General features: G+C 43.5%; 1 protein-coding gene across 1 annotated transcript; it reads right to left on the minus strand.

Moving 5' to 3' along the window:
• Nucleotides 1–12,907: 12,907 nt before the first annotated feature.
• FRMPD3 (FERM and PDZ domain containing 3) lies at nt 12,908–106,375 on the minus strand. Its single transcript, XM_066582039.1, has 14 exons — nt 106,237–106,375; nt 91,228–91,330; nt 87,590–87,635; nt 86,179–86,283; nt 83,216–83,332; nt 82,635–82,766; nt 77,543–77,662; nt 75,174–75,310; nt 45,412–45,535; nt 45,248–45,337; nt 44,435–44,614; nt 42,829–42,973; nt 20,681–21,550; nt 12,908–15,396 (listed from the first exon to the last, which is right to left on the minus strand). Exons 1-14 carry the CDS (start codon nt 106,373–106,375, stop codon nt 12,908–12,910), a joined length of 4,797 nt encoding a protein of 1,598 aa, XP_066438136.1.
• Nucleotides 106,376–144,179: the final 37,804 nt, after the last annotated feature.

Here is a 144,179-nt window from a genome sequence, read left to right on the forward strand (position 1 = left end):
GCCCTTCCCTGAAAATCATCCTTAGCATGTGTAAAAAAAATAAAATATATATATATACTCACCTCTCCGGCACTGTCGGGGCTCAGGTGCGTCTTCTCTGCTTCGTCCCCGGCACTGTAATGAATTCAATGAATGGCCGAGCGCTGCCTGTAAATCCCCGCCTGCTGAAAGAGCTTCAGAGCAGTGCAGGGAGACCAAGCGGCAACATGTGCCTGAGCCCCGGTAGCGGCGGGGAGGTGAGTATATGTATTTTTTATTTTTTACACGTTAGAGATGATTTTCGGTGAAGGGCTTATATTTAAAGTCCTACCCCGAAAATCCCTGCAGGATTGCTTTCAATGGGAGCACCGGCAGCAACGGCCGACCCATTGAAAGCAATGGTCACAGGCCTTTATACAAGCGTATTTTGGCACGTACGTGGACACGCGGTTTCGTGCGCACCTGTGTACGCACTTAAAAACTCTCGCCTGAATGAGCCCCGAGCAGTGACGGTCATATCCCATATCCCTATGGCTACTATCGTATATATATATTTATTTATTTATTTATATACATTAGTGTGTGCGTGATTGGCCAATTATGTCACATGACCATATACTTTTACTGTTTGTAACTAAATTATTATTTCCTTTTCAAATTTATTCATGGCTGTTTTATGTGGAGAAAAAGGAGAATAAGGGAAGGGGATGGGGGTATATTATTATGTAATTTATTGAGGACTAGCTGATATACCCGACTTCGCCCGAGTTAATTTGGTACTGGTGTTTATCTGGTGTTCACACGGAAAATCTTATGAAGTCGTGCTTACTTTAGAGATACTGAGGAAAAAAATATGTTCACCATTTTGCATAGTTCTCTGCGTTACCCAGGAAATACCACGGGGAGGTAACCATGCAATGTTTTCTTTATATAAAATGACATCAGGAAGGGAGAGAATTTGATTACGTACATAAAATTTTGACACTAATTCTTTTGCGCTTAGAATTGAATAATCGAGTTGGGACCCATTAACTTTTCCTATTTATGACATATTCAATGCTCGTGCCAAATTTCCCGTTTCTATGACACCGGAAAGTGAAAAAATTACATTCTGCACGTAAAATTTCGACGCCAATTCTTTTGCGCTAGAATTGAATAATCGAGTTGGGACCTATGAACTTTTCCTATTTATGACATAATCAATGCTCGTGCCAAATTTCACGTTTCTATGACACCGGAAAGTGAGAAAATTAGATTCTGTACGTAAAATTTGGACGCTAATTCTTTTGCGCATAGAATTGAATAATCGAGTTGGGACCCATTAACCTTTCCTATTTATGACATAATCAATGCTCCTGCCAAATTTTGAGTTTCTATAACACCGGGAAGTGAGAGAATTAGATTCCGTACGTAAAATTTGGACGCTAATTCTTTTGCACTAGAATTGAATAATCGAGTTGGGACTAGAGATGAGCGAGCGTACTCGGAAAAGCACTACTCACTCGAGTAATTTGCTTTATCCGAGTAGCGCTGTGCTCGGGTCTGAAGATTCGGGTGCCGGCACGGAGCGGGGAGCTGCAGGGGAGAGCGGGGAGGAACGGAGGTAAGATCTCTCTCTCCCTCTCTCCCGCCCGCTCTCCCCTGCTCCCCGCTGCGACTCACCTGTCAGCCGCAGCGGCACCCGAATCTTCAGACCCGAGCACAGCGATACTCGGATAAAGCACATTACTCGAGCGAGTAGTGCTTTTCCGAGTATGCTCGCTCATCTCTAGTTGGGACCGAATTACTTTTCCTATTTTGGAGATAATCTATGCTTGTGCCAAATTTCAAGTTTGTACGACATCGGGAAGTTGGAGAACTTTTGGCGAGTCAGTCAGTGAGTGAGTCAGTCAGTCAGTGAGGGCTTTCGTCTTTATATATATATATAGATGGAGGAGAATGGGAGAAGAGTTTGGGAAATATTTATTTATTGGAGAATGGTAGAAATAAGGAAAAGGGGGTGGGGAAATATGATTTATGTTTTAGAGAATGGAGGAAAAGAGGAGAAGGGTGGGGAATACATTATTCATCTATTAGACGAAGGGAGAATATATTTAAGGAGAAGGGGGTGCGAGAATATGTTACTTATATATATAGTAAGATAGAGGAGAAGGTAATAGGAGAATATATAATTAATTTATCTATTGGAGGATAGAGAAGAAGAGAGGAGGGTATGAGAAAATATATTATTTATCAGAGGAGAAGGGGGTTTAGAAATATGTTATTTATTTATCTATAAGAGGACAAGGGGAATTGAAAAGTATTTATTTATCAGTAGAGAATATATTTTTTCAATTATGTATCTATCGGAGGAGAGAGAAGAGAGGAGAGGATAAAAGAATATATTATGTATTTCTCAGAGGAGAAAGGTATGGGAACTATATTATTTATATTTTAGAGCATAGATAGATCTGTTGGAGGATGGAGGAGAAGCGGATATATTATTTATTTTTCTATGTATCTGGGGATAGAGTAGAAGTGCATTGTGACATATACAGTATCTATCTATCTATCTATTTATCTCATATCTATTAGAGATGAGCAAACCTACTCGGCCACGCCCCTTTTTCGCCTGAGCGCCGCGATTTTCGAGTACTTCCTTACTCGGGCGAAAAGATTCGGGGGACGCCGTAGGTGAGTGGGGGGTTGCAGCGGGGAGTGGGGGGGAGAGGGAGAGAGAGAGGGCTCCCCCCTGTTCCCCACTGCTATCCCCCGCTCCGCCACGCCTCCCCCCGCCCCCCGGCACCTCCCGAATCTTTTCACCTGAGTACGGAAGTATTCGAAAATCTTGGTGCTCGATCGAGTAATTACTCGAAAAGAGTATATTTGCTCATCTCTAATATCTATCTATCTATCTATCTATCTATCTATCTATCTATCTATCTATCTATCTATCTATCTATCTATCTATCTATCTATCTATCTATCTATCTATCTATCTATCTATCTATCTACCTTAGGATGGGGGAGAAGAGTAGAAGGCAATGTGAGAATATATAATTTATTTACTTACCAGAGTAAAATAGGAAAGAGGGATGAGGGAATATATTATTTATCTATCAGAGGATGGAGGAGAAGGGATGGGGAAATAAATTATTTATGGATCGATTTATTTATAGGAGAGGAAGGAGAAGGCAATATATTAGTTAATTATAGGAGGATGGAGGGGAAGTAGAGAAAGGGATTGGGATATAATTTTTTGTGCTATTTGCTCTGAAACATTAACCAGTCTGCGCAAAAAAACAATATATATTATAGCAGAGACCTGACATGAAGTTCCAGGGCCCCAATGCAAAACCTGTAACAAGACCCCCAACTATAATGCTTTGAGGTTCCACAATGAAGGTTTCATGAAGTTGCAAAAGCTTGATTTAACAAATTCCAAATCTAAGTCCTGTGAAATCACTGTGCGTCCTCGAATATGTAACAGCAAAGAGGAGCGCCGAGCTGCACAAGCAGAGAGAATGAGACAACGAAGGGACCTGCATGTTGGTTTGCCCTGGGAATTTTGTGCATACGAAATAGCTGATGCCTTTGCATCATAACTATTATTCCAAATTCCACTGAACAATTTTCCTGGGCGTGTAGTATATATATGATACCTGAATACCCTGGTATAAACCGGCATTACACTTGTCCTTTGGAAAAAGGCCTCAAAGCCATAACTCGAAAAAGGTTGAGTGGAGTTAATAGTGACGTCTCAGCTCATCCTTTCACTTCGTGGCAGGCTCTCATCTAAACATCCTCCAAGCTCTGGCAGCCATCGAGTCACTGATTAAAACAATGGGAATCCAAAGCAATGGTCTTTTACAAGTGGCAGATGGGCCGACATGTTTTGATCAAAATATGTGCTAAGAACCTTGCATTTTTATGTGGGTAGTATATATATTTATATAACAGTTTTGCAATTATATTCAGATTTTAAATGTGTATGAGTGTATGAATTGTAGAAATGTTTAAGTGTTGAAAATTGTAAATTGAAGTTGCAATGTTATGTTAAATAAGCAGACACAAAAATCTGGATAACAACAGGTTGACACTTTTTAATAACAGTTTTTTTTAAGCAGAGCAAGAAATAAAATCTTTATATATAGTGAAATATATATCTGAATATGTATATATATATATTTATTTATATGTATATATAATATGGTATTTATATATTTATTTGTACATACATTTTACACATGAAAGTTTCCTTCCAGAATTTTTTTTAGCTATTAGGATCACACAGTTTGAGTTTACAGACATAAAAGATTCACATGTAGGATTCAAGTCGACTGCCAAATCCTATAGTTTGAGTTTACAGACATAAAAGTTTCACATGTAGGATTTCAAGTTGATTGCCAGATCCTAGTTCTAATAAAATATTTGCTTTGCTGTCATTTTTGTATTCTGCTTTAAGGACTTTTTTTTTACTCCTTCCACATGCATTCTACCACAAATACTGCAATGACACGCTATCATTCGACCTTTAGACGTTACATTTTCTGGAATCCACACACCACCATTTATTACATTGTGCAAACGGTAAATATACCTTGTGGCAATATATAATGTCATATACTATACAAAACATTATTATAACATTTTGGAAATTTGAACATGTAATGTAACTATTTTGCTGCCTGATGTCCAATGCCAAATGTGTCAATAGAATATATTAGGGCTCATGAGGATTTGTTTAAAATGGATTAGTGATGGATCCTTTAAAAATGGAAAAAAAATATGACACCAGGGTCTTATGTCTAAATTTTTCATGCTGGTTTAACCATATTTTATATCTAACAGTATAGTGGCTCAGTGGTTAGCACTATTGTCTTGGTTCTGGCGCTTCAGATCTAAACTAGGGCAACATCTGCATGGAGTTTGCATGTTCTTTCTGTGTTTGTCTGGCTTTCCTTTTACACGCCAAAAACATACTAATAAGCAAATATAAATTGTGAGCCCCCCTGAAAACAAAGTCAGCGTGAGTAAAAAAAAAATGGGTGTAGGCGCAATCTTCTTAAAGAGAAGCACAAGACATTGAGCAAAAATTAACCTAAATCTTCTCTATTTTTTTATTGCAAACCAGCATGCATAAACGTGTTTCAGGGCTGTAGCGCCCCCTGCTCAGTAGTGTTTCAGGGCTGTAGCGCCCCTTCCTCAGTAGTGTTTCAGGGCTGTAGCGCCCCTTCCTCAGTAGTGTTTCAGGGCTGTAGCGCCCCTTCCTCAGTAGTGTTTCAGGGCTGTAGCGCCGCTTTCTCAGTAGTGTTTCAGGGCTGTAGCGCCCCTTTCTCAGTAGTGTTTCAGGGCTGTAGCGCCCCTTCCTCAGTAGTGTTTCAGGACTGTAGCGCCCCTTCCTCAGTAGTATTTCAGGGCTGCAGCAACCCTTCTGTAGTGCCCCTTCCTCAGTAGTGTTTCAGGGCTGTAGTGCCCCTTCTAGTCTTTCAGGGCTGTAGCGCCCCTTCTAGTCTTTCAGGGCTGTAGCGCCCCTTCCTTAGTAATGTTTTAGAGATGTAGTGTCTGAGCAAAGCTGTGGAAAGGGCTCTACAGCCCTAACTAAATTTAGCCTAAGGTTTCATGCTTTTTATAAAGAAGATTGCGCCTACACATATTTTTTTAACCTCATGCTGGTTAGTATATACGTCCTCTTTCAAAAGTTATGACTTTTTGGGTTGGCTGCATCGGTCAAAAACTCTATTATAGTCCCCATATCCTTCCCTGAAAAGGAAACATTCTCTATGAAGATGCCTGACTTTGCCTCCTGGGTATTGCTCCATTCTCTTCTTTTTACTACAATTTTTCAAACCCATGGGAAGAGGGCAAAGGGCCCGATGTGACTGATCGCAATCTTTGTACAACGCTGCAAGTGTGGGTTATATAAATGAGGAAAATAAATGTACCCAATGGTGTGCCTGTATTTTTTTTTATCTGTTGTTACCGTAGTTTTTAACACTTTGCACCAATTTCTTTTCGATTTTGATATTATATAACTTGTTTGTTTTTCTGTTGCGTTGCGATTATATTATTGTTTGATCTCCACTCATCTAATTTTAAGGAGGTAAAAAAGAGCAGTTTTTTTAATATCATACTCCCTTACCTAAAATGTGTATTTATAATACATGTTACACATATAGGAATACCAAATATGTGGTATTATTTTATGTTTTCTATCAAATGTATTATAATGGTATTACAGCAAATGATGCCTGCTTATCGGAGAGTTCCGGGTACTTGGTCATGTACCATCTCCATAATGATGCCAGTGATCATAGTGCCACAATTACAGGCGGGTAAGTATTACCTCTATTGTGGGTAAAATGTTTGAAGGGATTCTAAAACATGCTACATCTAGAGGAAAGAAGATTTCCTGTAAGAGCAGTTAGATTATGGAACTCTCCTCTGCAGAGGTCATTGTGCAGGAAGGGGAAGAAGTCATCTGTGATCACTAACTGGAAAGGTGGATCCTATGATACCTATGTATAGGCATTACCTTTCATTATAATCTTGCTATGATGATAATAACATGATTGCTGAAAAGTTTTCCTCAATAGTTGATGGCAGGGGTCCACTGCTCCAGACCCTGGCAATCAGCTGATGTCAGCTACCACATTTACTTAAGCAGGCCAGATGATAGCCTCATCCGTATTGGGGTCGGAGCCAGAAGTGCAATAGAAGGTATAGCTCCTATTGATTCTTATGGGAGCATAGCCTTCTATTACACTGCTGGACGTCCAGCTCATGGCAGTGAGTGCAAGGGCTGAGATCAGCTGATTGACGGCTGTCCCAAATGGCAGACTCCACCAATCAACTACTGATGACCGTTTTTCTGATGACCTATTCCACAGATAAGTAATCAATAACGTTAAAGCCTGGAATACCCCTTTAACAGAAAAAAACTTCTTTAGGCCTTTCAGGTGAACGTAATTTTCGCACAGCTAGAAGCTGTGCAAAGCACGCTTCTATAAGGAACCAACAGGTACCTGCAGAAGCATTCACATGAAAGAATCTTAAGAACGCGAAATTGCACGCACTTTCGCGTTCATGCAAGTGCAAACTCACATGTTGCCTCCGAGGTGCGGGAAAGATAGGACATGTTCTATTTTTGCTGTGTGTTTTCCATTGGCTCCTATGGGAGATTTGAAAGCACTCAGCCCGCAGGAGCTGAAGCAGCCCTTTAACGCGATCCTCACAGTGCTATTAGCAGCGCTGCTAACAGTGCAGAATTTTACTCTCGTCTCAAAGAGCCCTGAGGCAGAGGGAAGTATGGCCCTGCATTACAGCTCCATACAACTTACAATATTGTCACGTTCATGAGGCCTTAATCCAAAATTTATATCTAAACTTTGATGGTTTAGAAAAACTAGGCATGCAAAGTCAACAATGATATTTGTAGCCCATTCATAATTTGTCATATTGCTAAATCAGTAGGTTGGGAATAACACTAATAATAGTGATAGATGATAAAGATAAACAGAGATTACATAAATAAATAGAGATGAGCGAGCATACTTGTCCGAGCTTGATGCTCATTCGAGTATTAGGGTGCTTGAGATGCTCGTTACTCGAGACGAGCACCACGCGGTGCTCGTCTCGATTAAACGAGCACTGACCATTGAATTCAATGGAGCCGGCAATACAGCCGGCTCCATTGAAAGCAATGGGCTGCTGGCAAGCGCGGCATGAATTTTCGGGAAGTGCTTAAAAATATAAGCCCTTACCTGAAAATCATCCTAAAATGTGTAAAAAGTAAAAAAAAATATACTCACCTTGTCCCGGCAGAACGATGTTAGCCCATTGAATTCAATGGAGCCGGCAATACAGCCGGCTCCATTGAAAGCAATGGGCTGCCGGCGATCGCACAATGAATTTTCGGGAAGGGCTTAAATACATAAGCCCTTCCCTACAATTCATCCAGAAATGTATAAAAATAAAAAGATATATATACTCACCTGGTCCCGGCAGACGGAGTTCAGCTGCAGCCAGCTGGCAGTTCTCCTGAACTGCTCTCTGTAGTATTCAGCAGCCGGGGATTTAAAATCCCTGCCTGCTGAATGAGCTGCCTCTGATTGGTCACAGCCTGACCAATCAGAGACAGCTCTCACTCACACACATTCATGAATTCATGAATGGGTGAGTGAATGCTGCCTCTGATTGGCTCAGCGCAGCTCTCAGCTGAATGACAGCAGTTCAGCACCACAGTGCAGGGGACAGCAGGAGAAAACAGGGCTGAGCCCCGGCAGCTGAAGGGAGGTGAGTATCTATTTTTTTGTTTTTTAAATCACTTTTAATTCATTTCCAGGGAATGGCTTATATGTAAAGCCCTTCCCTGGAAAAGAATTCAGGTGTGACAGCGGACCATTGTCTTCAATTGAGTCGCCGGCAGCAGCAGCGGCTCCATTGAAGAGAATGCCTGCATTTTTATTCTTTTTTACACAAAAATCTTTCTTTTTCAGGTAAGGGCTTATATTTTTAAGCCCTTCCTGAAAATTCATACCGCGCTCGCCGGCAGCCCATTGCTTTCAATGGAGCCGGCTGTATTGCCGGCTCCATTGAATTCAATGGGCTAACATCGTTCTTCTCTGCCACAGCTGTTACAGCTGTGGCAGAGGAGAACAATCTTAATGCTGACATAATTTTTATTTTTTTTTAAACATTTTAGGATGATTTTCAGGTAAGGGCTTATATTTTTAAGCCCTTCCCGAAAAATCATCCAACGCTCGCTGGTAGCCCATTGCCTTCAATGGAGCCGGCTGTATTGCCGGCTCCATTGAATTCAATGGGCTAACAGCTGTGGCAGAGGAGAACGATCGTTATGCTGACAGTGGGGGGGGGGGGGGGATCTCACTCTTGCCACTATTGTGGCTTAATAGTGGGACCTGGGGGCCCGAAATGCAGCCCTGCATGTTGCTTTTCGCCTGCCCTATCCATTTCTGTGTTTTTTACATGACTTTGGTGATTTGCTAAGATTTTCACAAATGAAAACCTTAGCGGAGCACCAGTCATATACAAAAATGCTCGGGACGCCCATTGACTTCAATGGGGTTCGTTACTCGAAACAAACTCTCGAGCATCACTGAAAGTTCGACTCGAGTAACGAGCACTCGAGCATTTTGATGCTCGCTCATCTCTATAAATAAACTATAATGTTTCACTGGCTATAACTATAGAACTACATTATTGTAAGCACATGCTAAAATATATTCTGTAGGCTTTACATCCTTTTGATGTGAAGGAGTAAAATCAACGATAACCACATTTTAAATTATCAATTAGATTTCCTTCATATCTAATCATTTAAAAGTTGATCTCCATTGAAGAAAAAACTGATCAATTCATCCAGTGTGGCATAGTAGAAACTGACTGGCTTCATAGCACAGATCTGCAGGGGATGTCATGTGCTCATCCCAGCAATGCTTGTAGCAATGCTTCTAGGGAAGAACAGCTCCATAACACAGCATACAATGATTTATGCCCTATTCCCTTCTAGCAGATGCTGTATATTCTGACAATAAAACTTCTGAAAGGAGGTATAGGGATGGGGAGGTATAGACATGGACCTGTAGAAGTCATCGGATGTTCTCTTGTCCAATTATATTGGGGATTGTAGAAATTCAATAGTAGACTACCACTGCAACCTCTTCCGTTCCATAAAACAAACTCTTGAAAATCAAATATTGTATATACTCGGGTATAAGCCGACCCGAGTATAAGACAAGTCTCCTAATGTTACCACAAAAACTGGGAAAACTAGGTGCCTCGAGTATAAGCCTAGCTAAACTAGGTAAAAAAAAAACAACACAATACTCACCTCCTAGCCAGCGTCTGTGTCCCCGGCGCGATGGTCTCCCCGGTGGTGCTGCAAGTTGCTATGTAATTCTCCCCGCTGTCATCTCTCTGCTTGGCTTTGACTTTCCCCGCTGTTAGCAAGTAAGTGCTGTGATTGGATCGAGCACCAGCCAATCACAGCCGGCACTCGATGAACCAATCACAGCCATTCAGTGATGTAATTCACTGAATGGCTGTGAATGATTGAGCGGCGGCTGTGATTGGCTGGCGCTTAATCGAATCACAGCGCTTACTAACACAGCGCTGATCATGGGAGAATTCAAAGCCGAGCAGGGAGATGGCAGAGGGGAGAATTCTCAAGCAGCTTGCTGCACCGCTGGGGACACAGATGCCGGCTGGGAGATGAGTATTGCGGGTTTTTTTTTACCTAGTCCCTCACTCGGGTATAAGCCTAGGGGGGCTTTGTCAGCATAAAAAAATGTGCTGAAAAAGTCGGCTTAGACTCAAGTATATAAGGTAGTTCGATTTTAAAAAAATTTTTTAAGTCCACAGCTTTCACATGACTCTGGTTTCTGCCAATGTGTATTGTATCAATGTGTGAGGGGGTCTAGAAAACATTATATTGTATGTAATCTAAGCATATTTAGACCATTTCCAAAGCCTAGCTTTACATAAGGCTCCCTGTCCACGGGCGAGGCGGAATATCGCTAGTGATATTCCGCTGCCCGGGAGCAGGGGAAAGAACTGACAGTTCTCTGCGGTAGGCCTATCTAACAGATATGCTGCACTTTGAGTCCTGCGAGCGGAGAATCGCTATGATTGTCCACTAGTGGACAGGAGGCAGCGCTATGGAAAGCGTGCACTGCGTTACTCGCGAATGGATGGACAGGAGCTCCAAAGGGATTACAGTACTTCAGAAAGTTATAGATTAGGCGCATAAGCTTTCAGCTGTAAAAGAACATTTTTCCTATCAAAACATAAGGCAAGGACATGGCAAAAATCAGGTTATCCATTCTGTTATTCTTTACATGTTCACATTATGCAGAATAGTTAAACTGTAGGCACATTTTTACTAATATAGGTAAAACAGAAACAATTAAAGTACTACTGTGACAAAAGTACTATCCAGTTACACAAGTATATTCCCTAAGTTTAAAACATACTTTGAAGTTAGTTGACTGACTCTAATGTGACCATAGATTAGTGATTACTTCTTCATGTCACAAAAAGTGCCTATAGTCAGCAGTAAGTGTCTAAATCAGCCTTTTAGGAGATCTAACATCTCTAATTTATGGCCAGTTTAAATCCATTCCTTAGTAAACGTTTGTAATCAAGATTCTAATTCACTTATCTAGTATAGAAACACATCCCAGGTTTGATGGTAAAACCAAGCACTTTGTATGACACGTCATGTGCGCGGTCACAGCGCAGCCCAAATCCAATTCTACACACATATAATGATTACGTTTGATCACAGAATTTTGTCTGTACCCTTTTTTTAGTCCGCTAAGATCATGAGCTGGCAATTGCTATAATGGGCTTTAATATTTATATTTTAGGTTTGTTATATGTTACATCTTAAAGAGACTCTGTCACCTTCGTTTTGCACCCCTCTCTGAGAGCACTATAAGGTAATGACAGTCATGCTGATTGCAATGATATGCCTGCTGTGTAGATCTGTGCAATACTTTTGGAAGAACTTGCATTTTATCTGTAGCAGCCAAACACATTGGACTAGTCCTCCATACTCATGAGTAACGCCCAACTCACCCTCCAGCCACTGCTTGACAGCTATTTCCCTATGCTAATAGGCAGATGATGGTCAATCATTGGCTACAGGGCAGGGTAGGTGTGGCTATTTGCAGCTTATAAATATTTAAGTCTAGTCCTCTGTGTCTGGCTGATATTAATAAAATCCAAGTTTCTCCCAAACTACTGCACAGATTTATACAGCAGAACTATCACTGTAATCAGTGTGCCTGTCACTATCGTAGGCTGCTTTCACACAAGCATTTTATCATGACTATTTTGCTATGATAAAACGTCGGCCGAAACCCCCGACCATCTGAAGCATTGGATTCCAATGCATTTGTTCAGATGGGCGATTTTTAAAAATGCTGGCTGAGAAGATAGGTCTTGACTGATCCTTCGCTGGAATATGCTGGCCTGTCCCATAGACCCCTATGGGAGGCTATGAGAGCTGCCAGAAAAGGGAGGTGGGAGGGAGTTTAGCAGCAGCTCCCATAGGCTGAGGAGGGAAGGGTAGGGAGTTTAGCACAGTAGCTCTGCTAAGCTCCCGTCCAATCCCATGCCCTCCGCTTGCTGACAGCTGGCAAGGGGCGGAGAGGGGGAGGGAAGGGGGAGGGAGTTTAGCAGAGCTGTACTCTCTCCCCCCAGCCGACGGTATTCTGGTCTGTGCGTATATATGCTTCAGCCCTGCCATCTCAATGGGTGTAAAAATGGGAGATGCAGCCATGACTTGGTAGATGCAGCCATGACTGCCTCTCATTCATGCAATTTTTGGCCCTGGTGCGTGTGGCTGAAAAGCACAGCGCCCGTGGAAAGGAGCCCTTATGCTGCTCTCAGAAAGGGTTGCAAAAAGATAGTGACAGATTGCCTTTAAATACATAAATAAGTAGAAAAATAGACAAAATTAAAATTTTCTATTCTCTATATATACATATAGAATATATATATAGTTTGGGCCGATGCTCATGCTCAAAGTTTTTCAGTCAAGGGAATAATATGCATGCTGCACCTACTTTCCATCTTAGTTTGGGTTTCTTTTTAACTACAAAAATCCATAATTATTAGAAAGGAATAGGTGTGGAACTAAGAAAATCACAGTGGGATGGTAGCTATATACATAGAGGCAATACTATTGTTACATTTTATAATCAGATGTCTTGGTGTAGCATAGTAACACAGAATTCTATTCATCAATGAACTTTGATGAACGTTATCAATAATATACAGTCATAAGCACTTAAGAATCTCACACCAAACTAGTTTTTTCCATATGCATATTAAGGCTGGTAGTATCCAAAAGGGATATTTTTATAGTTTTTCGCACACAAAGTTCAAACATGTTTAATGGTTTAATTAGTAGCTTTCTATATTACTTGCTCATTAGGGTTTTTATAGACCGGGAAAAGGTGCTGACTGCTGTAGCCACTGAAGCAGATTGCTTAGCTAACTGACCTACTACAGTTTGGCCATATCCAGCTGTCCGAGCACTGGATTCCTCTGCTGCTCTGAGCAAGAATGTATAATTTCTCACCACTTCTTCTACTTTGCTTAACAGTTCCTGACGTTGACTTTCTGATCGGATCACAAACACCAGTTTTACAAAAGTCTCTATCAAGCCACAAAGAACCTGAAAGCTAGAAGTCACTGCAGTTAGCATATGTTCTGGATTCTTATCAACTCCAGCCATTCTCCTGCAAGATGCCCTGAATTCTTTAAAGCGCAATGTTAACTCTTGTTTGCGTTGACTAAGATGCACTGAATTAAGCTTAGGTGCTCCAGTCTCAGTGCTTACCAGGCACTGGCGCAAAATTGTAAGAAGTTCACTGGTGTCAAGTTGAACAGACATGAAGCCATCAGGTAGGGAATAAGAATGTCCACGTAGGGCAGTGACTTTCGCAAGACTGCCCTCAAAAGTGGCAGTACGGAGATCAATCTCTTGAGTTTGAATATCTTCGGGGCTACTACATACAGTAGCATCCAAGACTTGAAGGGTCTGACTTAAAATAGGTGCATTGTCTGAATTCGCTCGCATTCCTGGAAGGATCTGCATGGGGATAGAGTAGGATAACTCGTCCTTATCATTGTTGTCATCGGAAGATAAGCATCTACGGCAGTTAAAGCAATGACGAAAAGAGCAACATTTTTCCCCTGTAATTGACCCTTCCTCTCCAGGCAACTTGGTGTGGACAGAAATAATGTCTCCTTGCCGTGGAAGAATAACTGAAGTCTTTGTTTCCTCCTTGCTCCCTGATGTGTCTAGCATTTTACTTTTAAGAATCAAAGGATCACTGTCTTTCTTCTGCAGTTTAGTAGAAGGAGGGTTAAAGGTTGCTTCCTTTTTATCTCCATCAGTTATGTTACATTTTGGTGGCAACTTTGAATAATGCACATTGCTCTCACCATGTGTTATGGAGGTGCTAACACATGAAGACATCTTTTCTGTTCCCCGGGACTCAAGACTTGAAGACCGGACAAGTCGAATACCTGTAGGTCCGGTCCCAGTCACTCTTGACCTGCTCCTTAGCTCCGGTTCTAGAACAGGGTTGGGTGGGACACGTATACCTCTTATAATACGTTTACAATCACAGCTACGCCTCTGTTCACGTGACATTCCTGGTACCTTTTGTAGAGGACTGCTACGTACCTGACATGAACATCGTCCAGGTACTAAAGGACAAGGAGCTTCAGAGTGTTGGGCATTCACTTTTCCTTGTGGCTTAAGCAGTTCTTCAAGGAACTCCATTTCATACTGCTTAACCTTTAGCAGCTGTGCTTGTCGCTCATCTGTTTCTCGTCTCATACGTGTGGGGAATGTTGCAGAAAAGAGTTTCCGCAACTTGAAGGGAGCTTTCGTTCTTGGTTTAGCTGGTGCATCACAATCTTCTAGATGAACTGGAGTAGGCACTTTTTCAGGTATTTTTAAGGTTGTTGCCATGTCGGTATCTGGTTTGATTGTTATTTTTGAACTGTCTCGTGTAGGCAACAAGTTATTGGAGGCAGAAGGGATGTTCTCTGTTTTGAGAGTTATCTCGCTTGTTTCCTGCTTTCTTTTGCTCAGGTTTGGTGAAATTATATTTTCTACAAGGGGTTTGGTTATATCTTTTTTTTCAACTATCTTTGGGCTTTGACACTGCTCCTCCAGCGTCTTGGCAGAGCAAGCTTTAGCATGGAGCCTCTCATCATCTGTTGGGGATAAGTGAAGTACATCATGTCCTCTATTACTTGGTTCACTCAATGTTACTGGAGAGGATTCTCCTTGTGACAATTGGCAATCACATAGGCTACCCGGTGAGGGTTTACGTTCCTCAATATCTCTTTCATTTGGAAACGCATAACCTTTCTTGAGGCCTGTCGGAGATGACAAGTTTGCTTCAGAAGAGCCTTCTGTGAAAGTTGATGGTTGACCAGAACTCTTTTTTGAAATGTTGTGTGTGATTTTTGTGGTCCTTAGTGGTGTGGTAAAACAAGGGTCTTCACGAGATTCCTCAGGAGATGTATGTGTGGCTACTTCATTACCTAAATTAAACAGTGTAGTTGAAGACGCATCTGTTGATTCTTGCTGCAAACCAGCCCCTATCAAATGCATTGCAGGCTTTAAGAGTGGGCTAGCGTCTAAGCGACCTAAAGAGTAAGGAGAGGAGAGAACAGCCTGAGCTGTACATGTCTGAATTCTAAATGGGAGATCCTTCCGAGAAAGCAGACTCTCCTTGTTAAGGTGGTGGGCCAGGAAGTAGGCAGTGTTGTGATGCTGCTTCATAGCTGTTACCATTTCTGAAACATCAGTGAGTTCTGAGGAGTTTGTTTCATGACCTGAATCCAGGGATGACTCCGGAGTAATGGTAGCAAGGACAATGAGGCCTGAAAGAAAGAGATATTTTTTCTGTAATTAAAAAGTATGACAGCAAATTATTTCAAATGTTCTGTAAATGAAATTTTATATGTTCACGTGTCCTGATAATGTAAACTATACAGTATATATGCAATTACAGTCAATAGGCTTTACAAATTGATATTTAGCAGTATTATTCACTGTTTTAAATTGTTTTTTAAAATTTCAACCAGATAGAGTGTTCTAAAATGAGAACCAGGCAGAGAAGACAAGACAAATGCATTCTATAGAGTTATGCAAGTATATCATATATTAGGTAAAACGAAAAAAAAAGGTTTGGTAGCCAGTAGAGCAAAATGTAATTGTTCTCAGCAAGAGAAACCAAGTAATCCTGTGGATATGATACCTTTTAATGACTAACAAAAATACATGATGTTATTGTGAGCTTTTGAACCTCTCAGAATTCTTCCTCAGGCCTCAGTCACACGGGCGCATCGGCACCCGTACACTGGCGCCGATGCGCCCGTGTGACTGACACCAGCAGACGGCCGTACCTGAAGACGGCCGTCTCTCTGCAGCGCCGGAGGAAAAAACATGTGACCGGCTTCATTGCCGGTCATGTGTTCTTTCCTCCGGCGCTGCAGAGAGACGGCCGTCTTTAGGTACGTCCGTCTCTTTCCTGCAGTCACACGGGCGCATCGGCGCCGGTGTACGGGTGCCGATGCGCCCGTGTGACTGAGGCCTCAGGCATAATGGAACAGGTCTGTACAAATGGACACACATGAAAAGGCACAGAAATAGGGAGAATAATTTGCACTTAAAAAAAATACCAGACAAGATGAGCAGAGAAATAAATATTTAATTAGTCCACTGGTTAGGAATGTGAGAGTTTTATGATCTCTAAATTACTGTTAGGGGGTCACAGGCATGTGTGTTATCTCTCCCTCAGACCTGCAAATAAGGAAGATGGAATAATATAATACCTCTGCAGCACCACCTATTGGATGGCAGCATTCCTTCAAATCAATGTATGACTTTTTACCAAGTCTGTAAAACATTTTTTGAGTCACGGACACAACATAGAACAGATGAGAGTTCTTATACTGAAGGGCAACTTCAAGTCAAAGCATCACAGAAGAATTTAGTAGTATACATTTATGGCCATTTTGGACAAGTTCAAGAATATAATGAACCTTGGAGTGGGGTTCTTGCATCGGTGGAAAATATGAAATGTCTGAAGAAGGTCAAGAGGGTTGTCGTTAAGGAGAGCATCCAGGGGCTGTGTGGAGACAGCTGGTGAGGTAAGCGGGTCTGGGGATGCCATCGTCTCTCCCCAAGGAGAGCAACCAAAAGTGGTGGTGTACTCAATCATTGTTTTAAAGACTTGGTTTTACTGAAAACCAAACGTCTCTGAAAAGTGAGTAATTCTTCCTCATTTTCCCAGTCGGGTCCTGTGTTTAACTGAACAGTAGCTGCCTGTAATCTGTCTTTTGAGTGATTACTCAGGTGGCTGTTGGCCCATGTAAACGTACCCTTAGAATAGGCAACCTTAAAATGCACCAGATTTTTTGACAGTTGTTCTGTTGAATTGTATGTAGAACTTGAAGATGTCTGTTCCAGTTTTTTTCCCCCAAATTCTAGTCCTCATGACCCCCCCAGCACAGACACTATTAAATGTATGTGGTACAAACAGCTAATCAGCAGAGGTATCGAGAGTTGGACCCCCACCGATCTGATATTGATGGCCTATCCTAAGTATAGCCCATCAATATTGTGATCCCAGAGAAACCCTTTAAGTTTTAGGTGGTGATCTTTCTGTGTCTTGACTGTTTTGCGAGGTTTGGGACTATGATTATACTTGCACATACACTACAGACAAACTTGAGATTAGCAGTGTTGGACTGAGGTACCTACTGCCCACAAGTAGAATTGATTCTGGGGACCCATTCATCCACAGCCTGCTGAAAAAATCTGCATGGAGTTAGCATGGAAATTGGCACGTGGTACAAATTTTATATCCATAGCATGTCCATTGCTTGTTGTGGTATGCAATGTGTAAAATCAGCAGCAAAACCACAGCATTTCCACTTGAAATCCATGAAAAAAATGCACCATCTGGTGTGTTTTTTTGTCATTGTAGGATTTCAGTAGAATCACTGCAGATTACACTCTGGATTTGCTCCGTTAGATGGTTTCATAAATCTCCCTGTCTATGTTGACTATAGCAACCAATCAGAGCACAGCTTTCATTTCTTAGAATGTTTTTAAAAAAATAAAAACTGCTATGGGCAACAAAAAGTTCCTCTTTTAGACAGTTTTATAAATCTGTCCACGTCATCCATGTAATCAACTTTATAATACATGAAAATGCGTTCACTGCCCAATTCCCTTGATATACAATTATTTCAAGTGTGTTAAGGGGTTAAAATGAGTATTTTTAGACATTTTCAAATACAAGACACTTATAACAACACCGGTTGCATCTTCCCCCACAGTGACATTACTGTGTAAGGAGTAGAGATGAGCCAGCACCAAAATGCTCGGGTGCTCGTTACTCGAGTCGAACTTCCCGCGATGCTCGAGGGTTCGTTTCGAGTAACGAACCCCATTGAAGTCAATGGGCGACTCATGAATTCATGAATGGGTGTGAGTGAGAGCTGCCTCTGATTGGTCAGGCTGTGACCAATCAGAGGCAGCTCATTCAGCAGGCAGGGATTTTAAATCCCCGGCTGCTGAATACTACAGAGAGCAGTTCAGGAGAACTGCTGCCGACCACGGCTGAACTCCGTCTGCCGGGACCGGGTGAGTATATATATTTTTACACATTTCTGGATGAATTTCAGGGAAGGGCTTATATTTTTAAGCCCTTCCCAAAAATTCATCCCGCGCTCGCCGGCAGCCCATTGCTTTCAATGGAGCCGGCTGTATTGCTGCATGGTGCTCGTCTCAAGTAACGAGCATCTCAAGCACCCTAATACTTGAACGAGCATCAAGCTCGGACGAGTATGCTCGCTCATCTCTAGTAAGGAGCATTGGCCGAGTATTCATGGTCAGCACTCCATTAATTTCCATGGGGCTGACAGAAATACCCGAGCAGCTGTTGCTCAGGCGTCTCGACAGTCTTATTGTCAATGAATGGACCACTGGTGCGCTTGCATGACCTGCATTCTATTCAATGCAGGAGTGCAGTACCTTCGCAGAGAGGAGGATCAGGGACACGAGACCTTTGTTATCAGGAACGGTGGAGGTCTCAGTAGTGAGAACCCCATCAATCAGCAAGTTATCCCCTATCCTGCGGATAACTTGCAGTTTTGGTACAACCCCTTCAAAAACACACACATTGTATTTGACCTCACAGTCTATTGGCCACAGATCTTATACATACTTAAATATATTTAAAAAAAGCACACAATTCCAAAATATCTAAATGTATGAAAACATACATATACTAGTGACATTTACAAACCTAACTTGTGACTAGTAGATTTCCGAGGAGTAGAACTCATACAGTATTACTACCTGCAGTGTCATCATATCTTTCAAGGCTTAGTCACATCGGCGCCCGTGTTACTGCAGGTAGCAGACCGCCGCACTTCAGGACGGACGTCTCTGCAGCGCCGGAAGAAAGAACACGTGACCAGCGTCATTGCCGGTCATTTCTTCAGCGCTGCAGAGAGTCGTCTGTCTTGAAGTATGGCCGTCTTCTTTCTGCAGTAAGGGCTCAGTCACATGGGCGCATTGGCGCCCGTGTATGGGTGCCGATGCGCACGTGTGACTAAGCCCTCAGCGTCTATGAAGAATCATCTCTTATATTCTTCTCCCTGCCTCCTCTGTGTGATGGTTTTCTTTTCCAATTGATTTTATTAACGGCGACATGAGAACATCACCTGGAGAAAGTTGTGTCTACATTTTCTTTAACATCTGTTGTTAAGAAAGTTAACTGCTCAAAGCAAATACCCAACTGTTTCCAGATGATGTTCTCATGTTGTTGTTTAATAAAGTCAACTGAAAACAACATACAGAGAAGACAGGGAGAAGAATATAAGACATGCTGCCGGTAGTTCTACTCCTCAGTAATCTACTAGTCACCTATTAGACACCTGATCAGTGTAAATTCAATACCAGGGGTCACATAATATGTTAGGTCACATGACTGACATTCATTACTATGGACAGTCCAGTCCATGGACTATACCATTCTACTGTGTAGGTAGGGGCCACTGCACTGGTATAAGAAAAGGATATGAGCAGAATTTCAAATACATGTATATTCGAAAACGGTGTGATTTCCTATACTATAACTAAGGAAATACAAAAATGTAAAAGCAGTAGAAAGTGGACAACTAGAGATGAGCAAACCTACTCGGCCACGCCCCTTTTTCACCCGAGCGCTGCGATTTTCGAGTACTTCCGTACTCGGGTGAAAAGATTCGGGGGGCGCCGTGGGTGAGTGGGGGGTTGCAGCGGGGAGTGGGGGGGAGAGGGAGAGAGAGAGGGCTCCCCCCTGTTCCCCGCTGCTACCCCCCGCTCTGCCACGCCTCCCCCTGCCCCCCGGCGCCCCCGAATCTTTTCACCCGAGTACGGAAGTACTCGAAAATCGCGGTGCTCGATCGAGTAATTACTCAAAACGAGTATATTTGCTCATCTCTATGGACAACCCCTTTAAGCATAAGTTTAAAATAAAAACACTTGTTAAGTTTTAATATTGTATTTTGTGTGTAGGCTACACGGAAATTAAAGCAATTGTTCCTTAAAAATAGACACACGGCTATTTCTGACAGTACCATTTAAAAGAATTGAGCAGCGGTATGCATTTGACTGCCATTGCTGTCATAGTAGGATGCTCCAGATCACCATTCTCAGGATTGATGGGGTTCCCTGAAGTCGGGCCCTCACTGCTCAGCAAGTTCTCTCTTATCTTATGACTAGGGGATAACTTCATGGGACAACGCCTTTAAGGATTTTAATCATTCTTCAGATTACAATTACTAGCAATAATAATAACAACAAAGCGCCATTAATTCCAAGGAGGCGTAATATGAAAACAGGGGATTTAAGTAGAGTACATATAAAAAACAGGAACAATAAACATGTACAAAATGAATTACAAATTGGTAGAGAGGGAAGGAAGACCTTGCCGTGAGATCTTGTAGCATAAATGTTATAAGATCTCATGTATAAGGGAAGGAGATAGTAAGTGAGAGTAGAAGGTGTTCATATAGTGGTGGCAGTAGAGCTACGGTAGATTACTGTTCATTCTCACATGATCTAAAATTATAATGACCATGATCAATAGATAAAGTGACAACATACCTGCTGTGGGTTGGGGTGCTGGACTGGGAAAGTCTTCAGAAGCAGCAAGGGCCTCCAAAGCTTGCAGAGTGGAAACCAGAGCATCATCAAGCTCCTTTGCATGATCTTTGACGGTCCGTGTCTGGACACTGTCGATTAATGTGACTGGCAACTCCTCATATCCACATACTGGCATCACACTGTCTTTTTCCTGTTCCCTGACTTTCTCCTGACTCTTTACATTAATTTGTTTGGTTTCTTCCTCATCTGAACTGTTATCCCCAAATCCTGGTGGAGGGGGGGCTGCAGAAGGCAAAACGGTTGCTGTCTCACCTATCTCCCTTTCATATGACTCACCTTCTCTTCCATCCTCAACCTCTTCTCCCTGTTCATTTTTAATATGTTCAGGAGGCGGCAAGGATATGAGATCAACCATGTTGTCCCTACAGGTTGAGGATCCACACGAGGGTTTGTATTTCACATCCACACCGCCTCCGCCCAAACGACTTTTTATTTTGGCCTTACAGGAGTCACAATAGAATTGGGCACTCTCCACTTTCACCTGGGTGTCCATTGTGAAGGAACGGGACCTGCTGACTTCGGGCGAATCCTTGATATCCTCCTTTCCATGTTGGTCGAGTGACCCCTTTGGTGTTGGATCAGATTTTGTTCTTGGTCTGGCTTCCTCTGTAACAAGATTTTGGTTGACATCTCTCCCCTCCTTGTCCCGTAGGTTGAGGTAGCACAAACCGATAGGCTCCTGGTTCTCTGGTGGGGCATGGAGTGCAGGAGCTGGGGCCTTTGAAAGGGAGAAATCCGTAGATAAGCTGGAGGGGGGAGCTGCCTTAGTAGAGGTTGACACGCGTGGCACTGCGGGCATACTGATGTGATCTAAAAAGAGAGTATAAACAACACAATTAATTCAATGGTAATTAAAGCAAAACTAATCAATAGAAATAAAATGATTAAGTTATGGCATATTACACAATTATTTTCAGATGGAACATTTAATTTTTGGAATTATTGTTAAGTGACGTTTGCCATCAATGTTCTCAGTTAACTTAGGAATATATATCAAGTTGACATTTCAACAGACTTCGGTCTTATTCACAAGACCATATATACATGGCTAATTCAGCTGCGTAAAAAAATTGCGACCATCTAAAGCATTGAATTCCAATGTATTCATTTAGATGAGCAATTTTTAGCCACATTAAAACATCGTGTCAGGAATTATAAGACATGGACGACCGAAAACGGTGACCGATTTTATACTGAGCGTGAAAAAAGATGTCTTGTCCTATCTTTTGCCAAGATACGCTGGAGGCTCCCATAGGCTTCTATGGGAGCTTAAAAAAGGAGGGGGGAGGAGTTTAGTTGCGTCCAACACTGAGAAAAGATTACAGCTGGCTCTATTAAACCAGTGGAAGTCATTCCAAGGATTTCTGCCAATTGAAGGATTTCCACACTGCAGCCTATTTTTTTGCTAATACGCTGCTCGTGTGAATGGACGAGAAAATGCTAATTTTGATTGGAACTTGATCGCTGCTATTCTTCTTTCACGCAATTTTTGGACGGTTGTGTGAAGGAGGCCTTACAGTATATGTGAAAACTCAAGAGTTCAGCTTTCATCTTCTAAACTGCACTAGAAAAATAAATAGCCTATTCTGATTGGTTGCTACTGATAAGGGCTTCCTTTCTTTAAGACATTTTTGATGCATGAGATTCCTAATGTGTACATTCTGAGCGATAACAATAAGTTAAATAATAGTTAGTATCCATATTATAAACGCATACTATTGAGTAGTGTTGTTCTTGAATAGACATACAAACAGACAGTCATCTTTCAGCCCTTCCCCAATGTACTGTTACATATTAGTTGAGATAAAAGCTTGTAGTTCTAACTTTCATATTGAAAACTCAGTTAAACCAGAAGAAAATTAAAAAACAGCGTGTAAAACTGGTCATATTTCTTTCTTTTCAATACGTTGTTATTGGTTTTTAAACCGTAAACAATATACATCTAATGGGGAGATAAGGAGAGGGTACATTTGGAGAAAAATTACACAAGTAGAGCCTATGAGGGTCATAACCATGTCTATGGGAAGCAATGCCTAATGCAAAAGTTAAATACTGTATATACTGTAGTTTAGGTAAACCTACACCACAGATTGAAAGGACAATATATACTTGTACTCTTATACATATTAAAGGACCATGAAAGAGATGGTAAATCTTTTTAGTTTGATTGTCTTTGAGTACTGTCTCAAGATCCTTCTCACAGAGGGACATATAAGAGCATTTCAAAGGAGAGTTTTTACACAAAATCCTTTGGTAAAGAGATGAAAGCAACCTAGAGGGATATCTAACCTGGGAGAGCATCTTCTAAAGCAGAGAAAGCCGTCTATCAAGTGTTCCTTTGGTCGTGTAGAAGAGAAGTGCTTCTTTAATTACCGAGTACTGGAGAAAGTGGGTAGTGTTACGTCAGACTGCCACGTATTTACTGTGTCTGGAGAAATATATACGGTAGAGCAGGTGGGTGTTCAGTAGAATTAATTGTCATGTTAGCGGCATGTTCATCTAACTGGTCTAAGATGTGCGAGAGGGCAGGGGGGCTGGTGGAATGTCTGATGGCATTTGGACCAAAGATTTAATGTAATTTTGGTTAATTTGTTTTGATATGGGTGACTGGCAAGTTTTCCTGGGTTTTCTTTTTTCACATTATGTTACTTTAGTGGCAAAGTTTACTTTTCATACTGTGGTTGTTATTTTCGTCCATTACTTGCTTTTTTTTATTTCTTTTTGCTATTGATTCCTTTGCTTTTTTTGCTGATAATGTCTCCATATCTTTGAGGAGTCAAAATATACCAAATGACAAAAGGATGTGCTCACACGGACAAAATAAAAGTAGTTCCCAAAGGGAAAACAGTTTTTCACAAGATGTGGATCGACATGCACCCTGCAGAGCAACTGAATCACCTTCAAACTAAGAAGCTTACTTGGTTGGACCTTAAAGAATCCTAAAATATAACTTTTATTCTAATTAATTAAAAAGGTATAGAAGGACAAACATATACATGTATTTACAAAAAGAGAAAGGATTGTTGAAAATAATCCGTTTAGAGCCACGAAAGCACTAAGATAACGACTGATTTGGTTAAGTTCCAAGGGTGGGCGCTCAACCAACTAGTTCAATCAGTCCAGAATGTAACAGATATCTTAGTTGTTTACAGTGATTACAGCACAGGTGTTTACCCGATAGCTGGGTGACTACTACAAAGAGACCTGGACGGTAAGTTTAGCCCTACGCGTTTCCCCCATTAAAGGGTTCCTCAGGGGCAAGAAAAACTGGATGATTCCAGTCGTAATGAACCGGATAGTGGCTTAGAAGATTAATATATAGAGAGATTAGCTTTAGTTAGACCAGATAGTGGCTAAAAAAGTTGCATATCTGAGTAAGAGGATAATAGCAATCCAAAAGATATAAGTCCAGATGAACTGGACGATGGTTAAAGATATATATATATCAGTTGGTAGATCCTAAAACAGACCGCAATTTCGTGCAGCTAAACGCTGAAAGGAGAAGAGGATAGGCAATCAATCCCCCTCGTTGATAAGGACTAGTATGATAGAATAAGAAGTCCTAATTTCAGTCATGCCGTTATATTCTAATGCATGTGATCCAATCTGAACCCTCCACTAAGATATCTGGAGTAAGTATGATGCCAGCTGGTCACTGAAATAAAGCTCAGCCAGAAACTAGATATAACCCAAACTGGATAATAACTTCTAGTACAGCTAAATAGCTAACGGCGCAAGCTAGATCCAAAATGAAAACAAAATAAATGAAAAAAACGGATCGGTCTGTCTTAGACAAATGACAAATGTGTGCCAATTTTGCTGGGCTTTGAAATTTAAAGATGAATCATGTGGGCTGTGGTGTCAAGTAGGTAAAATCAAAGTAGAACCGGTACTACCTGCCACATAACCCCACATGTCACTGTTGTTTGGACAGCCTCAGCTATCTAAATAATAGCTGTAGTGACAATAACGCTTTTCAAATTAAATCTTTCAAAGCCAAACAAGTGGTTGACGATGGGTATATGTCAACATTTATGGGTACATATCAACATTTATGGGTACATATCAACATTTAAATTTCAAGGACAGGTGTACCATTTAATCGGCAGTGTCCTACCAAACTCTGAATGCAAAGTTTTATCAATGTATTTTCTATAATATCTTGAGTTGCTGGTGGCCTAGTATTGTAGAAACAGGCACAATCTCAATAATGATTTGGATTGGTCTCTTCAAAACATGTACATGAGCATAATAGTTATACTTTCTCATTCAAGTCTACTCTAGAAACTGTTCCAGCAAATACCAACAATTTTAAGATAATCAAACAGTACATGCAGATATTAGACTAGCATCAGTGTCGATACAATGTACCCATGACCGATGAAGTGGTTTCCTTGATCATTGGTCAAGAATTTGACCAAAAGGATACGGTACTGCACACATGAGACAATACCAAAGAATCGCAGAAACCCACAGAGCCTATGATACACTTCAGTATCCAATCATTTTGTGTCGAGGAGAAGATAGCTATTTCAAGTTCTAAGTGACACTCAGTTTTATCACCCTCAATGGGATTGAACAATTTCAGTCTGCTCAGTATATAAGTTCTTAGCCTGTGTGGCGGATTCTAGGATTCAGCAAACGCCAGCATTTCTGTAGCCCGTCTTTGAACTCGTTCTGATTATCAATGTCTTTCTGACATTGATGAGGTCAGCAGAACTAAATACAGTATTCCAAGTGGAGTCTAATTTAGATAAAAAAAATAAGTTTACCTATAAGAGGTTTAAAGAATCTGGAAGTGCAGATAACACAGAGTTTTATAAAATTAGACAGAAGGAGGCAAAGCATATTATTACATCTGATTAGTTAGACGTGATCTTCCCTCAGTAAAGCCATGCAGTTTGGGGTCCAACAGGTTGTTAGTATTTAAGTTTACAAATATCCTCATTTTCAGAAGAATTTTCATTAGTTTAACTACTACAGATGTCGAACTAAGTGGCTAATCGTTACCGGCTTCTTCTCTACCGTCCTTCTTATGGATAAGTACAACATTGGCCATTCCCCAATTATCAGGAACATCACCCATTAAAAGGGACTGGTTAAACAAATTGGAGTTCCTTAAGAACTCTGCCATCAGGGCCCATCACTTTTTTCAACTTTAAACACAAAAGTTCACCCACAACATCAGCTTCCAAAGACCCTGGATCAGAGCCTTTACAACTAGAATAAATACTGTGCCCAATCATATTATCATTCTGAAAATCAATTTATGACAATACTGAACAAACATATGGATGTAGCAATCGTTAACATGACTGGTGCATCGTGAAAACTATTTACAGCATTGAAGTGCCTTGTGACTATGTTATTGGAGTGCGTTATATGTTAGGCTAACATTTACTATATCTGTAACTATTCAAATTATACCAACAGCCTTATCACCATTATTATACATATTATCCCCACTTTTAAGTTTTGTAATTCCGCAACTTTTCTTCTGTCACTAATACACCTAAAAAAAAAAAGGTTTATTTTACTCCTTAATCGATTTGGCAATGTCTTTCTCCCTTTTTGCTTTAGCAGCATTAATATGTGTCATGGCACGGCTAGCGGACAATTGTCGGTCCAGGGTGACAACCCAGCATTGGCCCTGCCCATGTGATGTGCCATGTCAGTGCATATTTATTTTTTGTTAGCACTGATGGGCAAGGAGTTAACTACTCCTTGCTGTTAAGCAGTTAATTGCCTGACTGAGGGAACTGGCTGCTCAGCCAGTCATTTAGCAACTGGCTAGTTAAAGTAGCTCTTCTGAACAGCAGGTGCTGGTTACACTCTTTGGCTTTGTTACCATAAGCATATATCAGCCCGCCTTTTTCACGGTCGGCCAATATACTCTGTGATCTGACGCATTGGATTCCAATGCATCAGATCACATGGCCATATTTCTGTGACGTAAAAGCACTCAGCCGGCCAATATAGTGCCGGGCGTTTTTACGTCAGGCCCAAAAGATAGTCCTGGAACTTTTGGTCCGGAATACGTCGCTGCTGCATGGGCTCCTATGGGAGCCAATAACAGTGGCCAGAGAAGGGAGGTAGAAGTGAGTTTAGCAGCATGACTGCTAAACTCCCTCCCTCTTCTCTTCTCCCCTCCGGCTGATTGCAATGGGAGGGGCGGAGCTAAGCACCACCCCTGCCCCGCCCCCTCCCATTGCTGGCTGCAGACAAGGGGTGGGGGCGGCGCTAAGCTGCTAATGGGGAGGGAAGGGGCAATGGCATGGCAGCCTCAGAGTTTAATGTATGGCTATGACAGTGGTGTAAAACTGAAGGTTTTGGAAATGCCTGTCATGACGTTTGCCGGTGGTCGAACAAGGAGTTTTTCAAGAGGGATGGTTTGCATTCTTCACTTAAAAGTAGAGGAGTGCAAGATGAGTAATTCACAAAGTTTTTGGATGGACATTTAAGCTAAATGAAGAGGACATTTGCCTGTAAGGATGAAGCTGTGTTTTATTAAGTCTAAAAATGTGGTGTTTAATATGGCAGATGGAATTGATATAGTTGTTAAGAATAAAACAAAATAATGCTCTTCACACAATATATACTACTGCTTATAGCTTAGGAAGAAAGCTTTATGAGCTAATATCTATTATATCCAGAGATGGTTTAGATTAGGTTTCATAACAGAGACAAGAATTATAATGAATGGGAAATACCCATACCTGGGTAAACATTGTACAGGAACGATAGAGTAGTAGGAAGAAGGAGCAGGGGAGCAGCTGTTTATGTATAGGACAATCCTAAATCAGCAGTGACTCAAAATATACACAAAAAGCTAAGACGTCTCTGGGTTTGCTTGCAAACTATAGAGGGAACTGTGATTAGAACTAGAGTTGTATATCGGCCTCCAAGGCAAAATGAGGATTAGGATAACCCGTTGATTGCTGAAAATTACACAAATTGTAATAAAGGAAACAACATTGTGCTGAGAAAGTATGGCTGACGACACCTTATACCAGGTCAGGCAACAGCAGTCTTTGGAATATACTGATAGAATATTTAACATGGCGCTGATTGAGCTGAAACACTGAGGTACAGTCTTAGTGCGAGAAAAGTGTAAATGAAATTGGCTCATCGCTTCCCCAAGGTGCCATCTGTCTGACCCATTACATGGAATATGAACATTAGACTAGTTACAATAGGCAAGAGTGTCATGCCATTGCAGTGAGGATTGAAACTCTAAATTCTGATCAGCAAGCTATGTACAAAGCCGTTTTGTTAAGCATGAGGTAACAAGGTGGCAAGAGTTTCTTCTTAGGTGATCCTGGAGGAGTAGGTAAAATGTTCTTAAAAAAATTTTTGCTGGCAAAATGTAGGTTGGAGGGAGCCATTGCTGTTACATTTGCCTCTTAAAGTATTCTGGCTACCCTGCTAGACAGTAGTCGGATGGAACATGCCATGTTCAAACTGCCTCTCAACATCTCCTCAGACCAGAAAGCAGTCTGCAGAACCGCTAAATAAACCAACACCTCGAAAGTGCTCCAACAATGCACTATGGCTAATAGATTGTTAACTGAAGCATTGCATTGAACATTAAAAGCCCTTAAGAGTAATAGCAAGCTAATGGAGGTGTTGCTGCAATGTTTGCTGGAGATTTCCTGCAAACATTACCTGTCATTCAACGTGGAACTTCAACAGGCGATGAATCCTATACTGAGCAGGAGGTTGGACCAGATGACCCTGGAGGTCCCTTCCAACTCTACCATTCTATGATTCTATGACTCTAGCCATGTACCTCAAGAGATCTTTCATGTTGTCCCACATCACAAAGCTCTGTGCTCACCTGCTGAGGGACAGTAATGCAAGTGAATTCTTGGAGTCGTTGCTGCAACTGCAAAATGGGGCTTTGACAAGTAACGATAGCATCTTCTCCCTAGAAAACATACATTTTGGCATTGTCTTCAAGGACATTATAGGGATTATCCCACAATCATTCATTTTTTGAAAGTCTCTAGAAGCTCATATAAATGATTACAAACTGTCTGCAGACTTACTTACTAAGATCTAAAGTAAAGCTGGAAAACAGAACAGTTAAGAGACAGAGACATTTCCCAAGTCCGAGAGCAAGTGCTAGATATGCTGCAAGTTTAGAGAGTGATTTCTCAAGTGATGAATACGACGCAAGTATAGAGAATGGTATCTCAAGTAATAGATACAATGCATTGTTCCAAGGGTGGTATCCCCATTTACCAAACTCTGAATTGCTGTGGATGGGAATTGGACCTGTATTGGAAGTTGTTGTATTTTCCTGATTCTACAAATAAAATTGAAATGTGGTATATAAAGAATCTGTATAAGGCCTCGGTCACACGGGCGTTTTTTCGTGCGATCCGCGTATATATGGACCCAATGCTTTGCAATGGGAGCGATCACATGTCCGTTTTTTATGCGGATGTGCGATAAATTATAGGACACAGCGATTCGCAGAACGCGCCTATCTGCATTCTGCGCAAATCGGTGTTCTATATATGCGCTCAATGGGGCCGGCGGCAGCAGCGCCGACCCCATTGAGAACATACACTAAGGATCGTTCTCTTCTGCCACAGCTGTAACAGCTGTGGCAGAGAAGAACGATGTTCGCCCATTGAATTCAATGGAGCCGGCAATACAGCCGGCTCCATTGAAAGCAATGGGCTGCCGGCAAACGCTGTATGAATTTTCGGGGAAGGGCTTAAAATATAAGCCCTTCCCTGAAAAGCATCCTGAAAATGTGTAAAAATTAAAAAAAATGTATACTCACCTTTTTGCTGCAGCCGGAGTTCAGCCGCGTCTGGCCGGCAGTTCTCCAGAAATGCTTTTGTAGTATTCAGCAGGCGGGGATTTAAAATCCCTGCCTGCTGAATGGGCTGCCTCTGATTGGTCACAGTCCTCAGCCAATCAGAGGCATCTCTCACTCACCCATTCATGAATTCATGAATGGGTGAGTGAGTGCTGCCTCTGATTGGCTGAGCGCAGGGACCAATCAGAGGCAGCTCTCAGCTGTCATTCAATAGCTTTTATTTGTTTTTATTTTTATTTTTTAGGCGCATCTAGGAAGATACAGAAAAGATCACTATGGTAATGCATAGCAGTGCTCCTGTATTGCAATGCATTATCACTTATAGTAGTGATTACAGGCCATAGTCTGGCATCTAGTTGCTATGGCAACTCATCATTCCTCAGTGATTACATATTGGAGGGCCGATGAGGTCACATAGGAAGTACGCTCCCTTTGTGAATCCCTTATTTGCTATGATCTACATTGATCGTAGTATGTAAGATATTAACAGTGGGGATCGGTTTTCTCAATGAGGTAGAAGCCAATTTTCCTCAAGAGAATAATTTGAAGTCATGCTGCCATCCAATAGGTGGCACTGCAGAGTTATTGTCCCATCTCCCTTATTTGCAGGCCAAAAAAAAGGCATATGTCCATCCAGTTCAGCCTATTAATCGCCAATATTGATCCAGAGGAAGGTGAACAAAAACCCTAATGAGGTAAAAGCCAATTTTCCCTATTTAAGGAAAAAAACTCCTTCCTGACTGCAATCTGAATAATCCCTAGATCAACAACCCCTCTGAAGTCATAGGAGATTATAACATAATATTGTAATGCTCAAGAATCAACATCTCTATCACCACATCCTCAGGCAGTAAGTTCCATAGTCTCACTGCTCTCACAGTAAAGAACCCCCTTCTATGTCGGTGGAGAAACCTTCTTTTCTCTAGACGTAGAGGCCGCCCCCTTGTTATAGTCACAGTCCTGGGTATAAATAGATCATGGGAAAGATCTCTGTATTGCCCCCTGATATATTTATACATAGTTATTAGGTCGCCTATCAGTCATCTTTTTTCTAAACTGACTAACCCCAATTTTGATAACCTCTCTGGGTATTGTAGTCCATCCATTCAATTTATTACTTTAGTTTCCTTTCTTTGAATCTGCTAAATCTCTGATATGTCCTTCTTGAGTACCGGTGCCCAAAACTGTACACAATATTCTATGTGTGGCCTGACCAGTGACTGGTAAAGAGGAACAACAATGTTCTCATCATGTGCCCCTAGACCTTTTTAAATACACCCCATGATCCCATTTGCCTGGGCAGCAGCTGCCTGACACTAGTTGCTTTAGTTAAGTTTACAGTTTACTAAAAACCCCAAGTCCTTTTTCATGTCAGTTTTCCCATTTAGGGCAAAGTCAGACAAGTGTTTTTTTTGCGCGCGCCTATGAGCACAAAAAAAAGCACGTCTGATAGAACCATTGGTTTTCTATGGTGTGTTCAGATATCCATCTTTTACAGGCACAAAATATGTGCAAATGCAAAAGATAGGACATCTGTGTGCCGGGAAGGTCCATGCTGCACGTAAGAAATCCACACGGGGAGTCCCCCTCATCACTGAACACTGTGACAGCTCTGTCACAGTGTTCTGTGACAAGGGGACTTCCCGTGCGGAGTAAAGACTCCCTTGCCACAGCTACCACAGCTGTGGCAAAGGAACGCAATGTTTTCCCATTGCTTTCAATGGGGCCAGCACTGCTGCCGCCGACCCCGTTGAAAGCAATGGGATGCAGGCAACCCCCTAAGTTTTTGGAGAAGGGCTTTAAATATAAGCCCTAGGGAAAATCATCCCTAGTTGGAGAAAAAAAAAACATTCTCACCTAGCAGCGCTGTCTGGGCTCAGGAGCGTCTTCTCTCTGCAATGCCGACACTGATCTAAAGCACTTTCAAGAGGCGGGGATTTTAAAAAGTGCTGGTCTGATTGGCTGAGCGCTCAGCCAATCACAATCAGCGCTCAGCCATTCATTGAATGACACCTGAGCGCTGCCTAATAGAGCAAAGAAGTGGCAGCATCAATGGTGAAGTAAAAGCACTCAATCTTTACTGTTCCATGTTTTAAAAAAAGAAGGAATTCAATGAATGGCTGAGTGCTGCCTCTGATTGGCTGAGCGCTGTGACCAATCAAAGGCAGCGCTCAGCTGTCATTCAATGACAGCCATGGCTACGTGCATTTTGTTAATGCATGGAGTGCTTTATTTCTTTGCCTTATGTGCGCAAATAAATCCCACTCATATGACTGAGCCCTTAGTGTGTAATTGTGACATGTATTTCTTCCCTCCATATGCATTACCTTACATTTATCAGTGTTAAACCTAATTCAACACTTTTCTGCCTAATTCTCCAGCTTAACAAGATCCCTTTGCAACCACATTCTGTCCTGCCTTGGGTTAATTACTTTGCATAATTTTGTAACATCTGTACATATTGATATTTTACTGTGCAATCTTTGTACCAGATCATTAAAGGGGTTTTGTAATTAAAAAAAAAAAAATCAGTATTTACCTATTCATCCCCAGGCAGTCTACATACCGCATCCTTTGCTCCTGCAGTCCCCCCGGGTCACCTCACTGCAAGTCGGCCAGATCTTCTTCTTCTGTTATGCAGTGGCTTACTTTTTCTGAAAGGTCAGTGTAGGCTACGTCACTTGTGACGTAGGGTTCACTGTCTAGCAGGAAGCGCCGGATAAGAAGAAGAAGTAGAAGAAGCGCCGGATGCTATGTCGGACTATTGCCGAGACAGTGAATGTACGCTGTTTCGCGACGTTAGTAAAGGGACTCTCGCATTAGCCCGACATGGCATCCAGCGCTTCCTTCTAGGCTATGAAGGCTACATCACTAGTGATGTAGTGTACACTGATCTGCAGATAGAAGACTTCAGCTAACGGACGCTTTGTCACGAAGACGAAGAATCGGCCGGCTGGAGGTGACGTGACCCAGGGGGACAGCAGGAGCCAGGAGAAAATTGGTAAGGAGAAGGTACGGTAAGTATACTGCCTGGAGAGGGATAGATTTAATAAATATATTAAAAAGAATAGGACCCTATATTGCCCCTGTGACACCTCACTAGTAAAAGCCCTTTTACACGGGACAATTATCGTTCTGGTTGTCCAAAATGCCGTGCTCCCGCAGGCTTTTGAACGCTAATTGTACCATGTAAAAGCATGCTGAAACTGAATGACTGGACGAGAGTCATCCAATCATTCAGTTTTCAGTAGCTTAAAATGCAAACGACACATTGTTCAGTGTAAACAGCAGATGTTCAGTACTGAACAACCACTGCTTACAGTGAATGGAGAGGGGAGAACTCTCCTCCTCCCACCCGGCATCCCTGCTGGCCACGCTGTGAGTGGTCCAGCAATACTCGCTCCTGTGTAACAGCACAGGAGCCAGTATACACAGGGACGAGTGTCGGGTATTGTTTTCCCAATACTCGTTATGTGTAAAAGGGCCTTAACAGTGACCCAATCAGATTGTGTACCAATAATAACCACCCTCTGCCTTCTATCACTGAGTCAGTTACTTACCCACTTACAAACATTCTCACCCAGACCAAGCATTCGTATTGTATATACCAACCTTTTATGCGGGATAGTATCAAACACTTTGAAAAACTCAAGATATACAAGATCCAATGACTCTCCCTGCTCCAGTCTGGAACTTACCTCCTTGTAGAAGCTGATCAGATTGGTTTGACCGGAGCGACCCCACACAAACCAATGCTGTTTTGGAGGTATACAGCTATTTTCAATGAGGTACTCCAGGATAGCATCTCTTAAAAACCATTCAAACATTTTATCTACAGCAGAAGCAAAACTTACCAGCCTGTACTTTTCGGGCTCACTTTTCGACCCCTTTTTGAATATTGGCACTAATCCAGTGGAACAGACCCCGTCTCCATTGAGTCCTTAAACATAAGAAACAGCGGTCTATCTATCAAATTACTTTAATCCCTAATAACCCAGGGGTATTAACCATTAAGACCCCACTATTTGTCTATTTTAATCTTTTTAAGGCGGTGCTGCACTTCTTCTTGGGTTAACCTGGTGACATTTAGTGGAGAGTTTACTTTATCACTCTGCATCTCTTCTAACATTTCCTTGTCCTCTATGAATACACTGCAGATAAAACCATTTAACCCCTTAATGATGCGATCCTTTTTTTTCCCATTTTCGCTTTTTCCTCCCCCCTTTTAAAAAAATTGTAACTCCTTTATTTATCCATCCACATAGCTGTATGAGGGCTTGTTTTCTGCCGGGCGAGTAGTATTTTTCAATAGTACTACTTAATGTACCATATAATGTACTGAAAACTTTTTAAAGTGGAGTAAAATTTAAAAAAAAACAACTTCCGCCATCTTTTGGTGCATCTTGTTTCTACGGCGCACACACTGCAACAAAAATGACATGATAACTTTATTCTATGGGTCAGTACGATTATTATGATACCAAACTTGTATATATTTTTTTTCTGTACTACTTTTATTTATTTTTTAATTATTTTCTGCCGCCATCTTCTGTGCACAATAACTTTTTTATTTTTCTGTCGACATAGTTGTGCGAGGGCTCATTTTTTGTCAGATGTCCTGTAGTTTGCGTTGGTACCATTTTGAAAAACACCATTCTGGCGTTCTTTTTTTTTTCTGATGACGTTCATGAAGCGGGGTATATCATGCGTTACTTTGATAGATCAGACTTTTACGGACGCAGCAATGCCAAATATGTATGTTTGTTTTATAATTAAGATGCTTTGTAAAAATGGTTTTTTTTTTTTAACTTTTATAATTTTTTTTTCCAACAATTAGTTTGTTCTTATTTATACTTTTTTTTAGTCCTTGGAGGGGACAACAAGTAGCGTTGCTTTGATCGCTGCTGGAGTATGAGGTAATGCCATAGCATTAAATCATACTGCGATCAGGCAGGCAGTCTATCAAGCCACCCCACGGCCATGGCTTGATAGGCATTCTGCCAAGACAGCCCTGGGGCCTTTTAGAAGGCCCCCCGGCTGCCATAATACCCACACGGCTCCCTGTGATCTACTCACAGAGGGCCGCATGGGACAGGGGATTTAAATACCACTGTCAGAATTGACACTAGCATTTAAAAGGTTAAGAGCATGGCTGAGTGGAGCTGGTGCCGCCAGGTGTCAGCTGAAATAAACAGCCAGAACCCGCGCTATATGAAGGGAGGTTACCCTACGATCTCTCTTCATACATACCCCAACCCTGCAGGACGTAACTGTATTTCCTATAGCGGGAAGGGATTAATAGATTTGCTTTCTTCCCATCACCCTCTACAATTTTTCCTACATTATTTATTATACTGTTACTATTTATATAATTGGCATAATTGAAGAACAGTTTAAGGTGAGTTTTACTCTGTTTGTTAAGGAGGCTCGCTATCTCCATCTTTGCTGTTTTATCTGCTTTTTACATAATTAATTTTTTTCCTTATAAATGTTTAATACTTCCTCATTGCCTTCTTGATTTAGTAGTTTAAACATTTTCTTTTTGTTGTTTATTGCCCCCTTTAAATCTTTATTTAGCCACATTGGTTTTCTCCTATTTCTAACCATTTTATTCCTGTAAGGTATGAACAGCTCAAATTTATTCTCTGTACTCTTATTTTAAGGGCATTGTCCCAGTCAATATGGTTAAGGGCTGATTGAATTTTGCCTTCCTAAAGTGTAGTATTTTTGTAGCTCCCCAATAAAACACCCTCTTAAGGGCTCGGTCACACAAGCGGAGAAAATCCGCATGACCACGCCCATTGCCACCCATATGTTCTTTCTTTGGTAGGTGCGGATTTTTTTTTCCGTTCAGCAGAATGCGCAGATCTCCGCTCGTGCGACCGAGCCTTGAAAGACAAGTGGAAATGTATTATATTATGGTTACTATTTCCCAAGTGCCCCCCAACCTGCACCCCTGTTTTTCTGTCAGGTTTGTCGGTTGATAAGTCCAAAACAACCATCCCTCTGTTTGAATCCTGTCAAAGTTGAGAAAGGTAATTACGTTTAGTTATTAACACAAACTTATTACCATTATGAGATCCAGAGGTTTCAGCTTCCCATTTTATATACGGATAGTTAGAGGCCCCCATAATAATTACCTCATTGTTATTTGCCGCTTTATGTATTTGTCTCAGTAATAGATGGCTTCTGGCATATTTGATGGCCTATAGCAAACCCCTAAGAGGATTTTATTATTGTTTTTCCTCCATGTATCTCTACCCATAAATACTCCATATGTTCATCTCTCTCAGAGGGGCAGATAAAAGGTACAGGTTGTTACTACTTAGCTCTACCTCCTAGATTTCAGCATGTATGCAAGTACTTAAATAAAAATGAAGTAATTAACCAGAGCCAGCATAGGTTTGTAGCAAACACGTCATGCCAGACAAATCTAATTTTCTTCTATTGAAGAATCCCCGACTGGGTTGATCAGGGAAATGCAGTAAATATAAGATATCTTGACTTTAGTAAAGCATTCGACAAAGTATCTTATACCATACTTATTGAAAAAGTGGTGGATTCACAGCTGGCTGAGTGATCGCACTCAAAGAGTGGTCATAAATGGCTGCACATCCAATTGGAAGAATGTGTCAAGTGGGGTACCACAAGGCTCTGTCCTAGGCCCAGTGTTGTTCTACCTTTTTTTTATAAATAATCTGAAGTAGGAAATTGAGGGGAAACTGATCAAATTTGCCGACGACACAAAGCTAGGAGGGATAGCTAACACTAGAGAAGAGAAAGGGAGTATTCAAAAAGATCTAGAAAAGCTTGAACAGTGGGTGGCAACTAACAGAATGATATGTAACAGGGAGAAATGCAAAGTCCTACATCTGGGCAAGAAAAATGAAAACAACACATACAGAATGGGAGGAATTGGGCTAAGCAGCAGCATATGTGAAAAAGACTTGGGTATATTAATAGATCATAGACTGCCTTTTTGACTGCTGCATCACATTGCTGACTCATGTTCAAACACAATTCTGGGATGTATTAAGTGAATCATAGAGTCTAGATCACATGAGGTAATTATTCCCCTCTACTCTTCCTTAGTTAGATCTCATCTGGAATACAGTGGCTAGTTCTGGGCACCCCAATTTAAAAAAAGACATAGACAAACTGGAGCAAGTTCAAAGAAGAGTTACCAAGAAGCTAAGCGGTCTGCAAATCATGTCCTATGAGAAACATTAAAGGATCTGGGAATGTTTAGCTTGCAAAAAAGTAGCCTGAGAGGAGACTTAATAGCCGTCTACAAATATCTGAAGGGCTATCACAGTGCAGAGGGATCAGCCCAACTCTCATTTGCACGAGGAAAGACTAGAAGCAATAGGATGAAACTGAAAGGGAGGAGACACAAATTAGATATTAGAAAAAAGTGTTTGACAGTTAGGGCTTAGTCACACGGGCGTTTATTGCCGCGATTTGCGCATGCGCATGCGTCCGGCGATTTTTTAAAACCATTGCTTTGCAATGGTATCGGACACATGAGCGCTTTTTATGCGCTCGTCCGATAAATTAGAGAACAGAAATCGCAGATCGCACCTATCTGCGATCTGCGATTCCTGTTCTCTTCTCTATATGCGCTCAATGGGGCCGGCGGCAGCAGCGCCGACCCCAATGAGAACATATAGAAGATAAATCATTCTTCTCTGCCACAGCTGGAACAGCTGTGACAGAGAAGAACGATGTTTGCCCATTGAATTCAATGGAGCGGCAATACAGCCGCTCCATTGAAAGCAATGGGCTGCCGGCGTGCGCGGGGTTAATTGTCGGGAAGGGGTTAAATATATAACCCCTTTCCTGCAATGCATCCTGAAAAGTGAAAAAATAAAAAAAAAGTATGTACTTACCTGCTCCCGGCAGCTGGAGATCCCGGCGGCCGGCCTGCAGTGGGTGTGAAGGGGGTGTGACTCAGGCTTGCCCCTGATTGGCTCAGCCTGAGCCAATCAGAGGCTGATCTCAGTCACACCCATTCATGAATTCATGAATGGGTGTGACTGAGACTTGCTTCTGATTGGCTCAGCGCTGAGCCAATCAGGGGCAAGCCTGAGTCACACCCCCTTCACACCCACTGCAGGCCTGCCGCCGGGATCTCCAGCTGTCGGGAGCAGGTAAGTACATACATTTTTTTTATTTTTTCACTTTTCAGGATGCATTGCAGGAAAGGGGTTATATATTTAAGCCCTTCCCGACAATTCATCCCACACTCGCCCGCAGCGCTTGCATTCAATGGAGCCGCTGTATTGCCGTCTCCATTGAATGCAATGCGCTGGACAGCTCCGGCCCGTTTCTAATGAAACGCGGCTAGGAGCAGATTTTCGGGCGATTTTTGGGCCGATTTTTCGGCGCCGGTCACGCGATTTGCGCATGCGCATCTGTCATGCGATGCGCAAATCGCGTGAAAAAACGCCCGTGTGACTAAGGCCTTAGGGTGATCAATGAGTGGAACAGGTCACCACGGGAGGTGGTGAGTTCTCCTTCAATGGAAGTCTTCAAACAAAGGCTAGACAAATATCTGTCTGGGATGATTTAGTGAATCCTGTACTGAGCAGTGGGTTGGCCCAGATGACCCTGGAGGTCCCTTCCAACTCTACTATTCTATGAGTATTAACAAAATAATCTTGTCTGTCATTCACAGGCAGATTCTTTCAGTGTAGTTGGCAACACTATTAAAGGGGTATTCTAGCGCAGACTAGCATTTAAAAATCTAATGTACGTCATTACAATAAGTCATTTTTTAATAGGTTCAGTGTACCTAGTCTAGTTTTGTATTTCATTTTCTATTTATGTCATGTGACCCTCTGCCTGAAAAAATATTTCCAATTCTGCTGACATCTTGTCTGTATTTGCCACATCCTCCCCTAGCCATAACCTCTGACATCCTGTGAGCAGTGCGGGATGGGAGGACAACAGCAGAAGCACTGCACTTTATTGCCCATGTTCAGTTCAGAGTGCTAGAAGGTCTGGTCTGTCGGCTTAAGCAGGCTTTCTCTGGCACTCTGAGTGAGAGAGAGGTTGGTGCTAGTAGGTTGTAGAACCAGTGAGCTGTGGGTGGAGCTACAGTGCTGGTGGGAGACAAGCTCTATGCATACTGGAAGTAATAGGTAACAGTTTGTTGCTGTGTTTACTATGGAAGTGATGCATGTAAACACCATGGCAGATCGGTGGCTGCACGGTACCCAGAGGAGGGTCCAGAGTGGCAGATAAAAGGTACAGGTGGTTACCACTTAGCTGTACCTCCTTGATTTCAGCATTTTCAGAATTTTTATTTTGTTCCCCAAAGACCCCTTTAAGCAAACAGTGGCCTGTTAAAATTAATGACTATCACCCAAATAATGTGACATTTATGGGTCATATGTAGTTGGGCTCATTATATTTAATAGTAATTACATTTCTTTAAAGAAAGTCTTTCACCAGTATTTTATTCTGTAAATTAATCCTGCCCTTGGGTGGGAGATAAAAATAGAAGCAGCAACAAACAACTCTTTTTTTGTCAATCCTTCCATGACCCCAAGGTCGCCATTTTTTTGGTAGTGTGCACTCCATGCAAAGAAGTAGCGGACTATCCAAAAGTTGGTCTGATCCAGGTTTTCTTTCCAATGTTGCATCTAAACCCGATCCCTCGCTTGATGATAGGCATCTCCAGCTCTGAGCTTGAGACAATGTGCATTGCACAGACTGGACTAGGTGAATGAGCAGCACAAAAAGTAAAGAGCATGTATTGGGAAGGATGAATCATTCAAAAGAGAACTGTGTTTTGAAGGATGTTTATTTGATCAGATTGACTGTGGATGTATTATAGTTAGAGATGAGCGAGCATACACGTCCGAGCTTGATACTCGTTCGAGTATTAGGGTGTTCGATATGCTCGTTATTCGTAACAAGCACCACGTGATGTTCAAGTTACTTTCACTTTCTTCCCTGAGAAATTTGCGCGCTTTTCTGGCCAATAGAAAGACAGGGAAGACATTACAACTTCCCCCTGCAACGTTCAAGCCCTATACCACCCCCCTGCAGTGAGTGGCTGGCGAGATTAGGTGTCACCCGAGTATTGAAATCTGCCCCTCCCGCGGCTCGCCACAGATGCATTCTGACATTAGTTCAGGGAAAGTGCTATCATGTTGGAGCTGCTATAGGGAGAGTGTTAGGAGTATTTTAGGTTTCAAGAACCCCAACGGTCCTTCTTAAGGCCATAAATCTTCTCTATATGCGCTCAATGGGGCCGGCGGCAGCAGCGCCGACCCCATTGAGAACATATAGAAGACAAATCCTTCTTCTCTGCCACAGCTGTAACAGCTGTGGCAGAGAAGAACGACGTTTGCCCATTGAATTCAATGGAGCCAGCAATACAGCAGGTTCCACTGAAAGCAATGGGCTGCCGGCGTGCGTGGGGATGAATTGTCGGGAAGGGGTTAAATATATAAGCCGTTCCCTGCAATTCATCCAGAAATGTGTTACAATAAAAATATATACCGGCGTATAAGGCGACGGGGCGTATAAGACGACCCCCCAACTGTCACCTTATACGCCGGCAATACAGTGGAGCAAAGAATAAAAATCATTACTTACTTCTTCTGACGTTCTGCGGCGCTCCTGCAGGCTGTTGCTCCCTCCTGGTTCCCGGCAGAGCATTGATTTCTCTACGAAGGGCTTTAAATCCCCGCCTCCAGAAACACACATGCCTTCAGCCAATCACAGCCAATGACAATGATGTCATTGAATGGCTGTGATTGGCTGTGTTTCTGGAGGCGGGGATTTCAAGCCCTGCGTCCAGAAAGCAATACTCTGCCGTGGACCAGGAGGGAGCAACAGCCTGCAGGAGCGGCGCAGAACGACAGAAGAAGTAAGTAATGATTTTTATTCTTTGCTCCACTGTATTGCCGGCGTATAAGGTGACAGTTGGGGGGTCGTCTTATACGCCCCGTCGCCTTATACGCCGGTATATATTTTTATTGTAACACATTTCTGGATGAATTGCAGGGAACGGCTTATATATTTAACCCCTTCCCGACAATTCATCCTCGCGCACGCCGACAGCCCATTGCTTTCAGTGGAACCTGCTGTATTGCTGGCTCCATTGAATTCAATGGGCAAACGTCGTTCTTCTCTGCCACAGCTGTTACAGCTATGGCAGAGGAGAACGATCTTTATGCTGACAGTGCGGGGGGGGGGGGGGCACTCTTGCCGCTATTGTGGCTTAATAGTGGGACCTGGGAACTTGAGATGCAGCCCAACATGTAGCCCCTCGCCTGCCCTATCCGTTGCTGTGTCGTTCCCATCACTTTCTTGAATTGCCCAGATTTTCACAAACGAAAACCTTAGCGAGCATCGGCGATATACAAAAATGCTCGGGTCGCCCATTGACTTCAATGGGGTTCGTTACTCGAAACGAACCCTCGAGCATTGCGAAAAGTTCGTCCCGAGTAACGAGCACCCGAGCATTTTGGTGCTCGCTCATCTCTAATTATAGTTCTTAACTATGAGTAAATTTAATGAGTATTCTGATTCCAAAAAGAGAGTTAATGGTGGATCTCCTTTCTTCAAGTTTTGGATATGTTTTATTATCTGATTTTTTAATTTTCTGGGTAGTTTTCATGTAGTATACATACAGTATAAATTATTATTTTTTAATTCCTCCAAAGATATTTTATACATTGCTCTTTGCTTTTACATTGCAATTTTATAGAATCTACATATAAAAGGTAGTCCTACAGTCTTCTTAAAAGGGACCTGTGACCAACTACATGCACCATGGCGCTTATAGTTTAGAAGATGCGGAGCCTCTTTTCATACTCACCCAGTCTCCCATTCCTGCAGTGCCCTCCACATGCACTCGCCAGTTGAACCTTTTCAGAAGGGAGTGCGTGTGTCTCTATAGGAGAGCTTTCTGAAAAGAGTCCAGCTGATGTGCACGTGCTGACTTTGCCGGGGGGCCACCATAGTAAGACAAGAACCTGGTGAGTATGAAAAGAAGCTCCCCAGACTTTAGGTCACCTGAACTATGTGCGCCACAACTTAGTTTATGGTGCTTATACTTCAGACAGGTTCCCTCTAAATGGACCCTGTACTCTCCACCAATTCATTCCTAAGTATGATTTACTTTCCAAAACAATTTTTTAAATAATGTTCAAGTTAATTTCAGTAATTGATTTGCTTGTTAATGCCGAGTGCTATTTATTTGTGCTATGTCAATGTGCCATGGGCCTTAAAGAGACTCTGTCACCTACTTCTATCTCTATAAGTTAAGCTTATGGGCTAAAAGCAGGTGACCTTCTAAGTCTAGTGTTATACTTACCTTCCACATCATTGCCCGGGTCTCAGCGTTGCAAGCTTCCGTTCACTGCATTGAGTGGCGCTTTAAGTAGTCCACCGGTTCTAATTTTATAATGGGCGGACTACTTGGCAGCGCCGCTTAATGCATTGAGTAACGCCTTCCAGTGCTGACTTCAGGGGAACGACGGGAGAGGTAAGTATAACAAGTACATCCCCGGACTCAGCAGGTCACCTTCTTTTAGCGCATAAGCTTAGCCTATAGGGCTAAAAGTAGGGGACAGAGTCTCTTTAAATAGATCTGGGAACAGGGCCATCGGAGGGTATCGGATCTGGGAACAGGGTTCCATAGAAAGGGGACAGGGTCTCTTTAAATAGATCCTTTTGGTTATCTGTATTATTCCATAAAATAGTAGTAGCAACTCAACCTGACAAAGATAAACAACTAAATCCTAATCATAGCCCCACCACTTTGACACACCTTTTTTTAAAATTTGCATAATTAAAAAAGATCTCTATGTATATGACTCACTTCACATACATTATTTTTCAAAAGCAGATTAGGAAATTTTCTGTTCCATCTTATTAATGTGCCCCTTTATCTCAAGTTGGCCATATACCATACGCATTACATAAGAGCTGGTTGAGGGTTACTTTGGCAAAACTGTTATAACTCTCTATACTGGTATGCAATTCAGCCAATAAAACATGGTCCATTTAATGGGATGGGGTATTTGGCACATTATCAAACGTTGTATGCATCTATGTGTTCCAACGTATGTACCCTATATAAAGAAACTTTTGTGAAAAATTGAATTGAAATATATACATAGTCCATGCAAATTTGCAATGTGAAATACAATATTTGATGATAGTTGGATTTAAAAATATTTTTAAAAATACTGCTTACGTTGGATAAATATGATAGCTCAGATGAAAGTCATACCTGCCTTGATAATCTGAGGTGGAGGCAAGTGACCCATTGTTCTGTAAAATATGCCTTTCTTGGGGTCTATCAGCACACGATAATAACCTGCTATCAAACAGGCAAAACTTGTGGCTTCAGGCCAATCCATGAGCAACACGAGAGACTGTTAAAGACAAACACATAGACAACAAAAACAATAAAAGCTCTTGGGATCAAATAATTTAATAAGTTAAAAGGGAATCTGTCACAATCTTTTCACAACATTCTTTGAGAGCAACTTAAGACAGTGACAGGTATGCTGACTTCAGGGATATGTCTGCTGTATGCATCTATGCAGTAGTTTGGGAGAAACTTGCATTTTATTAGTAGCAGCCACACAGAGGACTAGTCTTCAATCTCCATAGGCTGCAACTAGTCCACATCACTGATTGGCAGCTGTCTCACTATTCACAGTAATAGGCATAGAGCAGTCAATCAGCAGCTGGAAGGAGGGTTAGGTGGTGTTAGCAGCAGTTCATGAATATCAATGACTACTTCCTGTAGTTCTCAATGTGTGGCTTCTACTAATAAAACGTATCTTTCTTCTAAACTACTGCATAGAGGCATATAGCAGCAATATATCACTGCAATCGGCGATCCTGTCACTGATGTTTTCAAAAAGGGCTGCGAAACGTTGGTGACAGATCCTCTTCAAGACCTAGGCAAAATAAGAGTGCCATTGACTGCCATTAAAGGAAATCCCATAGCATGCACTATATTTTTTGTAGACAGTTGAAAGGCAAATTCAATTATTTTTTTAATATCTACACAATCTTGACCTTTTCTGGGCAAATGCATACTAGAAGGAAACCCTTTGGCCATTAATGTCTATGGGTAGGTTAGTGTATACATTGGAAGTTTTCCCAGCATATATGTTGACTGTACACTGCAGATGTGGAGTAAAAAAGACAAAAGAAAAGTCTAAAAAATATTTATTTTTAACAATGTTATCCTTTTTGCCCATTTCAAATTGTTGCATGTACTTTTCCATACTTTTGAGGTTTAAATTATGCAAAATTATAGCAGTAATACAGCGTTTTCCTGTTAACGTCTATATGGTACAGTTTAAAGTATTTTATATACTGTAGGCATGTGACAGGAAAGATACTAGGAGCAGTGTACATTGCCCCAGATGCTTAGCCTGAGTGAGATGAAAGTCCAGTACAGGGTTTCTTCTTGGGTCCTAGTTACCCAGCTGTTTCCACTGAGCTCATTTCTGGGACATACAAGACTACAATCCCAGGCAGTCTGGATGAAAGCCTACGAGTGAATACAAGTCCACGGTGTACTTCTGATTATTTGCTGACAAATGCTGCATGTTATTACTAGGTTAGCAAAGTACTGTGTAGTTAGTGTCCTGCCGGGCAGGTGTTTTATTTCTTTTTATTGCACTAAGGTTATGTGCAGCAAGTGGCTGAATGAAAATAAATCTGGATGGACTTTATATGGACTGTGTGAGTGACTGTGGCCTTGCCGATCTGCACCCCCAAAACAGACATTGCCACAATACCTTGTATTATTATTATACTGAAAATGCTATGGAAATTTAATGCAGCACTTCCATCACAGTTACTGTTCTGTATACCTTTGTGTCTGTGACGCTTGTCTCAACACGTGCCACTCCTTGAGATTCTCTGAACAGCTGGACCTTTGTAATTTGGCTAAATTCAAAAAGCACAGTTGTAAGATTGGTCTTCAGATCAATTACATGACTGATTCCGTGGCGGGGACCAACAAGAAGTGTAGTTGCTGGAGCTTTCTCGTCCTGAGATAAAAAGGACAGAATAAAAAGCACAAGATGGAGAAATTGATGAAAAACGTTTTTTTTGTTAATTAGCATATGTCTGGTAATCAAATAATATCATCAAAATTAAGTAAAGTAAAGCCAAAACAAAAGAGGAAATTTAGCATCAGCGTTGTGTCAATATTTTGACGTAAAAAAATTCTAAATTTGCCAAATTCTGCTAAAATTTGTGACTTTTTGTTCCTTGCCACTTTTGAAAAGGGGCAGGAAAAGTGGACAAATTTTCCCCAGAGGGGTGGAGCCACTAAGTTTCTGACATATTTATCAATATTAAAAACAGAAAATGGTGCAAATCGCTTACTCATAGCAGGCATAGATTTCATTATCTGCCTTTAGAATAACCCAAGATGTACCAAAAGGATGAAGACAGGCACTACATTTCATATGGCCTTTGGTGGAGATTCATTAAGACTTGCTGGTGCTTTTTAATAAATTTGACACATTTCACTCAGTCTAAGACCTCCAACATAATAATAAAACTAATATACATTCTTACTGCTTCATCTTAAAACAATTCATAAATATTCTTGTTGGTGCAATATTTATTAAATACAATACCATCCATTTACATAACATCTGCAGAGGTTATGTTACCATGGCAACTGTGTTGAAAAGGACACCAGCGAACGTTGGCAACTCGTTAAGAATACGTAGGTAACGCAGCTTAGCTTGAATGATGGACATCTGCAGGAAGAAGATATAGGTTATAGATCCATCAATGCAACTGTCCAAATATTATTATCTTCTGTTCCCCTCACCTTGTTACCAGATAATTGGTGTTGGTGGATCTTCAGATGTTGAGCCAATGCTTTACGGAGGGATTTTTCTTTGTAAACTTGTAGTAGAGATGGAGGAAGGAAATGTTCCAAGCCCCATTCTTTCCTAGAGAAATAGTCGAGCAGAAGAAGGATGACTAAGAAGGGCATAACACCACCGAGCATAATGTCTTTTTATCTGGATTCGGCAACACACACACAAAGTTAGATGTTATTTTCCAATTTTTGTACTTTTTGTAATTTTCCCACTTTCTTTTCAGAGTTTTAATAACATTTCTGAAACCTTGATTTCTACAAAATAATTTATCGAGGCTCAAACAGCTCTGATACCCTAACCAGTGAAAATGCAATAGTTTATGGTCAGAGTTAACAACAACCAAACCCTCGTGCAACTGTCATGCAAATTGGGCATATTTAGAAAAGATTCCTCTTAGTAATCCAACAGCAAGAATCCACATACCATCTTTACCCATAATGGTACTTTTACATGGAATGACTATCAGCTCAATAGTCACCCGAAAAGTGAATTAAAATGAAAGCCGTTCAGTGTAAATATGGCAACCAACAGGGTGATGAGCGATAAGTCCCTAGACATTTAATTTCAGCTTATCAAACAATGGTCGCTAGTTGATCAAAAGTAGTCTTGTGTAAAGTCACAGTTGTTTATATTTGAATAACTTGTGAATATATTTGCATGGAGATCTCCTCTAGGAATGATATCTCAGCCAACAACTTATGATCGTCACTCTGTGTAAAAGTAAATGAACAACTGTCGTTCATACGCTTCAACGAGTTTCCTGAGTGACTATCTGAATGACCGTTGCTCAGTGTAAAGTTAGTGTAAAGGATGCCCCTAACTTGGTTTAATGTTTGTTATATGACTATGACTGAAAGGGAGAAGACACAGATTAGATATTAGAAAAAAACTTTCTGACAGTGAGGGTGATCAATGAGTGGAACAGGTTGCCACGAGAGGTTGTGAGTTCTCCTTCAATGGAAGTGTTCAAGCAAAGGCTGGACCAATATCTGTCTGGGATGATTTAGTGAATCCTGCAGTGAGCAGGGGGTTGGACCTGATAACCCTGGAGGTCTCTTCCAACTCTACCATTCTATGATTCTAAGTTTTGTTAAAGTGCATGAGTTGGCATAGGTATGTCAGGTAAAAAATTAAGAGGTACACCATGGTCAGTTGTTTTCACAAAACATACTGCAAAATGTTTCTCTTGTGCTTCTGCCCATTCTTTTCTGTATAAGAATTAACCCCTTAGAGACCAGCCTATTTTGTGTCTTAAGGACCAATTGATTTTCATCATCACATTGTAAGAGACATAACTCATTGACATAGCCATATGAGCTTTGTTTTTAGTGGCACGAGTTGTATTTTTTATGGTACCACTCTGGGGTACAAATAATGTGCTGCATATATTGTTCTTGGGTTTTGTTTTCATTGCATTAAAAAAAAGACATGATAATTTTCTTATGTGGATCAGCATGATTACTGTGATACTAAGTTTATATAGATTTATTTTTAATTTTTACTACTTTTGCACAATAAAAGCATGTTTCTAAAGAAAAACTATTTTTATTTTTCTGGCAGCGGACCTATGTGAGGTCTTCTTTTTTGCGGGAAGAGTTTAGTATTAATTGGTAGCAGTTTGGGATACATATGACTTTTGGATTGCTTTGTATTGCATTATTTGGGAGGCAAACAAAAGAAAAATAACACTTCTAGAATTACTCTGCCTGGAACTCTCTGCCTGAGGCTGCATTCAGATGAACGTATATCAGCTCAGTTTTCACGCCGAGCCAATATACGTTGTCCTCGTGTGCAGGGGGGAGGATGGAAGAGCCAGGAGCAGGAACTGAGCTCCCGCCCCCTCTCTGCCTCCTCTCCACCCCTCTGCGCTATTTGCAATGGGGAGAGGCGGGGCAGGGGCGGGGCTAATTCTCGAACCTTAGCCATGCCCCTGGCCCGCCTCTCCCCATTGCAAATAGTGCAGAGGGGCGGAGAGGAGGCAGAGAGGGGGCGGGAGCTCAGTTCCTGCTCCTGGCTCTTCCATCCCCCCCCCCTGCACACGAGGACAACGTATATTGGCTCGGCGTGAAAACCGAGCCGATATACGTTCATCTGAATGCAGCCCCCGGATGTAGTGATGGCAAAATCTATAGAGGAGTTTAAAAGCGGACTTGATGTCTTTCTAGAGGGAAGGATATTACAGGATATAAATCTTAGGTCAATTGTTAATCCGTGTATACAGGCAGGTATGAAATATTAGGGGTTGATCCAGGGAATAGTCTGATTGTCATTAGGGAGTCGGGAAGGAATTTTCCCCCAAATGGGCTAATTGGCTTCTGCTCTTGGGGTTTTTTGCCTTCCTCTGGATCAACAACATAGGAGAATAAACAAGCTGAACTAGATGGACATTGTCTTCATTCGGCCTTACATACTATGTTACTATGTTACTCATTAAACTACTTTTCCAACGTTCACCATGCGAGATAAATAACAAAATATTTCCATTGTTTGTGTCATTGTGAACAAGGTAATACCTTTTCTGTGCTGCTTTTTAAAAACATTTCTTGGTATTTTATCCATTTAAAATAGTTATTTTTGGGGGGGGAATGCACATATTTTTAAACTGGATTTTTTTTGTCTTGAAATTTAAGTTTATTGAACTTTTTGACAATATTTTTGTTTCTGAAGGGGACTTGAAGATGCGAACTCTGCAGGAGGAGGGGTCTAATAGGCTAAGTTACATGGCAGACATGGAGGCCTTTGTCAGGCTTCCTGCTGTCATGGGAACACCTTGGCACTTTGAGATCGCATTGTGGGTTGCTAATGGGTGGCAGAAGGAGCCCCTCCCTTCTGTCATCTGCTTACAGTTGCTATTGATTGTGACATGTAAGGGGTTCAACTGCCAAGAGTTGAGGTTTCTGTGCTACTTGCTATTACAGCAGGAGCCTGGCTGTCAGTAGTCATCCAAGCCACCCACTTAAAAAAATATATGTGCAGGTTTAAAGCCCCTTAGTGAGGTCAGTAAAAAGGTGTATTGCAGTCTGTAATGGGTTAAAAGATATGGGAGAAGATTGATGAGCAGCCAAGCAAGATGAATACTTGTCAGTGGAGGTTCACACTTCACAGGCATAATATCCACTTATATCAAGCTCACAGACAAATTTCTTCTCCCCTAACCTTCCAATGTCTGGCAAAAAAATCTAATTAGGTCACTCTTCATGCTCGCAATTACAGGCCAGTCTCTAGTCTGATTATTGACATAAAGCTTTTAGCTAAAATCCTGGCAACAAGATTAAAGAGAAATGCATGTAGTTCCAAGTGAGGAAATCAAAAGCTCAAGTGATGTTGGAAAAAAGAAGGAATCTTGCAAAAGTTGGTAACCTAGCCCAAGTATAATGCCTCCGGATTATTGTCCCTCTATTTTGGTATTTTGATATAAGACCTGTTTGATCCTTATAAATCAGCAAGAACAAAAAAGTGCTACACAGAACAGCACTATAAACTAAGTTACAACTTAGTATGGACTTCTGTAGGAGAGCACGCATATAGTATTTGAAAAGCGTCAAGTTTTTAGACCATGCGCTAACTTCAGGGGAGGACACTGCCGGAACCTGGGAGTGAGTATAAAAAAAACATCCCCACCTCCAGGAACAGCACCATAACTTAGTTTATAGTGAGGTTGCAGCGTCGCAGCAGCCACCAAGACACGAGGCCCACACTGAGGAGCTGGCGGGGTAGAGTTGGCACTTGTCACATTGGCTCTTCCAGACTCCTCCCCGGAGGGATGCACGGAACCTTGGCCAAAGCACCACTAGGCCTCTTTCAAGCAACACTGGGGCAGCGGTTACCTGTGCAAGTGTGGTAGACTTGAGATTTGTCACGCACGACGCCACCATTCCTTAACACCATTTAGTATCAGGCAGTTAAATGAAGAGACTCCCCACACACAGTTGAAACTTGATAACTCAGTCACTGGGAATGGCTAGTGACTGGGGAACTTTACTGTAGTTGTGCAAAGTACAGTTTTACACACCAGTGCAGGCAAGCCAGAGAAGGTGAGGTCAGGGAGGAGATACAGGATGATGCCGGTCCTACAGGCCAAGTTATCTGAAAGGTACTGCTCCTGGAAAGGGAATAGTATGGAGGAGGATGGAGGTAGGAACACTCCACAGACACTCACTTAGGACTTTAAGATAACTCTGCACGGCAGACTCCTCACTTCACATGTTTTTCAGAGGTGGTTCCTGGTATGGAAACCTCAGGATACCTCTCCTCTTCCTCCATCACTTCACCACATGAGGGTTGAAGGTACCCCCATGTAGCTGGCACTCTCACTCTTTTGTTTACCAATGAAGCTGACAAAAGACCCAAACATGTCTCACTCACTCATATGTATACCCATATGACACCATGCGACTAGACAAATATTGACACTTTCCCAGACATATCCCAGCCACATAACAGAAGACTAGAGATTTTGCACAGTGCATCCACATGAAAGACATAACATGTATGACATTTATAGAGGGGCCAGAAATATGAGTTTCGGCCACCACACTGTTCCATGGTGACAGTGTCTCTTAACCCCTTAAAGGGGTTGTCCCGAGGCAGCAAGTGGGTCTATACACTTCTGCATGGCCATAATAATGCACTTTGTAATGTACATTGTGCATTAATTATGAGCCATACAGAAGTTATAAAAAGTTTTATACTTACCTGCTCCGTTGCTGGCGTCCTCGTCTCCATGGTGCCGACTAATTTTCGCCCTCCGATGGCCAAATTAGCCGCGCTTGCGCAGTCCGGGTCTTCTCCTCTTCTCTATGGGGCTCCGTGTAGCTCCGTGTAGCTCCGCCCCGTCACGTGCCGATTCCAGCCAATCAGGAGGCTGGAATCGGCAATGGACCGCACAGAAGCCCTGCGGTCCATGAAGACAGAGGATCCCGGCGGCCATCTTCAGCAGGTGAGTATGAAGACGCCGGACCGCCGGGATTCAGGTAAGCGCTGTGCGGGTGGGTTTTTTAACCCCTGCATCGGGGTTGTCTCGCGCCGAACGGGGGGGGGGGGGTTTAAAAAAAAAAAAAACCCGTTTCGGCGCGGGACATCTCCTTTAAGGACCAAGTACTGCAAATTTGGTCCTGAGTTTTAATCTTAATTAATAACAAAACTATGGCACGGGCTTAAAACTTCTGCTTCTGCAATCAAGCAGGAGTAGGTCGCGGAGGAGATGGTAGAAGCTGTTTTTAACTGCTTCTGCCTTCTCCTTTCAAGGCTACATAGCGCTCAATGAATGCTATGTACTAAAAAGTGAAAGCTAAAGTATAAGTTCTGCTATTCGATCCGGCGATTACGTGACCACCGTGTGCCCTCTCTCACATCAGAGCTGCAGGGTCCTAACACTACAGGGGGATGTTTTTCCTGTAACTGGGGCTCCTATGGATGCTAAAACTACAGTGGAAAATATGAAATAAAAAAATAAAGAGAATGTGAATGACACCAGAGGTATTATATGATGTCATTTTAACACAGATGTTAAAAAAATTACAGAAATGTAAAAAATGACACAATAAAAAATAAAATAAATAAAAATAAATATATAATCTTATAAAAAGGAAAAAGACCCACCGCCAACGCCACCCAAAACCGTCACCATTTGCACCCTGCAATTCTAGACTATAACTATTATATATCAAAACATCCAAAGCAAAATAAGGAACCCATTCCTGTACTTTTATTTTTGAAAAGTATATTTACATTAAAATAAACAATCATTAATTAAAAAAATAATAATTTTTTAGCTTTTTACACCTAATAAAACTAAAAACAAAAAAAAAGGTAGTGGAAAAAGAGATTTAAAAAAAATAGCCCTTTATATTACTGATAAAACGCAGCATAATTAATTTTGGTAGCTGAAGAAAAAAATAGGACAGTACAATTCTTAAAAAAAAGTGTCTGGTCCTTTAAGACCAAAACACCCTGAACTTTAAGGGGTAAAGCACTCTCTTGCCCCCGCTGATTTATAAGTCTCAAGCTAGAGTGACAATATTTCTAGGGCAGTATTCTTGGGCTGGGTTACTAACTTTTGCAAGATTCCTTGTTTTTTTCCTCTCTCTCAACATCCATTGAGCTTTTGATTTCCTTAAAGGGGAGGTCTCGCGAAAGCAAGTGGGGTATACACTTCTGTATGGCCATATTAATGCACTTTGTAATGTACATCGTGCATTAAATATGAACCATACAGAAGTTATTCACTTACCTGCTCCGTTGCTAGCGTCCTCGACTCCATGGTTCCGTCTAAATTCGCTGGCAGCTTGCTTTTTTAGACGCGCTTGCGCAGTCCGTTCTTCTCCTTTCAGCACGAGCCGCTTCAGTGTGCTCCCCGCTACAGCTCTTCTGCGCATGCGCAGACGAGCTGTCACTGCTCGGGAGCGCGCTGGAGCGGCCATTCTGTACCATCCTCTGTTAGAGGAAGGTGCAGAAACTGGAGCTGCCCAGCGGAGAAGCCCAGCCCAGCAGCCCAGCCGTCCCGAGAAGCCGCCCAGGTAAGTGATGGGTCGGGGGGTGATCTTCACTAACAGGTGAAGGTCCCGGGCCACAGCGGTAGGCCCCGGAGCCCAGCGCTAGGTTCCGGAGCCCAGCGCTGGGCTCCGGAACCTAGCGCTGGGCTCCGGAACCTAGCGCTGGGCTCCGGAACCTAGCGCTCGGCTCCAGGGCCTAGCGCTGGGCTCCGGAGCCTAGCGCTGGGCTCCGGGGCCTTCATCTGGGCTCCGGAACCTAGCGCTGGGCTCCGGGGCCTAGCGCTGGGCCGAGGGGGCCTTCGTCTGTCAGGGTCTAGCGCTGGGGAGCCGGGGCGGTAGCGCTGGGGAGCCGGGTCTAGCGTGGGGGGGCCGGGGGCTGCGCCGGTTACCTGCTGCCTGGCGGTGGGTGACTGGTCGGCCGTGTTCACTCCAGGGGTCCGGTCGGCGGCTGCGGGGCGTCGTGTTGTCATGGAGACACAGCTGGTAGCGTCTCGGGAGCGCGCACGTCGGGCTACAGCAAGCGACGGGAAAAAAGCCGGCGGCCATCTTGGGGAAACTGAAACGCTGGAACGGTAAGTACAAACCAGCTAGAAAAGTCATTTACAGGGGGGCTTAGTAATGTATGCTTAATTAGGGGGACTGGGCAAAAAAAAAATTTCACTGCTTCATCGAGACATCTCCTTTAATTGGCACTCAATGTATTGCTCTTGGACTATGTGGGGTTTCAGAAAAATGTGATTGCTCCCTGCAAGAGAAACCACGCAATCTTGTAGATATGATACCTTTTAATGGCTAACAAAAATACATGATGTTAATGTGAGCTTTTGAACCAACGCAGGGTTCTGCTTAAGGGCGCCCACCCACTGGCGTTTGCGATTTTCGTGCGTGAAAAACGCAGCGTTTTCCGCGCGTTTTTCGCGGCATTTTTCGCGGCTTTTTCGCGCCTTTTCTGTTAATTTCCATTGACATTCATGGGTGCATTAAGAGAAAAATAAGGACACATATGCAACTGACAGTTCCTATGTTAAAAATTGCAACGGACTGAAAAAAAAACGCAAGTGGACAGGAACACATTCAATTCTAATTGCTCTTCAGAAAAAACGCAAAACGCAAAGGAAAACAAATCGCCAGTGGGTGGGAGCCCTAAGGCTAAAATGAAATAGATCTGAAGAGGCATGCATATTTATACACACATGCAGTATATACCGGCGTATAAGACGACTTTTGAACCCCCAAAAATCTGCTCTGAAGTCGGGGGTCGTCTTATACGCCGGTAATACAAATAAAAGAAAGCGTCAAAAAAAAAAATCATTACTCACCTCCCCCGGCATTCTGCGGCGCTGCTGCAGGATGTCGCTCCCTCCTGGTCCCCGGCAGAGCATTGCTTTCTGGACGCGGGGCTTGAAATCCCCGCCTCCAGAAAGCTAATACTGTGATTGGCTAATACACGTGCCTTCAGCCAATCACAGCCATTCAATGACATCAATGGGGAACCTATGTGCCACACACTATTCATTCTGTCAAGGTGTCTGCATGCCCCAGTCAGACCGCGGTTTTTTATAAATAGTCACAGGCAGGTACAACTCCGCAATGGGAATTCCGTGTGCACCCACAGCATGGGTGGCTCCCTGGAACCCACCGGCTGTACATAAATGTATCCCATTGCAGTGCCCATCACAGCTGAGGTAACGTCCGATTAAATGCAGCTGGGCTTCGGCTCACACTGCATGCCCCAGTCACACTGGGGTTCTTTAGAAGTGGACACATGCAGTTACAACTCCCTGTGGACCCACAGTATGGGTGGCTCCCTGGAACCCACCGGCGGTACATAAATATATCCCATTGTAGTGCCCAACACAGCTGATGTAACGTCAGCTGTAATGCAGGTGGGCTAAAAATTCATTTGATTACACTGTAGGCGAGGGCCCCCAAAAATTGGTGTACCAACAGTACTAATGTACCTGAGAAAAATTGCCCATGCCCAAACAAGAGGGCAGGTGAAATCCATTAATCGCTTTGGTTAATGTGGCTTAATTGGTAACTAGGCCTGGAGGCAGCCCAGTTAAAATAAAAATTGGTTGAGGTGAAAGTTTCAACGCTTTAATGAGCATTGAAACGTATAAAAATTGTTTACAAAAATTATATGACTGAGCCTTGTGGGCCTAAGAAAAATTGCCCGTTCGGCGTGATTATGTGAGGTTTCAGGAGGAGGAGCAGGAGGAGGAGGATGAATAGAATACACAGATTGATGAAGCAAAAAGGTCCCCGTTTTTGATGGTGATAGAGAACGATGCTTCCATCCGCGGGTGCAGCCTACGTATTGCTTAGGTATTGCTGCTGTCCACTGGTGGAGAAGAGAAGTCTGGGGAAATCCAGGCTTTGTTCATCTTGATGAGTGTAAGCCTGTCGGCACTGTCGGTTGACAGGCGGGTACGCTTATCCGTGATGATTCCCCCAGCCGCACTAAACACCCTCTCTGACAAGACGCTAGCCGCAGGACAAGCAAGCACCTCCAGGGCATACAGCGCGAGTTCAGGCCATGTGTCCAGCTTCGACACCCAGTAGTTGTAGGGGGCAGAGGCGTCACGGAGGACGGTCGTGTGATCGGCTACGTACTCCCTCACCATCCTTTTACAGTGCTCCCGCCAACTCAGCCTTGACTGGGGAGCGGTGACACAGTCTTGCTGGGGAGCCATAAAGCTGGCAAAGGCCTTGGAGAATGTTCCTTTGCCTGCGCTGTACATGCTGCCTGATCTCTGCGCCTCCCCTGCTACCTGGCCCTCGGAACTGCACCTTCTGCCACTAGCGCTGTCGGATGGGAATGTTACCATCAGTTTGTCCGCCATGGTCCTGTGGTATAGCATCACTCTCGAACCCCTTTCCTCTTCGGGTATGAGAGTGGAAAGGTTCTCCTTATACCGTGGGTCGAGCAGTGTGTACACCCAGTAATCCGTAGTGGCCAGAATGCGTGTAACGTGAGGGTCTCGAGAAAGGCATCCTAACATGAAGTCAGCCATGTGTGCCAGGGTACCTGTATGCAACACATGGCTGTCCTCACTAGGAAGATCACTTTCAGGATCCTCCTCCTCCTCCTCCGGCCATACACGCTGAAAGGATGACAGGCAAGCAGCATGGGTACCCTCAGCAGTGGGCCAAGCTGTCTCTTCCCCCTCCTCCTCATGCTCCTCCCCCTCCTCCTCAACGTGCTGAGATATAGACATGAGGGTTCTCTGACTATCCAGTGACATACTGTCTTCCCCCGCCTCCGTTTCCAAGCGCAAAGCATCTGCCTTTATGCTTTGCAGGGAACTTCTCAAGAGGCATAGCAGAGGAATGGTGACGCTAATGATTGCAGCATCCCCGCTCACCATCTGGGTAGACTCCTCAAAGTTTCCAAGGACCTGGCAGATGGCTGCCAACCAGGCCCACTCTTCTGAAAATAATTGAGGAGGCTGACTCCCACTACGCCGCCCATGTTGGAGTTGGTATTCCACTATAGCTCTACGCTGCTCATAGCGTCTGGCCAACATGTGGAGCGTAGAGTTCCACCGTGTGGGCACGTCGCACAGCAGTCGGTGCACTGGCAGATTAAACCGATGTTGCAGGGTCCGCCGGGTGGCAGCGTCCGTGTGGGACTTGCGGAAATGTGCGCTGACCCGGCGCACCTTTCCGAGCAGGTATGACAAGTGTGGGTAGCTTTTCAGAAAGCGCTGAACCACCAAATTAAAGACATGGGCCAGGCATGGCACGTGCGCGAGGCTGCCGAGCTGCAGAGCCGCCACCAGGTTACGGCCGTTGACACACACGACCATGCCCGGTTGGAGGCTCAGCGGCGAAAGCCAGCGGTCGGTCTGCTCTGTCAGACCCTGCAGCAGTTCGTGGGCCGTGTGCCTCTTCTCTCCTAAGCTGAGTAGTTTCAGCACGGCCTGCTGACGCTTGCCCACCGCTGTGCTGCCACGCCGCGCGACACCGACTGCTGGCGACGTGCTGCTGCTACTGACACATCTTGATTGCGAGACAGAGGTTGCGTTGGAGGAGGAGGAGGAGGGTGGTTTAGTGGAGGAAGCATACACCGCCGCAGATACCAGCACCGAGCTGGGGCCCGCAATTCTGGGGGTGGGTAGGACGTGAGCGGTCCCAGGCTCTGACTCTGTCCCAGCCTCCACTAAATTCACCCAATGTGCCATCAGGGAGATATAGTGGCCCTGCCCGCCTGTGCTTGTCCACGTGTCTGTTGTTAAGTGGACCTTGGCAGTAACCGCGTTGGTGAGGGCGTGTACAATGTTGCGGGAGACGTGGTCGTGCAGGGCTGGGACGGCACATCGGGAAAAGTAGTGGCGACTGGGAACCGAGTAGCGCGGGGCCGCCGCCGCCATCATGCTTTTGAAAGCCTCCGTTTCCACAAGCCTATACGGCAGCATCTCCAGGCTGATCAATTTGGCTATGTGCACATTTAACGCTTGAGCGTGCGGGTGCGTGGCGGCGTACTTGCGCTTGCGCTCAAACAGTTGCGCTAGCGACGTCTGGACGCTGCGCTGAGAGACATTGCTGGATGGGGCCGAGGACAGCGGAGGTGAGGGTGTGGGTGCAGGCCGGTAGGCACTCGTGCCTGTGTCCTCAGAGGGGGGTTGGATCTCAGTGGCAGGTTGAGGCACAGGGGGAGAGGCAGTGGTGCAAACCGGAGGCGGTGAACGGCCTTCGTCCCACCTTGTGGGGTGCTTGGCCATCATATGCCTGCGCATGCTGGTGGTGGTGGTGGCTCCCCAGCTGATCTTGGCGCGACAAAGGTTGCACACCACTGTTCGTCGGTCGTCAGGCGTCTCTGTGAAAAACTGCCACACCTTAGAGCACCTTGGCCTCTGCAGGGTGGCATGGCGCGAGGGGGCGCTTTGGGAAACAGTTGGTGGATTATTCGGTCTGGCCCTGCCTCTACCCCTGGCCACCGCACTTGCTCGGCCTGTGCCCACACCCTGACTTGGGCCTCCGCGTCCTCGCCCGCGTCCACGTCCTCTAGGCCTACCCCTACCCCTCAGCATGCTGTATTACCAGTAGTGCAGAAACAGAACGCTGTAATTAAATGTGCCGCTTATTGGCCTGTGGTTGGAGGCTGACTTCGCTTACGGAACGCACAGCAGAGGCAGGAAAGAATTTTGCGCAAGCCTGCTGTAACACTTAGCTGGCTGCGTATGAATTAGGACAACTACCCCCAGCAGAGACCCAGTACACTTGTGGACAGGAATACAGCGGTGATGTAAGAGGCAACACAGAGGCAGGAAAGAATTTTGCGCAAGCCTGCTGTAACGCTTAGCTGGCTGCGTATGAATTAGGACAGCTACCCCCAGCAGAGACCCAGTACACTTGTGGACAGGAATACAGCGGTGATGTAAGAGGCAACACAGAGGCAGGAAAGAATTTTGCGCAAGCCTGCTGTAACACTTAGCTGGCTGCGTATGAATTAGGACAACTACCCCCAGCAGAGACCCAGTACACTTGTGGACAGGAATACAGCGGTGATGTAAGAGGCAACACAGAGGCAGGAAAGAATTTTGCGCAAGCCTGCTGTAACACTTAGCTGGCTGCGTATGAATTAGGACAACTACCCCCAGCAGAGACCCAGTACACTTGTGGACAGGAATACAGCGGTGATGTAAGAGGCAACACAGAGGCAGGAAAGAATTTTGCGCAAGCCTGCTGTAACACTTAGCTGGCTGCGTATGAATTAGGACAACTACCCCCAGCAGAGACCCAGTACACTGAGGACGGTCACAGGCAGCCCAAATAGATTTTTTTTCCCAAATGTTTTTGGAAAGGCCCACTGCCTATATACACTAAATATGTCTTCTGTCCCTGCCTCACCACTACTGGCCCTGGACAATGTAAAATTACTGCAGTACGCAATGCTCTGCACGGCCGATATACAAAAAAAAAAAAAAAAAGTGCAACACTGCAAAAAGCAGCCTCCACACTACTGCACACGGTTAGATGTGGCCCTAAGAAGGACCATTGGGGTTCTTGAAGCCTAAAATAACTCCTAACGCTCTCCCTATAGCAGCTCCGGCACCAGCAGCAGTTTCCCTGAACTATGTCAGAATGCATCTGTGGCGAGCCGCGGGAGGGACCGATTTATATACTCGGGTGACACCTGATCTCGCCAGCCTCACTGCAGGGGGGTGGTATAGGGCTTGAACGTCGCAGGGGGAAGTTGTAATGCCTTCCCTGTCTTTCTATTGGCCAGAAAAGCGCGCTAACGTCTCAGAGATGAAAGTGAAAGTAACTCGAACATCGCGTGGTACTCGTCTCGAGTAATGAGCATCTCGAACACGCTAATACTCGAACAAGTATCAAGCTCGGACAAGTACGTTCGCTCATCTCTAGTACGGAATGATTCTCGTTAGTTGTTCAGTTGTTGGCTCATGTTTTAAATTAATGATTATTATCATTCAGTTTTACTTATTTCAATAATTATCTGAACGATAATTGTTCCGTGTAAACGCAATGATTGGTTCATCGAGTGCTGGCTCCGATTGGCTGAGCCGTGGCACCCGAGAACCAATCAGAGCAATTGCTGCTGAAAGTGGGGTTTACAAACCCATTACCAGCAAGCGATGTTCTGTCGGCGCTGAGAACTGCATGCAAGCCTGCCGAAACTGCGGAGACCAGCAGGAGGGACGGAACGGTGGGAATAAGACCCTGTGCCTCTTTTGGGGCAAAAATTAATATAAGACTGAGTCTCCTTTTTAGAGAAACACGGTAGCTGCTGCCTGAGCCAGGAAGACTAATATGAGTACAGCAGAAGTAAAAGTAAAAATCCAGCACTCCCTCCAACACATTAAACTAAAAATATAGTTTTATTTTTTATTTTTTTTAAGCACAGTTGCAAAGAAATAGATATCCTATATGCTTACCGGTTTTGAACCACATTTTGAGTCCCAATAGGGATGTACAGCACTATTGAATAAGTATGTGCTATACGAGGGCAGACAAGCGTTTTTTTGCATGCGCAGATGTGCTTTTTTTGCGCACATAGGCGCGTGCAAAGAAACACTCGTCTGACTTTGCCCTAAATGTGTAAAATAAATCAATCAGTTAAGTTCTTACTCATAGCATAAATTTCTAGTAGCACTACATCCATATACATAGCAATGAATGATTTTCACCTGCCACCACCCATAGCTTTTGTCACTTTCTCAAATGCCACTACTCTTATATTAGATGTGACTCCAGGGTGAATTGTTGAAAAAATGTCTCCAAGCTTCTGATATATTTCTTGTACCTGTATCTTCTACTTCACATAAATGTTTATTTATTTTCATCTGGAGTCCTCTAGTGGTAAATCCTATGTATTGCAATTTACATTAGTACATTTAGTACCACAACTCAAAAACTTCTTAATCTGAACTACCTCTTGTGTTTAGTATAAAACTACTTGTTTTGTACATATATTTACACTAGCTGATATACCCGGCTTTCCCCGAGCTAATTTGGTACAGGTGTCAACCTGTTGTTTGCAACAGAAAATGTTCTGAAGTCGTGGCTACTTCAGAGGAACCGAGGAATGAACTACGTATACACATAGAAGAGCGTTAGATTCTCCTCAGAGCTCAGTCAGACGGGCGTTTTTTCGCGCGATTTGCACATGCGCATGCGTCCGGTGATTTTATAAAACCATTGCTTTGCAATGGTATCGGACACATGAGCGCTTTTTATGCGCTCGTCCGATAAATTATAGAACAGAAATCGCAGATCGCACCTATCTGCGATTTGCGATTCCTGTTCTCTTCTCTATACGCGCTCAATGGGGCCGGCGGCAGCAGCGCCGACCCCATTGAGAACATATAGTAGACAAATCATTCTCCTCTGCCACAGCTGTAACAGCTGTGGCAGAGAAGAATGATGTTTGCCCATTGAAAGCAATGGGCTGCCGGCGATCGCACGATGAATTTTCGGAAAGGGCTTAAAAATATAAGCCCTTCCCGGAAATTCATCCAGAAATGTGTAAAAAAAAAAATATATATATATACTCACCTAGTCCCGGTAGACGGAGTTCAGCCACTGCGGCTGGCAGTTCTCCTGAACTGCTCTGAGTAGTATTCAGCAGCCGGGTCTTTAAAATCCCCACCTGCTGAATGAGCTGCCTCTGATTGGTCACAGCATCACCAATCAGAGGCAGCTCTCACTCACACCCATTCATGAATTCATGAATGACAGCTGAGAGCTGCCCCTGATTGGTCCCTGCGCTGAGCCAATCAGAGGCAGCACTCACTCACCCATTCATGAATTCATGAATGGGTGTGAGTGAGAGCTGCCTCTGATTGGTGAGGCTGTGACCAATCAGAGGCAGCTCATTCAGCAGGCGGGGATTTTAAAGCCCCAGCTGCTGAATGCTACTCAGAGCAGTTCAGGAGAACTGCCGGCCGCAGCGGCTGAACTCCGTCTGCCGGGACCAGGTGAGTATATATATATATATTTTTTTTTACACATTTCTGGATGAATTTCCGGGAGGGGCTTATATTTTTAAGCCCTTCCCGAAAATTCATCGTGAGATCGCCCGCAGCCCATTGCTTTCAATGGAGCCGGCTGCATTGCCGGCTCCATTGAATTCAATGCGCTGGACAGCTCCGGCCCGTTTCTAATGAAACGCGGCTAGGAGCAGTTTTTTCGGGCGATTTTTCGGCCCCGGTCACGCGATTTGCGGATGCGCATCCGTCATGCGATCTGCAAATCGCGGGAAAAAACGCCTGTGTGACTAAGGCCTCAGACTGCATGTACCGATGTCCTTTTGCAGAATGTGCCACCCCTCCCTCTCGCCACACTTTTTGCCCTTAAAGCCAATGCACCATTTTATTCAAATTTACCCCTAGACTGGAGGTTGCAGCCTCTTCTTACCCTTAAAGGCCTGCTCCATCGCTGCAGTCCATGGCCACTCTCTTACGTACTTTACAGCCTTTCAGTAAATACACACAAATGTCAGTTATATTCTCCTCACTATATACACACAGAGGTCAGTTACATTCTCCTCAGTATATACACACAGAGTTCAGTTATACTCACCTCAGGATATACAGACAGAGGTTAGTTATATTCTCCTCAGTAAATAATAATAATCTTTATTTGTATAGTGCCAACTTAATCCGCAGTGCTTTCGGGCATGGATAAATGCAAAACAATACAACAATTACAATGTGAGGTACATTCGGTTTGACACAAATGGGTTGGGGATGGTACAGGAGGTGCAAGGGGTGGGGGAGGAGCAAGGCATGGGGAACACAGGCAATAGGGAATTTCATGTGGAAATCAGTTATTAGAAGGCAAACGGGGTGGGGCGCCATAGGGAGGGGAACTAGGTCAGGAGATTTGGTATTCTTTCCTGAAGAGGTGCGTTTTTAAGGCACGTCTGAAATTTCGTGCATCGGGAATTGTACAGATGCCTTGGGGTAGAGCATTCCAGAGGATGGGTGCTGCTCTGGTAAAGTCCTGTAGGCGAGCATGGGAGGTTTATATTACAGGGGTTCTACAAACTTACACACTCGGATGCAGTATTGAACGCAAACTAGTAACAGAGTATAGCATCGTCCCTTATCTCTTCACTATGTCTATCATTTGTGTATAATTATCTCTATAGGTTGTGCTAAATGTTATTGAGCCATCTATATGGCAATCTGTATTCTTTACTTGTTCCATAGTCATATATTCCTCCCTGGTTTTATATTCTGCTATTCTGCATGCTCTATAAAGCATTGCTTTACTACAATTCCTTCATCCTAACCTAAGTTCCATTTTGTTACACTCGATTTCATATATTCACACATCACTGCACACCCTTACCAATTCCTCTATAGAGAGATTTTGTATCATGTCTAGGACGACAGCTTGTGGTATGCAATGTAGTTCTTGAAATGAGTTTCTTATATAGAGAGGTAACCACTTTATGACCAGTATAGTCCTATAACAGGAGATCCAAAAAGCATATTGTTTCCTCTTGATATTTCCAAAAAAAACAATATTCTTCATTAATATATAAATATGAGACAAACCCTGTTATGGATGCCACACAGCGCCTCCATATGAGAAGTATGTCATCCAAGTAACATCTATACATGTCCTGACAATGTGGATCTGCATTGTCACACCCTAATTTGACTTTGAGATAAATCTGCAGGCCACACATGAGGTACTCTGGTTTTCACCCTTTACCCCTCCAATTGGGATCTGGTCTTCACTGTGGAATCCCCAGGCTGTTACTCACAGAAGTAGTCTCAGTTATGGAGCACCTAATGCTACACAAGACCAAGGTGTGCTACATAATGTTGTGAACAGAGATGAAACTAGAAGATTTAAATGAAGCATAAACTTCAATACGGCAGTCAGGCAGCAGGTCAGGGTGGGCAAAACAAATGCAATATGTTAAAAAGTCCAAGAGGGGGCAGGCAACTGGCAGAAAGAGTAGCCCAAGAAAGGCAAGTCAAAGATGGAGAAATCCGAATAGCCAGGAACAAGCAGAAGTCAGAAAAATTAGGAGAGCATGCAAACAACTGATCAGAATTTAACAGGTGGAACTAAATTACTTAGGGGAAGGATGCCTAACAAAGCCAGGACTGTTCGGGGATAGGTTGGGTAAGAATAGTGGGCTGTTCACTAACCCTTTAAGTATGGAAGCAGGTGCATGCATATGCCCTATGGCCAGAGGCTACAGACTGGGAGCTTGGAAGAAAGCCAACAGGAGCAGGTATGCATAGATCACAGCAGCAATAGTGTGCCCTAACATGTTTCTTTAGTATATCAGAATATCCTATGCCCCCTCTTTGCAGCAGTATGCTGCAAGAATGTTTTAATGAGGTCAGGAGCATTCAAATACTCTTGAGGTTTCCATGACCTTTCTGGTCTGTAGCCTTTCTAATCAAACAGGTAAAAGAGTTTGCCTTTGACCTTCTTAACGTCAAGGATCTCCTCCATTTTATATTCCTCTTCAGAAGCCTTGGGTACAGTGGAAGATGCTGGTAATTTGGAGTAATTATCGAAGACCAGTGGTTTCAGGTGGGATATGTGAAATGAATTTGAAATTCTCCAGGACAGCAGTAGTCGAAGTTTGTATGTGACCAATTGATCTGTTCAATAATTTGAAATGGGCCACGAACCTGGGTGCAAATTTAAACATTGGCATTCTGAGATGAATGTTCCTGGATCTAAGCCATACTTCAGCCCCAGAAGAAAATTTTGGTAAAATTCTCCTCTTTTTGTCTGCAGTCCTTTTCATTCGAGCAATAGCTGCAGAAAGACATGCCCTAGTCTTATCCCAGATCTTGAGGAACTCCTGATGAGACAAATCAGCAGCTGGAACCTCAGAGGAAGAAGGTACAGAAAGTGGATCATGTAGATGTTATCTACAAACAATGAAGAATGGAGTTAACCCAGTAGAATCATTTGCATGAATATTAAGTGAGAATTCTGTCAAGGGCAGATGTGATGCCAAATTATATTTCCGCAAGGAAACAAAATGTTGGTGGGAAACCTACAGGGTCTGATTGATGTGTTCCACTTGGCCATTTGGTTGCAGGTGGTAAGCAGAGAAGAAATCAAGTTTAACATCAAGTAGACCGTATAATGTCTTCTGGAACTTCTAGGTGAACTTTACTTTGCAATCGGAAATTATAGGGAGAGGCAATCCATGAAGCCTGAAAACATGCTCCATGAGCAAATCTGCAAGGCAGGAGGCAGATGATAAGCCCAGAAGAGGAATTAAATGTGATATATTTGAGAATCTGTCAACAACCACACATATTGTTCTACAACCTGCGGAGACTGGCAAATCGGTGATTAAATCCATTGCAATATGAAGCCAAGGTGATTCTGGCAAAGGCGTGAGAAAACCTGCAGGAAGTTGAAGAATAGGCTTGTTTCAGCAGCAGACTTGGCAGGCAGAAACATATTCTTTGACATCTTTTCCCAGAGAGGGCAGCAACAGTGTGTCCACTAATAAATGTTGTGGTTCTCTTTAACACTGGCATGGCCAGCAAGTTTACAGTTGTGACTACAGGACAGAATTTGAGATCTTTCGACGGTCCAGACAAAGGTGTTGCCAGGAGGAAGTTTTAACACACTCTTCTCATGTTTTATTATGGGCTGGTGTTCACAGCAATCATCAGATAAGTCAAATGATCTAGAGAAAGCATCAACCTTAATATTTTCTCTGCAGGTCAGACGTGCAGAAGAAAAATAAATCTTGCATAAAATAGTGACCAATAGGCTTGGCATGGGTTGAAACATTGGGTTGACTGTAAATGGGTCAGATTTTTGTGAGCAGTATAAATGTGAAATGAGAATGCAGAACTCTCCAGAAGGTGTTTCCATTTTTTTAATGACAATTTTATGGCCCAACTTCCCAGTCCCCTAGGGAATAATTGATTTCAGCAGATGTAAACATTTTCGAAAAGAACCCACAAATTAGGTTTTTACTTTTGGAGTTCTTCTGATACAGAAATGCTCCAACACCAATGGAAAAAGCATCTACTTCAAGATAGAAGGGTTTGGAGATATCAAGCTGATGGAGAATAGGCATAGACACAAATGCCTGTTTCAGCTTGCTGAAGGCCTCTTCCACCTCTTGAGAGTAGTTCTTTAAACTGGCACCCCACCGAGTCAAAACTGATATTGATGCTGTAAGTTAGAAGAAGTGATGGATAAATCATTGCTAGTAATTTGAAAACCCCAGGAAGCACTGAACAGCTTTTAGACTTCTTCAGATTAGGCCAGTCTAGGATGGCTGATAATTTCTTTGGATCCATGCTGAGACCCATGGAAGAAATGATATAACCAAAACATGGCAGATGGGGCTGTTCAAAGATGATTTTCTACTTTAGCATATACTACATTGTAGTGTAGGTGCTGTAGTACAGTTTTACTTGCTTGTGATAAGTAGTGATGCCTGGGGAAAAAAATCAATATATCATCTAGATAGACTACTACAGAGCAGGTCACAGAATATGTCATCACATTTTTGAGAAAGAGCTGGTGCATTGCAGAGACCAAATGGCATGACCAAATACTCATGGTGACCGTCATGGGTATTGAAAACTGTTTTCCATTTGTCGCACTCTCAGATTTGAATTAAATTTTATGTACCATGAAGGTCCAGTTTGGTTAACACCATCGCATCCTGGATTCTATCAAACAGCTCAGCAATAAGAAGCAATGGGTACTTATTCCTTACTATTATGTCATTCAGGCCCGATAATCAATGCATGGCCACAGACATCCATCATTATTTTTTCATTCAGGCCCGATAATCAATGCATGGCCACAGACATCCATCATTATTTTTTAACAAAGAAAAAAATCTGCAGTAACCAGTCAGTCTCAGGAGATACAGAAGGTATATATGCCTCCATCGAAGAGATGAACGTAGCAGAAGACTGATTGAACAGTCATATGGTCTTGGAGGATATAGAATCTCAGTCTCCTTTTTGCTGAACACATCAGCATAGGCTGCATACTGTAGTGGTAAGACCGAGAGTTCCTAGGAAACTGGAGTAGTGGCCCAGAGTTAGGGGCCCCCACAGCACTTTATTAGCTACCTCAAGTGAAGTGTATGTGTGTATGTGTATATGTCTGTAAAACTGTGTCTGGTTATGTGTATTGGTCTAGACAGTTCACCAAAAGGTCAATGTCTGGCGTCTCTCTAGCTAACTTGTGAATGACTTTGCAGAATGTAACCTAACATGCTCTGTGTCTTGTCAATCACCTCTAGCTAGCCCTGGGATTGGGTAGAGTGAATATCCTCTAGCCCAGGATTGGTTAGAGGAAGGTATAAAAGCTAGCACTTGGGTGTGGTTAGGCAGTCTAGTCCTGGAGCTCAGACATGGAGGAAGACAGCCAGAGATAGAGACCGGGGAGTTACAAGGAGAACATCTACAAAAAGTCTTCTTAAAAGTAGTCTAGTTCTGGAGCCCAGTCATGGAGTTACAAGGAGAATATCTAAGCATGAGTACCTAACAAGAAAAGTGGTGTTGTATTTTTAGCAGAGGAGACAGAGAGAGAAAGACAGAGAAGAAGAGTACAGGAAAGGAACAAGTCAGCAAGTCAGTAATTTGTCTGCAAAGCATTAGCCAAAGCCATGTATGAAAGCTGGAAGTGTGTTACTGCCATGTGTTGCCACAGCCCCCCCCCCCCTGTGTTTCAATGCAATGTCAAGTCGTCAAATATTTCAAGTCAATGCAATTCAACAGTTACTGCAAGTGAATGTAAATGCAAAGTAAAGTACCCTCTCTCGGCAAATAAAAGGTTAAACTGTTTTCATCAGCTACAGACTGTTTCCTGAAGTGTCTTCCCATCATCGATACACTGCACTAAGGTACTACACAGAAAGCTCCAGGGACAAGGACTACTACCCCCATTATTGTTGAGTTCTCTACTTCTTATATTCTGCCTGGAATGGGTCCCCACCTGTAGCCAGGCTGGCGTCACGATAGACTAAGATCCTACTCTACCCGACTCCGCGGGTAGCAGGTTATAAGATCTGCCTGATTTTACCACTGTGTGCAGCCGAGCCAGTCTGCGTCTTACCTTCAGAGAGGAGCAGCAGAGCTACCATTGACTTACATCTTGTTTCCCCACTGTCTTCCCCTCTAAGATCTGTGCTCAGTCGCCACACTGGTGGTCTCCAGACAAGAGCACCAGTGAACAGACAATGGGCATGACAGCATAGAGGCAAAAAGACAAGAACTTGATGGTGCTACTCCTGATGAGAAAACGCACACTAACTTTATTTACATTAAAGAAATTGACAAGGAAATTATGCATTTCATGCCTGAACCGGCTGCTTTGTCAGATTCAGAAATCTGACAAACTGCCTGGTTCAGACACAAAACATGTAATTCCCCTGTCAACTTGTTTAATGTCAATAAAGTCAGTGTGTGTTTTTTCATGGCACAATGGCTTACTCTTTCCCATCAGGAGCAGCGCTATCCTGGCCCTATCTTTTTGCCTGTATTGTATCAAGTCTATTTACTGATCACAGTGTAGAAAATCGAATGGTTATGGGGAGGCAGCAGGCAGAGGTGTAACCTGAAGCTGCTGGGCCCCAGTGCAAAATCTGGAACTGAGCCCCCAACTATAAAGCTTCATTGATAGCATTGGTTTGCAATATGGGGAAGAGAGACTTTATGGGCTCCCTAAGGCTTCTGGACCCAGGTGCAACCCCACCCTCTGCACCCCTATACATATGTCCATGGCGGCAGGTCTCCTGCCTTTACTTTACAGGCTCTCAGCAGCGTTGTGCCTGTGAAAGCTCAACTGGCGAAGGTGAGCAACGGACAACATGCTACCACCTAATATTGGAAACTGGCAATGCACATATAGTGCTTGAATGCATGAATTATAATACAATTATGGTGGTATAATGTTGATTGGAATCAAAGTCATTATTGATTTAGTGTATGTGGACTATTGACTTAGTGCTGACCAAGTCTTTGGTTGACATTTAATTTTTTATTTTTTTTCCTTCCCTCCCTTATGAGAGGCAGTATTAGGGTTAGGTTCTTGACAGGGTTGCCCCTTTTGGGGAAGGTGCTTTGTGATTCACCGTAAGTCAGTGGATAGGGTTTATCAGGAATTAACAGCAATTCTTGTATTTTATCAAATATGGATAAAAGTACCGTTTTAATGTCCAAAAAAGAGATTGTTTTTTTCTTTATGACTTGATCTTTTCTGTTGCTGTGGTAATTATAAGGTATTCTTGGGACCTACATATCCTGGTTATTTTGTTGCAGTTAAAGTATTTGCTGCAGTAGTACAACATTAATGCTATTAATATTCATATCAATTTTTAAAATATCATTAAAGATCCTGAAGTTTGAGGGACTAACGATTGGAGCAACATACGGTATTGCTATGCTTCCAAAACTGCAACTGATAGGGCAAAACTGGTGCTATTTTCAGAATTAGCTCCCCAAATATAAGAATAAAGCTAACTTTTAAGGCACCGAAATGCGTATTGGCTATATAACCACAAAGGTGCTAAACTTACTGATCTTTAGTTACCAGACTCAGTCTTTAACCACATTTTGATACTATCATTACATCATTATAGAATCCTTAAAGGAGATGTCTCGAGGAAGCAGTGAATTTTTTTTTTGCCCAGTCCCCCTAATTAAGCACACATTACTAAGCCCCCCTGTAAATGACATTTCTAGCTGGTTTGTACTTACCGTTCCAGCGTTTCAGCAACTTATAAAAGTTTCCCCAAGATGGCCGCCGGCTCTTTTCCCATCCCTTGCTGCAGCCCGACGTGCGCGCTCCCGAGACGCTACCAGCTGTGTCTCCCTGACAACCAGACGCCCCGCAGCCGCCGACCGGACCCCTGGAGTGAACACGGCCGACCAGTCACCCACTGCCAGGCAGCAGGTAACCGGCGCAGCCCCCCCTCCCCCCCGGCACAGCGGCAGCCCCCCCATCGCAGCGACAGCCCCCCCGGCACAGCGACAGCCCCCCCATCACAGCGGCAGCCCCCCCCCCCGGCACAGCGGCAGCCCCCCCATCGCAGTGACAGCCCCCCCATCAAAGCGGCAGCCCCCCCATCACAGCGGCAGCCCCCCCCCCGGCACCGCGGCAGCCCCCCCATCGCAGCGACAGCCCCCCCATCGCAGCGACAGCCCCCCCTGGCACAGCGGCAGCCCCCCCATCGCAGCGACAGCCCCCCATCACAGCGGCAGCCCCCCCCCCCGGCGCAGCGGCAGCCCCCCCGGCGCAGCCCGCCCCCGGCGCAGCGGCAGCCCCCCCCCCGGCCCATCACTTACCAGGACGGCGGGACAGCAGGGCGGCTTCGGCGGCTTCTCCGGACAGCTCGGCAGCTCTGCACCTTCCTCTAACAGAGGATGGTACAGAATGGCCGCTCCAGCGCGCTCCCGAGCAGTGACAGCTCGTCTGCGCATGCGCAGAAGAGCTGTAGCGGGGAGCACACTGAAGCGGGTCGTGCTGAAAGGAGAAGAACGGACTGCGCAAGCGCGTCTAAAAAAGCAAGCTGCCAGCGAATTTAGACGGAACCATGGAGACGAGGACGCTAGCAACGGAACAGGTAAGTGGAATAACTTCTGTATGGCTCATATTTAATGCACGATGTATATTACAAAGTGCATTAATATGGCCATACGGAAGTGTATAACCCCACTTGATTTCGCGAGACAACCCCTTTAACTCTTAGTGACTGCCAATGGCGGCAACTAAGGGGGCTCAGTCTAATGACCCAAGCTATACAACTTTCCTTTTACAGATAAACAAAAAGACAGCAATTCAGAATAAGTATCACAAAAATCTGAATAAAATAAGGGATTATAAAGTTACATGAACACAAAATGGTACCGAAATTGCAACTCAGCCTACAAAAAATAAGTCTTTTACAACTCTGTCACTAGAAAAATAAAAGTCCTATGGCTTTTGGAACGTGGCAAAACCTGAAAAAAAAACTGTATAAATTTGGCATCGCAGTGATCAAATTGACTCAGATTATACATTTATTCTGTTATTTATACCACACAGTGAACACTGTAAAAATAAAACCCTGAAAACAATGGGATCATTTCTGTTTTTCTTTTACATTCCCTCAAAAAGTTAATTCAAGCTTCACAATTAGAGTTGAGCGAGCGTACTCGCTAAGGCAAATTACTCGAGTGAGTATTGCCATTTTCGAGTGCATGCCCGCTTGTCTCAAAAGATTTGGGTGCCGGCGGGGGTGAGCGGTGACTTGTGGGAGTGAGCAGGGGGGAGCGGGGGGGGGAGGAGAAAGAGAGAGAGATCTCCACCCCGTTCCTCCAAGCCGCTCCCCGCCCCCCGCCGGCACCCAAATCTTTTGGGACGAGCGGCCATGTACTCGAAAATGGCAATACTCGCTCGAGTAATTTGCCTTAGCGAGTATGCTCACTCCTCTCTATTCACAATACATTTGCACCCCCAAAGTGGGGCCATTAAAAATACAACTTGCCCTGCAAAAAAATAGCCCTCAGATACATATGTTGATAGAAGTCTATAATAAATGATGGCTCTTGGAATATGAAGATGAAAAAAAAAAGGCTGTTCATTAGGGGCCTAAAATAGGCTGACTGCTAGGGGGTAAAGGAAAGCTCCCCTCTTTGTATCAGGGAGCAGTGAGTTGTGCGAGTTCAGAAGACAGTTGCACACTTCGCCTCTTTTTACATGGAGCAATAAATCATTTGCACAAGTGAACTAGCGAACAATGCCATCCGTGAGTCCATTCGCTCAATGCAGCCTGTTTATGCAGGCAGATAAATCATTGCACTCGTGTTTGTATATCATTCAGTTATTTACATTCATTGTACCAGTGAATGTGAATGACTAGACGATCGCTGTCCACACACAATGATGAGCGAATGAGCAATTATTTTTATGCCTGCATGAAATGAACGATGAGTGAGAAGCGAATGAATTCTTGATTGTCGTTCAATCGTTGGCCATGTTTACATTAAATGATTATTGTTCTAATTTGAACGATCAAACGATTTTTTAAACAATAATCGGTGTAGGAGGGCCCTTAGTATTGTGCTGCTAACCCACAGGACTGACTGCAGAATGTAGCAAACATCTATTCCAGACTAAGGGTGGCTTCCCACGAGCTGGTTTATGTGCGTACAGTTGTGCGCACAAAAACACGCTTCTATTAGAAACATTGGTTCCCCATGCTGTGCTCACATATCCATGTTTTACAGGCGTGCAAACGCACATACCTGCAAAACATAAGAAATGCGAGCACCATAGGTCCGTGGTGCGCGTCAATAATTCCCCAGCGGGTCACAGTAATTAGTGCCAAGAGGACTCCCCGCGGGGAGTAAAGAATCCCCTATCACAGCTGTAACAGCTGTGATAGCTGTGGCAAAATATTTCTTCATCTCCGCGGGGAGTAAAGAATCCCCCGCCACAGCTTTCACTGCTGTGAAAGCTGTGGCAGAGGATTGCGATGTTCTCCCATTGCTTTCAATGGCATCAGCACTTCTGCAGTCCCACTGAAAGCAATGGGCTGCTGGCAAGCGCTGCAGGGATTTTGGGGGATTTTCAGCACCTGGCCATTCATAGAATTCAATGAATGGACAAGCACTGCCTGTGATTGGCTAAGCGCTCAGCCAATCAGATACAGCCCTTTCAGCAGGCGGGGATTTTAAATCCCCACCTGCTGAAAGAGCTTCAGAACAGCGCAGGGAGAAACAGTCCAAGCAGCTAAGGAGAGGTGAGTATATATTTTTTTATTTTAAAGCATTCTGGGGATGATTTTCAGGGGAGGGCTTATATTTAAAGCCCTTCCCCGAAAATACCTGCAGGGCTTGCTAGCAGCCCATTGCTTTCAATGGGACTGCAAAAGTGCCGGTCCCATTGAAAGCAATGGGAGAACATCGTGATCCTCTGCCACAGCTGTCACAGCTGTGACAGCTGTGGCAGGGGATTCTTTACTCCCCTTGGGGAGTCCTCTCTGCAGTGATCACTGTGACAGTGCTGTCACAGTGTTCAGTGACAAGGGGACTACCCCTGGGGAATATTTACACAGCAGCGGTGGAGAGGTGTGTGTATTATTATTATTTTTTTTTTCACAAACAGGGATGATTTTCAGGGAAGGGCTTATATTTAAAGCCTTTCCCTGAAAATCACTGCAGGGGTTGATGGCAGCCCATTGCTTGCAATGGGGCCGTTGGCAGCAGACCTGCATTCACATGTGTTTGTGCACGTACATGGGAGCGCACTTTTGTACGGCATACAATCATGTGAAGCCACCCTAAATAAAAGCAGCTAATATAGGAAAACAACATGAAAGAGTTTGGAATCATTACATAATCAGTAAGTCAAAACTATTGCCGAATTACTCAACTTTTATTTTCATTTCAGCTATACAATTTTGTTCAGTGGTGGAGTTTCCTTTTTATTACTATACGCATAGCCGATAAACTAGTAATGAAATGTACGCTTGGACTGGAAGGCATTCAAAATGATATATTATATTGTCCTAATTCTGAGGATCTATCTAGGTGTCTGTGGGAAACATCAGGATCGGGTGCTCTATTAGCTCAAACACGCAGAGCTGATGATATTATTTAGGTAGAATCATTAGTCTGCAGCCGTGACCTGCTTGATATTTTATATAGCTAGTATATTCAGGAGAGCTCTGTAAAAGCCCAGTATGCAGCATATTGCACCAGCACTGGATGATATATATGATAGGTGCTCAGCACTCCCAGGTTTGCTAGGCAAATGTTTGTAATTCCTATGCCTCTTAATATTTTAATTTAGTTCAATAGTTAGATTTTAACTCCTTAACGACCGTCGATACGCCTTTTGACGACCTGTATCGGCGGTCTAAGTATGAAGAGAGCTGAACGGCTCATCGGAGCTGTTAACCTTTTAAATGCCACTGTCAATACTGACACCGGCATTTATATCACCTGAACGCTGTTCGGGGGTCTTGTACGGCTCCCAGCGATTAGATCGCAAGATGCCATGTGAATGTCATGGCAGTCAGGGGCCTTCTGAAAGGCCGAAGGGCTGTCATGGTAGAATGCCTATTAAGCCATCCCCATGGGGCGGCTTGATAGACTGCCTGCCCGATAGCAGTATGATGTAATGCTATGGCATTACATCATACTGCCGGAGCAATCAAAGTATCGCAAGTTGTTGTCCCCTGTGGGAGTTAAAAAATAAATAAACATAAGAACAAGAAAGTTTTACTAATTATTAAAAAAATATAATAAAAGTTCAAAAAACACTTTTGCCATATTTGTAATAAAAGAATCTAAATAATAATACAAAAATACATATTTGATATCGCTGCGTCCGTAAAAGTCCGATCTATCAAAGTAATGCCTTATTTATCCCGCACAACGAACATTGTCAGAAAAAAAAAGAACACCAGAAATACGCTTTCTTGGTCACCCTGTCACCAGGAGAAAAAAAAATCGCAAAAAATAAGCCCTTCTACAACTATGTCGACGAAGTACTAAAAAAGTTATTGCGCTTATAAGATTTTAAAAAGATTTAAAAAATGTAATATCTTTGAAAAAAAACAATCTTAGTAAAGCAAAAAAACAAAAAACTCTATAAGTGTGGTATCGTAGTAATCGTACTGACCCAGAGAATAAAGTTATCGGGTCATTTTTGTTGCAGTTTGTGCGCCGTAAAAACAAGACGCACCGAAAGATGGTGGAACTTCATTTTTTTTCCATCTCTCTCCACTTAGAATTTTTTTTACGTTTTTCAGTACATTAGATGGTATAATAAATAGTACCATTGAAAAATACAGCTCGTCCCGCAAAAAACAAGCCCTCATACAGCGATAATTAAATAAAAGACTTACAATTTTTTTAAAGGGAGGAGGAAAACGAAAATGGAAAAACACAAAAAAACTCAGTCACTAAGGGGTTAACTACTCTATTGAGTATTGATCAAAATGTGTAGTGAGAATATCATATTCATGTTCATGTTGATAAATCTTTGCCTACTTAAATGAAAATTACAGATAAAAATGTATTTAAAAAACCTCTTTGCCTACCAACAATACATCGATGTATAATATGCGGATGTGCGATCCACATCTTTTTTTCTACTGTATTATTTCTAATTGGCTAGTATACAGTATAAGGGCTCCTTCACACAAGCGTCTTGCAGCACACAAGTCTTGCGTGATTTTCTCACCTTTGTAAAGCCAGACTTAGGCATATGCCATTTAGGTCTTATTCAAAGGAGCATGTCCGATTTTTGTGCATAAAAAGTGACGCAATTTTAATCCATATGTATGTACGTTTGACATCCATATGTGTTGTGTGTGTCCATGTATCATCCTTTTTTTTTTCTTCTCCTAACTAGGAGTCATCAGGGGATAGTACAGGGCAATAACTATGCATCATCAGGGAAAAAGAACAAGACTGTAATAATATTATAGCCCCAATCTTTCCCTTGATTATGCTAAGTTAGGCAAATCATGTCCGGGGGGCTAGTGGTTGTGGCCGCCGTTCAAGCCCTCTACAATCTAGCATGATAGGAGCCAGTTTGGTGACCTCCCAATTTCTGTACCATTATTTCTTCACCACATTTTCAAGAGCCGTTCACCTTTATAATAAATATGGCGGTAACTACATCTGTTGGGAACTAGTATAAAACTGGCGCAAATTACACCTTTATTGATAAATAAGCCCCAATGTGTTTCATTACAGTTGCTGATCAGGTAAGTCTGGCAATGTAAAGCCTGGTTTAGACACAACGATTATCGCTCAAAAAATCTTTTAAGCGATTTTTGAGTGATAATTGTTGTGTGCTTTTTACAGCGTTAGGAGTGGAGGATGCAGAAGACAAGCAGGGCCGCTTGTCTTCTGCATCCAGCTGTTTTTTGCTTGGAGCGCTCAGCTGTTATACCGCTCCGAGCGGAGGATGCAGAAGACAAGCGGGGTGACCCCGCTTGTCACTGCATCCAGCTGTTCTCTGCTCGGAGCGCCCAGCTGTTATACAGCTGTGCGCTCCGAGCGGGGTATGAAAAACACAGCTGGACTGCTGTGTTCTTCATACCCCACCTGTCATCAGGGAGCGTGATACAGCTGAAACAGTAGTATCAGCTGTATCCTGCTGTGAATTCCTGATAACTGATCACTGATCTTTCAGCATGGTGAAAGATCAGCGATGGCTTAACGAAAACTGCACGATGCCAGTGAAGTCAGACACAACGATTATCGCTCAAAAGATGGCTTTAAGCGATCTTTGAGCGAAAATTATTGTTTCTTAATTAGCCTTAACTGTCTTTGATCAAAGAACACTAAAAAGAGTCCATGTGTCAAACATCTGTACTATGTGTAAGGGTGCTTTTAGACCAGCCAATTTATAGTTTAAACGAGCGAATGACATCATTACTAGCTCGTTTGCTCATGCAACATGTTTAGACAGGCAGATACATCGTTGGCTCATTCAAACAAGAAATTGTTCCAAATCGTTCAGTCATATTCGCTATATAAGTAAATGAGAACGACTAAATGAGCGCTGTTTAAACTGAAAGATTAGTGAACAAGCTAACAATGATTTTTATGCCTGCATAAAATGAACGATGAGCGAAAAGTGAACAGTTATTGTTCTGTTGCTGGCGCAGGTTTTGATTTCACTCGTTTGAACGACTTTTTTAAGACAGTTGTGCCCGGTAGATCAGTACTACGACACATATAACCAAATACAACAATTGTTCTTACTCAACTCCACGTAGTGAAATCTTATGACCAGGACGAGCAGAGCTCACACTGATATAGATGTGTAATGCGCTGAGTCCAAGGAGCATTTCTGGTTTTAGTTCGGCTCCTAGTCGCTCTCTTATCACATCATTACGACTCTAAAATGATATTGAGAAGTGGTAAGTCAATGGGAATTTTTACAAGGTTATAGTCATTATATTTACATATTCATTATAGTAATAAGCAGCAGCTATAAAAACATAGTCACATAGCGATAACTTCGGTCTTCTTCTAAAACTGCCCATAAAGCGTTTGGTGCATACAAAGGGCAATGAACCTTCATGCTTACTGTCTGCCCACCGTAACAATATTGCTTCCATTGATCACAAACCTTTCTTACGCATACTCACACTTTTAAGCTGGTTCCACATCCAAGTTGGAACTTCCAGTTCGGAGGTTCCGCTGCAGATCCAGCACAGAATACCCCGAAAAAAGCCAGACGGTTGGGCGGAAACCAAACAAACCCCATTATAGCTAATGGGGTCCATTCAGCGCTGTTCGGTTCTGTCCTGAGACAGAGCTGTTCGGTCATGGGGATCCCCCAACTCCAGGCACAGAATTGAAACCACCTCTAGGCCCCTTTCACAGAAGCATCAGTTTAATGCTCAGATAAACAGCGCTAAAACATACCGGCTATCGGAGCGTTAAGTTGTGTGAAGAAATAGCAGTCGTCAGCAGGTCGCGGTGAGTATTCCCCTCCTTCCCTTTGCTGGCCGGCTCTCATAGGAGTCTATGGAAGCTGCCGGCGTTGTGCTGTCAAAAGATAGGACTTGTTCTATCTTTTGACAGAGGGAAATCTCATCGTCAAAAAAAATAGTTTGTCTGAAAGAACCCATCAGAAACCACTGGTTCTTTCAGATGCGATTTTTTGATGTGCCTACTCTGCGTCAAAATGATGCTCGTGTGAAAGAGGACTTATGTGGACCCGGTTGGTATTATTACGCTCATGTAATAGTAGTAGAGTGTGTTGCAGTGTTAGCCATCAATAGAAACAGGAAACTGTCAAACAAAACAGTTGTGTATGCACTTTTTTTGTCCGGTAACAATGCTGGACAGGTGCAGGAACAGGACAGACTCCATTACAGTCAAGGTTTACAAGCAGCATATTGCTCCAAGTTTCTCGGACTGATTCTGTGCAGATTTGAGAAGACACACCTCCAGCTGTCGGTGCACTCCTTCAAGCGTACCTGGTAGTCTCTAGTGAGTGCAGCACTGCTGGTCATCTGATGGCACTTCTGCGTCACCTGACCAGCCGCGCTACTCTCAGTACAGGTCCCCGAGCACCAGGTGAAGGAAGCACTTACAGCCGAAGACTTATGGTAGCAGCTGATTTCCAGTTAAAATCCATTGCGGATTTTAACTCTGTTTTAGAAGTGGAAATGCTGTGGAATTTGCAACTGAATTTCCGCTGCAGACATTCCGCAGCATTTCCGCCCCATGTAAGCACACCCTTTGACTACCTTCACACACAACGTCTGTGCTGCGGAAACTCTGTTGCTTTTCCACAGAGTTAACGAGCTTTGTGGAATTTGCTGTGGAATTTGCATGTGTATTTACGTTTTTATGTGCGGATATTCCGCTGCGGAATGTGCTGCTTTTTCTGATATAGTAGTGGATGTTCCTGCATTGGGAAACTTAATTTTTAAACATCACAGATTTTCAAGCAGATTTCGTGCGTCTCCACAGTGGAAATGCTTCGAAATCCACAAAAAAGTGTATTTGTGGATTTTGGTGTGGTTTTTATGTTCTCCATTGATCTTTATGGCGAAAACTCGCTAAGAAAAAACATGGCATGGATTCATAATCTGCTGCATTTTTCTAATTTCTCGTCGATCCATAGCATTCAACATGCTCCTATTTTTCTGCGCTACTGGGCACAGAAGGCCACCATGTGCACAAAATCGTGCAAAGAACTTCCCAATTTTGCATGCTAAACCCAAAACACCTGGGCCTAGCGAGTCAGCTGACCTGCCCCTGAGTCGGTTGACCTGCTAACAAGTAAGCTGCCCCGCCTACTAAGCAGGCAGTCCGGCCTACTCCAAAATGTTGCTGCAGGAACTGTGTTGATGTGATTGGTCTTGGCAGCGCAAACAAGTACATTAAAATATGGCATTGCATAGTGCATATACCTGCCATGATAGCGAGCGTATATGCACTTACACTCGTGTGAGGCCACCCTTAATGTGAAAAGGACAACAGAACAGTCCATAACTGGAAATGATTTAAAAAATACCTGTGTGCTCATTTACTTATACATTATATGTAAATGTTAAAGTCAGAACTTGGCAACCACATGAGCTAAATGATCCGTGTGCTTATATTTTCATTACCTGTATGTATAGATATTCAAATGCAGCAGGGTCAGAATGGAGAATATCAGCTGGGTCCTTGGGAAAGAAACTGACTCTAAAAAGACATTTCATTCCTTGATAGTGAGTTCGATGCACAACCTAGAAAGATCAAACGCAGAATCACAGATTACGTTAAAGCATCCTTCAGTATGAATGTAAAGAGCATAAGTATTTCAAAAGCTTTCTTTTCGATTCAGTATGTGAAAGAGAAAAACGCTAATCCTTCTTTTAAAGGATTTTCTATAATTCCATAATTCCAGTTTGTAGCTCTAGGTTTCACCTAAACTTTACATAGTTGTCAGACAGGTTAAAAGGAAAGGGTATTACATCAATTAAAAAAACTATTATATTCAATGAAAAGGAAGAAGGATTGGCAGTGGCACCCCATTATGAAATCTTACAATAGTCATACCTCTAAACATTTTAGATGGTCAAAAAGGGACACTAATGAATCATTGTGTGAAAACTCCCCTATTATAGGCCATATGCTTGCATTAACTTTTGTGTATACATTTCCAGAGAAATGAACCAAAGGTAAATATTTAAAGGCTACTATTGGTCAAAGACATTAAATACTATACAATTTGGAGTATGCAATTATCAATTGGTCAGAGATATTCTAGAGCAAGTTAAATGTCCCTCTTTCTGAATAGATAAATAAAAGAGCAAAGAGGGACATAGGGATTTTGGTTAAAGTGCAGGCTGACTCTCCAATAGAGGGTCACTTGGGAGATGTACCCTGTTACCTCCAAAATAAGACCTACCCTGAAAATAAGCCCAAACCTAATTTTGGAGAGGTTTGAAATATAAGCCCTACCCCCAAAATAAGCCCTAGTTACACTACATAAAAAAAGAATATATTACCTAGCTGGCTCGGTCCAGGTCCCTTCCACTGCTCTCTAGAGGTTCCTGCATTCCTCAGTCGCTCGTATAACATCTCTTCCTGGTTACGGGATTCATAAATCCTACCTCCAGGAAGCAATGGCTGTGATTGGTTCTTCGACCGCTGCTCAGTCAATCAATACAGTGTTGGATGAACCAAGGTAATGGCTGTCATTGGCCGTGGTTCAGCCAATTCATAAATCCAGCCTCTACAACATGGTGGCTGCTAATTGGTTCTTCCATCACTGCTTAGCCAATTAATGCAGCACTGGATAAACCTAACACAGCCATTGCATTGGCTCATCCAGCACTGTATTCATTGGCTGAGCAGCGATCAAAGAACCAATCACAGCCATCACTTTCTGGAGGCAGGATTTATGAATTCCGTAACCAGGAAATGACGTATGAATGGACAAGGACTGCGGGAAGTGTGTCACAGCTGTGGATAGCAGTGGGAGGCACCTTGACCAAGGCTGCTAGATAAGTATAATAAGACCTAGTGCCTATTTGGGGGCAAAAAATAATATAAGACAGGGTCTTATTTTTGGGGAAACACAGTAGTATGCGAGTGCAGGGGTGCTAGAATGTGTCAAAACACATAATGTAATCTGTACACTCAAAATCTAAAATTGAAAATATATACCAATCAGCCAAAGCAGGTGAAGTGAATAAGATTTTGTGTTTACAATGGCACCTTTCAAGGGTGAGATATATTAAGCAGCAAATGAACAATCACTTCTTGTATTTGAACTGTTGGAAGCAGTAAAAATAGACCAGCATAAGTATCTGAGTGACTTTAGCAAGGACTAAATTATGACTGCTAGGGCATCTCCAAAATGGCAGGTCTTGCTGTTCCTGGTATGCAATGATTAGTACTTATCAAAAATAGTCCAAGGAAGGAGAACTAATGAAGCAGGGTCATGGGCGCACCAGAATTATTAATGCATGTTGGGATCATATCTAATTCGACAATAGAAAAGGAATTATTAGTGCTGAGTGAACCAAAATAGTCAAACCCTGTTTCAGGCAAAACTTGCTAAAGGATCAGGGGGGGGGGGGGGGGGCTAGTGGTTGTGGCCGCCGTTCAAGCACTCTACAATCTAGCATGATAGGAGCCAGTTTGGTGACCTCCCAATTTCTATACCATTATTTCTTCACCACATTTGCAAGAGCCGTTCACCTTTTTAATAAATATGGTGTTAACTACATCTGTTGGGAACTAGTATAAAACCGGAGCAAATTACACCTTTAGGCCTCAGTCAGATGGGCGTTTTTAGCCGCGATTTGCGCATGCGCATGCGTCCGGCGATTTTATAAAACCATTGCTTTGCAATGGTATCGGACACATGAGCGCTTTTTATGCGCTCGTCCGATAAATTACAGAACAGAAATCGCAGATCGCACCTATCTGCGATCTGCGATTCCTGTTCTCTTCTGTATATGCGCTCAATGGGGCCGGCGGCAGCAGCGCCGACCCCATTGAGAACATATAGAAGACAAATCATTCTTCTCTGCCACTGCTGTAACAGCTGTGGCAGAGAAGAACGATGTTTGCCCATTGAATTCAATGGAGCGGCAATACAGCCGCTCCATTGAAAGCAATGGGCTGCCGGCGTTCGCGGGGTGAATTGTCGGGAAGGGGTTAAATATATAAGCCCTTCCCTGCAATTCATCCTAAAATGTGTTAAAATAAAAAAAAATTGTATACTCACCTTTCCGCTGCAGCCGGAGTCCAGCCGTGGCCGCTGTCAGTTCTCCTGAACTGCTTCTCGGCACTATTCAGCCGGCGGGGCTTTAAAATCCCCGCCTGCTGAATGATCTGCCTCTGATTGGTCACAGCCCTGACCAATCAGAGGCAATTTTCACTCACACACCCATTCATGAATTCATGAATGGGTGAGTGACTGCTGCCTCTCAGCGCTGAGCCAATCAGGGGCAGGTCTGACTCACATCCATTCATAAATTCATGAATGGGTGTGAGTGAGGCATGCCTCTGATTGGCTCAGCGCTGAGCCAATCAGGGGGCAGGTCTGACTCACACCCCCTTCACACCCACTGCAGGACGGCCGCGCGGAGCTCCGGCTGCCCGGAGAAGGTGAGTATACAATTTTTTTTTATTTTAACACATTTTAGGATGAATTGCAGGGAAGGGCTTATATATTTAGGCCCTTACCGACAATTCATCCCGGGCTCGCCCGCAGCGCATTGCTTTAAATGGAGGCGGCTCTATTGCCGTCTCCATTGAATGCAATGTGCTGGACAGCTCCGGCCCGTTTCTAATGAAACGCGGCTAGGAGCAGATTTTCGGGCGATTTGTGGGCGACTTGCGCGCACCGGTCTCGCGATTTGCGGATGCGCATCCGTCATGCGATCCGCAAATCGCGCGGAAAAACGCCCGTCTGACTAAGGCCTTATTGATAAATAAGCCCCAAAGTGTTTCACTACAGTTGCTGATCAGGTAAGTCTGGCAATGTAAAGCCGGGTTTAGACACAACGATTATCGCTCAAAAAATCTTTTGAGCAATTTTTGAGCGATAATCGTTGTGTGCTTTTTACAGCGCAAGGTGATTGCTCAAATGTTGAGCGATCACCTTGCGTTCCGAGTGGGGGATGCAGAAGACAAGCGGGGCCGCTTGTCTTCTGCATCCAGCTGTTTTCTGCTCAGAGCCCCTGGCTATTATACAGCCGAGCGCTCTGAGCAGAGGATGCAGAAGACAAGCGGGGTGGCCCCGCTTGTCTTCAGCATCCAGCTGTTCTCTGCTCAGAGCGCTCAGCTGTTATACATGATTCGATGCAAACTTATAAAAATGTCATCTGGGGTGACCACCTCTGCTGCCAACTCGCTACTACCACAAGTCCAACACACCTGCAGCCATATACTACTACCAACCCTACACAATCACAGTTCTCCTCTCCTGTCCTTTGCTTACTACTGTGCTACTGCGGATGCAGCTCCTCCTACCATCCACCACCTCTGCCGATTCTTCTTAGCCTACAAAATTGTAAATCAATCAGATGGTCCCAAAATAGGGATCATTTTTTTTGGCTTTCCATTTGTTGAGAAGTCATCTCTTTTCCATCTTCCAGGATGCTAATCCTGTTGCTACTTCCAAAAATTGGATAAATTTTTTGACAGCTTGTAAAAATCCATTATTTCATCTTCGCATTCCAGATGCAAAACATTTTGCGACTCCTAAAAAGAAATAATTTTTGGACTGCTTATAAAAAAACATTGTTTCTTCCATTACCTCCTGAGTATGTATAAACACTGGCAGGCATCTGCCACCAAAAATGGTTAATTTTTGAACATTTTTAAAAAACTCTTAGAAAGAATCAAAAATCCACTAGTGCATTGCATTTTTAAACAGGCTGTTAGTTACCACAGGGTACCATCCATTTACCCATTGCCATACATAACTTTGACATTACCTTTGCCTTAAAAATATCTCACAAGTACTTACATTCACTCCTAGATGACCTTTGCGTGTTAAACTGGCTTTTTATGGCTCTTAGTCAGTGTTGTACACCAGTTTTAGGGGTGTTGGTGAAGTTTGGGTTTGGTTTGAACTAATTTACAACAAACCAAACAGTTTGCCCAAATTTGGCAAACTGTCCAAAGCAAACTTCTGAAAAGTTCACTTATCACTAGCCACTATAGAACTAATTGCTAAAAAAGTTAATGCTGGCTGGTAGAAATATGGGAGAGGGGATTTTTTTACCATTTAATATTATCTTTGTAATAATTATAAAAACCTTATTTTGTTAGTCCTCTAAAGGGAGTTGCACTTCTGATTGCTTAAATAATATACTGCAATAATACAGGATTGCAGTGTATTGTATTTTTTAGGTATTATTTTAAAATGTGACACAGGTATATCTTAATAAGCAGAAATGCATGGCAGCCCTGGAGTTCTTCATGAGGCCCCTGGCTGCCATGACACCTGAACTTGGGGAAGGGAGGATTAGGGACTTTTAAATGCCTATTGGGTATTTACATGTTGTTGTCAATTGTGACAGTTGTACTCAAATGTTCCGATAGGCATTTAATGATTAACAGCTGCAATCAGAGTTATCTTTGATCAAAGGTGCTGCCGTTTGTAGTCGGCAGTCAACACCCTCCAGAAATGGAGCGCTGAAGAAAGTTTTTTTCATAACTTTTCTATAAATATAATCTGCTCCTAGTTCTTACATGAGCTAGAGGTTGCTTGTCTTGAAGCAATAAATATTTCTGGTTTTGGTCTGATGCAGTATACTCAAGAACAAGAGAAAAATGATCTCGGTGACGAAGGGAAAGCCGATCCTGAAGGGTGACCATGACATCCTGTAAAAGAAAGGAACTGAATTAGACTTAGACATGCGCACAGTTATAGGCACATTTTGTTCTTATACAGTGTGTTGTATGTACTTTACGTGTTTTAGGGTGCTTGCACAAGGGCATTTTAAAAGTTGTGGCTGAGATTTTCGTCCTTACTTGTATCGGACAGCAATCATGTGTTATCTGATGTGCTGAAGATAGCACATTGACGTGTGCTGTTCTCACCCAAAAATTGGACAAGAATAGGAAAAGCTGCAAATATTTTTAATCCGACTATCACTTCGAGTAAAATAAAAGCCCATTAAAATTAAAGGGGGCTTTATCTGTCCAATTTTTGGACCTATTTTGCAGTCCAAAAATCGAATGGAAAAAAAGCGTGTGTGCATGTACCCTTATATAGAGAACAAAGATGCTTATACGGTTTGTACAGTTGCCAGAATTCTAGAACGTCTTGCCTTTACTGTGGTCCTTCCGTCAAAGGTAAATGATTTGATCTGTCCATTCTCCAAGAACACTTTCAGTACATTGGGTATGAGCAGAAGAGGGGGAGAATCCTTCATTTTCAACATGTCCTAATTGAAAAATAAAAGAGGAAGGAGCCCTATTGAGATAATAGTACTACCTGAATGATTAGGAAGTCAAGGTACAGTGCGTAAAAACAGGACAGACCTGATAAAGGAAATACTGCAATATACTATATAACCCTATAATGTAGACCTTCAAAATTTTGTTTGGAATTCTAAAAATTCCAAAAGGTAAATATTTATTTGATTTTATACTCTAGGCAAATATTTATTTTCTTTTTTGGAGCTTTAATATGGTATGGCTATTAGTTTATATAGCGCCTACATATTCCACAGTGCTGTTATAACTCACATCTGTCCTCTTCCCCATTTAACAAACCCCATTCACTTACAGTGGAAACAAATCTGAAGTCATGCTGCTGGTTCTGAAATCTGCAGCACGCAAAAATGACATAGATTCTCACCGTGGAATTCATTCATTGCAGTGAGTGAATTCCGCTGTCAAAACTGGCACCAAAATCAGCACAAAGATTTTGGTTTGGATTTCCACATGGATTTTTTTCTGCAATGTGTGCGCATACCCTTACATAGAGAGTTGCTGTTCGCTCTATGCATTGCAAAGGGTGAAATCTGCAAGGAGAATTATTTCAACATGCCACAACATGAGTTCACTTGCTGTGGATTTAAAATCCACACTGCAGATTTATTGTAGTATGTGGATAAGAATTAGTCAGAAACGCTATCTTTTCTCCTTAAGGAGAGCACCTAGATGGTGAGTGAGGAGACGTAAGAAGCCATTTACGCTCCTCTGGGTAATATGCAAATAAGGGAGATGAAACAATACCTCCACAGCGCCACCTATTGAAAGGCAGCAATACATTGACTTTAGGTATTGCTGCCTTCCAATAGGTGGCACTGTGGAGGTATTTTTTCATCTTCCTGACAAGAATTAGTAAAGCACTGAAAATCTCAACTACTCTGAAACATTGCCATGATTGACCCCTGGCTTCCTGCTCACGTAATATTTCACCTCCAGCACTGTATTTGTCTGGGCCTGACACCCATTGCCAACTTATGAACTCTCTGACCCTGCTTCACCTTTTTTACTCTTCCAAGTACGTTTTAATAGACTTTCATTGCCATTGCTCATAAAGACCATACCCATCTTATTTTGCCCTGGTTCCCCACTATTTGATTTTTTTCTAAAGAATTAGATGGGTATTCCGGGCACAGATTAACAATTTAGAATCCAATGTACATTATCACAATAAACCATTATGTAATGGGTTTACTGCACTTGGTCTAGCTACTTCCTAATTTTGTATGGCAGGTGACCCTTAGCCTGGAAAATGTCTCCACTTGATCTGACATCTTGTCCACATTTGTTACTGCCTCCACTGTCCATGGCCTCCAACATCCTGTGAGCAGTGCATGATGGGAGGACAGGAGCAGGAGCACTGCGCTGTATTGCCCATGTGCAGTTCAGAGTGCCGGACAGTCCGGTCTGTCTGCTTCAGCAGGCTTTCTCTGGCATTCTGAGTCAGAGGGAGGTTGGTGCTAGTATGTTGTAGGACCTGATAGCTATGGGCGGTGTTACATCGCTGGCTGGGAGTTCTAGGTAACAGTCTGTTGCTGTGTTTACTGCAGAAGTGATGCAGATTAGGGTCCAGAGCAGCAAATAAAAGCTACATGTTGCCAGTACTTAGCTGTACCTCCAATATTTCAGTATTTTCCGAATTTCCATTTTGTGCCCGGAAAACCTTTTTAAATATAGAACCATCTCGAGACATATATTTCTTGGAACCAGCTGAATACCTTTATCCTAAATGAAGCTCAGGAAAGGGGGTGCTATATGATAAGTTAAACTGTGCTTTCCCCTTAGTTCTTTCTCAGTGTGTCAGAGGAATCAGATAATTATTATATTAGCTGTGTTTCAACTTCTAATTTAGCGTGGTTTCACATCTGCGCTGGGAATTCTGCTTTCCTGCTCCATTTGGGGCACTGCTGTGAAGCTCTTTCTTTTTTCTTTAAATATCTCTGAAGATTTTTAAATCCCCGACTCCTGAAAGGGCTGTGGTGATTGGCTGAGCGCTCAGCCAATCACAGGCAGCGCACAGCCATTCATTGCTGAATGTGATTGGCTGAGCGCTCAGCCAATCAGCACAGCCCTTTCAGGAGGCATGTGTTTTTAAGTCCCTGCCTGCTGAAAGAGCTTTACAGCAGTTCCGGGGAAGCAGCCAGAGGAGGCGGCGAGAGATGAGTATATAGTTTTTTTATTTTTTTCACCAGCTATGGAAGATTTTCAGGGAAGGGTTTATATTTCAAGTCCTTCCATAAAAATCATCCTTGCGGGGGTTGCCTACAACCCTCTGCTTTCAATGGAGCCGCAGCAGCGCCGACCCCATTGAAAGCAATGGGAAAGCATCCTGGACAGCTGTGGCAGAAGTCCGCAATATACTCCCTATGCTTTCAGTGGGCTAGCGCTGCAGCCGCTGGCCCCATTGAAAACACTGACCGATATCGCAGATTTTTTTTCTGCGATATGAGGCTGGGGTTAAAAATCACAAATGAATATGAAACCATTGAAAATCATTGGTTTCATAATCATCGCTGTTGCATCGCAGGCAAAAATATCGCTAGTGGGTAAAAGCCCTAAATGAGCACTCTGCACCCATCTGAAGTATGTGCTGTATTTAAGCCGTTGTATTTCCTACACTATCGGACACAGACAAGTATTTCTGTGCCCTGATGGTAGGAGGGTGTACAAAAGACATAACCTACAAGCTTCTGCAAAAATGTATAGCAAGTAATATATAAATTAAAACAACCAATACTCTGAACAGTACTGCCAAGTTTACACCTCCTACACACTCAGGATATTCTATAGAACTTACTGCATCTGTATCTCCCACAGTCACAAGTTCGGAAAATCTTACTCTTCCTGGTTTGGAACGAAGTTTCTCCTTCTTGGCTGCACTTATAAACGCAGATTTAGGAGACTACGAAAAAAAAATGCTTATATCTTAGATACAGTATTGTGTAAGTGCAAAGCATTAGGTGAAAGAAATGTTCCAGTCTAGAATGGCCGTGTGAATAGGAATAGCATTTTCTGAGTGACAAGAAGAGCCTACAACGGGCGATCGAGAAAAAAAAAGTATGGCAATGCTTCCTTCTACTACACATGATGTATAATGAGCCAGGACTTTTTATCTGCATAGTCTTTTTGACCTGCAATAACATAGTACCATAGTATGTTTAGCTGAATGAAGACAATGTCCATCTAGTTCAGCCTGTTTCAACCCCCCCTTGTAAGTCCAGAGGAAGGCAAAAAAAAACAAAAACGAACGAGACAATTTAGCTCATTGGAGAAAAAAAATCCTTCCTGACTCCATAATGGCAGCCAGAGTAATCCCTGGATCAATGTTTAAGATCAGCAACCCCACTGGTCACCTAATGTTTATATCCTGTAATATCATAGCACACTAGAAAGACATCTAGTCCCCTCCTAAACTCCTCTATGAATTTTGCCATCACCACGTCCTCAGGCAGAGAGTTCCACAGTCTCACTGCTCTTACAGTAAAGAACCCCCTTCTAAATATAAGTGTTTTCCAATTCATTTTATGGTACCTAAAGGCTGGCTGTACACAAACGTGTGTGCTGCTTTGTAATTGCCTATCAGTTGATAATTCATTATCTGGGTGTCTGAGCAGAAGCAAAAGGAAGACCTGCACCCTGTATTTAACTGCTTGAGAGAAAGTATTCTAGTAAAGTGCCATTTTTTCAAGTTTTCACCCATCCACAGGTGCAGCCTAATTTGTTCCCAGTGTTGTGCAGTTTACTGTGTAATTTCGCCCAGATGGGGTGCATACCCCCATGATGCTTTGGGTAAGCAAGTGCGGACAAAAATAGAGTGCAAAAACACAAAATGGGAGGAAACCCATTGAGAAAAATGGGTTATACTCGCTGCATTTTGCACGTGCAAATACGGACATAAAATTGCCAGTCTGCAAAAGCCCTAAGGAAAATCCACAGCAAGTCTGCCACGTGTGAATAAAAACTTGGAACACTATCCTCCAAAATTCTGCTCTTTGAAATTGACCAAAAAACGTTTTTCTACTTTTTTGCTTGACTGATAAAAAACATATACAAATAAAAAATTACACTCTAGTGATAGTTTTTGACAATCAGAAAATACTCAGGCAGTACATGGGCTTTACTTCCTATTACAATGGTTTATCAATCTGAAATACAGACTGTAGTATTCCAAAGTACTATACGCATCTATTAACAGGCTGTGCACATACCTGGTGAGGATGCAGTACGGTCAGAGTGATTGAGTCCTTTGCATTTCTGCAACAAATTAACAAAAAATGTGACTGCAACTAATTTAAACTAATAAAATAAACAATATTAACCATTTAAGGCTTAGTCACACGGGCGTTTTTTCACGCGATTTGCGCATCGCATGACGGATGCGCATGCGCAAATCGCGTGACCGGCGCCGAAAAATCGGCCGAAAAATCGCCCGAAAATCTGCTCCTAGCCGCGTTTCATTAGAAACGGGCCGGAGCTGTCCAGCGCATTGCATTCAATGGAGACGGCAATACAGCGGCTCCATTGAATGCAAGCGCTGCGGGCGAGTGTGGGATGAATTGTCGGGAAGGGGTTAAATATATAACCCCTTTCCTGCAATGCATCCTGAAAAGTGAAAAAATAAAAAAAAAGGATGTACTCACCTGCTCCCGGCAGCCTGAGATCCCCGCGGCCGTCCTGCAGTGGGTGTGAAGGGGGTGTGACTCAGGCTTGCCCCTGATTGGCTCAGCCTGAGCCAATCAGAGGCTGATCTCAGTCACACCCATTCATGAATTCATGAATGGGTGTGACTGAGACTTGCTTCTGATTGGCTCAGCGCTGAGCCAATCAGGGACAAGCCTGAGTCACACCCCCTTCACACCCACTGCAGGCCGGCCGCCGGGATCTCCAGCTGCCGGGAGCAGGTAAGTACATACATTTTTTTTATTTTTTCACTTTTCAGGATGCATTGCAGGAAAGGGGTTATATATTTAACCCCTTCCCGACAATTCATCCCACACTCGCCCGCAGCGCTTGCATTCAATGGAGCCGCTGTATTGCCGTCTCCATTGAATGCAATGCGCTGGACAGCTCCGGCCCGTTTCTAATGAAACGCGGCTAGGAGCAGATTTTCGGGCGATTTTTGGGCCGATTTTTCGGCGCCGGTCACGCGATTTGCGCATGCGCATCCGTCATGCGATGCGCAAATCGCGTGAAAAAACGCCCGTGTGACTAAGCCTTAAGGACGCAGCCTAGTTTTGAAATTTTTATCTCCACTTTTCAAAAGCCATAACTTTTTCATTTTTCCATCGACATGGCCGTATGCCGGCTTGTTCACTGTGTGTCACGCTATAGTTTTTATTAGTACCAATTTTGGTACATAGAATATATTGTGTAACTTGTATTAATTTGGGGGGGGAGAAGGTGTGAATGAACATATCAATTCTGACTTTTATACAGTGTTCACCCTGCGGTATAAATAACTTTTTTCTGCGGGTTGGTATAATTACAGCAATAGCAAAATTATATCTTATGTTCAGGTTTTTCCACGTTGCAAACATTTTTGGGGAATATATATTTTTTGGCCTGCTGCATTTAAGGACGCAAAACTTTTTATTTCCATGGACAGAGCCATGTAAGGGCATTACAGATACAGCAATACCAAATGTGCTGCTTTTATTCATTTGTTTTTAAACAAAAAGAGAGAAAAGTGTGGAAAAAAGTTTTTTAAATTAATTTTTTAATTGAAAAAGGTGAAAAAAATTGTTTCTGTAGGAAACTTGAGCCTGTGATCTTATGATCACTCACATAATGCACTGCAGTACTTCTGTGCAGTGTATTCTCTACTTATTCACATTAAAAGCTATGGCAGAGTCAGAGGCCATTGACTGGCATCCGGTTGCTATGGCCACCCATCGGCTCTACATGATTAGATGGTGGAGGGGTGATGATGTCAAACGCGGGCATCGTGCACTTTTTGTTTGACTGGTGGATTTTGTTTGACTTAAAATCCATCGTTCAGCCACTGAAAGACTGAGCAAATACATTCCATTTGAATGTATTTTGCTCATCTTTCAAAATATTGCAGGATCCTCTCCCCGAGTCATGTTTACACTAGCCAGGAGGAGAGCGGTGGAATGTGTCAGCAGCTGTTTGCACAACTAGGAGTGTGTTTAAACACAGGTTGGGCTCTGCAAACAACTCATGCAGGCCCTTTTACATGCAATTGAAGATGATAAAGTGCTAATGGCTATTAATGGCCCGTAATACTTTACGCAAATAGATTGATAAATCTTTCAATCTTTCATTCATTTGAAAGATTATCTTTGCGTGCAGTAGCGTTAAAGTTGAAACTTGTGGGCCCCAGTGCAAAATCTGTAACAGGGCTCCCAAATATAATGCTTTATTCATAGTACTGGGCTTCCTATATGGAGAGGAGAGGCCTTATGGGCCACCTAAGGCTCCTGGGCGCGAGTGCAACCGCATCCCCTGCATCCTCTGCAGTTAGTTACGCCCCTGTTTGCGTGTAAAAGGGCCATTAATTATACATATGACAATTAGGATAGTCTTTCTGTTGCAAGATTTTCTCATTGTTGCTATTTTAATTGACAGTTGCAGTCTACAGGAGCGCACTAAACGTTGCATGCAACTCAATGGTCCAGAGTTATTAAGACAAGGATTTCATACTCCTAGCTTAATACAAAGTGTGCTGGCGTAAGATGCGTCTAGCTTATTAAGAGGTGCAGGCCTATTAATAAAAGTGGTGTATCTTTTCCAGGTCTGAAAGTGAAAACTGTTAAACATGATCTGTGATAGATTTGTACTATACAGTATATGCCAACTTCTGGTGTGAATTATAACATTCGCAAAATAAGATAGAAAGAAGTCATAAATTTTTATGCACAAAAGGCATTTGCCAAAATTTCTGACAAGCGCTTGAAAAATTACGATGAATGTGTTACTTTGGACATTAACTGTCTTCTAGCTTAATGCTTGATAAAGGGAGCCCAGTTTATGCCCCCGAAATGCGTTGCATTTACTCCCCTGTACTGTATGGATGTGTTTTTATATTTTGGCATTTAACTGTTTTTATACAAATATACTTTTTTATCTATTTTATTTTTGTTGTTTTAGTTCTAATATTCTTTTTATCAAATCTGGCAAATTGATGTACAAAGTGACTATTGTTATTTATCTCCAATAAACCCTATCAAGAATAGTCTTTTTATATTGTGTATTCCTGCCCTTGGACCACCCATGTGGACCACTCTATTTCCAGATATGGGAAGATGACGAAGGTCCATCCAGGACCTACACACCTCTCTGGTAGAGTAAGTATTCCATTTTACTCTTCCCCCTTCGGGTTACTGCACAGAGATTGTCCTTGAGCGCTTTCTGCCATGTTGTTTCTTTTTTTTCCTAACTATCCTCCAACTTGACAGAATTGTAAAATCACGCTATACAGCGCCTCAGACTTAGTTATTGTACTTGTGCAATTCTGGTAACAATTATCATGCAGTATATTTTGTGTAAATTTTCTAAAGTGAATCACAGGCCAGGATTACATGACCCTTAGCCCTTTCCAATCCAAATTGTATCCTGGTTTTCCTAGGGGGCTTACTCTTTTTCTGCCGTTACCCAATGGTACTATCTGCTGGCTAAAGCCAGTACTGCATGAGGTGACACCTTGGATAGGCTCTGACAGCAGAGAGGCTGGCAATATACAGTAAGAGAACCCCAACATCGGAGCTGTACAGCCTTAAATCATAATGTCTTCAGGCTTCAGACAGTGGATTGGAAAGGGTTAAAGATATTACAAAAAGTCTCTGTTGTATTACAACCTAGAATACTTATAGATTTTTGTCTTTACCTGACCAGTTCAATGAATCTCTCCCTTGAGGCGTCACTCACATCCTCATCATTTATTGCTAGAATCTGATCTCCCGAAAGAAGCTTGTTTTCTGATGGACCTCCTGAAATGAGAGGAAACTAAAATTCATCCACGAACGACATGATGTAGAAATATAGGTGCTTTCATACAGAACTTAAATGTTCCATTTTATACCTTCTCTGTGCATGCTCCACTACTGCTTTTTGTCTGACAAATACTAATACAAACTACTGACCAAAATACTGCAATGCGACTTAGGGCATCTTCACACGGGAGCGCAACTGCATTGCGCCCGAAAATTGCTTAAACGCCATTGCAAATGGTGGCAAGAGACGGAGAGGAAGCGGGAGCTCAGTGCACTGCTCCTGGCCCGGCTCACCTCCTCCCACTGCAGAGGGACAGCGTATATCGGCCGGGAGTGAAAACCCGGCTGATATACGCATGTCGGAATAAGCCCTTAGGGTGCTTTCACACCTGCATTGGACATTCCGCTTCCTGCTCCATTCAGGGAGCAGCAAAGGGAAATCTCGGAGCTAAACGGTTCCGTTTGTGGACGGAAGCAAACGGCACTGTGTGGACCCCATTGACTATATGTGTTTTTTTGCATGCGCATCAGTGTATTTTACTGTACTTCTTGCACCCCTTTGGTGAGGCAAGACCACAATGCTGGTGGTGGCAGAGGGGTAAGTATAGCTCTGTTTACTATTTTACTATGGACAGCTCTATTAAAGGGATGTTGTGTGGTAACGACACAACCCCTTTTAGTTTACACTTAACTAAAATCCCCAAGTCATTTTCCATGTCAGTTTTGCCCAGTGGTTTCCCATTTGGTGTGTAATAGTGACATGTATTTCCCTGCCCATGTGCAGAACCCTACATTTATTATATAAATTCCCTTAATACCAGTCAGTATGGTTTTTTTGTGTTATACCCAGAGGAAATCCACACATACATGGGGAGAATATGCAAACTCAATGCGGATGTTGTCTTTCATAGGATTTGAACCTAGGACCTCAGCGCTGCAAGGCAAGAATACTGCCCATATTTTACTGTACAATGTTTCTATCTAGGTTGTTAAAGGGCCACTCTGGCAAAAACACATTTTTCCATCCCTGCATTCCTCACCTGATTGCCTGTTACACTCTGGAGGTCTCCTCTATGTATTGCAGTCACTTCCATGCAGTGCAGCCTCCTGTCTGATGCTGAGATTTCTCTCTGCTTTTACTTTCACTATTCTGTGCTATCAATCCCATGATGCATCAGCACAACATCACATAATCAGCTAGAGTTTGTACGATCTCTGGCTGGAGGGAAGACACTGTCATTACCTTCTGTCTTCTGTATTCATCTAAATAAAGCACAAACTATAAGTATACAGTGAGGAGGACCAGCTGTAATCTCCTTTAATATAACTGTGTGACAAGAGCTGTGTGATCACCATCAGTAACTGTGATAGGAGTGTGTCCCCCTTGAAAGAGCATATGAGGTACACTCCATGCAATATCATCACATGTATGTTGACTGAGAAACTGACTAATTTGAAAATACATAAACCCAAGTAAATCTGAGCTGGTCAGAATTGAGATCTCATGACCCACCTAAGGAGAAAAAGGCCAAGAGTTTCAGATAGAAAGGAATAACTAACCAAGGTAATATTAGCAGGCTTGTATATACTGGCGGGCTAGTTACACGAATGAAAAAAGTCACCAGAGTGTCCCTTTAATAACTAGATTAAACAGAATAAGGACCAATATAGACGTTAAAGTTATTGGCCTACAACTAAGCCCATTCTACCTGACATGTAGTCCATAGACCCCCACAGATTAACTCAAAGTTGTAAGGGCTGTTTAAAGAACCGGAGAGCAGTGCAATTCGCAAAGTAGCTGTATCCCTATGGTGAAGAGCAACCATGGATACAGATCAGAGCAGGGGCTGAGTGATGGAGGCTGTTGAACTGAGAGAGCCCTGATGACCAGGGAGTGTGCAGTACTTGGGAGGATAGAGAGACTCTGTTTCCTAACCCAGAGACAGAGCAGGTGCTGTTAGGGTATTGACAGATGAGGGTGTTTTTGCTTGTTTTTGTGCTCGGCTTAATTATCACTTCTTTTTTTTGCGCCCTGCCCTATTTTATGCATATTTGCACACCAAAGAGCCCCATAGACGTCCATGGGGGGTGCGCAAACACGCACATCTGCACATTATTGGGCCACGCAAGTCTTATTTGGTGCATATTATGCACAATTATAGGCTGTGGGGATTTAACATATGCAGTAATTATGCATGTTCATGTGTATTTGCTGTGTACTTCATATTATGCGTGTAAAAAATACTTGCATACTACACGGCCCACATAAGCCTTTGTAATTGAGCCGTAAGGAGAGAAATAGCGGACTTTATTATAGAATGTTAAGCAACACTTGAGTACCAAACTCCCCTGCAATGTAATTAATATTTTCTGTCTAGTAAAAAGTTTATTTTGCTGCAACTAATTGACTCCGCCTTCGTCTTTCACCTTCGAACCATCATACAACAACAACCTGCTTCTTACAAGTGCTAGTAGGTGGTATAACTGTATATTTACTGGTATTTACTTTATTATTTGATCTGCCTTATTTATCTTTTTATCACTGAGTCACCATTTTACTTTTATACATATATATTGGGTTAAACTTAGTTTATATCTTTTTATACTATATATGCCTAGAGATATTTAGATTTAAAATATTTATTGGCACTGATGTATATTCCCTAAGCGTTTCTACTCCAGGTTAAAAAAAAAATCGCAAGTCAATACTTCTCATATGAACTGCATGTGGGATTTCAGATGTCTCATGGGGACAAAGTGTCAAGAGACTAAGGGCTTCAACCGATGAGCATATGTTTCAATATGCTCACTCCTGCGCAATGTATTTGCATAGCGAACGAGTGTATTTTGGGACTTTTTCGTGTGCAAATACACACAAAATAGATCAGGCCCTATTTTCTTTGCCCAGAAAAACAACGGGCGCAAAACAAAGTGAGAGAATGAACCAATTGAAATCATTTGGTTCTACTTTCTGCACATGTGGGCGGGATTTTCTTTGTACGCAAAATCACGGTAAAACACGCTCGTCTGTCGAAGTCCTAATACTGTGTGAAAAAACCTTGAAATAAAAATCATTTGATATACAAAAAAAACCAATATGCAAAATAATAATCAATATGGAATTCACACTATCATAAAATATGCAAACACATCATGCGTAATTGTGAGACTAATTAGACTATTCATAAGATGCAGAATTTCTAATAGTCCCAAATTGACCCTGTGAGATGAATCAATTAATTTTAGGTTCATGAATAGAGATGAGTGAGCGTACTCGGAAAAGCACTACTTGCTCGAGTAATTTGCTTTATCCGAGTATCGTTGTGCTCGTCCCTGAAGATTCGGGTGCCAGCACGGAGCGGGGAGCTGCAGGGGAGAGCGGGGAGGAACGGAGGGGAGATCTTTCTCTCCCTCTCTCCCGCCCGCTCTCCCCTGCTCCCCGCTGCGACTCACCTGTCAGCCGCAGCGGCACCCGAATCTTCAGGGACGAGCACAGCGATACTCGGATAAAGCACATTACTCGAGCGAGTAGTGCTTTTCCGAGTACGCTCGCTCATCTCTATTCATGAACTATAAATGACCATGAATGCAGCAAAAAAACAACAACACACAAATCTAAAATTTAATAACCACAAATAAAATAAAATCATTGAGTTGCAATAAATAATGTAAAAAGTACACAGAACAAAGTGAATATAAAAATGCATAAAAAAAATTGGACTATACCAAAGAATTCATCCCAATTTGCTAAATATTAAAAGATTAGAAAAATGATCACATTTCATATTAAAAAAATATATAAACTGTCACCAGTTACATAAAAACCTTTTGATAAAGAAAATCATACTAATTACTAGTAAAGAAACAAAAAAGACCACTGTCACTATACCACTTTAGTAAATGTTTAATGTAGTACACTCATATTTTTTTTATATAATTGTGTATAAAAAATCTGACTATACCCCAAGAAATCTTAGAATTCATGTTTTCAACCTTTCCATTTTTTTTCTTATGGCCTCTGGTATTATCTACCTTCGCCTGCTATCAGGCTTGGTCAGTGCCATGTCCTCCTGGATCCTGCTCCTACCATTCAAGTTGCAGCTCAAACCATTGTTCTAGCTGCAGCCCAAGCCTCCACTCATAATGCAGCAAAGGCAGATATTTTGCCAGGTCACGGTTCACAGCAGGACAGTTCTGGACCGTAACTTTCTTTACTGCCACATTAAGAGGGAAACCAAAACAGTTATGCCAAGGCTTTGTGGACCAATGCCTAATTCACTTTGAACTGCAAGGCTACCAGTTCCCTACAGATAGGGCTAAATTGGTCTTCATTGAGCCCCTGCAGGCTGGAGAAGGCTTGGTACAGGCAACCCCAGTCTGGGAGCAAGATGATCCAGTCTCTGGAAATCTGCAGTTCTTCTTGGCTACTTATTGCAAGGTGTTTGAGGAAACTTGATGAGCCTCCTGTACATTATCTGCATCTATACCCGAGTTCTATGTCAGAAGGTCAGTATGCCAGCTCCTGGCTTCTGAGCAAGCATGGAATGATGAGCTCTCAAGGCTGCTTTCTCAGAAGGTCTTTCAGGGGCGAATCAAGGAAGAGCTTGCCAGTCATGATCTACTTGCCATTCTAGAAGACCTCATCTCTCTCTCTGCCTGAACTGATATCCAGTTTCCGGAACACTTTGTGCCTTCTTCTCCTGAGTCTTATGAATAGCCTATGGAAGTGAAAAGAACCAGACTAACTCCAGAAGAGCAACATAGGAGACATTCTGCAAACATGTGCGTATATTGTGGTGCCCAGGGTCATTGTTTGTGTGTATGCCCTTTAAAGCAAGGATTAAAGCTAGTGCTAAGGCTCAGTTGGAGAACCTGCCCTAGGCAATAAGGATTCCACTCTGAAGGTTCTCCTTCTGGTCACTGTGTCCTTTGATGACATTCAGTCACTCAGATTGAACCTACCTAGGCTCTGGTTTTGCTGAGAACCTCATTGTCCAGATCATTGTTACATGATGCAACATACCCACAGTTCCACTGAAGTAGCCTCTGTCAATAACTTTTGCCAACGGCAAACCACTTCCAGTTGTCTTCCAGCATTTCACAGCATCTTTGACCCCGAAAGTGTATCTTCTCCATGTCGAGAAGATCTCTTTTAATGTTCTCTCTAGTTCTTTCAACTTTCAAGTTCTGCTACTCAGCCATCCATAGCTTCATCTACACTGTCCTGTAATCGATTGAGGTACTGTCATTTATACTGCCTGAATTTTGTTTCTGCAGCCCAGAAGATCCAATTGCCTAAAGAACAGCCTGGTCTGTCTGTTAAATATGCAGTTTATGCCGGTGTCTTTAGAAAAAATGAAGCTGAGATGTTGCCTGCACATTGGCCATATGATTGCACTATTGATTTTCTTCTTGGGACATGACCCTTAGTGGTCAGATTTATCTATTATCTCCTCTTAAGACTGAGGCCAAGTCAGCATACATCAAGGAAAACCTGGAATAAGGTTTTTTATGAAAATTTTCAGCACCTGCTGGAGTGGAATTCTGCTCTGTAAAGAATTTAAACTGATCAGTATCCATAATCGTGATGAATAGAAGACTACCTTCAACACTCCTGATGGGGACTACGAGTACCTAGTCATGTTCTTTGGACTCTGCAATGCTCTGGCTGTTTTCCAAGAGTTTGTAAATTATATTTTCTGAGGTCTAATGTACAAATGCATTGTTTACCAAGATGACATCTTAATAGTTTCTCCTGACCTGAGTGACTACACATCATAGACTCCTGAAAATGTTACTACAGTGTCTCCAAATTAATGGACCATAAACCAAGTTGGAAAATGTCGTCTTTTTAAACAATCCAGTCAGCCTTTCTGACGGATAACCTCTTGGACACTGTTCTCTGATTAGATTCAGAGAAGCTGTCTGTGGTTTTTAAATGGTCTAGACCACAGGGACTGAATGTGATCCAGCGTTTTTCACAAAGTACTATCAATTTATTCCGCATTTATCCTCCTTCACCGCTCCAATCTTTGCACTCACTGGAAAAGGCGTAAAAGCCGTGGAGTGGACTAAAGAAGTGGAGGAGGCTTTTCAGAAACTAAAGCTAGCCTTTTTACAGCCCCTCTTTTCCACTGACCAAATGTCAGAAAAACTTTTTATCTTGAGAATTACACACCCTCCTTTGAAGCTGGAGCCATTTTTTTATTAGAGGATTACCAAAGGACAAAATGTTTTATATGGATTCTTTTTTAAAGCCTTTTCTTCTACTAAAAAAAATTATTCCATCGTTGAAAGAGAACTTTTGGTAATGAAATTGGTCCTCGAGGACTGACAGCATCTACTGGAGGAGACCAATCATCCAGTCAATATCTACACTGACCACAAAAAATTAACATACTTATAGTCAGCCCAACATCTAAATCCCCATAACATCTAACAGTCATTGTTCTTTGCACAGTTTCATTTTTGTCTGCACTTAAGACCTACTGATAAAAACATTAAGGTAGATACTCCTTCTCAGTCATTTGATGTTGCTGAGTTTTGTCCAGAACCACAATAGCTCAACTCATCTCAGTGAATCCCCTACACTTATGGGACTTTGCACCTGGAAAAATGTTTATCCATGCTGCACAGTGTCCTTGAATCCTGTCCTTGAGAAATGATTCCAAACCAATTCCAATTAAGAAGATTAATATTTCTCTCATAACTATTTGTGGCCCTCATTATCTAAAGATATGCGTGAATAAGTGACTGCCTCTCAGACTTGTGCCAAGAATGAATCATCTCATCAGCACCCCGCAGATTTATTGTTTCCATTTCCCGTGCCTGAGTTTCCCTGAAGGCATATAGTCATGAACTTCATCATCGGGCTATTTCATCATCGGGCTACCCAGTTTCTCAGATTTTTCAGTTGGGATTTGGCAAGCCTGATTTGGGATCTGAACAAAATCAAATGGGAGGATGACTATTTGCTTTTGACACTTGATGTGTCATCCCTTTATTCTCATATTAGTTACCAGTTAGTATTAGCAGCCACCAAACTCTATATGGATTCAGTCAATAAGATTCTCCCTGAGCAAATAGACATTCTCATCAAAGGCTTAGAATTCATTCTAACCCATAATGTGTTCATTTTTGGAAATCGGCTAAACTAGCAACATTGTGGTACTGCAATGGCCCCTAGCTATGCAAACCTCTTTAGGGTGAAGTCAGACAAGTGTTTTTTTGCATGCAGCTATGTACTCAAGAAAAGCGCGTCTGATATAACCATTAGTTCCCTATGATGTGTTCAAATGTCTGTCTTTTACAGGCGTAAAATCTTTGCACTTGCAAAAGATAGGACATGTGTGCAGTGACAAGGTCCATACTGCACATAAAGATTCTCCCCAGGAAGTTCCCTCATCACTGAACACTGTGACAACACTGTCACAGTGTTCAGTAATGATGGGGCTCCCCGCGCGGACAAAAGAATCCCCTGCCATGGCTGTGGCAAAGGAGCACCATCTTCTCTCATTGCTTTCAATGGGCCAGGGATGCAGCCGGCCCCATTGAAAGCAATGGGCTGCAGGCAATTCCCGCAGTGATTTTTGGGGAAGGGTTTGAAATATAAGCCCTTCCCTGAAAATCATCCCTAACTTGTGTAAAAAATATATACTCACTTCTCTGCCGCTGTCTGGGCTCCAGCACGTCTTGTCGCTTAGGTCACCGGCACTGTTCTGAAGCTCTTTCAGCAGGTGGGGATTTAAAAGTCCCCACCTCCAGAAACGGCTGTGCCTGACTGGCTGAGCACTGATCCAATCACAGGCAGCGCTCAGCCAATCAGACCAGCACTTTCTGGAGGTGGGGATTTTTAAATCCACGTCTGCTGAAAGAGCTTCAGAACAGTGCCAAGGAGCCAAGCTACAAGACGCTCTGGAGCCCCGACAGGGGCGGAGAGGTGAGTATATATATATTTTTTTTATTTTTACACATGTTAGTGATGATTTTCAGGGAAGGGCTTATATTTCTAGCCCTTCCCCAAAAATCACTGCAGGGATTGCCTGCATTCCATTGCTTTCAATGGGGCCGGTGGCTGTAGCGCCAGCCCCATTGAAAGCAATGGGCAAGGACACATGGTCACACGCATTTTGCTAATGTGTGGAGTGCTTTGTTTTGCACACATACATGCGCAAAAAAACGCTTGTCTGACTGAGCCCTTATGGTGCATTTTAAAACAACATACATCTATAAATTGCCATTTTTTGGTAAAAGTATACTTTATTAGAGAGATTATATTGATTACTTGTTAATCATTTGGAAAGGTAGTAAACATGCGGAGTTTGTGGAGTCTCTTAATGCCAATGACTGGGGCCTATTCTTTTCATCCTACATTGATACTGAGAAAGTTATTTATATAGACATGGAAATAGTACAATATATGGAGAAAATTTTAGCTAGCACTCGTTTCAAAACTGTAGGCTCCAATGATCATTTAAAATTATAGGAGGGTGCATTATAATGGACCAAGAATATTCCTTTTACTCAATTCTACAGTATTAGAAAGAACTGTATCAAGACATCAGACTATATAATACAATCTAGGCATATAGCTAAAAATTTTGAAAAGAAGGGGTATGCTAAAAACAAATAATCAGATCAGCATATAGTGTCAGTCTACAAAGAAGACAAAGCAAGTGTCTTAAGACATGTGCAGCCGTCATTCCATTCATTTCAATGGGGCTGATGGAAATAGTCAAGCGCTTGTACTCAGCAATCTCTAGCAGCTCCATTGAAAATGAATGGCACAGCATTGAACATGTGCAACCTTCAGTCCATTCAACCTCCTCTTCACTGTGGGGGGTAAAGAATCTCGCAGTGAGGAGAAGGGGAGACACTCGTATAAAGAAATACTGGCAGCATACCCGGGATGCAGTTAACACTGAAGACTTTTATTCTCCCATCACCACACAGAACAGCGACGTTTCGGCTGAAGAGCCTTCCTCTTCAGCCGAAACGTCGCTGTTCTGTGTGGTGATGGGAGAATAAAAGTCTTCAGTGTTTACTGCATCCGGGTATGCTGCCAGTATTTCTTTATATGATTGAATCTACTGAGGCGTGGGTTTGAAGCTTCCCTCTGGCAACTGCATAAAGGTCTAGCCCTAAATAGGGCAGAAAATTGATTTTGCTGCTGACACTTCTTTTTTGCGAGAAGGGGAGACACAGGACCCCTGTGCTTGGGATCGGTAGGAACCTCAGTGGCAAGACTCCCACCCATCAGACTTTTATCACCTATCCTAGAGATAGGTAATTAAAAGTTGATTCTGGTACAGCCCCTTTAAATTTCAGACTTTGCATCTAAATGTTATTGAAATGGTATAGGGACATAGTGCTTTTTTTTGCTCTTTACTAGCAATATGTATAGGATTATCCCAATTTTTCTTGCTGCATTTAGGGTTCTCCGTAGTTTATGCTCCTAAAATGAAATGATTTGTTACTATATCAATTGGGGACTATTATAAATATGGAATTTTATAAATCCTCTAATTGGTGCATTTCCATCTTTTTGGGAGTTCGAATTCGATGTTTATTACTTTTTTGTATGGTTTTCTTTTCTATTTTGTATGTATGTATTTTGTACATTGCAAGTTTTTATTTTAAGGTTTAATCGTACAAAATTAGTCTTTTGACCCCCTTGTAACTATGGACTCTTATTTTTACCTGATGAAGGCTCTGATCTGGAGCAGAAATGTATTTTGCCTGACTATGTTTATGTTTGGAATAAAATGATTTTTTTAACATTTCTTCAGATGCCTTATTGCATTGTAAAGTCTTGGACCAGTGCTATATTTGCTTGTCAATTTTGCTAGTAAATGCAGGTGGTACTTCAGAAAATATTGCTTTAGAGGTTCTTACCCTAAGTTTGCAGCTGAGGTCCCTTAAAAAGTTGAAAAGCACCTTTCGTCTATGTCTAACTTTGCCATTTGCACCATAATCGCTGGGTCCCTACCAGCTTATCACAGTAATCTGTTAGCCTGATCTAAGATGCGTCGAACTCCAGACCCAGGAAGACAACACACAGCTCAACTATACTGGGCTTTTTGACAAATTACCCTGCCCGTCCCCCTAATAATTCAGTCTCCCAGCCTGCTTACTGTAGCAGATAATCCTCAATTGGTCAGAAGATGTGTCTTGCTACAGCAGTCCTAACCCTGAGTTGGCATTCCCCCATCCGCCAACTTTGCAAACTTGCTAGGGTGTGCCAACAAGCACTAGCCTCCCCGATGCTGTTCCTCCTTCTTCTGTCACCCAGCTAGCTGCCGTATCATCCTGCACCTTCATCATACACCCCCAGATCTGCCCCTATGAATGATTGCTCATCAAGTAGTAAACTCTTTTCCATGGATCTTAGTGTTGTTAGCCAGTGGCGTTACTATAGGGAATGCAGTTGCTCCCAGGCCCAGGACCCTTAGGGGGGCCATAAGGCCTATCTTCTCCATATAGTAAGCCTAGTAGTATGAATACAGCCTTATATTTGGGGGCCCAGTTACAGATTTTGCATTAGGGCCCAGGAGATTCAAGTTACACCTCTGTTGCAAGCTGCCCATTTAGATCCAGGATCTGAGTTTCCAAATGTTGAACATGCACACATCTCATACAGCAGTATGCACCTTTGATTGGCTGTTCAAGGGCTGCATTCAACTACACATTATATACACTTGATAGCATTGTCAATCATGTAGCATATTCTGATTAATGGGGAAAGTCCAGATAAATTAAATCAAAGTAATTTATCCAAGTGATAAACAAGAAATAATACACTTGGTGCATCAATATTCTCCCATTCAGACACCTGGAAATCCAAAATCATTCACAGTTTGCAGCAAAAATGACCTTTATTGTTGCATTGAGAGAATTTATACACTCGTCTTTACTACTCATTCCAATTTCTTATTAGTTCAGCTGCAGTCCCTTTTCATAATAAGGAGATTTATACTCATGCAGCAATATAAAGCCCTTATGAGTCAGAAGCACTTAATAGTTTGACAATTAAAGTATGATTCTTGGCCTAATTGGCCAAAATAATGCACTGATTATTAATTGGTATTATACTAGCTAAACTGGCTCAGTTTCAATCCATATAGAGTTACAAGAAAAAGCAGGAGAACCCTTTGAAATTGCCGGGATTTCTGCATTCATTACTAATAAAATATGCTCCAATTCTTAATTAATCACAATTCAAAATAAACTAATAACATATAACAAATAGTGATGCTTCTCTTTTATAGAACATATTGAGTAAACTATCACAGGGTAGAAAGAAAAAGTAAGTGAACCCTTCAATTTGATAGCCTGTTGTTCCCCTTTTTAGCAGCATTTACCTTCAGCTAACATTTCCTGTAGCTGCAAATTAGATTTGTGCAATCAGTTAATTATCATTTCTGGGGTGCCTTGTATACACAATCCTCTTCAGGTCTTGTCACAACATCACACTAGGAGTCTGACTTAGCTTTTCAACCATTCTTTAGTTAGCTTATCTGTGTGCTTTAGATCATTGTCCTGTCGCATCACAGGCCTCATGTCCATGGCACGCGCGGATTCCGTGCAGGGAATCCCGCACGGAATCAAGCACTGCCCGTGGCCAGTGTGCCCTGCTTACCTGCATTCCCAGGCAGTGGTGTCCACGCAGATAGATCCCTCCACTTCCAGGTTTACTGTACTGCACTTGGTCCTCACGGCTCCCTGCAGACATGCGCAATACAAGTTTTGTTTTCTTTTAAATCTCCTCCGTAGCACATCTGCAGTGTCAGCTGCGGGTGTGCCACGGATTGGACAGCTTCCTTTGACTCTAATGGAAGCCGTCAAAGTCGCATGATTTAATCCATTTGTAGATGCGCATGCATCACTATGGGCGGCTTTATTTCCGGATCTCCTGTGTGGGTGTCTCGTGCAGATTCCGCAAATCAAATTTGCCCATGGACATTTGGCCACACTAAGTATCTTCAGTTTGTGGTCATGGGCTATTGCTCTTATATTATCCTGTAAAAGGTTTTGATACATCATACAATTTGTCTATAATTGTGATTTAGTGTTCCTTTACACGGAATACATAATCGCCCAACTATTACTCCTGAGCTTTACCTAGGAGCGATAGTTATTCAATGAATGGAGGCGGAGCGAACTTGGGTCGTTCTGGTCCAGTCCACTTCCATTCACAGTAAACAGGAGTCGCTCAAACATTGAGGGGCCCCTGTTTACACAGCTCAACAGTTGCTTGGTTTTTAGTTCTGGTAAAAACCAAGCAACTCCAATAAGTGAGCACTTTCTCGATCAGTGGCCTGTTGGCAGCTGTGTGTACACATGACTATTATCACCTGAATTCGCTGTTTCCAGCGAGAATTTGGGCAATAATTGCCACATGTAAAGGTACCTTGATGTAAAAATCAGATCAAAATCAAATAAGAAATAAATGCAGAAAACAGATAATTCCAAAGGGTTCACTTCCTTTGTCTTGCAGCTAAATATTTGTAAAGACAAAACAGCAGAAAGGAGCAGCACATTGAAGATCAGACCTTGATGAAGGGTGTTATACATTAAATCCAAGAAAAGTTGCAACAATCCATGAAGTGCTGCAAATCCCTAGTCAGAGTCCTTTCTGGAAGGTTCTCCACCAAGAATAGAAAAATATCCTGACCAAAAATCATAAAAGTTGATCCATCACAAGGCTGTTATACAGCGGTGGACTTTTTCAGGAGTCCAAAATTTGAAGCTATCTCCAGATTTTAACAGTCGGCTGGGAAGATTGAGATTTTTTTTTTGTTCAATAAACACAAAACTCCCAAAGCATTAATATTTTTGAACATTTCTTCGCAATTTAATTTTTGTGTTTCTAAACTTCTTGAGGATAATGTGTGTATATATGGAGGGGAAGTACCAATCACAGCATAGCTTACATTTCTTATACTGCTCTTGAAAAATGAAAGTTGCACTATGATTGGTTCTTATGGGCTACAATGACAGTTTTACTTTTAGAAAGTTTAATAACTCTAGCCCATAGTTTTTAATTACAGCAGAGCAGAGCTGGTTCATTTAACCCTTTCCAATCCACTGTCTGACGTCTGAAGACATTCTGATTGAAGGCTGTACAGCTCCAATGTCAGAAGACGTCCGGCAGGGTATTCTTACTGTATATTACTGGCCGCTCTGTTGTCGGGGGCCACTCCAGCATGTCCCATGCTGCAGTACTGGCTCTAGCCAGCAGATGGTGCCATTGTATAATGGCAGAAAGAAAAAGCCCCATAGGAAACCCTGAATCCAAAATTGGATTGCAAAGGGTTAATAGGCAACGCGATTTTTGTGTCTAAGAAAAGTTTATTTGTTCCTGTTAGCTTATTGTAAAGTATAATGGAAAATATCTTTTATTTCAAAAAAATTTTGCTTTTGTAGTCAGGACATGATAATTATAATTAAAAATATAGGATTTTGAATTTCAAGTTGTTCAAGGACATACGCAGTGAGAAAAGAAATTACTTACAATCATTAGCCAAAGTCATTATACAATGCAGAGTATGTCCATACAGTTCACAATTAATGAAAATGTCTGGTTCTTTTTGATTGACGATTGTGTACTTGGTCACTTTGATGTACCAGCCCCCAGATGTAGTCGCCCATCATATTCTCCTTGTATTCTCCTTGATATCGACGCTCAAACTGCTGCATATCTTGGTGAAACCTTTTTCCTTGTTCCTCGGAGTATGCTCACTTTATGTAGATGAGAATCCAGGATATGAACCTTGAGCAACATCCTGCAGCCCATAGAGTGGTGTTTCTTCACCATCATTTCCACCAACTCCACATAGTTGTCCTCTTTGTGATTTCCCAAGAACCCATGAACCACGACAACAAAACTGTTCCAAGCTGCTCTCTGTACTTCTGTGAGCATGTCTGGAAATGTCGGACATTCTATGATCCTCTTGATTTGTGGTCCCACAAAGATGCTAGCTTTTACCTTGGCCTCAGAGAGCCTCGGGAAGAAGTTTAGTAAATGTTTCATCAGTGTAGATTCTTTATCTAGAGCTGGGATAAACTGTTTCATAAGCCCCAGTTTTATGTGAAGATGTGGCATCAGAATCATCTTAGGATCTACTACGGTTCCCATTTGACGTGGCTTCATCCAACAGTCAATAGGTTCAGGCCAGTCTCGTCAATGGTAGTGTTCAGTTTTGGCTCTGCTTTCCCAAAGACAAGGATAGTAAGGAAAATTTGTGAAACCACCTTGAAGACCCATTAGGAAAGCAACTATCTTGAAGTCTCCAATTACCCCCCGACCATACTGATCGTACTTCAGAACGTGCAATAGGAATTTGACTCTACTGTACTCCTCCTTGAGATGTGCATAGTGAGCCACTGGAAGGGATTAATGAACAGAACCAGACTTTTTCATTAATTGTGAACTGTATGGACATACTCTGCATTGTATAATGACTTTGGCTCATGATTGTAAGTAATTTCTTTTCTCACTGTGTATGTCCTTGAAACATTCGAAATTCAAAATCATATATTTTTAGCTATCGATGTACTGAACACAAAAGCAAACTTTTTTTCGAAATGAAAGGTATTTTCCATTATACGTTATAATAAGCTAACAAGAACAAATAAACTTTTCTTAGACACAAAAATTACATATTTTTTCTTTGACTAGTGAATCAGTTAAGAATATCCATACGTTCAATATTTGCATATATTTTAGTGCTGCTGCATCTCTGTGTTGGCTTTTGCAACAGACATGCACTTGCACACTCATTTCACTATGTTAAGAGAAAATAATTACTATGTAGAAAAGAAAATCCTAATAAATAAACAGTAGACACTAGTAAATGGCTGAGAATAATAGGAATATTGAATTACTGATATTCCAGTTTCACCTGAGATGACAGATCGTACTACAACAGGGCGTGCACTGCCAGCAACAAATCCAAAGCCAACTCCAGGATGGCGCACAATGATGACCTTACGTACAGACTGAGGGGTCAGTTGACCACATTCCATAGCACACTTCCACATCACATGACTGTGCAAAGAAAGAGGAAAAGATCATGTTTTAATGAATCATTTACAACAAATTAGGAATTATGTACAACCATATATAGTATATATAAAAAGGCTGATTGAGTACTGATAATTTTAAAAAAATGATATTATTAATGTTTATATACTTATTTTCCTTTTTCCCATTTCCTTCATGCCACCTTCCCTTTCTCGGTTTTAACTTAAAGCGACTCTCTGTTTTTTCTGGACCAGAGGGTGCATGGAATATATCAAGTCTAGATGGTTATCTTGGCCATTCCTACGTTCTTTCGGTTCTGGATGGTGTTTTTGGGCAGCCAAAATGGCCGCAGCTATTTTCTAACTGTACTGCTCTGTGATTGGCCAGCACTGATCACAGGAGCAGCATTGGCCAATCACAGGGAAGGTATAGTGCACTTATAGTCATAGCAATACCAATGCACTATGTCTGATTTGGTACCCTAAAGGTGGTCACTGCCATCTTGGCTGCCTGAAAGCGGAAACTAAAACTTGCAGAAAGGAAAGAACTCTGAGAAGTTCAGCTACAGGTAATATATCCCCTCGACCCTCTGGTCCCGGGACAGAATTTTGTTCTAAAATCTTGAGGGCCACTTGAATAGACATATATCTTTTTAAAACCCTACCATGTACCTATTGTCATATGTAATGGCAGGAGCTTCCAGGCCATAGTGCAGAAAGCTACAGGAATACTGCCGCATTGACCTTCATGATAGATTCTCTTTGAGGATGCACTCGTACGTGACAATAATGCTGCAGATCTTCCGCAGTGGGATTGGCTGCAGAAAATCCCCAGCGTTTTACAGTATCATCCGTATGTATAAGATTTCAAACCTGCGATGCGGATTTTAAATTAGCAGCACGTCAATTTAGGGCTTTGTCAGACAGATATATATGCGCCATGTATTGACGGAATTAGCAATACACAGGAAATAGAACCCATTGAAGTTTTTTGTGCAGCAGGCTCTGCTCTATCTTTCTGTGTATTTGCAGAGCCTATGGGCACCTATGGGAGGTGTGCAATTCAGTGCAAAAGAACACATTTTGACCTCATTAGGCTAATTAGCCTTTTAAATCAGGTCACGGTAAAGGATAGGGGCAGGGTTTTTTTCCTTAGGGCGGCTTCACATGAGCGTGTTTTTGTGCGTGCATACGCATGCACAAAGACACGCGTCTCTTACATCCAATGCATTCCCTATGGTGTGTTCACATGTCTGTGTTTTACAGGTGTGCGCCTGTAAGGATAGGTCATGCGTGCACCATAGGGAATGCACGCATTGCCTTCAATGGAGCCGTGGCTACTGCCGGCGGCTACATTGAAGGCAGTGGTCTTCCGGCACCCCTTAATTGTTTTCAGGGAAGAGCTTTAAATATAGGCTCTTCCCTGAAACACAACCATTTTAGTGTAAAAAAAAAAAATATATATACTTACCTGTTCGCCGCTGTCGTGTCCCCCGCAGGGATGAAGAACACATCTGTCACATCTGTGACAACTGCGGTAGGGAATTCTTTATTTAGAATTCCTTTGTCGCATCTGTCACAGATGTGACAGGTGCAGCAGGGAATTCTTTATTCACCGCAGGGATGAAGAAAACATCTGCCACATGTGGGGGACACTGCAGCAGTGGACAGGTAAGTATATTTTTATTCATTTATTTTTTTACACTAAAATTATTGTTTTTCAGGAAATAGGTTATATTTAAAGTTCTTCCCTGAAAAACAATTAAGGGGCGCCGACCATTGCCTTCAATGGAGCCGCCGGCAGCAGCCACAGCTCCATTGAGGGCAATGGGCACCGACCTGAATTCACGCGTGTTTGTGCACGTTCGTTGGTGCGCACTTTTGTGTGCACCTATGTACGGCACATGCACATGCTTGTGTGAAGCCAGCCTTAGGCTGTATTCTGCTACTAGGTCGCACAGTGGGGTCCTGTGCATCAAGCCTGATGTGCGGCTTTTGATGTAGAATTGAAAATGGCAGAATTCTACTGGCAATACCACATCAAAAACCGCATTCAGCATTCGGATTTTGGTGCAGGATCTTCTGCATAGCAAATTCTGCTGGGTGTTGCAGAAATTATCTGCTCATATCAAAGTCCCCTATAGCCACATTAAAATTGGTAAGCCCTCCCGGGAACGTCACTTTCTTAGGGCGGCTTGAGATGCAATGCGCAGATAATAGAACCCATGTTCTCAATGCCGAGTCCATCCGCAGTACAGAAAAGACGGCAATAGATCAGGTAAGCACGGACGCCTTTGCCAGAGCCGGATTCCGCATGCGGAATCTGGCTCTGCCGTGTGCAGGAGGCTTTAGTCCAGTTTCAGATGAACATGTTGTCCCATGACCATAAAGTGGATGCATTCACAGGTTGAATTATGGATGATATGCCATGCGTATGTCATGAGTATATCATCAGCATTTGCTCTAGTTTACATGTGTATTTGAATAAGCTGGATATGGCTTCATATTCTGGACATATTTTTCTTCTGTATTTTGTCTGTATTACATGTGTATTGTAATCAGTTTTTTGGAAATTGCCTATACTGTCAATGATGTTAAAACACGAATGCATTTTCTTTCTTTAAACTATTGAGGCCTGTTCTAGGTGTGGTATAGAGTGAAATTATCTGATTTATTACATGCCTTCTTAATAACCCCTTATTGATATGGCATATGTTGGACCAAAGGCTGTATTTACATAGTGGAGTGTGATCTTGTTCTGCAAAAATAGTACTGTTTTTGTGTGTCTTTTTTTCTATGCATGTGCGATGTGTTTGTCATTAAACCATGTAATTTGCATCAGATTTTCTTGAATTTTTCACACGCTTTGCACATTAAAATGACTACTAAACCCGAATTATGCCATTAAAGTTACAACCTGCTGTTAACAATCAGCTTCATGAGGCAAATGAGAAAAAGTTACTAGAGAAGGTCTGACGGAACAGACAAAATGGCAAAAAGGTTCAGAGTCTGTACCAACTCTACAAACTACTGTTAAAGGAAAAAATAGTTGATACTATAGAAAGTGAAAGTATGTAAGTCTTCCAGGTGCTGCCTTTGAAGAGAAATAGCAGAAGAACAGGCTCTATAAAGATAATGCAGAAAAAGTCATTGGAGAAATGATGCCCCCTAAGTCAGCAAAAATTGGAGTTATATTGTATTATGTCCCATCCATAGTTAAAAGGGAATGTGCTGCGGTAAAATATAATACATCCAAGGAGGTTGCGTGCCATGGGAAAATTATGTCACCAAGTCAAAAACTTTGACCCTGAAGGTCATGCAAGGTGACAAGCCCTAGGGCCTTTGTCAGAGGGGGTGTAAATGTAGCAGCGCAGTTAGTAAAGTAGACACCACAGGGCAAAAGCCTAATTAGGATGCACCTAAGAGGTCTCAATTAAAGAGAGCTTCTGAAGCTCCCTGGTTCTTGGCTCCATGCTGTCTTAAGAGAGGCTAGGAAGAAAAGCCTGTGTGAGGCCTAGCACTAAAGGGCATGGGGCACACCCTATGCTGACAAAAACACTGATGGTATATGAGATTTAATTTGCTGATGTTACGTTTAAACACCCATTTAGACACAAAGACTATCGCTCAAAAGATTATTTTTCCAGTTGAGGCGTATACACACAGGATGATGGTATATAAGGTTAGAGGACAACTCCTGTTTTCCTATATTGCAGGAACAGTTTATTTTAAACTGGCAGAGTGCAGGTTGCGTAGCTACTATTGGTCAGTTGTTGTGGTGGTGGGGGGGGGGGGCGCTCTGGTCCAGTTTTACTCTCAGTTTCAGTTGTCAGATGGTGCCGTTGCCACCCAGCATTCTTTGACCAGGTTCACACCACCGTTTTGGTCCATGCCTTTCAATAGCCCAGATCGGTATTCAAACAAAACCTTGGACACAATTATTGACTTTAATTAGGGAAGTGGAGACTAAAGGTGCAAACTTTCATCTCTATTTGACTTTGTTTCCATGTTTTTTGAAAGTTGTAGTCAACTAAGCCATTGTGTCTTCAAAAAAAGATGTAATCCAAGTCAAACGGAGGCCAAAGTTTACATCTTTGGTTTCTGTTTGCTTAATTAAAATCAATAGTTCAGTATAATTTTTTGGCTATTGAAACAAAACCCCAGGACAGAAATGCTGAGCATAGACCAAAATGCATAAAGTGATTTGTAAGTGTGCTAGGAGCTGCGCGACCCCTTCCAGCGATACTAGCTGCACCCGTGGCACATGCCCCGCTTACACCCACAGGTGCACCCCTTGTTATAGTATTAGAAAGGTATCTAAAATAAAGGGCCACTTAGTGTATGTTTGTGAACTATGCAGAAATAGCTAGAGATAATATAAAGGACTATGTAAAATTGGGATGAGTTCAGATTGTGTGTGTTTTAGTGTATTTATGAGTAAAGCTGTTCTGTATGTATATTATTACCTCTGAAGTTGGTTTTACATTAAATAGATCTGCAAAGTTAATATGATAATTTACAATAGAATAGTCTAAAATATTTCTGTAGTCCATTACAATACCTGGACAGCACTGGGATCAGACTCTGCCTGTTGCTCTGTCAGAAGTTCTTTGATAAACTGGTTGACGGTTTTTCACTTCAAAACCTCTTGTAGAGTAGATGACAGCCAATATATTGGATGCAGTAGAGGCCATTCCTGGAAACCTAAAACAATCAATGGTCAAACTCCGGAAACCATGCAATCAATTCCATTGACATGACTTGCTCTTGTGTAATACAGTAAAAATGAATGCAACGGTTAGTGCAACATTACTCTCTGCTACTAAAAAGCTCGAATAAGTTTACTGCAAGAGCAACCCTTCACTATTGAGCTAAGCAAACAAACATTTATATGATATAATTGGCCTTTTGAAAGATTAAACTCTCTCAGTTAAACCGAAGAGCCCATGCATGAATCTCTAAAAATAACCTTTACAATAAAAGCAAGGAATATAACGTATCTACTCATCCAGTGGAGAATAAAAACTCCACAGTGCCTTATATTGTCCTGTATATTTACATTTGTGAAGCATTTTCCTTCCTAGTGCAGCCCTTTCTTTCCTTCTAAGGCTGTGTTAACATTTATGCTGTTCATTTCCATTGTTTGGCTCTGTCATAGGAAATTTATGGAACTCCGGATGCAGAACACCATGGACACAAATTATATCCAACAAACCCAATTGACTAATGTATCTCTAAGGCAGATGTGAACAAAGCCTAATTTAATAATGCTGTATAATACAATAATAAGGCTGGATTCATAGTACCATGTGGCTGGTACTGCAGCGTACAGGGTTACTATAGAAGAAATAGGGAGCACCCATGGAGCAAGACATTTCACAATACTGGTCATTAATGCAAAGGGGAAAGTTCTAGGAGACCACCTGTAGCAGGGGAATATGTGGATTGCGTTCATGAAAAGGCTCATACCTAGAACATTTGTAACTTAGTCAAAAAACTTAAAGCCATGTACATAGTTTGGCTATATCATTAATAATTTGGTTTCTATGAAGCGGTGAAAGTGTGTATTTATTTTATAGTAACGCTGTATTATCTCTTTTCATTTTCAGTACTAGCCAAGGCAACCCATTGGTCAGATGGATGGTAGAGGGGCGATAACATTCTTAAATGTCACAGAGGGAACTAATGTCTAAAAAGTTCTTATATGCCACGGTCAACATTGATCAAGGCCTGCAAAGCATAAATGGCTAGGATCAAAGTTTTCTCCGGTCCCAGCTGTGGCAGTGGAACCCAGGCTGTTGGTTACAGTTGGCTCCTGCTGTGGATGGCATGGACTCAGGCACTATACATGTATACGTACATTATTTCACAGGTATTGCTTCCCTAGAGCAAGGAACATGCACGGCATGGGGCAGGAAGGGGTTAATAACCACAGCACTTCTCTTTTATTGCCTTACTGGCCATTCACAAACATCTAATTTACTTAATGAACAGGTGAGCAGCTGTGGAAATCTGAGCCACGGACCGAGTATAAAATTAGGACTATCCATTTCAATATGGCCAATCCAGGCAGTCTTAACTCCTTTAGATGGTGTGATCATGGTAGCTAGGGGCCTAACAAAGGTCCCCTAAGGTTGCCACCTTAGTAAACCTATTAGGCCCTGACAGAGTCAAGGCCTAATAGGAAGCTTTTCAGTGTTAGGCCTTAGTCACACGGGCGTTTTTTCACGCGATTTGTGGATCGCATGACGGATGCGCATCCGCAAATCGCGTGACCGGTGCGCGCAAGTCGCCCGCAAATCGCCCGAAAATCTGCTCCTAGCCGCGTTTCATTAGAAACGGGCTGGAGCTGTCCAGCGCATTGCATTCAATGGAGAAGGCAATAGAGCCGGCTCCATTTAAAGCAATGCGCTGCGGGCGAGCCCGGGATGAATTGTCGGGAAGGGCTTAAATATATAAGCCCTTCCCTGCAATTCATCCTAAAATGTGTAAAAATAAAAAATATATATATACTCACCTTCTCCCGGCAGCCGGAGCTCCATGCGGCTGTCCTGCAGTGGGTGTGAAGGGGGTGTGAGTCAGACCTGCCCCCTGATTGGCTCAGCGCTGAGCCAATCAGAGGCATGTCTCACTCACACCCATTCATGAATTCATGAATGGATGTGAGTCAGACCTGCCCCTGATTGGCTCAGCGCTGAGAGGCAGCAGTCACTCACCCATTCATGAATTCATGAATGGGTGTGTGAGTGAAACCTGCCTCTGATTGGTCAGGGCTGTGACCAATCAGAGGCAGACCATTCAGCAGGCGGGGATTTTAAAGCCCCGCTGGCTAAATAGTGCCGAGAAGCAGTTCAGGAGAACTGACAGCGGCCGCGGCTGGACTCCGGCTGCAGCGGAAAGGTGAGTATACAATTTTTTTTTATTTTAACACATTTTAGGATGAATTGCAGGGAAGGGCTTATATATTTAAGCCCTTCCCGACAATTCACCCCGCGCACGCCGGCAGCCTATTGCTTTCAATGGAGCGGCTGTATTGCCGGCTCCATTGAATTCAATGGGCAAACATCGTTCTTCTCTGTCACAGCTGTTACAGCTGTGGCAGAGAAGAATGATTTGTCTTCTATATGTTCTCAATGGGGTCGGCGCTGCTGCCGCCGGCCCCATTGAGCGCATATAGAGAAGAGAACAGGAATCGCAGATCGCAGATAGGTGCGATCTGCGATTTCTGTTCTATAATTTATCGGACGAGCGCATAAAAAGCGCTCATGTGTCCGATACCATTGCAAAGCAATGGTTTTATAAAATCGCCGGATGCATGCGCATGCGCAAATCGCGGCTGAAAACGCCCGTCTGACTAAGGCCTTATGCTGAAGTAGGGCAGTGTATTGTAAAGCAATTAGGTCCCCTAATGGGACTAAAAAAAAATGCTTGGAAAATTTTAATGTAATCTTTAAAAAAATAGATAGAAATATCCCTAGTAATAAATGGGAAAAAATAATTTTCTTGCTTTAATCAAAGTGCTAATGAGCACTTGTATGTGAGTGTGTGTATGAGTTCTTCACATGCTCTGCCCCATTATCACGTGACTGTGATGTCATCGCAGGTCCTAAAGATTATATATAAGACAGAACCTGACATCAGCCGTGTGCTCACAGGACCTATGATAATGTCACCGTCATGTGATCAGTCAGATTGTCTTTGAGCCCCGCCCCTGATATCATGACGGTGGGGTCACTGCAGGTCCTTCACATTATTAAAAACATGCAGGGGCTGGACATCTGGCGGGTGCTGACAGGATCTGTGATGATGTTACAGTCATGTGATCAGTCACATGGTCTTTGAGCTCTGCCCCTGATCACATGACAGTGATATCATTGCATGTCCTAAACTAGCAGAGCCTGATCAAATGACAGTGACGTCATCACAGGTCCTTCATCCTTGTGCACTGAATGAGGAATTATGGGCAGACCACATCCCCAGCAAACCCCTGTGTCCTAAGTTACTATGGATACAGCAGTACTCAGTCTGACAGTTTGTAGCTGGTTGTGAGACAGCTGGACACCTGTGTGGAGACTCCAATAAATGACACCTCACAAATGTCCACATCCATAGATGTTAGTGCATATTAGCCAGCAACATTGAAGCATAGTCCCCCACCACTATCTTCACATCTCCTGAACCTGATATCATGTCATCTTCAAGTGCTAATGCCGCCAACACCAGTCCAGCCTTCATCTAATTGTCAACCGTTGTCCAGTGTTGAAACAAACCATCGCTGTAGTGCAAACATGTCACCACAGAGGGTTCAACGCTGCCGTGAAGCTAATGTAGCTTACATGACTCAGAGACAAGCCATGATTTCCCCTCAGCCACCAGCTGAATTTAGTACATCTAGTACAGCAAATATGTGAAAGCTATGAGCGAACATGTCTCCTCAGCGAGCTGCTGAAGTCCATAAGTTGCATGCAGCTAAAATGCGAAATCAATGAGCCAACATGTCTCCTCAGTGAGCTGCTGAAGTTCCTAAATCACTGTTTGCAATGTTCTGAAATTTGTAAATAATGACAATGCCTTACTATTTGCACAGAAATACTTGTACCAACTCCAATTCCTTACAGGGTATATTAGTAAGTGGCACATCACGCCACCAGAAACACTGATTGCATCCCTTCAGAATGTTCACAGGTTTAGATGTTGCAGTATCGGTATTGCTCTTTGTACATTTACTGATGTTTTCTTTCTTTCAAAATTGCAAAAAATGGCAATAGCTTACGGTACTATTTGCATGTAAACATTTTGCCCATCTCCAATCCTGTTCACTATATAATACATTTGTAAGTGGTGCATTGCACCACCCCCAGAAACACTGGAACTATAAATAATACTAATAACTAGTATCTAAAAAGATAATAAGATAAAAAAAAGTTAGTATTGTCATGTCTGTAATGACCACAATTTCAAAGCTATAATATTATTTAACCTACAAGGTTAACGCAGTGAAATTGAGAAATACCAGAATTGCTGAATTTCCATCAGTGTAGTCATTGTGTACAGTGCGGACCTCAGCATGCTGCGGCTTGTCACTACTGCTAGTTATATTTGTTCTCATTCACAGTTAATATGCTTTTGGATGATTAGATTCCTCTTCTGCTGTCTCACACATTTCTTCTTAGATTTGGCCATAGGCAAACAACAATTTATCAAAATCCACTGATACCGTAGAACAGTGTGAAAATGATATCTAATGTACCCGAGGCCCTCAGTTGATTCTTTTGGGATGCTGCAACTTCTAGCATGCCTTGAAAGCATCAGACATTCTGATCATACTGAAAGTTGCAGTTTTCCCCAAATTTTCTGAATCCTTTAAGGCAGGGGTCCCCAACTCCAATCCTCAGGGACCACCAACAGGTCATGTTTTGAAGATATCCTATGGTAAGAACACCTGTGGCAATGTCTGAGGCACTGAAAATAATTACATCACCTGCGCAACACTAAGGAAATCCTGAAAACATGACCTGTTGGCGGTCCCTGAGGACTGGAGTTGGGGAACACTGCTTTAAGGTATGGTTTCATTGAAGAAAGAAAAAAAATCACCGTGGCATGTGCAGTACAGCTTGATTTGTCTATTGGGTTCTATTCTCTGCGTATTGTGCATGCAGACAGGCACAAAAATACTCTCGTGTGCAGCCGCCGTAACCCTAATAATCCTACCTATCCAACTAGCTCAGTCTATACTATACTGCCTCAGACTTTACAGCGGTGGAACTTTTGGGGGACTAAACACAATTATAAAATGTGGATTCAACAAATTATGCCACCAAAAAACAAAAGATCCACAAAAGCTATAAAAATATAAAAAATATATTACTTTTGCTAGTAAAAAGAAATAAAAGGATCTACAAAATCGTTAAAAATTGTAAAGTTAAAAGGCAAGGACACAATTATGATGCCTGCCGAATTAAGGCCCGGCTCACATGAGCATGTCGGATTCTGCGTGCGTATATCTGCAGCAGAAGACCTGCGATTGATCACAGAAGCGAATTGGAAATGGTCGCGTATGCGTGCAATATTTTTTTTTTGCGTTTATCTACACGTGTTGACAGCATATTCTCCACGCAGAAGAAAGATCACAAGCAGGGATTAACATCATAATGTAGCCCAACCCTTTGGAAACACCCTTTATCGCTCTTGTGCTGACGTGGTGAGAGCTGTTCTGAAAGCCTTCAGATACGGCTCTTTTGGCTCAGGTGGTTTATACTACTTTTTTTGGAAGTAGTATAAAGCACTTAAAAAAAAGGGAAAAAAACACTTATTCTTGTGGAAGAAGAGGGCAGAAGAATAAGGCCGCCTGTCCACAGGCAGTGCGATATACCGCCGCAGATTTCCACCGTGGGAGCCACCACCGGGCAGCACTTTGTCATCGCGATTTTCTGCGATGAACCTATCTTAATGATAGGTACATCGTGGAGAATCGCAACATGCAGCGATCTTTAGACGCAAGCGATTTTCCGCTTGTGTACATCGGGCTGCGCTTTCCATAGTTATCCTATGGAAACAGTTCACTACGTTACCCGCGTGCGGATTATCGCTGCAGGTAACACAGTGAAATATCGCCCATGGACAGGAGGCCTTAGCAGAGGTGGCAGACAGTCTGGATGGTGTGTTGCTCCCCAGACTCTGTCCTACATTATCTGACCACAAATTCCTGCTTTCTTTATACCATTTGTATCTGGTCTCCTAGCAACTTGCAAGCGAATCCGCATCCATATGCGTATGCACTTCGTATCGAACACATCCATAGAGATCAATGGAGCCCATACACATGAAATTTGCGGTAAAATTTCTCTCCTCTCGCTCCCTCGTCCCTCTTCATTGCCTTAACATAGCAGTTGTTCAGTTCTGAACGGCTGCTATTTAGACTGAGCAATCAGTGACCAGCTCATCAGCCATCGTTTATGCAGAATAAACTCGTCCCGTCTAAATGGACCTTAAGGGTCCAAGATTATAAATAATCACCAAACAAAAGTAGTTCCCATCAGCAAACAATACAGTAGCTCCTCAATACAACATGCAGAAATGTCTAAATGCAAAGTACTACAATACAGTACTAACAATACAAAGCAAATAATAAAGGCATGAATCCATTGTAGTGCATACAGACCCTTTGGATGGCGTACCCCAACACCTGCTTCGTGTTACTTATTTCTCAAGGGAATCCCCTTAGCTATTTTTCAATAATAAAAGTTATATTTTATAATATATTTATATCTTTTGTGGATCATTTTTATTTTTTGGTGTACTTTTTTTGAGGGGGTCAACACCCTTGTAATGGGTGGTCAACACCAATTGTAATCAGTGGGTATGTCCGTGTGTCATTTATATAAGTTAAATGTGTTCTTTTCCCCGTGGTTTTGCGCTGCATATTGCGCATCTCCTTTCTTATTGTGCATGCATTTGTGCACCTGCCACAGACTTCTATGGGGAACCTTGGTGTGCAAATACGAAGGAAAATAGAGCAATGTTTGAAGAGTTAGATTTGTACACGTGTCTGCACATAATGCTATATCTTTTGCGCAAGGCTAGTTCACACACGTGACACACCCTTTCCATGGAATAAAAGCCCATTTAACCTAATGAGGTCCAGATGAGTTCTTTCCCTTGCGTTTTGCACGGTGTTTCACGCTTCCCATTGCGTATTTGTGCAATTTTTGCTATGCAAAACGCCTGAAAATAAAGCAGGTCCTACTTTTTTACTGAGCGTAAAAAGCACGCACTAAACGCACTCATGATAACAAACCCATTGAAATCAATTGGTTCTATTCTGTGATTTGCGTGCAATTTTTTTCCTGCACGCAAAAAGATGCGAAAATACACCCGTGTGAAGAAGCCTTAAGGCAAGGAAATTCTATCATGGTTATGTAAGGATATTACAAACCAAGGGCTTCTTCAGATGCACATAATTTCGGAAAATTTGCGGGCGTGATTCTCACAGAATGAAACCATTCATTTCAATTGTTTCATTTTCACGGCCGTGTTTCTTGCATAACATTACTATGTGCGAGAAAAGATAGGGCAGGACCTATCTTATTTCTTTTTTTTTGCTTGCGCAATACCACGAAGTTTGAACTGTCAAAAAAAAAGAATAATTTTGACAGGTTCATGCGCTAACATGCTACATAGCAGCGTGCGTATTTGCGCACTCGCCCGTGTGAAGGAGCCCTAACACAAGTACACTCTACTATGGTCATGTAAGGATATTACTAACCTAGTGTGATTTTCCATTTCAGTTTTCCTTGAGCGGAATATCTAAATATAGAAATGCTTAGATTCCAAGATAGCTGCTACATTCTCTGCTAGGAGCAATCACTGCTACAGCGACACAAGATCTAAGATCATAACATCTGTTTCTTTGAGGAGCAAAATAAGGAATTTGACATAAAGACTTTGAACCTGGGACTGTGGAGGAAAGAAGCAAGTCTGATGAGTAGTCAACATCTTAAATGTAGAATAGTCCGTGCCAATTAGTATCATCTTATTTTGCATCCACAATAACTGAAGTCTCATAAACTGACCGAGAGGTAAGCTTGGAGTCGTGATCAACCCTTAGCAATAATTAACTGTAATCACTACATATCGAGGGAACTTCATAAATGGCATCTGGCAATAATATCCAGACACTGTAAAAATTACCTTGTACAAAACAATAAACCATACTGTGATATTTTGTTCCCTCTTCTTTTATAGCACTGGAATGCAAATCATTTATAGCATATATTGTGTGCTATAAAAACTGGAGCTCCAAGACAAACTTATTTTAGATTTGACTTTTATTGTGTATCGGTAATACAGGGCAATGGATGCCTTGCGAAAGTTCCGCAATAGTGACTGCTTCTACAGTAACATTTGTGTAAGATAATGAAAAATAACTGCTGACCCATCGTGGTATCACCCGGTGACCATTCACAAACTTATACTGGAAGTACATTTCTACATGTTTTATTAGCTAGGGAAAGTCCTTTATATGAAATAAGCAACTAGGAGGGCATCTGCTAGAGAAAATTAATTTAGCTTGGGTCTGGGGCATATCTAAAGGCTAAAGGGCCTGGGTGCAAAGGTTTAGCTCGGGTCCCCTGTACTCATACCCATACCTAAATCGTGCCGCATACAGCTGCAAAATGAATTTCCATACATGATCTTGCCCCTTGGCGTAATCTTTCCAAACATGACTCAATTACTGCACTACATGAAAATTTGTTTGTAGCTCCTTGGGCCACTCACACAAACCGCTTTTTACCGCTATTAGCGCGGTGTCTTGAGCATCGTGCTAACCGGGGTACAACGCTCCCAATGATTGTAATGGGGTTTCTCAGACCTGAGCTTGAATATGTTATTATAACACCATAATTTTCGAGAGCTGTCTGCTCAATTTTTGCATTTTTTAACGCACCTCTTTACCCAGCACAATGATGGGATGCATTAAAAAGTGCTGTACCATGTGTTCAAAATCACCACTCGAAATTGTGGTAAAAATGCAATGATCTGGAGCTGCGTTTTCTGAACACACGTATGAGAGTGGCCTTAGGGTGTATTCATGTTTTTTGTTGTACTTTTCAACTACAATAAAGAAAAATCACATTAAAAAAACTGAATACTGTATTCAAAGACCACATACGGTTTTAGGAAACTGCATCCACTATTAGAAAACAGTGTGTTTTTGATGCGTTTTTTAATTGTAGGTAAGGTGTACAAGTATATGCAGTAAATTGAGGGAGATATATAACTTATACTAGCCTTAGATAGATATGAGAGAAAGAGAGAGAGAAATGAGCGAGAGAGAGAGATGAGAGATAGATATGAGAGAGAGATATGAGAGATAGATAGATATGAGAGAGAGCTATGAGAGATACATATGATCGATAGATAGATAGATAGATAGATAGATAGATAGATAGATAGAGTGACCAGCTGGTAATGCACTGTATGGGCATATGTATATGGCGGAGGGAGGCCTCTGGGCCCCCTCTCCGCAGGGGTCTGGTCGCCATTGCGACTCCTGATGGTACGCCTATGGCCTGGGTAAAAAAGGTGTAGTTTAGTTGTAATAAGGGTAACTTAGAACAAAAGCAATGATAATGTAACTTTCATGAAAATGATATGCGGAAATCTAGAACATGGGATTCTCTTATGATTCCTCTTTGATGAAGACGACAAGTGTGGACTAGATTCAACATTACTGAACGCAACTGCAGTTGGAGTGAAAAAGAAGCTTCATAGTTACAGTCATCAAAAATACAAAATACTTATACTGTAGGTTTCAAAACACACAAGGTGGTGCTAACTTTGAACACTGCAGAATGTTCCAGAACAGTAAATACATTCTTCTACATCACTAGCATTCTGGTTCCTGTTAGTTTTACAGCAGCCTCACACCACAAGCACATTACCTCAACCTGCTCTACACTGACAGATATCTGCCACTGTCTGTCAAGTGGTTATCTCTTTTGTGGTAATGCAGTAGCAAGAGTGGCCTGTAGGGGGCCTCTGTGCACAGTTACTGAGTTTGGTTTTGTTAACCTGCGCCTGTAAGGATGCGACTACACAGGTTAAATTTCCCTTCCCTCACAAGCTCTGTGTCCTTTGAAGCCTGTGGAGATTAGGTCCATTGAGGCCTGTGAAGGCCTGAGGTCTATGTAGACATGGTGCTGGTCTGTGAGGAACCTGGAAACACGGAGTGGACAGGTAGTAGTTGGCCCCTCGCTCGTCGCGTTCCTGGAATGTACACTGAAAGAAATAGTATGCGTTGCTGTGTACACTGTGACCTACAACAGTGCGAAGCTGCATAGGATATGCTGGACTGTATTTGCATGCTAAATACAATTGCTGTGCTATGCTGAAATAAACGCTAGAGGAACCAGCATTTGGACGTTAGTCTGTGTTTCTGGACGTCATTGCGGTGCTGCCAACCCTGGGCAGGGGAAAGTAAGCAAGAGATCCCAGGCAAGTAACCCCCGCTTGCCACACCTTCCAAACTCTAGGCCCTATCCTCCAGTGATGCACCATTTCTATCTCAGGCCTCACTCTCAATAAGGCTGTTCCTACTTCTTAACCCTGTTCTCAAAGGTTCCAGTTCTCCTTCCACTAGGCTGTAACTATCAAGGATTGTAGTCTTTATGCAACCAAGTCCTGCTTTCAAGCAGAGGCATAACCTGAAGCTCCTGGGCCACAATGCAAAATCTGTAACAGGCTGCCAACTATAATGTTTTATTCAAAGTACTGGGCTCCCAATATGGGGAAGAGAGGCCTTATGGACCTCCTAAGGCTCCTGGGCTCGGGTGCAACCACATCCCTTATAGTTATGCCAGTGCTTTCAATGGTTTATATCTAGAGATGAGCGAACACCAAAATGTTCGGGTGTTCGTTATTCGGAACGAACTTCCCGCGATGATCGAGGGTTCGTTTCGAACAACGAACCCCATTGAAGTCAATGGGCGACCAGAGCATTTTTGTATTTCGCCGATGCTCGCTAAAGTTTTCATGTGTGAAAATCTGGGCAATTCAAGAAAGTGATGGGAATGACACAGAAACGGATAGGGCAGGCGAGGGGCTACATGTTGGGCTGCATCTCAAGTTCACAGGTCCCACTATTAAGCCACAATACCGGCAAGAGTGCCCCCCCCCCCTCCCAACAACTTTTACTTCTGAAAAGCCCTCATTAGCATGGCATACCTTTGCTAAGCACCACACTAGCTACAACAAAGCACAATCACTGCCTGGATGACACTCCGCTGCCACTTCTCCTGGGTTACATGCTGACCAACCGCCCCCCCTCCCCCCCACAGCGCACACCAAAGTGTCCCTGCGCAGCCTTCAGCTGCCCTCATGCCACGCCACACTCATGTCTATTTAGAAGTGCGTCTGCCATGAGGAGGAACCGCAGGCACACACTGCAGAGGGTTGGCACGGCTAGGCAGCGACCCTCTTTAAAAGGGGCGGGGCGATAGCCCACAATGCTGTACAGAAGCAATGAGAAATAGAATCCTGTGCCACCGCCATCAGGAGCTGCACACGTAGGCATAGCAATGGGGAACCTATGTGCCACACACTATTCATTCTGTCAAGGTGTCTGCATGCCCCAGTTAGACCGGGCTTTTTAATTCATAGACACAGGCAGGTACAACTCCCTATTGTGAAGTCCCTGTGGACCGACAGCATGGGTGGCTGCCAGGAAGCCACCGGCGGTACATAGAAATATCCCATTGCATTGCCCAACACAGCTGAGGTAGTAATGTCGTGCGTAATACAGGTGGGCTTCGGCCCACACTGCATGCCCCAGTCTGACCGGGGTTCTTTACAAGTGGACACATGTAGGTTACACTCCCTGTGGACCCACTGCCTGGGTGGGTGCCAGAAAGCCACCGGCGGTACATAGAAATATCCCATTGCATTGCCCAACACAGCTGAGGTAGTAATGTCGTGCGTAATGCAGGTGGGCTTCGGCCCACACTGCATGCCCCAGTCAGACTGGGGTTCTTTAGAAGTGTACAGATGTATTAAAAACTCCGTGTGCACCTACAGCATGGGTGGCTCCCTGGAACCCACCGGCGGTACACAAAAATATCCCATTGCATTGCCCAACACAGCTGAGGTAGTAATGTCGTGCGTAATGCAGGTGGGCTTCGGCCCACACTGCATGCCCCAGTCAGACTGGGGTTCTTTAGAAGTGTACAGATGTATTAAAAACTCTGTGTGCACCTACAGCATGGGTGGCTCCCTGGAACCCACCGGCGGTACACAAAAATATCCCATTGCATTGCCCAACACAGCTGAGGTAACGTCAGCTGGAATGCAGGTGGGCTAAAAATTAATTTGATTACACTGTAGGCGAGGGCACACAAAAATTGCTGTATCAACAGTACTAATGTACATCCCAAAAATTGGCCATGGCCAGCCAAGAGGGCAGGTGAAACCCATTAATCGCTTTGGTTAATGTGGCTTAAGTGGTAACTAGGCCTGGAGGCAGCCCAGTGTAACGAAAAATTGGTTCAAGTTAAAGTTCCAACGCTTTTAAGCGCATTGAAACTTATAAAAATTGTTCAGAAAAATTATTTGAGTGAGCCTTGTGGCCCTAAGAAAAATTGCCCGTTCAGCGTGATTACGTGAGGTTTCAGGAGGAGGAGCAGGAGGAGGAGGAGGAATATTAGACACAGATTGATGAAGCAGAAATGTCCCCGTTTTGGATGGTGAGAGAGAACGTAGCTTCCATCCGCGGGTGCAGCCTACGTATTGCTTACGTATTGCTGCTGTCCGCTGGTGGAGAACAGAAGTCTGGGGAAATCCAGCCTTTGTTCATCTTGATGAGTGTTAGCCTGTCGGCACTGTCGGTTGACAAGCGGCTACGCTTATCTGTGATGATTCCCCCAGCCGCACTAAACACCCTCTCCGACAAGACGCTAGCCGCAGGACAAGCAAGCACCTCCAGGGCATACAGCGCTAGTTCAGGCCACGTGTCCAGCTTCGACACCCAGTAGTTGTAGGGGGCAGAGGCGTCACCAAGGATGGTCGTGCGATCCGCTACGTACTCCCTCACCATCCTTTTACAGTGCTCCCGCCGACTCAGCCGTGACTGGGGAGCGGTGACACAGTCTTGGTGGGGAGCCATAAAGCTGGCCAGGCCCTTAAAGACTGTTGCACTGCCTGGGATGTACATGCTGCTCGATCTACGCACATCCCCTGCTACCTTGCCCTCGGTACTGCGCCTTCTGCCACTAGCGCTGTCGGCTGGGAATTTTACCATCAGCTTGTCCGCAAGGGTCCTGTGGTATAGCAACACTCTCGAACCCCTTTCCTCTTCGGGAATCAGAGTGGGCAGGTTCTCCTTATACCGTGGATCGAGCAGTGTGTACACCCAGTAATCCGTCGTGGCCAGAATGCGTGCAACGCGAGGGTCACGAGAAAGGCATCCTAACATGAAGTCAGCCATGTGTGCCAGGGTACCTGTACGCAACACATGGCTGTCTTCACTAGGAAGATCACTTTCAGGATCCTCCTCCTCCTCCTCCTCCTCCTCCTCCTCCTCAGGCCATACACGCTGAAAGGATGACAGGCAATCAGCCGGTGTACCGTCAGCAGCGGCCCAAGCTGTCTCTTCCCCCTCCTCCTCATCCTCCTCATGCTCCTCCTCCTCCTCCTGTACGCGCTGAGAAATAGACAGGAGGGTGCCCTGACTATCCAGCGGCATACTGTCTTCCCCCGCCCCCGTTTCCGAGCGCAAAGCAGCTGCCTTTATGGTTTGCAGGGAATTTCTCAAGATGCATAGCAGAGGAATGGTGACGCTAATGATTGTAGCATCGCCGCTCACCACCTGGGTAGACTCCTCAAAATTACCAAGGACATGGCAGATGTCTGCCAACCAGGCCCACTCTTCTGAAAGGAATTGAGGAGGCTGACTCCCACTGCGCCGCCCATGTTGGAGTTGGTATTCGACTATAGCTCTACGTTGTTCATAGAGCCTGGCCAACATGTGGAGTGTAGAGTTCCACCGTGTGGGCACGTCGCACAGCAGTCGGTGCACTGGCAGCTTAAAGTGATGTTGCAGGGTGCGCAGGGTGGCAGCGTCCGTGTGGGACTTGCGAAAATGTGCGCAGAGCCGGCGCGCCTTTACGAGCAGGTCTGACAAGCGTGGGTAGCTTTTCAGAAAGCGCTGAACCACCAAATTAAAGACGTGGGCCAGGCATGGCACGTGCGTGAGGCTGCCGAGCTGCAGAGCCGCCACCAGGTTACGGCCGTTGTCACACACGACCATGCCCGGTTGGAGGCTCAGCGGCGCAAGCCAGCGGTCGGTCTGCTGTGTCAGACCCTGCAGCAGTTCGTGGGCCGTGTGCCTCTTATCGCCTAAGCTGAGTAGTTTCAGCACGGCCTGCTGACGCTTGCCCACCGCTGTGCTGCCACACCGCGCGACACCGACTGCTGGCGACATGCTGCTGCTAACACATCTTGATTGCGAGACAGAGGAGGAGGAGGAGGAGGAGGAGGGTGCTTTAGTGGAGGAAGCATACACCTCCGCAGATACCACCACAGAGCTGGGGCCCGCAATTCTGGGGGTGGGTAGGACGTGAGCGGTCCCGGGCTCTGACTCTGTCCCAGCCTCCACTAAATTCACCCAATGTGCCGTCAGGGAGATGTAGTGGCCCTGCCCGCCTGTGCTTGTCCACGTGTCCGTAGTTAAGTGGACCGTGGCAGTAACCGCGTTGGTAAGGGCGCGTACAATGTTGCGGGAGACGTGGTCGTGCAGGGCTGGGACGGCACATCGGGAAAAGTAGTGGCGACTGGGAACTGAGTAGCGCGGGGCCGCCGCCTCCATGATACTTTTGAAGGACTCCGTTTCCACAACCCTATACGGCAGCATCTCAAGGCTGATGAATTTTGCTATGCGGACGGTTAACGTTTGAGCGTGCGGGTGCGTGGCGGCGTACTTGCGCTTGCGCTCCAACAGTTGCGCAAGCGACGGCTGGACGGTGCGCTGAGCTACACTGCTGGATGGGGCCGAAGACAGCGGAGGTGAGGGTGTGGGTGCAGGCCAGGAGACGGTAGTGCCTGTGTCCTGAGAGGGGGGTTGCATCTCAGTGGCAGGTTGGGGCACAGGGGGAGAGGCAGGGGTGCAAACCGGAGGCGCTGAACGGCCTTCGTCCCACCTTGCGGGGTGCTTGGCCATCATATGTCTGCGCATGGTGGTGGTGGTGAGGCTGTTGGTGTTGGCTCCCCGGCTGAGCTTTGCGCGACAAAGGTTGCACACCACTGTTCGTCGGTCGTCAGGCGTCTCTGTGAAAAACTGCCAGACCTTAGAGCACCTCGGCCTCTGCAGGGTGGCATGGCGCGAGGGGGCCCTTTGGGAAACACTTGGTGGATTATTCGGTCTGGCCCTGCCTCTACCCCTGGCCACTGCACTGCCTCTTGCAACCTGCCCTGCTGATGCCCTTGACTCCCCCTCTGAAGACCTGTCCTCCTGAGTAAGCGTTGCACACCAGGTGGGGTCAGTCACCTCATCGTCCTGCTGCTCCTCCTCCGAATCCTCTGTGCGCTGCTCCCTCGGACTTACTGCCCTTACTACTACCTCACTGCAAGACAACTGTGTCTGATCGTCATCGTCCTCCTCACCCACAGAAAGTTGTTGAGACAGTTGGCGGAAGTCCCCAGCCTCTTCCCCCGGACCCCGGGAACTTTCGAATGGTTGGGCATCAGTGACGATAAACTCCTCTGGTGGGAGAGGAACCGCTGCTGCCCAATCTAAGCAGGGGCCCGAGAACAGTTCCTGGGAGTGTTCCCGCTCCTGAGCAGGTGTTATTGTAGTGGAGTGAGGAGGCTGGGAGGAAGGAGGAGCAGCAGACAGAGGATTCGGATTGGCAGCAGTGGACGGCGCAGAACTGCGGGTAGACGATAGGTTGCTCGAAGCACTTTCTGCCATCCAGGACAGGACCTGCTCACACTGCTCATTTTCTAATAACCGTCTCCCGCGTGGACCCATTAATTGGGCGATGAATGTGGGGACGCCAGAAACGTGCCTCTCTCCTAATCGCGCAGCAGTCGGCTGCGACACACCTGGATCAGGAGCTTGGCCTGTGCCCACACCCTGACTTGGCCCTTCGCGTCCTCGGCCGCGTCCACGTCCTCTAGGCCTACCCCTACCCCTCAGCATGCTGTATTACCAGTGATTTGATTTCACAGGCAGGAAATAAATTGGCGCAAGACTGCAGGCCAAATATAATTTTTTCCCTTTTTTGAAAACGAAAGGCCCCACTGCCTCTAGTGAATGAATAATCTAAGTTTAATAACTGTGCTGTTTTCCTGCTAATGTGTCACAGAACGTGAGGGTAGCAGAGTTATTAACTGTGGCAGAGCAGGTATTTTTTTTCCCAATTAAGGAAAGCAAATGGCGAAGCCAGGAGTAAAACGTAGCTGGGTGCGTATGATTTTTACAGGTTGCAGACGCAGCCGACACGTGTCCACCGCCCTTAGGACGGACAGAGGCCGGACAAATAGAATTATTTTCCGTTTTTTGGCACCAAAAGGCAGCACTGCGTATATTCTATGAACATGAGAAGTTTAATAACTGTGCTGTTTTCCTGCTAATGTGTCACAGAACGTGAGGGTAGCAGAGTTATTAACTGTGGCAGAGCAGGTATTTTTTTTCCCAATTAAGGAAAGCAAATGGCGAAGCCAGGAGTAAAACGTAGCTGGGTGCGTATGATTTTTAAAGGTGTCACACGCAGCCGACACGTGTCCACCGCCCTTAGGACGGACAGAGGCCGGACAAATAGAATTATTTTCCGTTTTTTGGCACCAAAAGGCAGCACTGCGTATATTCTATGAACATGAGAAGTTTAATAACTGTGCTGTGTCCCTGCTAATGTGTCACAGAACGTGAGGGTAGCAGAGTTATTAACTGTGGCAGAGCAGGTATTTTTTTTCCCAATTAAGGAAAGCAAATGGCGAAGCCAGGAGTAAAACGTAGCTGGGTGCGTATGATTTTTACAGGTTGCAGACGCAGCCGACACGTGTCCACCGCCCTTAGGACGGACAGAGGCCGGACAAATAGAATTATTTTCCGTTTTTTGGCACCAAAAGGCAGCACTGCGTATATTCTATGAACATGAGAAGTTTAATAACTGTGCTGTGTCCCTGCTAATGTGTCACAGAACGTGAGGGTAGCAGAGTTATTAACTGTGGCAGAGCAGGTATTTTTTTTCCCAATTAAGGAAAGCAAATGGCGAAGCCAGGAGTAAAACGTAGCTGGGTGCGTATGATTTTTACAGGTTGCAGACGCAGCCGACACGTGTCCACCGCCCTTAGGACGGACAGAGGCCGGACAAATAGAATTATTTTCCGTTTTTTGGCACCAAAAGGCAGCACTGCGTATATTCTATGAACATGAGAAGTTTAATAACTGTGCTGTGTCCCTGCTAATGTGTCACAGAACGTGAGGGTAGCAGAGTTATTAACTGTGGCAGAGCAGGTATTTTTTTTCCCAATTAAAGGGGTTGTCCCGCGCCGAAACGGGTTTTTTTTTTTTTTCAACCCCCCCCCCGTTCGGCGCGAGACAACCCCGATGCAGGGAAGTAAAGAAAGTTTACCGGAGCGCTTACCTTAATCCCCGCGCTCCGGTGACTTCAATACTTACCGCTGAAGATGGCCGCCGGGATCCTCTGTCTTCGTGGACCGCAGCTCTTCTGTGCGGTCCACTGCCGATTCCAGCCTCCTGATTGGCTGGAATCGGCACGTGACGGGGCGGAGCTACACGGAGCCGCTCTCTGGCACGAGCGGCTCCATAGAAGACTGCTGAAGACCCGGACTGCGCAAGCGCGGCTAATTTGGCCATCGGAGGCCAAAAATTAGTCGGCACCATGGAGACGAGGACGCTAGCAACGGAGCAGGTAAGTAAAAAACTTTTTATAACTTCTGTATGGCTCATAATTAATGCACAATGTATATTACAAAGTGCATTATTATGGCCATACAGAAGTGTATAGACCCACTTGCTGCCTCGGGACAACCCCTTTAAGGAAAGCAAATGGCGAAGCCAGGAGTAAAACGTAGCTGGGTGCGTATGATTTTTAAAGGTGTCACACGCAGCCGACACGTGTCCACCGCCCTTAGGACGGACAGAGGCCGGACAAATAGAATTATTTTCACTTGTTTTACAAGCAAAAGGCAGCACTGCGTATATTCAATGAATAATAACTGTGTTGTGGCCCTGCCTATACAATTCTTTCCCTGCAGTATCAATGGAGGGTGCAATGCTCTGCAGAAGCGATTTTGAGAAGCAAAAAAAAATGCAGCACAGCTAACAGCAGCCTGGACAGTACTGCACACGGATAAATATGGCCCTAGAAAGGACCGTTGAGGTTCTTGAAGGCTACACTCACTCCTAACACTCTCCCTGCCTATGCAGCACTTCTGTCCCTAATGCCGGGTGCAACGGTCTGCAGAGGCGATTTTGAGAAAAAAAAAATTGCCACTGCTAACAGCAGCCAACACACAGCTATCAGTGGCCCTAATAAGGACCTTTGGGGGGTCTTGAAGCCTACACTAACTACCAATTCTTTCCCTACAGCAGCTCCGGTACAAACAGCACTGTCCCTCATCTAACTCACACGGCATCTGAGGCGAACCGCGGGAGGGGCCGACTTTTATGTTCGGGTGACACCTGATCTTCCCAGCCACTCACAGCAGGGGGGTGGTATAGGGCTTGAACGTCACAGGGGGAAGTTGTAATGCCTTCCCTGTCTTTCAATTGGCCAGAAAAGCGCGCTAACGTCTCAGGGAAGGAAGTGAAAATAACCAGAACACCGCATGGTGTTCGTTACGAATAACGAACATCCCGAACACCCTAATATTCGCACGAATATCAAGCTCGGAAGAACACGTTCGCTCATCTCTATTTATATCACATAGTGCCCTTTAGGTGAAACTTTGTTCCATCCACGATGTCCTCAATAATGAACCCACCAGGCCTCAACTACTGTCCAAGATAACCTAACATTCACTATAGTCTCTTTCTGGTCCCTAACAGACTGCATCATCTCCTAATCCTGACTAGAACCAGCTATAGCCTCCTCAAGGTTTGAGCATCACCCCTCCTTGGCTCCCTCCAGGCTGCACAGCAAGAACAGACTCCCAACAGAACAAACCCTTCTAAGACTGACAATATGATCAACCAACATCATGGCCTTCAACCTAGCACTTGCAAACCTCCATGGCCAGCCTCCATAGTGTTATTGTTAGGTTGTGCATCTGGGACCTGTAGTTCTACAGGCTTCCTGGTGCACACCTTCACAGGTAGGGGTTAATTGAGGTGGCTGGGTGTGGTATTCTCTGCCAGCCAATCCCTTTTAGTCTGCAGCATATAAAAGCCAGTATCTCTCAGTAGTTGATGCTGGTCATTTTACTGCTTGGATATCGCTGGCTTGTGCCCACTCAGAGCTCTGTTTGCATGTCTGTCTGTTGATGGCTCTCTGCTTCCCTAAAGATGGTCTAGACACCTGTAGTTCTTGTCTGTAGCATATGTAGACCCGTCTTCAGTTCCTCTGACAGGCGCGGCCTCCAGATGTCTTATGTCTCGTTTGTGTGTCGGATGGGTGATGTCTGACTCAGTTCCCTATGTCAGCATGGTGGCTGACTGTCTATTTCCCTGGTGTATGGACACTTAGTCTTGCTGTGGAGTTTCATCTGTATGCATGTGAGCTCTGGGCGGGGGTCCTGTTATATGCACTATCTGTTGTATGTTTGGTGTGAACAGTGACGTGTTTGATATGTCTGTGCTGGTTGCTGGACATGTTCCATATGTCCAGTCCTGTTCTGTGTTTGGTGTGTCAGTACAGTGTCGTGTCTGTTTAGTGCATCTCTCCAGCTCCCTGATCAGGGATAGCCAGGTCACTAGAAGAAGACAGGGGGGCCCGCCTTTATTAAGGCAATGAGTCCGCTTTTAGGCAGGGGTGCCCCTCTTTCCCTGATCAGTTAGGGACAGTTGTCCATTCAGTTTCCTGGAGAGGTGCAATTGGTCAAGTACTATATGTGTGTGTTCGCCGTTTTAAATGGACACGCTTGCGTCCCATCTGTGGAGCGGCAGTTATGTCCCCAAGCTGTCACTTGTTACCTCACTGTCTTTTTCTGGTGGTGATCCATTGTTGCTCCATAGAACAGCAGTATTGCTCCTCGCAGATATTCACACCAATACAACAGGAAACTCTCTGTCTCCCCATCATGTCTCCAGGTCTCTATCCCACCATTAATCTACTCAATGGGCAAGTCAATTGTAGGCTTCATTCTGCCACCATCCTGATGCACAAGCCTCCACCAGGCTCCAGTACACAGCAGCTCTCTGAGGCACAATAAGCCCTAGGTTAATCTACTCTGTAGGCCAACAGTAGCTCTCCTGCTTCGCCAAGCCTTCTTCCTTTATTTCTCTTGACTGCTCTTCCCCTCAGTCACCTGTCTCAGTGTGGTGGTGCAGTGCATCTGTATCACCACACATATCACCTTAGCAAGTTGGGGTCTTCCTGCGCCTTCTTTACTGTCCCTACTTTCACAATAGCTAACAGCCCAGAAGACCTCCATTCCTTCTATCAGCCACCACAGCCCGTCATGACAACAGTATACAGCATCATGACCTGCCATATATAGAGAGTAAAACAGTAAAGAGAGTTAAAAAAAAGATTTTGTCATGCTCCATTACACTCCCTACTGTATGCATTTCTAGACTTTTAGGAGTAAATATCCTTGTATATACTGTAGTACCCAGAAATGTGCATATGGTACCAAAAAGTTTGCAAATCCCGTTTATACGCGGAAACAATTTATACTAATGCTCTATTGCTTTCTAACTGCTTTATCACTGTTTAAATGCACTTAGGCCAGCTTAATTAACAGGAGTGTATACGTATTCGTAGCGTGCATGTGCGTAGCTTTTTCGCCAAACAAGCGATGCTTTTTTGTGCATGAATCAGCGTATTTTACTGTACTTTTCGCACCCGTAAGGAATGTTCATTTGTGCGCGGTAAACAAAAACGTACTGATTTAAATGGCTAATTAGTCTATTGAATTCCAGATGTTTTTGTTTTACAGCGGATCTATGCAGTGTTTTATGCATCTCATTACATATTTGTGCAACCCCCATTGACTTTTATGTGCAAATACGCATAAAAATAGAACGTGCTGTATTTTTTCGCGCGGCCAAAATGCGCGTGTAAAATATGGAAATATGAACAAACCCATTGAAATCAATAGGTTCTATTTTCTGCATATTGCGCACACAAATACGCCCATATGAAGCCGGCCTGAGGGTGGTGGCTGCCTTCTCTAGACATTGTATTTGCAGGTTGCAGAGAGAAAACCAGACAGTTTATAGACATAACAACAACTCTGTCTGACTGGAAGAAAGAAGTCAGACTGCAACGGCAGCAGCAGTGACAGGAGAAAGAATAAATCAATTACTTTCCAGACCAGAGCCTTCTTCACAGGAAAGATCTGACTACTTCCAGTCAGCACCTACATTCGCAGGTAGTTTGGAGCGCTGACCATCCGCACTTAGGCCCAATGCACATGGGCGTATTTGAATTGCGAAATCCGGAGTGGGTGTCCGCTTCCGGATTCTGCAGCAAATATTGCCCATAAACATGCTATAGAAAATCACTTTTCCGTGTCCACGAGCAGAAATCAAAATAGCAGCAAAAATGTCCCCAGCTTCTAAAGATCCTTCCTGCCCAGGAGTTATTATACCCTGGGAGTATTTGCATATTGCAATCCCAACCATTTTTACCACTATTGGTTTAATCACGCTAGAGTCATACTGAGTATACACAATTGTATTTGTGCTATGATATGTAATTTGTTGCATTTTTTCCATGCTTGCGGTCTTTCTTCTTGGCCCACCACCATTTAACTTCCTCAAAATAATTTTGCCAACTGTTTTTTTTTCTTGTGAGTATTGCGCTTCAGTGGGGATTCCTAAGCTGACACCTGGCAGAAGGAGAAGACCCTACAGAGCTTCCAGCAAGATTCGAGTGAAGGCAATATACCATAGTGAGGTGAAAACTACAAGACACCATGCCTACTCAGATTGGCAAAAAGGGGCATTACATATATATCAATCAGCATTTTATGATGACTTAAGGCCTATTTAGACACAACGATTCTCGCTTACAATTTGCTCAAAGCCATCTTTTGAGCGATAACCGTTGTGTCTAAATGCACTGACATTGTGCAGTTTTCGTGGACAATTTATTCCTGGCTCAATTCTAGTTTTCTAGAATTGAGTGATAAACTCTTATCAGCGTTGCAGGCTGTTATTACAGTCGGCAGCGCTGATAAGTTTCTTTCAGCTCGTGTCCTGCTGGTAGTTCACAGCGGGACGCGAGCTGTAAGTGCGGAGAACAATGCAAATGTTTGCTTATGTAAAACAGCTGTATTGTTCACGGAGTGATAGCGGCAGTGTCCCGCTTTGTCTGCATAGCTCTTAAGTAGCTTCTTAGCTACTATAGACTATGCAAAGATGATCGCTCAAAACTGTCACTCAACTGTTGTTGGAGCGATTTTTGAGCAATCATCTTTCAGTGTAAATGGGGTCTAAATGATATGGGGCTCATGTGGCTAATGAGGGACAAATATCTTTGGATAAAGATTTAAGGATCCATAGTCTAAATTATAGGGCAAGATAATACTCAGGGACAACGTATCATGTATTATAAAAGTTATTGCATAGCGCCAGGTCTGATTGGCTGAGCCAGTGGCGCTTGTGATCCAATCACAGCACTCGCTTGCTGAAGGCGGGGTATTCAAAGCCCCGTCACCAGGAAGAGAGTGCCATGTCAACGCTGAGGACACGGCAGCCTGCCACAGCACCGGAGACCAGCACAAGGGACTCCGATGCTGTGGGCTAGGTGAGTATAAAGCATGCCCGAAAATAAGACACTGTGCCTCTTTTGGGGGGGGGGGGAATTAGTATAAGACAGTGTCTTATTTTAGGGGAAATGCAGTAGCAGGTTAGTCTGTTACTGGCTGCCCTACAAAATGATAGTTGCTTGGGAGAAATATACCTCCTATTTGCTACAGCTCCAACTATTTTATCACAATACCTTTGAACTATCTCCAGGTATCCTATATCATTTTTACTCTGTGGAACCCAAAACTATACCACATGTTTAAAGTATACCTATCATTTTTATTTTAAAATGAGTAGTCCTTGTCTCAAAATATAAGTTGGAGGAGTGGCAGTGGCTTCTGGATTGTGGCCCGCGGGGTCGGACGGCTCACTGAGGTGCAGGAGAATGCCAACGCAGACTCTGGAGCCCCCTTGGGGAGAGCGGAGTGAAGCGAGGGGCCTGGTGGCCAGATCGGACGACATCACCTCCTGCAGCCAAACATCAGGTACCGACTTGTGCAGCACCCTGCTGCCCTCTTGAGCAGCGGCAAGACCTGAGTGCAGTGCCAGGGCTCCTTACAGGCAGAAAGACTCAGGTCACAGAGCCCCACGGCCCGATCAGCCGCCATCTTAGAATGCAGCCTGGTGAGCTTGGTGAAGCCACGAGCTAGAGTTACAGGGGGAGCAGCGAACACACAGTACAGCTGCTTACAGGAGCAGCTGATTCCCTCCCCAGCCATCAATAATAAGTACTGCAAACCCCACAGGGCAGGGTGTAAAAGTCGCATTGTCTACAACAGCTACGATTAATCCTAGTGAAAAGGACAGACAATAAGCCCTTCCAGGTTTCTAAGGGCTCAGGCCAACTCCCCTGATCCTCCCTGACTGTCTTGGGCTCTGGCCCCACTTCAATAACTCCTTGGATTCCTGAGGGATTGGAGAAGAGGGGCAGTGTGAATCCCGAACTGCAACCACAGTACGGCCTGATAGGCCCCTTAGCCCAACAAGCAGGAGGCCATCCTCCTATACCTTGAGAATTATCCCTCAACTTTACAGCTGGACAGGGCCCAAAGCATGTTAGCACACCTGCGACAAAGCATCACTGTCCGTCCGCTAATGCGGGTCACGCTAAAGAATTAAGACGACGTCCGGCCTGAGCGCCCCCTGTTGTTTGCCCGACCCCTCACCTAGGGAGAAATTCATACACAGCTAATGGGATGACCACGGTCTCTCCATGAGCTGTGCTCTGCCTCCGTCCCAGCTACTGGAACAGAAACGCTATCCAACACTGTCCTTGACAGATATACTACTCTGAATTTAATATGTCCAGGAAAACCAGCAGACAGAACAAAGCACAAATCCCGGTCGCTCAGTGTACTTTACCAGAACTTTTCTCGGGCAATCAATCCACTTCACTTTCACAAATGGAGTCGCCTTCTTACAACCCCGATATAGGAGAGCCTTCTACCAACGACCAGACCACCAATCCAAACGTAACGCCCCGAAACACTGACCTCTCCGCATCAGACTCCAGGCTTCTCAACCATATCAAGAAATTGTTCAGAGACAAGCTCTAGACGGCAGTATATGACATCTCTAAACAAATTAGCGACCTAGGCCAGCGCACCAATGCTCTCGAACAAAAAACAGATGATATCATCGATGCACTAGATCATGAACAAACAAAATGGGAAGATTACGCTGTAAGGGTAGAAGCTCTCGAGTTAAAGTGTGAGGACCTTGAAAACCGCAATAGAAGAGCAAATATCCATATTCGAGGTCTCCCAGAATCCATCACCAACCTGAAGGAGGCCACCGTTAATCTGTTCTCTGCACTCCTCCCCAAAGTGGCTCATGATTCTTTCTGCATAGATAGAATACACCGTGCCCTCTCAAAACCTGCGAATTCTGACCTACCAAGAGATACAATACTGAAGCTGCATTACTCTGAAATGAGAGACCAGCTTCTGTCAGCCGCCCGTAACCTGGACTCACTACCAGGGGGTACCCCCTTCTGTTCAAATTTTTGCCGACATCGCACCCTCTACCCTGGCTAAACAGCGAATCCTGAGACCCATCACTTTGGCACTGCAGCGGGCAAACATTAGATTGGAATTTCCCATTTGCTTTGCTCGTTCGCATCAACCAAAGATCGTACTCTATCAGGTCCCTGGAGGAGGGAAAACGTATGCTGGAAGAAGAATGAATCCCCTTCGAATCTGAGAGCAACGGGTCCCCCAGACTGCAGCCGGGACCCGTTGCTCGTTCCTGGACAATGGTGGGAAATCCCCGCTGTGGAGCGACACTAGCAGACAGCCGGGACCCGATCGCCTGAGACAGCTACGTATTCTTTGTCTTTTGCGTTTCTGAAAGTTTGAGGTTTTGCAGTTTGCCTATACGCTAACATGGGACATTTCTTTTCCCGCTCTCTCCTTTTTCATGTTTCATTGTTCATTAATTACCGGATAGAGGGGTTTATGAGGCCAATGTGATTATTCCTACAAGAGACTGCATACAGACATTATTCACAGCGCCAGGAGGCGTCCCATATCAGAGCGTCCATTGACCTCTAGTTTAGGTCATCATTCAATGGAATTTATCTGGATCAGGGCCCGGAGCCCATGATACACCTACAGATAACCTCTGCTATTCCTGTCGGAAGCTTTCGTGCACAACGCTGTTTTATGCTCCCTACAGGTCCTACACAGATAAACTAAGAACCCCGTAATTTTAATGGCTTCTAGAAATGTCTGTCTCGGCCAGTTGAATTACCCTAACTGTTAGGAGTTTGCGTTTCTATTACTATTTACTAAATTCACGCTCTGGGAGAGAGCGGAGATACTTGATACTCACTCCCTTCCAGACTTTGAGTGCACCTACATATTTAGGGGGGTATTCAGTTTCGGATTTGTTGGGTTTTGGAACCAACCACTGTACGTCACTATGACTGCCTTTCTATTATTCTTTATGTCTTTTCTTTTTATGTTTGATTATGACTCCACATGTTGTACGCTTAATGCTCATCACTTCGATGGCCCCCAATTTCCACGACAAAATTTTGGTGTTGCTCAGCTCCCTCTCCCCTCTTCACAATGGTCACCATAATTTCACACAACATTAAGGGATTTAATCCCCCACTTAAAAGAAAGAAAGTTTTTATCCAATACCTCAAAACTAAGCTTGATGTTATTTGCCTTCAGGAGACTCACTTCTCCGCCTACTTGGCTCCTAGATATTTTCACCCCCAATACTCGCGGGTCTATTCATTCGTTGCAGCCAAAAAACACCAAGGAGGCTCTATACAAATGGAACTATCCCCCTTTATTTGCCTCTCTAAGGATGGAGATGAAGAATTGGAGCCAACATGCCCTTCCGTGGATAGGTCGTATCTAGAGATGAGTGAGTGTACTCGCTAAGGCAAACTACTCGAGCAAGTAGTGCGTTATGCGAGTACCTGCCCGCTCGTCTCTAAAGATTCGGGTGCCGGCGGGGGGCGGAGAGCGGCAGGGGAGAGCAGGGAACAACGGGGGAGAGAGATCTCTCTCTCTCACTCTCTCCCCCCCCCCCCCTGCTCCTCCCTGCTCACTCCCGCAACTCACCGTTCTCCCCTGCCGGCACCCGAATCTTTAGAGATGAGCGGGCAGGTACTCACATAAGGCACTACTTAGCTCGCTCATCTCTAGTCATGTCAATTCGGTCAAAATGACAATCCTGCCCGGTCTTCTATACCTATTTAGATGTCTCCCTGTGGATGTCCCTTCAAAAGACATGCAAGAGATGCAGAAACATATCTTTCAATTTAAATGGGGAAATAAAAAACCCAGAATTAAAGAAAAAGTGATGCACTACCACAAAAGAGTCGGGGGCTTGTCGGTCCCTAACCTGAAAGAATACTATTTGGAAGCCCAACTTTTGCAAATTCCCCTTATATTCTCAGACGCAAGGAGACCTCTGTGGGTTGACTTAGAGGCTGTTTTTTTGGGCCCGGTAAACCTGGGCACATTTTTTGGGGATAAAAATGTAAAACTCACAAATATTCATCACTCATCCCCATTAACTTACCACTTGTTCTTGATCTGGAGGAAGAACAGATTTAAATACTCCATGATGTCGGCTATTTCGCCGCTGCTACCTATAATCCCCAATCAGGCGTTTCCTCTGAGTTTACAGGATGAGGGTTGTCAGTGGTGGTGATCTAGGCACATTACACTTCTATACCACTTTATGCCTCATGGAAAACTTGCACTGCCAGCCGCGCCATTGGTACGGCTCTCAGTGTGTGGCTGTTGGAGGAAGGGAAGAGGAGGCGGGGATTCCATTGCAGTGCACCCAGCTGAGCATAGCCGGATGATGATGTCATCATCCTGCTGCTCCTGGAGACTAAGTGCATGGCGCCCTGCTCTCCTCATGCTGCAGCTGGGAACTTGTGAACAGTTATCTGCCAGAATAGTACAGAGCAAAGGGGTAGTAGTGTATCTTGACGCCACCAGGAACTACTGGTGGTGTCAAGATTGACAGTGGGGTCACGCCCCCTTGTACCTGATTGGCTGCAGAGGTGCTTAGACTGCAGGTTCTGGAAGGGCAGTACAGATGTCCTGAAAAGTGATACAGCATCCCCAGGTACTAAAGGCATACAGCGGGGCGATCTGCATCAAGGGCTTTCCCGTCGGGTAGCCTGAAGGCCGAACCCCCGTACGTTTGTCAGAGGGGATGTTAAAATCAGGGAGGTAATTGTGCCCTGAAGTGGCTTCAACGCCGCAGTCGGCCCTCCACCCCTATCCCCATCTCACTCTGAGATCACGGCTGGGTGCAGGGAATATAGAGGAGCAGGGGGACAGACACTCCCATCCGCTGGCCGCACACTCCCCGAGGACTGTGAGTCGCACACAGCACCCCCCCCCCCATCATTACACAAACAAATAGCGTCTGCCTTCTGGGAGCCCACAGGCCCAGGGGGGGGCCGCTAAGACACTTACAGCCAACGGACCAGCAGACCACGGATGACATTGAGGCGCAGGGCACACAGCTGACTGCATAAGTAGTAAAGGGAGCCTACAGTGCCAGTGGACTGCCAGAGGGAGCAGGGCACCCTGAAGCTGGGAGCCAACAGCGCTGGGTCTGTGACAGGGACCCGGCTCACAGGGGTGCAGCACATCAGCGGCAGCTAACATAGTAAGGCTCACTCACATGCCATGCAGCTTTGTACCTTCTAGCACCTTACAATCTTCCGTCAATCGGGAACTGGAGGTGTGACAGGGGCGTTTCTTCTGTCAAACCCCTAGTTTCTGGTGGCGTCAAGATACACTAATACCGAGCAACGGTTTGGTTCCAGGGTTATGACTCTCATTTCAGGTTTGGTGGTCCTATGACTGTGTCCTCCATCCTGTCCTAGTCTGACTGCCCTGTCTTTGTAAATTGTGAAAAAAGTAACCTAATATTCAGAGGTGCAGAGGTTATCCCTATGCCTAGTTTTACTACAGGTTATCCCCTATACAAGTAATAGAGGATAACCTGCTGATTAGTGGGAGTCTCACACCACTGAGAGACCCCCTTCTATTCTTAAGAACAGGGGTCCCATGGGGCCTGTCCTCACTGCAGGGTTAGGGCTTCTTCAGACGAGCATGATTTTGGAACATTTTGCAGTTGTAAAAGCCACACCAGCAAAATGTGACGACATGAAGCCATTGATTGCAATAGTTTTGTTTTCACTAGCGTGATTCTCGCATGAGAAAGAATAGGCCTTGCCCTATTATTCTCGTATGTAGTTTTCGGATGTGCGAGAAAAGATAGGGCAGGACCTATCTTTCAAATTTTTTTTTCACGCTATAGTGTGAAATTTGAACATTAAAAAAAGAAAAAAAAAGACTTTTGACACGTTCATGTGCAATTACACTCTGTGGGGGCGAGTGTATTTGCGCATTTGCCCATCTGAAGAAGCCCTAAAATTGAAGGAGTGAATCTGCTGCAGATTCTTATCGACAATCTGCACCAGAGATGTGGATTGTGACTCCGCTTCTGATTTGGATTGTGGTGTGGATTTTATGCTGCCCAAAATCTGCACCAATTCTGCTACATCTGAACATATTGTAAATCAGACCAACACAATCCATATCAGAGTATATAGGGGATATTGTGTACAGTTTTGGGCACCGGTACTCAAGAAGGACATATTAGAGCTTGAGCGGGTTCAAAGGTAGGCAACTGAAGTAATAAATGGAATGGGCAGACTACAATACCCAGAGAGGTTATCAACATTGAGGTTTAGTTCATAAAAAAAACAAAACAACAAGATAGATGAGGAGTAACCAAAAAATACGCTATATAAATACACTCATTGAAAAACAATTCCTCCCCTAGAGGTTATCAGAATAGAATGTGTGTGATTGTACCGTGGATATAAGTAAGTGATTACAATAACAGAGCAAAAGGATAATTTATTGCAGAAAACTGAACACTTGAGGGGAAGTTCTAGCTTGGATACAAGATGTGATGCAGGCGGGCATGAAGGCTCTAGTACCCTGTTGTACCTCCTCTAGCTTGGATACAAGAGGTGATACGGGCGGCATAGAGACTCTAGTACCCTGTTGTACCGCCTCTAGCTTGGATACGAGATGTGATACGGGAAGGCATGGAGGCTCTAGTACCCTGTTGTACTGTCCCTAGCTTGAATGCAAGATATGATACAGGGGGGTATGGAGGCTCTAGTACCCTGTTGTACTGTCCCTAGCTTGGATGTAAGATGTGATATGGCATGGAGGCATACAGGTTCTGTATGGTATCCTGCCGTATAACGGTCCACATTTGCTGTAACTGAGCATCTAGATCGTGCAAACCCATAGGCTGTTAAAGTTGGCATCCCAGAGGGTCCCATACATGTTCTATTGACAATAAATCTGGTGACCGGCAGCCATGGAACTGTGACAGTGTTGTGGAGAAATTCCTGTGACACCCTTGCTGTGTGCAGCCGAGCATTATCCTGCCGGAAAATATACAGGAGATGTATAATTTATACCAGTTATACATATCTAATTATATACAGGAGATATGAGGTCTCTGCAGCCCTATCTTTCTGTGCGCTCTTGTATCACATCTACCATGCACGTGCTAGGGGCAAGCGGTGCGATGCAAGGTTTCCCCATTGAAAACAATAGGAGACACGCCACGACCTTTCTTCCCCGGACTGATGCAAGACTTTTTAAAATATAAAAATGCCTCGCATCCGCGGCGAAATCGCATGTTGATGAGCATGATATCGGGCTGTGATTCAGGGCCCAATATCGTACTTCCCCATGTGAAATTAGCCTAAGGGGATATAAACTATTTTTTATGTAGTTCTGAAAATGAGTCATGTTTGGAAAGCTTATGCCAAGGGACTAGATCATGTTTGTACATTTGTTTTGTAGCTGTACACAGCATGGTTTAGGTATGGGTACGGGTACAGGTAGGGTGAAGGGGGCCCGAGCTTAACTTTTGCACCCGGGCCCCTGAGCCTTTAGTTATTCCTCTGTGTATATATATGAAGCTTCTGGGCCCCAGAATTTCCCGCAGAATTTCCGCCTGTGCATGCTGCCATAGGACTCCATTAATCTATTCAATCTTATGCAGATGGCCGCGATTTGACTGTATGAATGCTTGCGCAGTAAACAAATCGTGGCATGTCCTATTTCTGTGCGAGCCTCACAGAGGCCCGCACAGAAACGTCCCCGCTGAGGCGCCAGCCCTGCTCTGCGCATGTGCCGGCGCGGCAGCCGGCACATGGCAGAGCGGAGGAGACGCCTCAGGAGGTGAGCCGCGGGTCACTGCAGGGGCATGGGTCGCATATCGCTGCGAGAATTCACGCAGCGAGATTCGACCCGTCGTCTGCTTGAGCCTTTAATAAGTTCTTACAATATCATTATTTAGTCAGGAAGTATAAGGAGCTTGGAGCTCAGACTGTAATGACTTTTCTTTACCTGGTAATTCTTTATAATATAAACCAGATAATGTACGATATCTGTTATATGATATTTGGATTACTATAATTGACACATTTTGTACTGATCAAAACTTTTATCATGTCTTTCTGACATGTCAAAATTTTCATAAAAGTGCTGTTACTCTTTAATCTTTATAGCTCCAACATATTCCACAGCACTTTACAAATTATAGGGTACTTGTACAGGCAAGATCAAAGCAACCCCTATAAGATAATAGCCAATTGTCCTCATGTAAGAGAGAAAAATCCTTACCCACTCCAAATATGGCAGACAGCATAAGAGCAATCTACTACAGATAAGAGGCAGTACTGAGACGCAGATTCTGTATTTAATGATCCTTTAAATATTAGAAATATAAATGTGCGTATCACAGGAGTTTGGATTTCTGCAGAACATGTGAGAGCCCCTACGTGTATCAAGAATATTGCTGATTACGTTTTTACTACCGAATAGATCATTTGCATAAAGCCCTTACATGGAGCTTCATGTTCAGAAAAGATTTTCTTTTAATTGTTAAATTAAAAACTGTGCACCAGTAGAAAGCTCAGATGTTTCGCATTGATGGGAGAATCATCCCACAAGAACAAAATGTGATATATGTACTAAACCCATTGGTAATGCATTGTCCTTAGCGAGTACCTGCCTGCTCGGAAGAAAAGGTTCGGCTGCTGGTGTGGGTGACAGGTGAGTTGTGGCAGTGAGCAGGGGGGAGCGGGGGAGATAGAGGGAGAGAGAGATCTCCCCTCCGTTCCTCCTCGCTCTCCCCACCCGCTGCCGGCAGCCGAACCTTTTCTTCCAAGCGGGCAGGTACTCGCTAAGGGCAATGCTCGATCGAGTAATTGCCCTTAGTGAGTATGCTCGCTCATCACTAGTAATATTCTTAAAAAAAAACTTTACTTTCACATAGCCCTATGAAATAAACTGAAAAAAGTCTACAAGCATTTCTTGGACTTCGAGATAAAATCTATTGTTACATTCATAATCAGTTCTATTCAGGATATAACCAAATATCTCTTAAGAAAAAAAAAATTACTTTTCATGCTGCAACTTTTGCCTTGATCCATGATCTCCATGATCCATGTAAAGAAATCATCATGTTCCTCGAGGGAAAGTCCTGTATAGTATACGAAACATACAATGGTAAATTATATACTCTCTCAATTATTTGTTACATTTCTGCATGTTTCATTGTTGACGTTAGAAGTTGCCATGATGTCATGTATGAATGCCTTATAAATCTCTATATTCTAAGAACTCCAAAGTGAAATCCAATCATTGCCAATTTTTTTTTCACAAGCGTTGTCTCCTTGTTGTTCTGATCAAATATGAGCAATTTGTAGTTGTATGCTGAAAACTGAGAATTTTATTTGATCTTTTATCTATCTCAGAAAAGATAGAAATTGCTAAAATTGTTAAGGACGCCCTTAACAACAGGACCAAGGATCATTCAGTCAATGGAGGCAAATTTGGCCAAAACCCTTTCCGGTCTGCCTGCCTCTGTTCATAGTAAATAGGCTATCATTCATGGATGAATGACGGGCTGTTTGCACGGGTTGATTGACATTTGATTTTTATGTCTGTATAAACTGAACGACGAACTAATTATCATTCAGTTGATGCCGGCATTTAGGGGTTATTCCCATGAGTGTATACAGGCCAGCATTTTCACAGCCGGCCAATATACACTACCATCTGAGCAGTCCCCCCCTTCCTTCCTCCTCACTGGCTCTCTGCCTCTCGCCTCCCTCCGGTTGTTTGTAATCGGAGTGGGCTGGATGGGGGCAGAGCCAAGCTCCCGCCCTCTCCCCGCCCCCTGTCCACAGCCAGCAATGGTAGTGGGCTGGACAGAGCCAAGCTTAGCTCCGCCCCACCCACCCCTTCCCATTGCAAACAGCCAGAGTGGAGGAAAGAGGCAGAGAGTAACTGAAGGGGAGGGAAGGGGGCACTGCTCTGATGGAAGCGTATATAGGACAGCCGTGAAAACGCCAGCCGATATACGCTCGTGGGAATAAGCCCTTAAACTGAAGATCATCGCTCAGATTCCTGCAATCCAGCGAGAATTTGAAAGATGATTGGGCTGTGTAAAAGGGCTCCAAGACTGTAAATGCAGAAACACATACAGTAGATGCATCTCAGACGTTGCTGCAGAGACATGTTTTGAGACAAGGAATTATTTTTACACTTGAAAAGTAAGAACGATCAGAGCGCTCATAGAAAATGAGAGTTTTGTAAAAAATTCATTTCAGGATAGTATAATGTAGTCAGTCAGCAACCACATTCTATATGATAACATTTCTGACACATACCTCAATGCACTCAATATAATTTGTTTTACAAATACAAAAATATGTGCGAAAAACGGAATAGAAATCTAATACTATAGCTTGTGTGGTGTTCTTTTTTAACTCAGTTTATTGAAATAATTGTCATAACA

This window comes from Eleutherodactylus coqui, chromosome 10 (assembly GCF_035609145.1).
Source record: "Eleutherodactylus coqui strain aEleCoq1 chromosome 10, aEleCoq1.hap1, whole genome shotgun sequence".
Lineage (NCBI taxonomy): Eukaryota > Metazoa > Chordata > Amphibia > Anura > Eleutherodactylidae > Eleutherodactylus > Eleutherodactylus coqui.

Bases quoted from the DNA above. Each gene is read 5' to 3' on its own strand.
- FRMPD3 (XM_066582039.1), bottom strand. From the start codon at position 106,375: ATGTGGAAGTGTGCTATGGAATGTGGTCAACTGACCCCTCAGTCTGTA. The intron at 91,331-106,236 runs GTGAAACTGGAA...CTCTCATTTCAG, and splicing joins AGTACGATCTGTCATCTCAG to GAGGTCCATCAGAAAACAAG. The intron at 21,551-42,828 runs GTATGACTTTCA...CTCTCTTTTTAG, and splicing joins ACCTCAGATTATCAAGGCAG to ATCACATCAGTATGCCCGCA.